Here is a 144179-nt window from a genome sequence, read left to right as displayed (position 1 = left end):
AAGGACTCTTAGAACTTCATCACTGTACTAGCCTAGACACAATGGAGAGAAGATAAGGAAGGAAGTTTAAGCTCTAGAGATTTGTTGGGAACCCCAGAGAATTATTCCAGGGAAAACCCACACAGTCAAGTAGGGCCTGAAAACTCAATCCATATAGTGCCCCAGTGTAGTTTGAACCGGGGTTCTAGCAGGCCTGATACTTCACGGAGGCAACAAAGGCGATTGCCTCCATGCCCCCTGGTCATTGCCTTGGTGCCCTTGAAATGCTCCAGTAGAAATTTACAATTTCCCCATAGGGTGCCCTTTACCAAGGAGAAAATGCCTTGGTGGTCTGTTCTAGAGTTGGAAGGCGAGGAAAGAAACCACTACGCCAACCCGACCACACTTAATCTGCATGGTTTACTGGATGCGTTGGTGCTGTGGCGTGATATGCAGCCAATCAATCTAGGAACACCAGGGTGAACCCCTTTTTTTGGGGGGAGGGGGGATAAGTGCACTGAGGTTTTTTACATGCCTTAAACATCACACGATACCAACAGCTTCACATCCCATCCGAAGGACGTATATATTGGTTTAGTGTCTTGCTTAAGGACACAAGTGTCAAGACCAGGACTGGAACCCACACTCTGCTGAACAGAAACACCAGAGCTTGAGTCTGGTGCTCTTATCTGCTCAGCCACGACACGCCATCTTCTGTAACCATACTCTAAGCCTACAGACACCAGTGTACATTCTTTTCAGAATGATTATATTCTTGAGTAACTGATTAAGGTATGATTTTAATTTGGAACGATATTTTGTCCTCTTCATTTTTAGGACTTGAAGAGACAGTCGAGGAACAGATCTTCAAGAAACCTAAAATCCAGCAGGTGGTCCACAAAAACACACATCTCCATACCAATCCTTTCAGTGGACAAACAGATAAGACGTCAGCCGTTGCCAAGTCCGCTGCCATCAAGGCCTCCATGAAGTTGGGAAAAATCGGGCACGACGGAAAGGAGTTGCTTACGGCAGAGTCACCGAAGGTTAACGGATTTGGTTTTGTGGGGACGCCCTCCCCTGCACCAGGTAATAGTAAAAATAATAGTAGAGAGGTTTCGTTGGTGTACGGTTAGCACAGTGATGACTTTTAGTGGCTGTGACGTCATCACTCTTTGCACATTTATGACGTTTTACATAATCTGGTTAAGTGTAAAAGTTTTCTCAACACAAATAGTAGCGGCACTACACAAAAATAAAAAATGAGCAGACAAAGCTTATGACTCATTGATTTGAGGTTGGATTTCTTTGGTGATGTGTTAGTTTTGGAGGGGTTATAGGATTAATCTTATTATTAATGGTGAATTTTTAGTGTTTATTTTTATATAACATATTTTTAGACACGCAAAACCAAAACCAATTTCACTATACAAATATTTTTATTTTTACAAGTGACAATGAACAATTATTCATTATTCATATTCATAATTTTTTTTATTATTTAATAGATGAAAAAGAACTAGTTATTATATTTTATTATTAAAAGCAAGCATCTTTTATAAAAGCAATTTCTCTTTTTTTGTGTTTATTGATCGGCAGGTGCTTACAACGAGTCACCTATGATGACATGGGGTGAGATTTCAGGTACACCGTTCAGACTGGATGGGTCTGACACACCGGTACGCAACACAGCGGGTCCAGCATTTACGGTTAGTATGAAAAATGGTAGTCTCGACTAAGCAATCAATAGTTACAACTTCAACACTTGTCCCCATATTCACCCAGGCGTAAAGACACTGGACACTATTGGTAACTATCAAAGACCAGTCTTCTCACTTGGTGAATCTCAACATATGCATAAAATAACAAACCTGTGAAAGTTTTACCTCAATTGGTCGTCGAACTCGAGAAAATGATCAAAGAAAAAAACACCCTTGTCACACAATGTTGTGTGCTTTCAGATGCTTGATTTTGAGATGTCAAATTCTAAATCTGAGGTCTCAAAATCAAATTTGTGGAAAATTACTTCTTTGTTGAAAACTACGTTACTTCAGAGGGAGCCGTTTCTCACAATGTTTTACATTATCAACAGCTCCACATTACTCGTTACCAAGGAAGGTTTTGTGCTAATAATTATTTTGAGTAATTACCAATAGTATCCACTGCATTAAAAGAAGATCTAATTGAGTCTTTGTAATAAATTCATGATTCATAAATACCTCAGACAGTTTCAGTATTCCTATTGGTGGAGAGTGGTCACGAGGGGGTGTTTAAACCTTTGACAATGACCAGTGTTTATAACCAATTGTGAGCGGATACTCCGTGCTAGTCTTATGTGCAAGACGTTTCTTGTTATGGGCGATGCAGGCGCTGTCGGTGAGTTGGCCGCGTTGTGTGTGAAAGAAAACCAGAACATGTTGCACCAAGACTATACGGAGGTAGAAACATACACTACAGAGCTCAAGCATGTCAGAAACCATGCGGAAACGGATAAGTTTTACAGAGTTTCTTACTTTAATACGCCTTTTAACAAGAAAGGTATTTAAGAATGGGAATAAAAGTTTAGCGACTAGTTCTTTCACGGCCGTTTAAAACCTTGCAGGGTCGAATTGCCGGCAATTCGACCCTGCCGGTTTTAAACGTCAGGCCTTAAACTTCGCTCTTGGGGGGACACAGCATTTTTCCTCTGGTAAAGGGCACCTACTATGGGGAAAGTTTGTTTGAACTTTGCAGAGCAAAAGCACAGGGTACCCAGCTGGCAATTGTTGTTGGTCCCGTTGGTTGTTTGAGGACTCCCTTGGACATTTATTCCTAAAATAGTCGTTGTTGTTTATTTTCCAGATTGCAGAAGTGCCAAGGAAAGAGCGTCTAGTCTTAACTATGGTTGAGGAGGTCACTAAGAAAAACAGAGCCAAGAAACAGAAGGCACTACAGAGAGTCACAGAGTCTCTTGTCAGGTGAGAAGACGTGCCTGAAATTAAGAAATTGGAGATTGCATTTGAGAATTATCATGGTTTCATTTTTAGTTTTTGTCATGATTCTAAAACTGTTGTTTATTATGTTGTTCATTTTTAAATCACAGTATGATACTAATAATAATAATTTAATAGTATATATTGCATCCATAAAATGTACACAAGGGCATAACAAACTAATCACGAAACAATTAAATAAACAACAACAGCAAAAGGACAATGATTAAAATGGTAGCATCGGCAAAATCATAAAATTAACACACAAAAACGTTAGCAAGGAAAGAAATACCACAATTCAAATTTTGTTATTTTATTTTTTAATTTTTTTTATTTCTAACTTTGCCCCGATACATTTTTGATATGAACTGTGCTATTTAATCTCATTTTTTTTTAAATTATTGTCTGTCCACAGTCCATCTCCGCGGAGACTTGGCTCGCTAGGAACGGCGGAAAGGTTACGAACTCTCACTCCAGCTGCCCAAAAACTTGTCAACAAAAAACTCTCTGGCTTCAAAACTGACAAAGCTTTGAGGGCAAGCTACACACCGTCACCAGCGAGAACACCTGCTGGGGACAAAACCCCCATACTGAGACACACCCCGAGACAGACCCCCACGCGGACACCCAACAAGACACCCTCAGGGGGTAGTAGGGATCAAGTATCAGAAGAGACACTGACAGACAATTTGTTGGATTTGCCAAAACGAAAAGGGAGGCCTCGGGCGATTGCCATGGACTTCTTCTGATGAGGGTCGTCCTTTATCATATGAGAAAAGAAAAAAACAGGATAAGTTGGACACCCTGGAGCAAGTTCGAGTGGACACGTTTAGATCGACCTGTGATCATCTACTGACCAGCAACGTACATGCACAGTGATGTACTCATTCCAACAACTCATTTGAAATCCTAGTCAACCATCAGTACCAGGCATTCAACACTCCATAAGCCTTTCGCGTTTTTGCTATAGTGTCACTGGCTCCCCTCTGCGCTTTACACATGTTAGAATGGAACAGGCTATTGTGACCAGTGAAGAAAACCATTGGCTCGAGGCGGGTTCCAAAATGGTTGACCACAGTAGTCAACCAATGGTCGACCAGCCTGGGTTCAAGTCAAAATAGTTGACCTTTAGTTAACATTATTGATAATTGTCAAATACCAGTTTATCTCACTTGGTGTATTACAACATATGCACAAAATAACAAACCTGTAAAATTTGAGCTCAATTGGTGTTCGAAGTTGCGAGATAATAATGAAAGAAAAAACACCCTTGTCACATGAAGTTGTGTGCATTCAGATGCTTGATTTTGAGACCTCAAATTATAAATCTGAGGTCTCTAAATCAAATTCTTGAAAAAATAAAATTCCCTCTTTCTCGAAAACTGCGCTACTTCAGAGGGAGCCGTTTCTCCCAATGTTTTATACTATCAACAGCTCCCCATTACTCTTACAAAGTAAGGTTTTATGCTAATAATTATTCTGAGTAATTACCAATAGTGTCCACTGTTAAAGACATACTGAATTGTGCCTAAACATCTGGATACCAAAAAAAGGATATTGCTACGTGTGTTACAGTGGTTGCTATGGGATAGTACATTGGTTGGCCACAGATGTAGGACATTGTTTGATGTGGTATTCGTGAAAATAAGACATGTGACATACTTTAAACCACTTTAGAGGCAGGGGTGTTATAACTCATATCAGATATTTGGATGTTTTCAGTTTATTCCGACAAAAAGAACTGAATTTGGGGGTTGAACAAAGAATTGACTAGAGTGGGATTCGAACCAACGACCTCCGGATTAACGTGCCGGCGCTCTACCATTCGAATCCCACTCTGGTAGAGCGCCGGCACGTTAATCCGGAGGTCATTGGTTCGAATCCCACTCTAGTCAATTCTTTGTTCAACCCTCAAAATCAGTTCAAAATTTACCCAGTCAGTTTCCCTTGTGGTTTATATTGATAAAAAGAACTGATTTAAGAATTTCCTGCATTGCGATGTCATTTATAAGAGTATGTGCTTTTTTTTGGTGATCGGATTTGTTTTCAAATTCGTAATTGTTAAGAAATAAATTGGAATCCTGATGAATAGTGATCTACTCAAGTGTTATGAATTTTAATTGTTTAGTCTTGGGTCAAAGTACCTATTTTGTTTGGTGTTTTATTTTATTTTTAAATACGTAATTGGACTTCTTCTTGGAGATCAGGTCAGTGTACAAACCGTCTGAATGAAACGATTTTTAATTTTCAAGAAGAGAAATGGGAAAAAACAAACCATTTACCCGTTTTTAAATATTTAAAAGGTAAAAATAAAGAATAACAAACCTTTGACCCTTTACCGGTTTAAAATATTCCAAGGGAAATCGACAAACCAAACTCTTTACCGAGTACTGTTTTTACAGAATTTGTATAAGAACAAAAATCGTGATGATCACAGATTTACATAAAACTTACACGGTCTAATGATGACGATGATAGAAAACATCCCTTGAAATATTTCTGTATGAGATGTCATGTTTGATGAGAAATAAATAATTAATTTCCCGTTTTGGGGGCACTTTGGGAGGGGGGGGCCTTTGGGAGGGGGGGGGCCTTACTGCTTCGTAGAGCATGCAACATAGAGCTGTTCATATAATGATAGAACATTGTGAGAAATGGTGTCAGGAGATTTTGTCAGTATTATTATTTATGTGTCAGAATTATTTCCCCTCCGAACATTATTTTTAGGGAACGAAATAACAACTATTTCAATCGGACTTTGCTATCAATGTTACTGGCAGTGCTTGAAGATTTGAACAAGACGTTTTGGGGGGATACTGACAGCATCAAATTTATCCTGTGATGTTGCAGGATTTCCTTTTAAACGCCAGCCAATTTAATTCCTCTTTCTCTTCTGCATTAGAGCAACTTGTACATAAGAAAAAGGTGCTCGACACTTGAGTTCTTACTCTAAAAAGGTCCTTAGAGTGGACTGGCATGATGATTTGACAGTAACTATGCTGTGCGTTATTATTATGTGTACACAAACAAGGTACTGAAATGACGTCATATCTGACCCCAATCATTTACATGTACGTGACCGACGCTAATGTACATTATAGTGTAATGTACACTATGTGCATGTACCACACACAGAAACACGACCGCCCGTACACAGTATAACACCAAGTATTAATGGTCTTTCCGAACGTTTTCCATAGATCGCCGTGTGACTGCACAACTTGTAGGAAATTTGCCCCTCTTTGATAAAACAAACTCTGCAGTTCGCAGAGTTTTGTCACCATCAAAATGGGTTCTGATCCCAACCTAGACGAGGCCAATTTCAAGAAGTTTCTGGAGGAGTTCAGCTCGACTCACGCCGGGACGGATAATTTGCCATTTTCGAGTCTGACTTGTCGGCTGACGAAGGAAGAAATTGAAGGAGAGTGCCTCGAATGGGTAACAAATTGCCTCGTCGGGCAGAAGTAAGTTCTCCATCTTACTAATACTACTCTAGTTTCTCTCGTTTTAAGATGACTCTTTTTTCGATATTTTGTGTCAGTCAGGTCCTAAAAATAGTTCAATCTCATGTGGGTTTTATGAACAACGCATAACGAATGTAAACCTTAAGTTTTCGCTTCAACATTTTGCATTTTTAACTTTTTTTCTTCTGAACTTTTTGTTTTGATACAAACAATACACTAACCACGCTACAGTCTTCGCCTAGCCGAATTGCCTACCTGTGCTGTTGTAGTATGGATGATCATGTCATAGCAAGTTATTAATCAGAGTACACAAAGATTGATTGTATGAGTGGATATCATTCACATTTGGGTCAACCCTCCTACTACTACTAGCCCAATCACCGCCCCTCAACACAGGTCTTTCATATTGGACCTTGCCTAATATGTATTGTAAAAAGGGTTGTCATGTCATAGCTAGATGTCTTGTTTCGTAGTTGCAATAACGTAACCCTCCTGCCGACGGCGTAGCCGGAGGGTTACGAAGCTTCCGCAATGTGTGCAGGGCGAAATGGTTAATTAAACACGTACAATTTTGACAGCTAGTCAGCAGATTTTCTCAATTTTTACCCTTTTGAAAGCCATGGCACAAATTCTAGGAACATGAACTTGATCCTCAATGATGTCTAAAAAATCTTAATGAATCCTACCATATCACTCAAAACACCATTGAGAAAATAATTTGAAGAAAAAGGACAACAACTTACCAGATCTTGGAGCGAAAGAGTAAAAAATGTCCCAGGTTGAGAATTTGAATCTGAGTGGGGCAGAGCTTCGGTTGTGTACGTGTGCACGTCACCGGGGTCGAGGTCAACCATGGTCAACGGACTCAGCGCTGCGCTTGGTGCATTGTGGTAACTGTGCAGCCGTAGTCTTGGTTGGAGGACCATTGGTGTTGAGGGGTCACACACAACCAACGTTCCGATCTATGCCCTGCAGTCGACTCACGAAACACTAGGATTAATCCTAACTCGAGTTAGGACGAGTAACCCGTCCTAACTTAGGATGGGTTCAATGCGTCCTACGTATTTGGATACGGAACTGAACCCGTCCTAAGTCCTAAGATTAATCCTAAGTTAGGAAGAGTTTGGTGAAATCGACGGCTGGTCTTGTTTGGCTCTTAAAAAAAATCAACGAAAGTTGTGCGGTCTTAGTGATTTCTACCTCCATGGTTGGACACTTTCAACAATGTTGCGAAGCCTATTTATTGTGCATTTGGGACTTAAAACAGAATTTGGGGCTTCAAAACAGTTCCAAATCGTGCATTATTTAATTACCAATGGGATAGATTCAGAAGCTGACCTGAGTCAGTAGACCCCAAACAAGTACTTGTTAAAATCAAAAGGGTCGGGCGTGCCAATCTTTTCTCTCTTTTTTTTAGTCCAAACAATTTGGCATGAAATAAATTGACAAGAAGAGGAAATTGGAGGAATATGATCACACTCTTGCCAAACTGCCTCATGTCTGTATTCTTTTATAAATGCACTGCTCGACATTATTACTCAAAATAATTGTGAGCATTTAAACTTACTTGGTAACATGCAATGGAGAGTTGTTGATACATGTAGTATAAAACATTGTGAGAAATGGCTCCCTCTGAAGTCACAATGTTTTTGACAAAGAGGTCAAATACTCAAATAATATTAAAAGACTTCAGACCTAAAGCCTTTTTAGGCACTGTGTCGAAAGCACACAAATTGGTGCAACAAGGGTGTTTTTCTTTCAATCATTCTCTTGCAACTTCGACAACCAATTGAATGCAAATTGTCACAGATCTGTGACACAGTGCGGTAATCTTCAAATTTTCCGAAGCTGCACTTTAGAGGAAGAAGAAGAAGATTTTTTCTTTTTTATTCTTTTTTAATGCATCATGTTTGGGTACACCAAGTGAGAATGCTGGTCTTTGACAATTACCAATGAGAACCAGACAGCGTCAGATAGGCACAGTCAACGAACAAGTGGGAAATATAGAGGAGGGGAGACCCAGCCAGACAACCAATCAATTTGATTCTCTTGATTGACAGTCGTACACAATAGGGGTTGATTCTCGTGCTTGAATGAGTTAGTACAGAATGAGCTTAGTTACTGAGTTCAAGACTCTTGGTGGTAGTAGTCCTATTGATCTGATGCGGTTCCAGTGACAGTCAAGTTAGCAACAGTAGAGTAAACCACTAATCCTAGGCCTTTTGAGAGCAGTTTAAATATAGGTGCACTAAAACACAGTTACATGTATGTATCACTTACATACACAGCATAGAGAAAGAGCGCCAAATCTCCTGGCAAATTGAGTAACATTTCATTAGTACTGTCGCCTAGGCTAGTAAGATCATGGATCTAAATGTATAGAAAGGATAGCTCCATGGTTTCACATCACTGACCTTGGAGCTTGGGTGGAGGAGATGTTTCATGTTTAATTCTTGGAAAAATGTGAAATTTTATGTGAAAAGTAAATTTACAAGTAGTTACTGTTTAACATTATCAGGGTAACCTCTTAAAGGGTTTGGGTACTCAAAACACAATGTCCACAGATTTACATTAATCTTACATGGTTTGAAGATATCGTTATCTTCAAACTGTGTACATTTATTGTAAATCTGTGGTCATTGTGTTTTGTGTTACAAAAAGTACCCCAATCTTTTAACAAAGAAGTACATTTTAAAAGAAAGACTTGAATGAAGTTGAACACAGTACAAGTTCTTAAACTTTTTAGGTCAGGACTGCATAATTTACACATTCTTTTTTGCAATAATATCCATACTACATTCACTGGGAAAATCCTACAGCCAAAACAACAAACCTGTACTAGGCTAATAACAATGTATTGCCTTAAAAGTGCACACTGGCTGCATAATACACATACACTGTACATGAAATATCTATAGAGCAAGGACCAGTCCTTGCTTTATGTAATATATACATGTAACTAGGGACATTGATTTCCAAAATGGCGCAACCAAGATTAATGTGATGATGACATCAGGTGGATTTTGTCAATGTGAGCGTGTATTTTATAGTGCATGTACGTTGAAAATTTTAACAGCTTATCTGTTAAAAATGAAATTTTGAATTATAGTGTAGCTATCACTAAACAACTGGTACAATGTAAAGAAAGGAGTTATTTCTCTGTTTTAACAAGACTAAACTGATGCTCAAGATTCAGCAGACAGCACAATTCAAAATTAGACTAGGCTTGTTTTTTTGTTCCCCAAATGTGATCGGATTTTTGCGGATGATGAAACCGTTGACTTCTTAACCTTAGCAGTGTCCTCGGCCCAATTTTGGCAGAGCCGATTAATCGTCCCTATTTTTAACCCAAAAATATTTTGGTTACAACACGCTAAATGACCTTAAAATGACCTTTGTGAAAAGGTCAAATTGTGACCAAAATACATTATGCATGATACATACGTAGAAGTCACTTTTGAACTTCCTCTGCCTAAACTGCAGTCAGTATTTTCTTGAAGTTTTTTTTTTGCAATTTCTTTATTATTTGATGCAGGGCACTGAAAGGGTTGAACCACTTTTCAGTGCTACAAGTACATCATAGTCCTAGCAACTCCAGTCCAATAGACATGACATGTACTACATTTAAATGTTCATGTACTGTACTTAAAAAACAGTATTGTGTGCTGAATGTGTATTGGTTTTCCGCCATTTAGTATTCTGCACAATACACAAGTCAGTAAACTTTGGTAGAAATTTAAAAATGTTATGGCAAAACTAAATCATGTGAACTCTCTAAACAGATTTGGAAGGGGGAGAGGGTGTTTAAACGAAGAGACAAAAGATCCAACATGGCACGGTCTTTGTAAGCCTAATGGATAAAACCATATGAGTGACTATTGAGGTCAATTGTCTACATAAAAGTGAAGGCAGAATGTCTGACAGTAGTTCCTATACAGCAGAAACAAAAGCTGCAAAGTCTGTCACGCATCAAATTGTGGCTGGGCACCATGCAGCACATTGGGAGTTCTTTCACACCATTTGCCCTGTGTGTCACATTTCCTGAACTTGATCACTGATAGGTGTGTTACTTAATGAACTTGCACTCTGCGATGGGGGTCAATGAGCCATCTGGCATTCAGTGCAGCTGTGAATCTCATTGTTAAACTCTGCAGACTTACTCCCCCTTCTTAGGAGATTAAGTCTTGGGACACTGGTAACCTCCCATCATTGTACAACTGGTACCCGATGCACTTTCAAAAAGGAAGTATAGAACAAGAAGGCTGAGGAGGCTATGCATGTACTTTATGTACATTGACTGTGTGTTTAGCAGGCCAGAAATAACACGCAAGCCATGCTGTTGCGATAGGGCGAGATCGATTTATTTTATCGAGAGGCATAAGAGAGGTGTTCTAATGACATATTCTTCTGGTTTTACTCCAAACCTATGGGGTGCAAGATGTCTCAGCTAGGAAATACATAGCAATCTTGCGATACTTAATCGATATCACGATATATCGCGATATATCGATATTTCGATTAAAACCAAATCGATTCGATATCGAAATCGTTTCCAAATTAGTATCGCGATATTCGATAATATCGTGATATCGCCCAAGCTTACTTGGTGCCCCTTCAAAAGTTTCCAATTGACTGCAAGATTTTTCGATGGAAGTGCTCTTTGCAAAATTGCCTTTGCCTGGCTGAGAAAATTGACTTTTTGGGGTCACACAGCTCTCATTTCGACAAACTACACAGTACAAGAGAAACTCTCATGTTCATGGATCAAAGAACATGAGGTTTTGCATGGTGAAGATACTTGTTGGTATTATTATATAAATCTTTCGGGTACAAGCTCAAATTGATGATTGAAGCAAAATTAACTCGGCCGGCAAACTGTCAAGAATACAGCCATAAAAATGTCCGATCTTAAAACCAATTAGTGAAATCTTGATACACAGACTACAGAGGTCAAGGCAAAAGCTCATCAAATGATGCAAAATGAAAGTTTTGAGTGGCATTTAATGTTTCCCTTTATAGCAAATCTTTACAGTATTTATGAGCTAGATGGTCCCTAGAAGAAGAGAGCTATGGGCCATTTGAATGGGCAGTGAATATCTGTTCACTGTCATTATTAGTAAGCCATACGTCAGTGCAGGGGATATGACTCAATCTCTAGTGCTTCTGTTCAGCAGAGTGTGGGTTCGAACCCCGGTTGCGACACTTAGCAAGACACTTAACTATAATTGCTTCTCTCCACCCAGGGGTAAATGGGTACCTTTGAGGGCAGAGATGGTTCTTGTGATTGGTTTAGCCGAGTAGCGCATACAACTGTCGCACAGGCTGTATACTCCCCAGGGAGTTGAGATGGTTTAAGGAATGATTTAAGGCCCAGTGACCAGGGGTAATAATGCCGGACGCGCTTTGAAAAGCCCTCAGGTGTGAAAATTGCTGATACAAAAACTGGTTATTATTATTATTATTATTGACAAATATTGCTACATGTATTGACCCTTTGCAATGACTTCACACATGTACTGCCTATCCATGGTCTCTGCCTTTTTACAAGTCACCTTGCGTGTAAAGATAGTGTGCGTGTACGTTGCTAACAGGGAAGTCTATTCCCAAAATGGTGCAAAATGCACACATTACAAAGTGGGGAGCTGAAGTCGCTTCCCAAAAAGCGAGCGCACAATCGGGTGAATCAAGTCAATGAAGTAAACTACATCGTTAGGTCTCACTGTGCCATGCAGGGTTCAATCTTCAATTAAAAAAAATAAAAATTAAGAAACAATTTTTTTCCCATTTATTTATATTTAAAATATAAAAAAATTGGGGGGGGGGGATATCAGCCTGTAGTTCATTCATCATTGACTGTCTTATCGTAGTTTATAAATGCAAAGCAATACACATGGAGGAAAGTCCATTTTGCTGAAAAAGGAGATCTGAATTAACTGATAAATTTAACATGTTATATCTACATATTTTGAGGACATACAAAAATAATTTCACACATGTCAAACATTTGAAGGTTCTCTTTTACATATTCTATTACTTGCATCCTGCACACTTTGGTCGACATGTTCAGCCTCTGCTGTAAATTTGCACATTATGTATGCATACAATGAAGAAATAGGCCCTTATAAAACCTGTTAATCGTGAATGTGATTATGCCTTCACTATTGACATGTGTTACCCCAGATATTACACGGACATATTACATCTGCTGGCCCAGATATAAATGGCATTAAGACTTCCCTGAATACCCAGGGTGGAGATAAATGCCAAGAACACGGTACATGCTTGAGTGAGATTGGGTTTAAATCCTGGCAGGATATAGCGTGCAAATACAGTTAGTGTTGGTTTTACCTACTGAGTGTACATTGTGTTCAGATCTTGGACGGTTGTCGGTCGTTGGTCTTAAATGATATAATAACTGTAGATTTTCTTGATGCGGAAGCAAGATTGAGCTCGGCGCACTTCCAGGGGGAAATTCTGCATACTTTAAGATACGGCGACATGCTAAAATAAATGTTTGTTTCCTGGGAAATTATTTTTGTGACATTGTTTTTACTCATTTATAAAAAAAATACAGCACCTCAGCAAAGTAATATTTTAAGGGAAGTTTTCTACCATCATTATCATCAAACCATGTACTGTGGACATTGTTTTTATGTGGCGTTCAAAAAGTGGTTAACCCTTTAAAGTGTTGTCACACAGAAAATGATTGCTCACAAGAACAAGCAAAAGAACGAAGCATGAGAACCATAGCCTTTCTGTACATTGATTATTTTAGATGCTAATATCTTTGTGCATTTTTCGAAAGCAGCTGTCCTAAATTTGCTCTTTGTAAACTAATTAAATTGCTGTCACTAATTCATGTATGTGGGTCAACACGCAATGTATGTGGGTCACACAACATCCAAATGTGGGTTAGGGATCAATATTTCTTTTCTTGAGTGGTCCAGATCCAGATCCAAGCAAATAATATCACTTGACACAATTTTGGCGGCAGTTGTATTTCATCTAGGTAAAGACTAGAGCAATATTGCTCTTTACTACATTGTGTACCTAGACTTAAAACATTGTAAAGAACTAGCCTGGCGAGTATGCATAGGAACACTGTACGAAACGGTGCAGCATATGAAAAATATCTGTGGCCATAAAAAATGGAAGAAGCTCTAGTAGATGAAAGCAATCATTGTTGAGATGATCGTAAAGTCTGAGTAAAGACAGTCAAACCTTTCAATGCCTATTGTACTATGTACGTAGGTATTTCTCTAGCCTGAACATCTACGTATACATCACACTTTGAGGCTTGCCATCGAGAAGGAAGAGTAGGCCTACAGTGTTCAGTGCAGACCATTGGTAATAGACCCTTCCCATGAAATATGTAAATTGCACATATCGCGTGAGGGAACATCGTGCTGTTTTGTACACGACTAATGGCTGCGTGACGCAGACGCGATTGCGCGTCTGCTCAGTGCACAACTCTATGGCGTTTGCCAACCAACAGGGTCTGTACGCATGCTTGGATGTAATTAGCATATTTCATGGGAAGGATGCTAAATGCAACTGATTCTGTACATTGAATACTGTATATTTTATACACATTGATAGGACATGGTAGGCCTATATATGGCTTTGGGCCTAATGAGGTTCTTTTTCCTAAGATCTGAATTTCTTTGTGAATTACTTTCTGTGGGTTACATTGTACATTGTTATGAGAAGGCATTCGCCTAAATCGTATGCAGTGTTTTCCTGTTCCAAACAAGCCTGATATGACTGCTGATTGCAATAAACTTAAAAAATTAAATCTTTTGAAATGTGTTCTTATTTAATTGTTATCACTGGATGCACACTTCATCGTACATGAACATTAGCATTTTAAAATGTTGCCATATCAAGTATACGTGTAAGAGCTTGTAGGAAAGTTGGGTCATGGTTGGCGTGTGCATAAAGCGCTCGCCTCTCACCAAGGTGACCCCAGTTCGATTCCCTGACGGGGCCATATGTGAGTTGAGTTGTACGTTGGTTCTCTGCTGTGCCAGAAGGGTTTTCCAGACCATCCGGTTTTCCTCCCTCGGGAAAAATCAAACACTTTCGATCTTGGCTGTGCTCTGTGGTCATAATGGGTTGATGTGGCTGACAGCCAAAGGCGCCCTTTGCATGCCTGCTTCTCGAAAACATTGTAGCCGCGTCCTTCTCAATTCAGCTTTTAGCTGCGAGTAAGGATGATTAGCTTAAATTTTGTTAAATTATATTATTGTTATTATTATTATTATTATTATTATAAAGAGGACGATGGCATTTTGATTGAGAAAAAACGAGACTGCTGGACAGGTCTTGAGTTTTCTGGCCCTACACTACATTGCATGTATGTATACACTGTACATGTGTACATTATGTACATTAAAACCACTGGCCTTGGGTGATACATACAGTTCAGTGTAAAATTCGAGCCCTTCTTCATCGCCTATTAGACCAAGTCAAATTACATTGTACGTATGTACATTTAAGCACAGCTTGATTTTCATAAAGAGCTAAGATTGATCTTAAGATGTTAAACAATCTTAGTTGCCAAGCAAAGTATGATGTCACAATACAAATCACTATGGTGATATTGACAACCCATCTTTTTAAGACTAACTAGTGCTTTGTTAAATCTTGCAGAGTGCATTTGTACAAAAACTGTACACATATATATATCAATTATGAGCATACATGTTCATGTACTGGGCAAACATTTATTTTTGACATTTCTTTTAAAACAACATCAGTTTTTTTATTTTTTTTATCAAAGTTTGTAAGGAGGTCTTTCATAAAGTAATATAATGTTTTGGTTGTAAAGTCAATGTTTTAAGCAGTGCAGAGAGTAGATTCATTGAATTACGTGTAGTGTATACACATGTACATGTTGGTTGTACGTGTACAAAACACAATGTACATGTATATGTAGGCCTACAGTACATGATTGTGCAATTTAGTACAATGCACTGTAAAAAATGCTTTTCATAAAAAAAAAATGCTTTAGAATCTACAACCTGAATTGTAATGTTTTCATTTTAAGAACAAAAACCCCTAATACAAAAGTTCATTATTAAATTTCCATTCACTGTTTTCATGGTTTTCATGCCTGTGCGTGCGTAGGCAGTTCACCTGAACACGTATTCATACCGGCTGAAAAGCTTGACAAATAGCACTATTGAGGATGAAATTGAATGTCAAAGCAGATAATGAATGCGTTTTGACAAATGACCGAGAAGTAGGTGGCATCTTTGGCGGGGTCAAACTCACTGCACAGTGAGCACCACGTTGATTGATGACGTTAAGTGGGAAGTGGACAATAGTGGACCCTCGAAATACAATTAAGCTTGAAGTGGAACATGATTAAGACTAAGCCTTGGCGACTAGTGAAATTTACTATTTGACTGAAATAGTTGCTACTTCGGCACTAGTCCAAACTAATTTTCAATTCCTCAGGTGCATTGCGGCATATTGTTTGTGTTTTGTGTCATACAAAAAGTATCCAAACCCTTTAAACTGAGAAGCAAGATGCCTGTAGATAAAGTGCAGTACATGTATAGGAACTTAATATTGATGATTTAAGCTTCTGAAGTTTGTGAACATGATTTAGGCTGAGGAATCTGATTTCAACCCTCAACCGCTCCCCCCCCCCCCTCCTCCATGAGTGCTAAAGCCTGGTTGATACTTCCTGCCAAAATGCAAATGTGAAGCAAAAATGATTTGTAACAGTTCTGCACAGCCCTCCCATGGCAAACTGTTCTGTGCTAAAAATTACTCTGAAAAATGTGTACATACTGAGAAGTAAACTTAATTAATACCAACAAGTTTTCCCATCGTAGATGTCCAGAAGACAATGAATTGAACCGTTAACTTAAAACATGACACCACGCCGTGCGTATTTCATTACAAATTTAATTAAACGGATTGCCCACTACTGGCTTCATCCAATACTGCATATTATAAAGACTCATGCAAAACATTCGCCACAAAAATAGGACTGTGATGTAAAAATTTGATTAATTTGTTTTTTTTAATGAAATTTCTGTGTATTATGATGACCGTCTTTAAAAATAATACTTAAAGTCACCTGGAAGTGGTATTTTTTTTTAATAAAGCTTTTGTCACTAAAATATGTGTTTTTATGAGAGGAATGTGAATAAAAAGTTAACTAAGGTTTAAAAGTATTAGTTTTGATTGTATTTACAAATTTACGAGTAGGCCCCGACCCGAGAGGGCGCTGTTCGTGACGTATTTCAAGGCGTGATATTTGAAGAGAAAATTTGTAGTCAGGCCCCCGTACATTACATCCGGGAACATGGCACATCAAAACAAATTTAGACACGATTTTACACACATACGTACATTGAAACTTGAACATGTTGAACGCCTAGTGGTTTTTACAAAAGCTATTGCTGCTATTTTTATTTAACTATGCGACTTTTTAGTGACCAAATGGGTTGTAAGATGTGGGTCTGCCTACGTATTATTATAGAAATACGGCCACGGAGCAGACTGCACGCACGCACTATGTCTGCTGTATAATGTGCGGATGGTCACATAGGACCTGCACGCACGGTGAATCGCATGCGGTACCAACAAAAAATCGTGTCACTTGGCAAAAGCTAAAAACTAACCCTTAAAGTTCAAACTTACCCGAATTTTTTCACGTTTAGCAAATGCTCCTCTGGGTTCGTCACGGCTTTCAGATAGCTGGAAAAATTGTTGGGACGGCGTCGTGTTTAAGAATGGCTCTTCTCGTCATGTCAAATGAGTGGTGTATCCCGGATTCGAAGCACGACGGCTCGAAGTGCTTGCTGCATAGCGCTGAAAAAGACGTCGGACCGGACTACTTTGCTCTAGTTAATCTGACTTTCGCAGCCCACAACCGCCTATACTTGGGATCTGCAGGAAACAGATGAAGACTGACCCCATCTTTAGTTGTTTTGCTGCATCCAGCAGCAATACACCTGGTCGGCATTGCCGGAAAAATGCCAGAAAAAAAAACTTTTTCGCAGCGTACGAACTCACGTCTTAGAATTACATGTACTTTTGCACGTGTGTTTATCTACGCATCGAGGGGGGTCTATGTTTGATCGAGGCAAAGTCTTCCTTTTCCTACGTCACAAAAGGGGTAGGCGGAGTCAACCCCCCAAGCACTTAATTAATTTTTTTAACATATAAATCGTGACAAACAATTACTCAAAAAATTGTTAAACAAAAAAAATAAAAAAATAAAGCAAAACATCTTTCTCCCATTCCAGAGCGTATTCAAAACAAGGTTGGATGGAAATAAATAGTCTGGCACCTGTTACATTCAATGATCTGTATACTGTTGCTGGTTTGACTGAAGGAAACATGACCACGATGCTGACAGCATGATATTAAAAAAGGTTGATTTATGCGCTGCCGCACAGTTCAAAAGTTAGATTCAGAATGTGGGTGTTAAACTTGATTCATCGGGACCTTGTATTCTGAAGGGGGGGGGCGGTGTTTGAGGGGAAAATACATGTATATTTCAAAAGATCAATCTGTCTTAAAGGCACTGGACACTTTTGGTAATTTTGACTTAATTGGCCATGAAAGAAAAAAACACCCTTGTTGCACAAGTTTTGTGTGCTTTCAGATACCTAACAAAAGGCTTCAGGCCTGAAGTCTTAATACTTTAGTGAGAAATTACATCTTTCTCAAAAACTATGTAACTTCAGAGGGAGCAATTTCTTACAATATTTTATACCATCAATGGCTCTCCGTTGCTCATGGCCAAGAAAGTTTTTATGCTAACAGTTTATATTTTGAGTAATTACCAATAGTGTCCAGTGCCTTTAAAAAGGGCCTGCTACTTGTATGACACATGTTTGTGGGCCGTGGTGGCCATGAAGGGACATCGCAAATATCTTTGTATCGTTTTTGCAAAGATGTTTGCGCGTTGCACAATTTACATGTTAAAGCTCTTTCTCGTGATTCGTGAAGATTCTGGTCTTATGAAGATAAATACTGGCCCAGTAAACACTTTGAGCGTAGACATACAAACCGTGTGGTCTTGTGGAATTTTTAACCCAAATTCGCACCGCATACATGCAGGCCGGTAGTGTAAGCTTCTTTTTGGAAGGGGCAAGGGCACCAAGGCGCTTTCTCCTTGGTAAAGGGCACCATATGAGGAAATTGTTAATTTCTACTGTCGAGCATAGGGCACTAAGGCAATGACCAAGTATCAGGATATACATGTACTCTTCCAAAAAAAAGAAAAGATTTACGGTACAAGTTTTATGTAAATTTCCTTTTAAAGGCAGTGGGCACTATTGGTAAGTAGTCAAAATAATTATTGGTAACGAGTAATGGGGAGACGTTGATGGTAAAAAACATTGTGAGAAACGGCTCCCTCTGAGATGACGTAGTTTTCGATAAAGAAGTAATTTTCCACGAATTTGATTTCAAGACCTCAAGTTAAGAATTTGAGGTCTCAAAATCAAGCATATGAAAGCACACAACTTCGTGTGACAAGGGTATTTTTTCTTTCATTATTATCTCGCAACTTCGACGACCGATTGAGCTCAAATTTCCACTGGTTGGTTATTTTATGTATATGTTGAGATACACCAAGTGAGAAGACTGGTCTTTGACAATTACCAATAGTGTCCACTGTCTTTAAAACGACAGTAGTATCATCGATCTCTGTTTAAAAGTACACGCATCTCACTTTCTCAAAGATTGAGAACCTTTCCACTGTTTGGGTATAATTCAGGGATCTTAAAGCCAATAACCCCTGAAAGTAAGGTCGTTAGAGATAATCAATTTATAGGGAAGAAACCTTTCCTAAGGCTACAGCACTTCATGCTTGATGAATTGAATTAACGCATACAGCTTGACGTCTTGCTCTGGGGGCGCTGACAGTCCAGGCTTTTGAAAAAACTACAAACATTAATTTTCAATTTGTAAATCATTTTTGACGTCCCGTTATCTGATTATACTAAAAATGTGTTCATCACCAACAGCTGCCCATCTGCTGTTCTTTTTTTTTTGGTGTTGAGATGTTGAGATGCACCAAGTGAGAAAACTGGGCTTTGACAATTACCAATAGTGTCCAGTCCTAAGTTATTACTCGTCCTTACTCGAGATAAGGCTAGTCTTAACTCTTTGTGATGGTGAAATCCACCCCAGCCTGGCCTGCTACATTGTGCAATAGAAAATGAAAGACTTTAATTCCACTTCTGAAATTCCATCCAAGTCTACCTCAGTGGTTCTAAGAAAATGTGTCATGCGTGTCTGTGTGCAGATTTGAAAGAGAGATCGTTCAGGATCAGTTTATTGAGATACACTTTCACTTGACCATGGGGATTAGCTTTTCTGATCAGCAGAGTGTTGGTTCGACTCCTAGTATTGATCTGTGTCCTTAAAGGAACATGTTGCCTTGGATCAGTCGAGTTGGTCTTTGAAAAGCATTTGTAACCATTTGTTATAAAATGCATGATTAGAAAGAAATGTTAAAAGTAGAATACAATGATCCATACAAGTATCACTCGAAATTGCATGGTTTTCCTTTTACCTTGTCGACTAACACGTTCGACCATTTATGGGAGTCAAATTTTTGACTTCCATAAATGGCTGACCGTGTTAATACGCAAAGTAAAAGGAAAACAATGCAATTTCGAGGCAAATTTGTGTGGATCATTGTATTCTACTTTAAAACATCTTTCTAATTATTGGATGCATTTTAAAACAAACGGTTACTAACGCTTTTCAAAGACCAACTTGACCGATGTGTATGTGTTGTCTAATGCACGTATAAGAACCAAGTAACAATTTTCGCTAAGAGGGTTTGCACCTTGTCTTTCTACAAGTACATGAACATGTAGCAGTGGCTACTACATGTAAATGAGCCGTAGCACCCTTTAGGTATTATAAGCACTTGTAAAGGTTCCTCATAAATTGGTTTCAAATGTTTTTTTTGTTTTTTTAAACCTTCCTTAAAATGTTTCTGTCACATGTATCCAAGCGCTTTGAGTATACATGTACAGTCCTTATTGATACATGCTAGACTAACATAATATTATCAATGTGTCATCGAGGGGGGAGGGTAGTTCAGCCGATGTAGACATTTGATTACAGCTTGCTTCATTTCTCAGACACTTCAAGCAACCTCTTCGAAATTGAATCTTTCTTGAGTGATTATACCCACTTGACCATGGTTTGGGGCCTGTAGGCCTACATGAATAATTTGGTATACATGTACACTGTACTGTGTGTGGTGTGTGCAGTCCTCACCCACATCTAGATGGACACTAGTGTTTGAAAAACCCCAAATCAGAGGGTCGTTTCCGATAGTCTGCAATTGAAATGAGTCTTATGTGAACGTGATAAAATTATCAGTGACAATTTGCCAATTTCTCCGCTTAGCATAACAAAATTACACTACCAGCTTACCCCAAATCAGAGGGTAGTTTCCGATAGTCTGCAATTGAAATGAGTCTTATGTGAACGTGATAAAATTATCAGTGACAATTTGCCAATTTCTCCGCTGAGCATAACAAAATTACACTACCAGCTTACCATGTCACTAGTTAAACTTGTGACTGGTATCCTGCTCATTTCTGTTTAGCCAAGGGGGCATAGAGGCAATCGCCATCAATGCCCGCCTACGTTACTGTCTTGAAGCATTGACCTGGGAATTATGAAATCATAGAACTGTAAGTGAAGGTCCCTCTCAATCATAGTCCACTTCCATCCATGACAAAGCACTGCATGGTTTGATGAGAAGCTAAAAGTCTACTCTCCAAGTGGAGGGGGGGGGGGAGCAGCATAAATATGATTCCTGGAAAAACTTCTTAACGAGGTTCCTCTTGAAGGGGGGGGGGAGGGGAGGTGGCTCAGGCTCAGGGTGGTTGCTTAAGAGATAAAAGTGTTACCATAAATAGGAGGTTGGTACAGTAGTGCATGATTGCATGGTTGATACTTAAAAGCCTGTGTCTTTCCATGATGGAGGAGGGTCCATTGAGGCACTTTAGTCTAAAGTTAGATTTTTTATCTGGCGAAGCCCTCCATGCCCGCCACAGGAAGGGTGAAAATCTCTGGGGATTTGATACATAGGTACTTGACTGCCATGGACCTTGCCTTTACTTAAAACATGGAGGAAGGAAACTGGAGTTAAGAATGGATTGTTTTGTTCCCATCTTTTTGGCATAATATAGGCAAGAAATATTTGCATATTGGCTTGATACACAGTACATTATATAATTTACACGGCTTGAATTTTAAATTAATCTAAACTAGGCAATGCGGCTCTGCTCTACATTTTCAGTGGACTTTCACTGTTTTTTTTTACTTGTGATATTTCTTTCTTTTTAGAAATTGCTGAACCTTTAGGATGAGATTTGGATTAATATATGAAAAATTCAAGTAGTCACTCACTCGGAAATCTTCACGACTGTGTTTGGAAGAATACCAAACTGCGTGTTTTGTTCAGCTGTAGGGCCACTTGTTGGGCCGGTGCTAAAACGGTTCTTGCTAGTGGTTCAGTGGGTGTTTCAAGCCCTGGGGTGGATTTCACAAAGGTAGTCCTAACGTAGGACTAGTCCTAAGCAATACTAAGAAATAGGACCAGTCCTAAGTTAGGATAAGTTACTGGTCCTAACTTAGGACTGGTCCTATCTCTTGGCATTGCCTAGGACTAGTCCTAAGTTAGGGCTACCTTTGTGAAATCCACCCCAGGTACACATCAAACAATTTGTTCATTATTTTGATTATGATAGTGGTTGGGTCGATTTAGTGATTTAGCAAATAATATTTTATATTAATAAAATGAAATTGGCCCCATGTTGTAACAGGCAAGTGAGTTTCTCTTGGGAGATTAAAGTGGCCCACCTAGGGGAAGTGAAGATTTGTACTGGAACATTTCAAGGGGGCACCAAGGCATTGACCAAGGACAGGCAACTGCCTCTTTTGCATGCAGTTGTACGTGAAGTATCAGACATGTACTATCATTTTGCTACTACCCTGTCTTTCTTAGTAAGATTTTCCAGTGCACAGCAACTTTGTGTGCTCAGGCACACAGCCCTGTCATGCCTGTAAAAAGGGGCTGGGCGATGGTAGTAAATGTCTTCTGTGACCTTCAGGAAATTGCATGTCATTGCACACCATGTAGGCCATCCTAGATTGTGATAATTTATATTCAGATTTCGGGTACATTGTGGATATTATGTACATGTACACACGTAATTTAGTACTGTACATGAAACGGTGAAACTGAAAGGCAGTGTACATGTACATGTATTAATGGTTTTGAAATGACAAATTCAGATGATTTGTTTCTGTTCAAAAGAGATTCATCACTATGTTAATGGAGGGTTCCCAAGTCATGTACAGCGTCTTCAGATGCACAATGTTTTATACGAATTACGTGACAAAACGCATAAATTATGCCTGATACACACAATAACAATTTTTTTTTTTTATATTTTGTTTATTTGTATTATTATTATTATTTTTCATTTATAATAAATTACATTTAGGGCCCTATAATAAATTACAACAAAATTATACAATAACATTAGGCCCCTGTACATGCACATTTACATATAAAAAAATTTATATAAAAAAATCATTATGATAAATTATGCCCTCATTTTGCTACAGCACGTGTAGGGCTTTTAAAACCAAAAATATACACTAAAAAATTAATAGCGTTTCCACCAGTCGGGGTCTAAATCACTAAAATTCCACCTCATCGGTAAAACATTGCGAGTCCTCACTTTCAAAATTTTGGTTGAGAATGACCAATAGTTTTGAAATACCCTAGCAGAAACCTTCAGACATGCTTAAAGGGAAGGTACACGCTTGGTAATTATTCAGAACAAATATTAGCTTAAAAACTGACTTGGTAACGAGCATTGGAGAGCTGTTGATAGTATAAAACATTTTGGGAAACGACTCCCTCTTTCCTATCTGAAAGCACACAAATTCGTCCAACAAGGGTGTTTTTTCTTTCATAATTTTCTCGCAACTTCGATGACCGATTGAGCCCAATTTTTCACAGGCCTGTTATTTTATGGTTATGATGGGATACACCAAGTGAGAACACTGGTATTTGACAATTACCAAATGTGTACCTTCCCTTTAAGTGTACTATTAAAATATATAAATTGTTGTACGAAACAAAGTACACTCTCAGTACTTTCACAAAATCTTGTGTGATTACAATTTTTCCCCAATTCATACTGCACAGACAACAAAGTGTGGTTCGGGCAAAGTAGTGTACACATGTAGAAGAAGAAAAAAAACACGGAAATCAAAGAAACTATTTTGGGTCAAGTGTACATGTTCACCCCCGTAGCAGTTATTTCTCTAGATTCTTGGTTCAACAACAGAACAAACCTGAGCATCTTCTACATAAAAGTACTGCACAGTATGAATTTCTGCATATATGTGGGCATTCCTTTCAGTACACCTGAATTTATCCATGCATCTATACATATGCACAGGCACGTATCATCTCAAGAAGACTTACAGTTAAAGACACTGGACACTATTGGTAATTGTCAAAGACTAGTCTTCTCACTAGGTGTATCTCAACATATGCATAAAATAACAAACCTGTGGAAATTTGAGCTCAATTGGCCGTCGAAGTTGCGAGATAATAATGAAAGAAAAAACACCCTTGTCACACGAAGTTGTGTGCTTTCAGATGCTTGATTTCGAGACCTCAGGTCTCGAAATCAAATTCATGAAAATTACTTCTTTCTCGAAAACTACTATAATTCAGAGGGAGTCGTTTCTCACAATGTTTTATACTATCAACCTCTCCCCATTACTCGTTACCAAGTGAGGTTTTATACTTAATAATTATTTTGAGGAATTACCAATAGTGTCCACTGCCTTTAAAAAGAGGCCGCATCGCGTCTGCATATTGTTCAGTGAGTACACACCTTGATCAAAAACCTGGCCCTGAAATGACAACATATCTTCCCTGCCGATATCTAGACTAGTCAAGAGCCTCGGGTGCAATGAACCTTTTTTGAGTTGTGTGAGTGAGTGTGGGTTAGGTGTGCCCTTTGCCCACTACTTCTTTTCTGCCCTCCCCTGGGTTTATTGTGGGGAGGGTGGAGGATAATGAAATGCCTCATACACGTAGTTTCAGCAGGGCCTAATGTTATGTAGAGGTGCTAGGCAGTTTTGCTTATAATCTTTTAAATGTGTACGGGTGTACACCTCAAATTAAATTTTTCAATTATACTTAATAGAGGTGCTAAAAATAAGCAGAATTGATTCTGCTAAATCTTCTGCTAAGCAAATACATATACTGGCCGGGAAACCAGTCGTAGATGGTGCGTTTGACATGGCATTTCGGCTGACATACGGCAGTCTTGTTCTGTTGTGATTGAGCTGTTGGTTTTTTGCTTTACTCTTCTTTAAAAGTAGCTAGCTCTGTGAAACTCGACCCAGCGGCACTAAGGGAAATTTCACAGAACAAGCGCATTTAAGACTCACTGTTTGAAAAGATGATCTTCAGGGACCAATTACTTCAGGGGTTTTGGTTTTGGGCTGTATCAGGCGCGCTCTAATTCTTCTATGCAGCCGAGTACGTTCACTGACCAATTACTCGTAGGAATTTGATAAAACTCCTACTTGAATGACAGTACATGTTCAAATATCATTTCCGAGAAGGATTTTTGGCGACTTTACACTGTGTGTCTCCAAGTGGGTACCACATGTAACACTAATTGTTTTCATTGTAAAAAATTACCCATTACTTTAAATGCACGAGCTTTGGACATCAGTTTTTAAAAAATGAGAACTCGTTGTCACCATACTTGTAAAGTCTTGGGTGTACCCAAATAAAGCTACACATAATCAAGTATACATGCTTGTACTGTGTACTACAGCTGTTTTTTACTCTGTTATATTTAACTTGCCAAGTTATAAAGTTTACTGTGGCATAAGTCCACCTTTGTGGTTGACCGAATACATAATTTACATTTTGTCATGTTTGTAGTGCATTGTAATTTCCTATCTATTGCTCTTTGACATGAATTTAAATCAATGGTACATGTACAAACGAACATGTACACATGTAACTAGCAAGAAGTTATCTGCAAATCTGAACAAGTTCAGTCCTTGATGATTTATAAGTACCTACAGATGGTGGTAGGGGAATACCAATATTGCGCCCCAACCAAGACTATGTAGAAACAGTCTAAGTAATTGCCACTTATGAGTAATTTAAACGTAGAGCAAACTTGCTGTAGGCATATAGTTTGACAGATCCCGACCATAGTTTTGCCATGATTTAGCTGATCATGACTATAGTTTGGCCTACATGTACATGTATCAAAATAGTTTGTTCAATCGCAATTATAGGTTGGCCGATCGCAAATATTGTTTGGCCAATCCCAACTATAGTTTGGCCAATCTCAACTATGTATAGTTTGACCGTTAATCACAATTACACCTTGGCCAATCATAGTCTATAGTGTGGCAAATCACAACTATATATCTACCTATTGTATCAGGACCTGGAATTACATTCACAATAGATCATGGCCTCATACCTACATGTGTAGGTCATAGCCACGGACGTCATGGCCGATGTTGCCCTGGTCTTTGGCCTTAGTGCCCCTTCAAAAGTTTCCTCTAGACTTCAAGATTTTCCAATAGAGCATGCAGAAGGACCCCTTTGCAAAACAAATCTACATGTAGCGTAGCATAATGTTGCTCTCTAAAAGATTAAATTTAAGGAAAGCACTAATTGTACATTACTCCTGATACACAGTGCCTGTGGTGTCAGCCTGAAAACTGAACTTGTTTTAAACAAGTTGTTTAACAGAGGGTTCAGGTTTCATGCAGTTTCAGTTGGAGGCCTCATGTACTGAACTCAGCTGTAAATTTGAATAAGGGGGAAGAAAAAAAGGTAATAAAATAACAGAGCTTAGAGTATTAAATTCCTGATGGTTACTCATCCATATCAATCTTGCATGAATGTGTTTGTTGTAATTATTAAGGATACAAGTCTAGGGCCAGTCTCTGTTTACAGTTGCTATGGAGACAATGCCACATGGGGCGGAGGGGGATGCAGTATGGAGGAACGCTTTTCAGTAAGGATAACAATACATTGCAGGGTGCCCTGTGGATATATCCACATGTTAGGCTAGACATGTAGTGGTAATAATACATGAATTATGTATACGGTTGAACTTTGAACCCAGCACCTGATGTATAGAGTATGGTACACTTATTTGTAAACAAACTGTTTGTGGGCCACCTGCAATTTCAAAGGAATTTGTATACATAATGTCTTTTCTTAGGGGATAAAAAAGGCATGAAGTTACCATCTACATGCAGAAAATGTACACTATAGGTAGGTGTCACACCTCAAATTGTGAGTTGTACACCTTTTGTAAAGTTTTTTTTGTGTCAGTTAAAAAAAAAATGATGATGTTTATTTATTAATATTTATTTGGGGGGAGGATTACCCTGTCTATTGGTCCTATTTACGTACTGTAACACACAAAATTTGTATTTACACACACCACAACTTTACAATAACCTACATGTGAAAGTTATATTGTGACACATAATACAGTTTAGAAACTTAACTATTAAACTTGTGTAAGCCTTGACTTGACAATTCGGATCGACTGTTGAATTTTGTTTGTTGATTTTGGCGCTGTATGAATGAGAATGTCTTCTACTGGTTGACTTTAAGTGTAGAATTGTTATTCCAACAGTGCAAGGAAATTGTTTTAATAAAAGCTGAATTTGAGTGTATTGCTTGTATTTAATACAGAGCACTGGGGTTATAAGCATGTACCGTTTTGTACATTGCTGCATCCAGGCAAGCAATCAAAAAGTACAATAATTCTGCTTATTTAATTACTTAGGTCCGGCCCGAAGTACATACATGTAGGAACTGTCGGAATTGTCTGATTCTAAAATTGCCAGTAACCTGTCTTGACAGCAGTGTAGCAGTATACCTAACCATTCTGTTGTGTGCTTCATTTACAGTAAAGCACCGCCTGTATTAGCAGCAGCCATCGCCAGGGCAACGGTAGACCTGGTTCTCGCTAAGGATCTATCCACCTTTGTAGTGAACGATGAGGTGCGGTACGGGGATGAGGAGGATATGACGTGTACATGTGAGTATTTTAAAGACTTGTCTTCTAGTGGATTTGTATAGCATTGGCGTCACCATTCTAGCACTGGGTTATCTTTTAATTAATCAAATGTCTTTTACTGCCCTTTATCATTAGCTGATTGTTTTGTGCCATACCTTAAATGCCTTAACAAATATACCTTGAAAGCTTAAATAACTTTTCCTAGATCTATACAACGTCATGTAGCGATTTAAAAACAGAAAGGAGGTTTTTTTTTCCCCTTTTACCCCCCTTATTTTAATGACATGCACCACATGTGAGTATTTTAAAGACTATCTTCTGTTGGATTTGTATAGCATTGGCGTCACCATTCTAGCACTGGGTTATCTGTTATTTAATACTTTAGCAAAATAATTAACAAATTATGTTTAGTGTCTTGCTTTGGAAAAAGAAAAAGGAGGAGGGCCTAAAATGGTCATCTGATACATTATGAGATCATTAAAATGTATCCTTTTTTATGGAAAAAGAAACAAAAAGTCACAACAAAGGAGGGGGATTGAGATTTTTAAATCGCTACATGACGTTGTATAGATCTAGGAAAAGTTATTGAAGCTTTCAAGGTATTTCGTTAGGGCATTTAAGGTATTGCACACAAAACAATTAGCTAATGATAAAGGGCAAAAAAAGAAACCCATTTTCGGGATCCTGACATGAGGCCAAATAACAAAAAATCCAGATTTTTCAAAAAAGAGGAGGATGAGGGCCTTACTATTTACTATTTACTATTTTTTTTTTCGAGATGGCCGCTAAGTATTTAAAATCAAACAGGCCACAAATTCTTCAGTTTGAATCAACCGCAAACTTATGTATACCTAGTTGCATGAGGACCTGTGTTAACACTAACACTAACAGGGTCGGATAATGATTTTTTGGTAGGCATTCACTAATATTGTTTTATGAAACAGACATTACAAGTGTTCGAGAGCATCAAGTTAGATTCGGGAAAAGCTCCTGGGCCAATCCTTTTGAAAAGATGGATTTAAAAAAAAAAAAAAAAAAAAACTTGTTTTATTTTATTTTACACAAAAAAAAGGACGCGGCCCAAAAAAAGGATGCAGGCGGGGATGATCAACTGGTATTTTTTTTTATTTGGCCTTATCAGCCATACATTTACAACCACAATCTGATTTGGTTAATTGTCCGTGCAAAGTTTTTGTATATTTTTCTTTTTGAAACAGGATATCTGTCAAAATTTGTTAGATTATAAAAACACTTTTGTGTCATTGAAAATCAGGCCATGGAAGAATAGGATCTCAATAATGGGTCTATTCAACGGAGAAATTAATGGAAATTGAAACCTAATGTACATGGATGACGTGCTCTGATTACAGTATTCTACTTTCTCTTTCACCAAAGTACGTTTACTTAACATGGCAGGACTCGATTGCCAAGAAAATCTCCACTAGACCATAGTTCATTAGGCAATAGGTCTTGTACAGGTAGCTCAAAACTTTCACTGGACCAGCCGTCGATTTCACAAAGAGTTAGGACTCGTCTTAGTTAGGACGAGTAACTCGTCTTAACTTAGGATTAATCTTAAGCTCGCATGCTACAGTGCAGGGTTGAGACTCGTCCTAAGTCCTAAGATTAGTCTTAAGTTAAGATGAGTTTTGTGAATTTGACGGCAGTGTTATTTATAAACCTAAAATGCAGTTCTGACTGTTGTTTTATTGCTGAAATTCTTTGTGGTTCACAATTGAAAAGCTTTAAAAGTCTACGCTAATAAATATTCCAAAGTGCATTTCACCAGCTCAGAGGGTTGTTAACTTCAATTCTATTTCTTTCCTAATGATAAAAAGGGAAAGGATCTAGAAAAAAAAGGCATTACAAATTGCCAACAGCTTACTTTCACATTTCACTTTTATCAAATATCTTTACTCATCTCCAAAAGAAGTTGGGGGACAGTTACCACTGCATGTTCAAACATCTACATGTAGTTCCTTAAAACTCAGCTTAAAAGATAATGATGTCGCAGTCCTAAATTCTCGCTCATTGTAGTAATTGATCATCATTTTGCACGCATAAATTTGTATGTTTTTTGTAACTTATTGTATTGTATTATTGTAGGCGCCTTGTCATATCACTCTATTAGTGGATACGTGCGCGTTTTAAGTTTTGCTATTATTATTATTTTTAATCCATTTGACAGTATTTGATGCCGGGCAGATATTCCCGTTGGTTTGGACGACAATAAACGATCTCTGCGAACGATGGAAGACGGAGCTACCGGACCTTACACTCCCCACCAAGCTTCATCCAGTGTCGCAGTACGCTGTGAAGAACACGAGGAAACGCATGGAAGACAAACACGTCATCATTCCAGACCTAAACACGCTTTTTAATCTTGGGGTAAGTACCAAGTTTTGTTTAAGGGCAAACAATTATAAAAACTGTGATCTGAATATTTCTTGATCTGAATATTACTTGCAGAGGTGCTGTAGTTTTTGAGAAATGAGTAAAGCGATGTCCCAAAAATAATTTTCGTCTCAGTTTTAGCATGTAAAACGTATTTACCGGTGTTGGTAAACACCAACACCGGTAAATACGTTTTAAATGCTAAAATAATTTTCTCAAAAGCTACAGCACCTCAGCAATTAATATTTGAAGGGAAGCTTTCTACTACCATTATCTTCAAACCGTGTAAGTTTATTGTATATCTGTGGACATTGTGTTTTGTGTTACAAAAAGTACCCAAACCCTTTAAAAGCATGCACGACATTAGTAAGAAAAGAATTTATTTTCAAAGATTTGCACATAACTTGTAAAGATGTTCATGATATATTTTTTGAGAAACGAGTAAAGGATTTGCCTGTGGATTTTTTTCCCCACAAAACTCTGGAAAGTATAATGAGCATAGTGCCTAATAAACACCTGTAGGGGTAAGGTTAAAAACCTAATTGTATAACTATTTTAACTTCTAATCCAGACATCATTTTGGTAAACTTTCTGATTTCACAGAATGACAAGCCCAGGTCCTTCTACGCAGTTTACGACGGGCACGGTGGCACCGACGCGGCCATGTACGCCTGTCAGCATCTTCACTGCAATGCCGTCAGGCAAGATTGCTTCCTGGAGGACCCCTCCGAAGCACTCGCAAAATCATTCCAGATCACCGACGAAGGATTCCTAAGGAAGGCTCGCAGAGAGGTAAGGCCTTGATTTGTTGTTTTTAAAGGTACGCACACACCTCAGCTAGAGCTTAAAGGAACATTGCCTTGGATCGGACGAATTGGTCTATAAAAATCGTTTGTAACCATTTTTTATAAAATGCATATGGTTGGAAAGATGTTTTAGAAGTAGAATACAATGATCCACACAAATTTGCCTCGAAATTGCTACTAGGTTTTCCTTTTACTGTGCGAACTAACACGGTCGGCCATTAATGGGAGTCAAAAATTTGACTCCCATAAATGGCCGACCGTGTTAGTCGACGAGGTAAAAGGAAAACGTGCAATTTCGAGGCATGTTTGTGTGTATCATTGTATTCTACTTTTAAAACATCTTTAGGCCCTTTACCTAACCTAGATTTTGATACCATTTAAAACCAGGGTCTCGGGAGTGGCACAACAGGTGTAGCTGTGATCATTGAGCCTGACAAACTTCATATATCCTGGCTTGGAGATTCACAGGTAATGCTCATGAAGGATGGAGAGCCAATCGATCTCATGGAACCACACAAACCAGAACGGCCGGTAAGCAAGGACGTATTTATATTTTTAACACCCCCTTACAAATATTCTGTCTTTTAGTTGGTTTGTCACAATTGGTATGAGTGTGTCACATGATATGTCTTATTTTTACTAGAAGGCTGCGCGAACGCAACGCGCTATACATGCAGCAAACAAGGTACTATCCCATGGCAACCGATGTACTATCCCATGGCAACCCATTTACTATACCACTAGCAACAGCAGCTTCTTAGTACCTTGACGTCTAGGCGCAGGATATGAATGGGGTGTGAACCCAATACCCGTTTGTGATACCAGTGAATACAAGAGTTCTTAATGAATATTACACATTTAAAAATTCAGTGCGTAAACTTCTGTATTGTAATTGTATCTGTAAAACTGATGAACATCTTCAAATCCGTTTCTGTCTCATTGTAGGATGAGAAAAAGCGTATAGAGCAGCTCGGTGGATGTGTGTTGTTTTTCGGTGTGTGGAGAGTCAATGGTACACTGGCTGTATCAAGGGCAATAGGTGAGTAGAATCTTGTTAATTGTGTAAGCTACATGTACATGGCTACAGCTGACGTACATGTTGAAGGCATGCATATCTGGGCCCAATTTCATGACTCTGCTTACCGCCGAATTCTGAGCTTACCATCCAAATTTCTGCGCTAGCTGTGTAAGCGAAGAATGCCCAGTAACGTAAGCACGGGCACAAGCAGAAATTCCCTGCTAACTCGTGAAATACGCTTGACACTGCAAATTAGAACGTTCCTACCATTGTGACTTTGAGATACTCCTTAAGCGATCTAGCTAAGCATGTTCCTGGTTCCTATTATGCTGCATTTCAGTATAATGGATTTAATACATATTTGGTGTGCGCTAAAACCATGTATCTACTTGCCAGGTAGATTAAGGATAAGGGATTTGTTGTATTTGATAAAGTTGATTTCTTATGAATGAAACTTTGGTTGTTTTTATGTACTCAGGTGATCCTGATCAGAAGCCTTATGTAAGTAGTGACGCCGACTTCAAGACTCTACCACTTACCGGCACAGAGGACTGCGTCGTCATCGCTTGTGATGGTCTGTGGGATGTTGTCACACCCAAAGAAGTCTGTCGAATCATCCAAGAAGGCATCAACAGCGGAAGTGATAAGGAAACCCTCTCTCATCGGCTCGTCGTCGAGGCCAAGAATAGTGGCTCTAACGATAACATCACTGTGCTTCTCATCTTCCTAAATCCCATCGAGCGAGACGGTAAAGATGCAGAGGCAACGGTAGATGGGGAAGTAGATGAAGAGGAGACAAAGGATAAGGAAGACGGAGAGGATACCAAAGAGGAGGAGAAAGAAGACGGAGAAGAACCTCAGGTGGACGGAGAGTCACAACAGGACGGAGGAAGCATAGAGGCCAAAGAAAGTGGCGCTAGTGAGCCGACGGACTCAGAAACAAATTCAAATAATAACAATCGAAGGAGAGCCGGGAGCGATGCGGGAGTGAAACGGAGTTTGTCCCATCCAGGGAGTAACAACCTTGTCGTTGGGAACAGGATCAACTTGAGCCCGAGCCCAAAGCTGGGAGAGAGGAAGCAGTTACATCTCAGGCAGCGAGCCGGCTCCGGAGAATCAACTCAAAACTCCGAGTCATCAGGATCCCCATCTCTAGAAACCACCACCCGGAATGAAATACCCAAAAGGAAACCTGTCACAGTCACCAGGCACAAGTCGATGCCGTCGTCGAAGAGAGTCGGGAAAGCCACCAGTAGGATAAACAAGTCGCACTCTGTCAAGAACACTAACAAAACAAATAAGATGATCAGTGACCTGATTACGCCGACATCAGATCTAGAGATATCGTCGCAGCAAATTAAGAGGGACAGCGCGTCGAAACGGACTGCTCCTGTGACTCACACTAAATCAATGCCCATCTCCATCAAGCCAAAATCCATGCAGCGCACAAAGTCATCCTCACGTCAGTTAGAACTCGCAAGAATTCTGAAGATTAAACCCAAATACAATGGCATCAGTAGGTTTCCAAGCATAGACCCCTAGGTGTACATGTAGGCGCCACTTGTCTCATTGATCAGGTATCTGTTAAACATAGAGGTAATTATTACTGTGTTGTTGCTGTATTATGGTGCCACCAAGAGGTGTTAAGTGTGAGGCAATAGGAGACGCTGGCGGCAGCAGACATAAAGGTCCCTTTTTGCGGCTCTGAGCGTGCGTGCATGCTAAGTATTGCGCGCGTAGTTCTGAGCATGCGCAATACTGTGAAAAAGAACCGTCTAAAAGTCTCCGATTAGGAGATGCTTTGTGTGAGCTTTCATGTACCTCATCTGAATCCCTTTATGTTTCATCGGGGTTAAAGGTCATTTCACACATCATGCTAAAAGGGTTTTTCGATTTTGTAAATCTGTTGAGTTTTTATTTTTTTCAAAAAAAATTCTTTTGCGCTAGTCGTCCTTTGATTCCACGTCAGTCAAAATCTTTTGGCCTCTGCTCACAAAATGGCTCCATATTTGCATGGGTTATGAACCAGTCCTGATAGAATGAAACCATAATAGAGGTGCCTTTAGAAGGAGATGTGCCATTCTGAGTGGAGGTCCACATAAGATTGCTCCACCCAGACAAACATTCACCGTCGAGGAATCTTCTCCATAGACCTTTCTATTGTTGATATAAACAAACTGTGCGGGTTGGCATGGACGGCCAAATAATAGATGTTTTGAAAGTAGGATTTGAAATTTTGATTGGTGGTAGTATGGTTTGCAGAAGCACCATGTGTTAATCTCTTTTGAGTCACTCAACATTTCCATCTGTATTCTCTCTCTCCGCAAACATCACCTAATTAACAGATGTTGTGACCAATGTCAACATTTCTGCAAACTTTCAATCAAATAAAAATCCATCCCTTGATTAGTTCCTTTGTTTCCAACAAATTAAACTCTTTTTTTGAATTGTGTAACATTGTAACAAACAGTGCCTATCTGTTTTTGCTTTTCATTCAATGGCTTCCCATAGTTTTCAACCTTGGTTGGCAAAAACTACGGCTGTGACATTGCATCAGAAAGGTCTAAGAAATGTATAAGGAGTTGTGTCTCTTACATAATGGCGGTTCTTCACTGCTTTGGTTGGCAACAGTTGTCCATTAAGTTGAATCTGAAATCAGTATCGATGCAGATGCTTTGTTTTGTTTCCACCGCAGCCGCCACACAATTTCTTGTAGTCCTGATAGTTATGTGCGTTTTGATGCTCACTGTGGTTGTTTCGTCCTTCGATTGGATGCCTAGTTATCACAAAGTCTTAATAACAAAAATATAATTCTAGTGTGTAATCACCATGTCTTGATAGTCCGGTGACGCTATTATTTGCATCATTAATTTGTGAAATCAGACATGGGAGGCAGGCACCCATACCATATAAGTGTTTTTTTTTTTTTAAGCACATAAAATTGTTAAGCACAATTGCATAGTGGAAGGAGCTAAGCAAGGCAATGGAACACAATCCTGGAGTTCCTGGTTTTGCTAACTGTAATTTTGAGACATTCTCAACATTGCAGCTTTATGAATAAGGGTCATGTGCTTAATTCTGTTGAGCTAAAAAGTATACCACTTTGGTGAGCACATAAATAGTTCTGCTTAACAAAAAAAAGTTACCAGCCAAAATGTGATAGGACTTGTATTGCTAGAGACTGGTTCCCTGTTCAGTTGGCTCAGCAGATACACTTTTCCAGCGCTGAAACTCTATGACCTTTAACCTTAGCAAGAGTCGAATAGTTTTCAGACATGATGCATGTGGGTTGTTATTGCATCTCACTGGTTGATTGTTGGGAGAGCATTTATTCTATATTTTAGAGAGGAATGCTCTATCTTTTGATAAAATAGATCTTGAAGATTACAAAAAAATCTTTTAAATATTAAGAAGAGTTACAAGAATCACATTCCAAAAATCTATGAAAAAATACTTTTAAAAGTGTATTATACTGTGATTTTTTTAAACAAATTTACACGCTGGGCTTCAAAAATAACATCACATGGTAGTGGCAGCACTTAAATTTGAAGACTAAATGAACTTCTTACAAAATGTGCGTGAGCTTGCGAAGCAAGATTCATCAGGTGCGTTTTTTGTTTTGTTTCAAACTATTCATAGCCACCTGGGTCAATGGCTTCAAAATATAATCAGAAATGAACTGGTTTAACAACCAAGGTAAAAGTAATAATTCTTCCGGACTGACTTCTACGGCCGAACAAACCCCCAACTAGACATACATCAGAATGCAATTATTGACAAATTGGTCATTAGTAAAACCTTGTTTTACTTTTTTTTTTTTTTTTTTTTTTCCATATATTATAAAGACCTTCCACAAAGGGCTCTTAAGATCTCATTAAGAGCTTGTTAATGATGAAGGCTTCTTGAGTGGGAGTGATATGGCCTTATTTGTTCTTCAGATGAAAGTTGATATCAGTGCTTCCTGTCGCACTAATTGGGAGTTGGGGGCGTTAAAGACCTTATGCACATGATGTCATTTCAGTACGGCGCCCCGCATTGAGGTCAAAAGGAGGTTGTTCATTGGCCAATCTTTGTGCGTTTCGATTGTTTCGTCACCGTTTGACCTCAAAGATGGCGGCTGGATGACGTCAATGCATGGTCTATTAGGGCCTTGTCACACAAGGCAACTTTTGCAGGCAACTTTGAGGCAACCAACTGCAGTGCCTGCTACAGGACCAGTTTTGTAGCATATGAGTGTCAATTTTTAAACAATGTCTTATGATCAACAAGAAAATTAGCCGAACATTGAGATGTGGATGGCTTTCTTCTTGGAGATTGCCTGGAACTGGTTGCCTGTAAATTGGCTCGTATGACATGGCCCTAATATGTACAGTCATATCATAACAGGTGTTTGGCAGATTGAGTCCCAAGAAACCACACTTTGCCTCCAATGTTTAACAGGATACAAACTGAAATATCATGTATATTTTATGTAACCGCTATAATTGCTTAGCACAGAAACACAATTGTTTCTTTAGTAGAAACGGGTTACAATCTGAAACATCATGTATATTTTGTGTGACTGGTGCTCTGATAGTTTTAGTTTAGCAGATGAATATGGTTGGGAATGGTTACCGCTCGCAGCTCTGTACAGTGGGGGGGGGGGGTGCACTTTCAGGGACATTTTGGTGGCAGGAGACTTGCCAGGTACATACAGTATACACAAGTGTGCATAAATCAGAACTACACTAAGCATTGAAAGTATACCTGATATCTCTGCTGCCTCCTGGGCACAATTTCATAAAGCCTGTAAGCATAAAAACTTGCTAAGCACAGAAAAGTATTGCTTAGCAGAAACATGTTACCAGCCCAACTAACATTAAATTTGCACTGTTGTGGCTGGTGCCCCACTCAATTTTTGCTCTGCAAAGACATTTTTGTAGAGCATTCTGCTAAACAGCTTCATGAAATTGGGTACAGGTATTCCAAAGTCTAACCATTAGTCCCTGATTGTGCTAAGCAGTTTGCAACAGCTAATTCTATTTTCTTGTTCATACAATTATAATGATTAATACTCACTGTTGCCTGCCATGAGACTATTGGCAACAAATGTGCCAATTGTAATTGAATGAACAGGGTGGTTGGAGTGAAAGGGTTTTCATTGTTTTTAAGTTGACCATGTTTTGCCCAAACTTGAGTTACTGTACCATCCAATACAGTATACAATTGTTGCACGCTGTGACAGGTTCCATGGCGTTTTGTACACTCGAGGGGGAAAATGGAACCCGAGGCGAAGCCGATGGTGCCATTTTCCCTCGAGGGTGTACAAAACCCATGGACCCCAGTCACAACGTGCAACAATTGTTTTGTTATACCTTTGTAAAATTGTTATTCCTCTTCTCGAAGTTCTGTTGTCATCTTCAAACATTATTACGACGGACTATTCATTGTTTAAAAGGCAGACGAACGAGAAACAATTCCCTCGAACCCACGGTTGTTTTGTACACAGTGCGAAATCGACCAACGCTGTGAACGATCAAGGTGATGTACACCGGTGTACATCACTTTTCATGTTACCCGGCCCGTTGCGAGCCTATTTGAAACTCTTAGGGCCTAGTCACACGAGGCAATTTTTACAGGCAACTTGGAGGCAACCAACTGCAGTGCATGCTACAGGACCACTTTGGTAGCACATGACTCGATATTCAAACAATGTCATGTGAGCAATGAGAAAAATACCGAACAGTGAAATGTGAATGGCTTTTCTTCTTGGAATTTGCCTGGAACTGGTTGCCCGTAAATTGCCTCGTGTGACATGGCCCTTAAAGTCAATGGAAAACTTTTGATGGGGCACCAAGGCCAAGACTGGCCTGCATGTAACGGATCGGTCCAAACTTGAGTGCAATATTATGGCTCTGCTTACCACAGAACTATGTGCTTATGACACCATATAAATTGGGTGTTTCTATAGGCTGTAAGCGCAGAATTCCATGGTGAGCAGAGCCATGAAATTAGGACCAGTTCCAGCTTTATTTCGGACGATGGTCAAAGTGGGGTAGGGACCTTGGCCCAATTTAATGGCTCTGCTTACCATAGAACTATGTGCCTACGACACCATAAGAACATCTAGCTATAGGCCGTAAGTGCAGAAATCCACGGTGAGCAGAGCCATTAAATTAGGACCAGTTCTAGCTGTATTTCGGATGATCGTAAAGTTGGGGTTTTAGGAAAACATGGGACCATAATCAGAGCCTGCCCTCTCAACATTCTGTCTCCATGGATCACCTTCAGCATGTACAGTCGGCAAAGCTGTTTTAGTGTGATTGCAAAATCTTGTTCAAAAATGTGAATTATTGTAAAATTAATAATAGACCCTGTAAATAGGAGAGAACCAGGAATATGTCTGGTGTATAGTCAAGATTCTATGGACATATTGAATGTAATTAAGATGAATATATATATAAATACATTTAATTGGAACTCAAATGGTGAGCTTTGTGAACTATTTTCGTAACAATGTTGGCCACTGATAGTTTGTTTTCTTTCTTTTGGTATGTGAAGTAATTTTATACAGATATTTTAATCATGTAGTATTATGCCACTGGATAATATAACACTACACGCTCACCTTGGCCCATCAAAGTTCACCGGGGACAAAACTTTTTAAGGGTTTATAGAAGAGTTTTATTTTTGCATGAGATTTCATGATAAGGATTATTGGCAATTGTAATTATGTGTTATACGTGGTGTGCAGCATAATGTGCTCATTAATGGTTTCCCCAAATCTACGCCGAGTATTTTGTTTCCCCAAAATCTACCCAGTAAGGGTAAAATATATGTAATATTCAGGATTTGAAACTTTGCATGGTGAAAGTTTAACTAAGAGAGGTTTGTTGTAACGCCATGTGAGTATCTCTTTTTGAAACGCCATGTGAATATCTCTTTTTGAGTAGTGTTTGTTCTGTAAAGAACCGGTGGTTAATGACTATGTTTTTGATCAGTATGTTCCTGAAGACAATCACTACTCGAAAAGAGATATTCACATGATGTTACCGCAAACCTCTCTCAGTTTATGAAAAAATTGAAAGTATAAATGTTCAAAGATTTACTCATAACTTTAATACACGGGATAACGATGTTCATTATTGGAAAGAAAATTCCATTTTAGCATGACACCGATTTGAGCTAGTTTGTTATTTCATATACGTTGGGCCACATAAAGTCATGAAGGTGCAGCAGAAACTGGTTTTGGGGAGGTAATTTTGGCTTCCTAAAATCATCTTTGATGAAAACATGTCATGAAACAGAGTTACTTTCATAATGTACAACTCAATAAGCCTTTTAGAGGTATGGCAGACGTGATAGGGGTGTACTGTTTGGTTTGGGCGTATATACACACAAATTTACCCAAACCTTATAGTGTTGTAGTAGCATTAGGGCCTATGGCAAAAACGCTTATGGCACCTCATCTACACTTCACTGTTAATTTAACAATGCTTGGTGTTACAATGGAATTCGATGTGGAATAAATGATTGTACATTATTTCCCCTAATGTGAAGTCCTTGACATGGAACTATATTCGTTTAGATGCTAAGCGCACATACTTTGTTAAGCAAGAACTGGGTACCAGCCAAAGAATTATGTCATAATACACTTTGACGTGTTGCCTGGTCTTTTGTTTCTTTTCTTTAGCTGGCATACATGTAGTAAAGCTCACGGCAGGGCCTAATTTCATAGAGCTGCTTAAGCACAAAAGGTAACTAAGCACAACAAAATCAGGCTTAGCAGAATATGGTAACCAGCCAAAACACCATTTCACATGCACCATTTGTAACTGGTATCCTGCTTGTTTTAGCTTGGCAGGAAATTGCTGAGCAATATTTTCTGCTTGAGCAGCTCTATGCAGAGCTACTTTAGTACAAAAAGTAGTTACGCCCAACAAAATTAAGCTTGCCTGGATAAGGTTAACAGCCAAACTACCATGTTGGAAGTACAATTTATGACTGGTATCCTGCTCATTTCTGAAATGTATAAGCATTATTCTGTGCTTAAAGGCAGTGGACACTATTGGTAATTACTCAAAATAATTATTGGCATAAAACCTTTCTTCGTGATGAGTAATGGGGAGAGGTTGATGGTATAAAACTTTGTGGGAAACAGCTCCCTCTGAAGTGACGTCGTTTTCGAGAAAGAAGTAATTTTCCACGAATTTAATTTCAAGACCTCAGGTTTAGAACTTGAGGTCTCGAAATCAACCATCTAAACGCACACAACTTCGTGTGACAATAGTTATTTTTCTTTCATTATTATCTCGCAACTTCGATGACCGATTGAGCTCAGATTTTCACAGCTTTGTTATTTTATGCTTATGTTAAGATACACCAACTGTGAATGCTAGTCTTTGACAATTACCAATAGTGTCGACTGCCTTGAAGCAGCTCTGTGAAATTGGGCCCTGGTCTGTGGTCTTTGTCATCACAAATTGTCTTTGGGATTCCCACCAACTCACAAGTGCGTAAACACCTGCAATCAGGGTCTCATATTGTCCCTCTTTTGTCTGTACTTACGTTTTGAGCAACAGCTCCCATTGGTTTTGTACACAATTTCCCAACTGGGGATCTTTACCCATCTGGGGACCCTATTGTCCTCTAGATATTGTTATAGGTCCTCGTTTTGAATATTTATCCTCCCATCTTAAACATGAATTCTAGAACCTTATTTTTTATCATTGAAGGAATAATGTAATATTAATTGGAATATGGATAATATGTAATGGATACTTATTTCAATTACTGATGAAATTGAGGTTTACAATTCAAACTCAGTTATACATGAAATATATATTTATTTTAGTATTGATTCACTAAATATATATATTTTTTCTGTACAGTTTTTTTTTGTAGGAAAAGGTTTCAGCAACTAGTTAATATTCTGGACATTCATTGCTATGCAAGAAAGACAGACGGGGAAAAAAAACACAAATTTTATGGATATTTTGATATTTGAAATTAAATTTAAGAGACCTCCAAAGATTTTATACGTTTGTCCCTCATCCTTTTGTAAATTCCATAGTTCAATTATTTAACTTATGATTTTTAATCAAAACCAAACACAGCTAAATAAATTTATATAAACACACATTTTTTTCCAAATAAACTCTGTACAGAATTAATTTGTCAATAAATAATACAAACATTGTGTTTTTGTTAAAAGTTCTGTAACATTAATATTTTACTTTCATAAATAATGGACAAAATTAACCGTTTGTTCATAATCATACATCATTATGAAATTGGGTCAAATCCAAAGCAACTTCCCAACAAAAATAATGTATGTTACACCCGTTGCATGTGCTTATTGTTGTCTTAATACCTAGATGTTACTCTGTTTGTGCTTTCAGTGCAATGGAAAGTAACTTTGAACCATTGGATCCGTGTTGAGCAAACCACAAGGTTTTGGGGGATTTTTTTAATTTAATTTTTAGCTAAGAAGTGACCCAGTCATTGTGGGACTCTTAACAATTGTGTGAAATAAATGAATATCTTTGAAAACAGAAGTGGTTGGCACGTTGTTTGTTTGTTTGTTTGTTTGTCGATAATGGACCCCTTGTATTGGCCGCCTTCGCCGAGGTTAAAGGCAGTGGACACTATTGGTAATCACTCAAAATAGTTATTAGCATGAAACCTTTCTTGGTGATGAGTAATGGGGAGAGGTTGATGGTATAAAACATTGTGAGAAACGGCTCCCTCTGAAGTGCCATAGTTTTCGAGAAAGAAGTAATTTTCCACGAATTTGATTTCGAGACCTCAGATTTAGAACTTGAGGTCTCGAAATCAACCATCTAAACGCACACAACTTCGTGTGACAAGGGTGTTTTTTCTTTCATTATTATCTCGCAAGTTCGATGACCAATTGAGCTCAAATTTTCACATGTTTGTTATTTTATGCATATGTTGAGATACACCAACTGTAAAGGCTAGTCTTTGACAATTACCAATAGTGTCCACTGCCTTTAAAGTAGAGGTTTAAAAAAGGAGTAAAATTGGCAAACTGTGTATGCTTTCTGGTTTAAAAAATTACATTCACTTAAAGGCCTGCTACGGTTTAGGTGACGGTTACAAATATGAGTTCATAAATTTACTTGATTTGATAAGTTAAAAACTGGTATCAAACCTGCCTGAGAAAGTTGTCCATCTGAAATGCATTTTGCAATAAAAAATTAACAAAAGTTTTTTTTCAAATATCTTTTTTGCTCTCCAAGGCAATTGACCTTAAAGCCATTATACACTTTCGGTACAGACAAAAAAAATAAAAGTTCACAGATTTACAAATAATTCACAGGGTTTACAGAAGGTAATGGTGAAAGACTTATCTTGAAAAATTAATCCATGAAATGCTTTACTTTTTGAGAAAACATTAAAACAATATCAATTCTCGATAGCGAGAATTACGGATTTATTTTAAACACATGTCGTGACACGGCGAAACGTGCGGAAACAAAGGTGGGTTTTCCCCGTTATTTTCTCCCGACTCCGATGACCGATTGAGCCTAAATTTTCACAGGTTTGTTATTTTGTGTATCAGTTGTGAATCACGAAGTGTGGGCCTTTGAACAATACTGTTTACCGAAAGTGTCCAATGGCTTTAAGTGCTCACATGACTGGAGTACGACGCCCAACGTTAGAGTCAAAACTAAAAGAAGGCAACAAGATGATTGAATGGCTACATGAATAAATAAAAACGGTGTCATTTGTCCATTTTTCAAAGATTAGTTTTAAAAGCGATGTTTCTTGAAGAAAACTTGGGAGTTAATAAAATGCTCACAGTGGCGACTCTTAAAAACACACACAATGGTTTTCACTTTTCGGTAGATCTCTTTTACAGGTTTGATAAATTATGATCTCTCAGTCTTATGTATAGATCAATAAAAAGTCGTGGTCGTACTTACTTAAAATCTTAACTAAGAAAATATAAAAAACTGCATAATGAGCTTTCACTATGACTACATGTACTTCATCAAAAGCAATACAAGGGTCAATCTAAGTAAAGTCTAGTATACAGTCAACTCTCGTTTCAAAGAGCACTCTTGTAAAGAGGTGCTGCTTATAAAGAGTACATTTAAAGTCCTGAATCTCATTTCGAATCATTCAGGACGAGTAGATAAGAGGACAGAACTCAAGCTCTGGTGTTTATGTTCAGCAGAGTGTGGGTTTGAATCCTGGTCGTGACACTTGTGTCCCTGAGCAAGACACCTAACTATAAGCTTCTCTCCACCCAGGGGTAAATGGGTACCTGAGAGGGCAGAGTTGGTTCTTGTGATGGATTGGCTTTGATGCACTACATATTTAGCAGCACAGGCTGTATACTCCCCAGGGAGCTGAGATGGTTTAAGGAATGATTTAAAGCCCAGTGACCAGGGGTATAAATGTTGAAGCGCCATGAGCGTCACTGCGTGACTGACCTGAGAGCTATATAAGTAGCCACTATTATTATTATTATTATTATTATTATTATTATTATTATTATTATTATTATTATTATTATATTATTATTATTATTATTATTATTATTATTATTATTATTATTATTATTATTATTATTATTATTATTATTATTATTATTATTATTATTATTATTATTATTATTATTATTATTATTATTATTATTATTATTATTATTATTATTATAATTATTATTATTATTATTATTATTATTATTATTATTCTGTTTTGTGTTTCTTTGTTTTGCTGTCCTCTTACAACAAAGTCACTGTAATATAAAGAGGTAATTTGGTCAGTCCCAGCGATTTTGTTATAAATAAAGTTTCTTTATTTTGCTGTCCTCTTACTAACAAAGTCAATGTTATAAAGAGGTAATTTGGTCAGTCCCAGCGATCTTGTTATAATGAGAGTCGACTGTACAGTGTATAACTGGACTGGCGTTACATTGTAGTATGCTTGTGATGTTTTGCGGTGCTTGAGTGTCTCAAGTAATCTGGATGTATGGCAGGATGCTACCTAGTCTTGCATTGATCTTCAATGTAGCTAGTTTATCAGCTCTGGTGGGTCCGATGTTTACTATTGCAATAGGTTTCTTCTGCTCCTTGGCTGCCAATGCAAAGCGATAACCAGAGTACACCTGAAAAAATAAAGAAGAAAACAGGCTCAGATAAAATCCCTTACTCCCAAACGCTCATTGCGAAAGTGTAGGTACTGAAACATTATGCCCATTGGCAATTGTTTCTTTTAAATATGTTTTTGGGGGGACATCCATTTTGTTTCAATACCTTCACAAAAAGAAAGTATTAAGTCTAAATGTTTTTGAATGTTAACACACATTAAACCTAAAAGCACTGGACACATTTGGTAAATACTCAAAATAGTATTAGCAGAAAAACTGGGTCACGAGCAATGGAGAGCAACATGTATTATAGTGATAAAACATTGTGAATTGACTCCCGCTGAAGTAACTTAGTTTTTGAGAAAGAGGTTATTTTTCACTAAAAAGATTTGGAAGCTGAAAAAGACTTCTGACCTGAAGCCTTTCAAACTTGTGCAACAAGGACATTTTTTTCTTTCATTATTTTCTCACAACTTCGATGACCAATTGAGCCCACCTTTTCACAGATTTGTTGTTTTATGCACATGTTGGGATACACCAAGTGAGAATACTTGTCTTTGACATTACCAAAGGTGTCCTGTTATGTGCCTTTAATAACTGCTGTTGACAAATAGGCCTAAAAGTCTGAACTCAATGTCCTAGCCTCTTCGTCCTTCAGATGGAACATAAAGCTGTAGGTACCATGCATTGTTATAAAAACTATCAACGCGTGTTAAGACCCCAGAACACACTTATCAGAAAGAGAAGGGGTTCCCCCTGGTGTGTCTGGCTGGAAGTGCGACTATCTTCAATCATGAAGGCTGCTCTATGTAGAAAGAAAGAAAGGAAAAGAAAAGGTTAGATTTCCATTTAATACTGACCTCAAGAGATGAGCCAGCAACCAGGAAAGCGTCAGCTTCTCTCAGCCGGCTATGGACAAACTCAACGGTAACTCTGGGCACATTGTCACCAAAGAAGACTAGTTTTGGTTTTAGGACTCCTCGACAGTCTTTGCAGGATGGGACGTTGAATCCTTTCACGACTTCATCTGATAGGATGACATCTCCGTCCGGTGCTATAGCCTTAGAAATCGGAAAAAAGGAACGTGCTGTATTTAGATCACTAGAAAGGGAACAGGATTATTAATCAGACAATCATTACCCTTACCCTTTAGCTTACAGAGAATGCTAATATGGTCTAATGCCAATAATAACCTACTCACTAGAACTACGAGGTTCGTTCCGCTATCGTCCCCCGTACGGGATAAGATAGCGGAACAAACCTCTTAGTTCTAGGAGTAATGATAACCTAGCCCTGGTAGGACATCAGTGTTCCTGTTGCACTGCAACGGAGGAGTCCAACCTGGGCGTCCAAGCAAGGGCAACATTTTTCAACCCACTTGGGCACAGAAAAATGTTTTTTTTTCTTTATACTTGCAACTAAGATCAATTAATCAATTATCAGATTCTATATTTGTTACACTAATTGTACTGCTCCAGCGAGGGTTGTATTGTATTGTAACTAATTCTAAACTAGCACTAATTGAATAAAAGGGAAAAGTTTCCGTATGGCGCCACCACTTTTTCATTCGATATGAAATAATATAGTATCTAATTTACCTCAATGAGATATCCCTTTTCGTAAAAATGAGTGAAAAGGTGGTGGCGCCATACGGAAAGTTATCCAATAAAAGCCCCTCCCCAACAACCCTGACGAGAGTTCAGGGACTGCCTGGCAGGAGGGTAATAATTACTATAGTCGTGATAATCGGGAGGAGTGTATAGATTATCGCAACTATGATTGCTGCATTGTTTTTACCTCTGATTCTATTGAAAAACCAGGGTTCATTTCTATCATGCGTTCTTGCAACTCATCCCTTGTAGTTTGTCCACCACAAGATAAGCATACGATGTGCGCTGAGAGACCGTGTAATTCGGTAACTCTCTCGCTGTATGCTTTGCTGTGAAGGGCGTCGACATTCTGCGTCACAAGCCAATGGACTTTACCGGCCTTCTCCCATTCTGCAAGAGTTCTGTGAGAAGCGTTCGGGCGAGTCGAGCGAAACTTCGGCCAGCCCACAAAGTTCCTTGCCCAGTACCGCTTTCTTCTGTCTGCAAAATTTATGAAGTCGGAATACTGAATGGGCCTAGATTTACTCCTTGCATACATTCCTACGCCCTCCGAACGATAATCAGGAATACCAGATTCTGTGGATAAACCCGCTCCTGTCAGCACAAATAATTTCTTAGAGGCGGAAACAAAATCCTGGAGTTTTTCAACCACATTTTGATCCACTGGTTGACTCTCTGGGACAAACATAATTGCTCTATCTCTGACACTGACATCAGTGTTTTCGGCAGTTTTCAACTGAGTTGAAAAGTGTTCAGCAGTTTTGGTTGTGAATTTGTTGCTAGCAAATCGTTTAGGCTCAATATGAACTGTTATTTGTCCTATATATGAACACTTTGATGAAACTAAAAATCTCAATTTGTAGAAAAGTGAGTGTGAAAGAGCCATTTTGGGTTTTGAAGTGCATATTTAATTGCACAATAATTATTTTCACATTCGTCTGCAATGTTTACGTCTTACATAACGAGGGTATTTAAATAGGCTTTTATAAGTCTACAAATTACAATGTCAATAATATAATTATTTGTTACTAATATTAGCTCATAATAAATATTAAAAAACAGATGTAAAGACCAAAATAAAATGGTTTTGTCACTTATTAAAAGAATATATTTAAAAATATTTAATAAATATTGCCTACAAAATATAGTTACAGAAAGAGCTTGTGTTATTTGTAACAATCAATTTGGTTGGCTGTAAATTACTTATCAGTCTACGATTGACCAATCAACGAACTGCTCATACATTATTATAATCAGCCAAATCTGTATAGCCTCTGTACCACCAAGCATGGAGAAATAGTTGGAAGTTGTACTGTGTTCAGTGTTTTTTATCTTTTTGTGTGACTAGATTCCAGTTATTCCACAACTTTCTAAGGCCTTCCTCATGTATAGCTATACGCGAGCAACTTCAGCTTTTCCATCGATTTTCCGAACCCTATTTCATACGTGTTGCAACAATAACAAAGACGTTCGTTTTTACAGTTGTGCTTCTCAACTCTTGTCGTCTGCTACGCGTCGTAGTGCTGTGTCTTCAAATTCTTCTTGTGCAAGTCAGTGTGCAAGTGCTACAGTTCAAAGAGGTTTGGTTGGTAATTTCGGATTATCAACACATTGGTCAGCTACATCTTCAAACGTACTTAAACCCAAGAACCCATTTTGGAACAGGACAAGCGCACAATATCTCAGGACTTGTTGTGTTTTATCGAAAACAATGAATTTGTCAGACGTGCTCGGAGGGCTTGAGAAGTTTGCACCGACTTCACTTGCCGAAGGCTGGGACAATGTTGGGCTGCTTGTCGAGCCCACACCACCCCATCAAGTCCAAACTGTGTTCCTGACCAACGATCTGACCGAAGAAGTGTTATCTGAGGCAATCCAGGCGAGAGCTGATTTCATCTTGTCGTATCATCCTCCAATATTCAGCGGCTTGAAAAGATTAACGATGGCCAGCACAAAGGAAAGAATAATCGTCAAGGCAATTGAGAAGAGAATCGCCATCTTTTCACCACACACAAGTTATGATGCTGTTCGTGGGGGTGTAAATGATTGGCTAGCTGAGGGTCTGGGTAAAATATAGTTGCGATAACGTAACCCTCCTGCTTCGCCGCCGGCAGGAGGGTTACGTTATCGCAACTAGGTAAAATGTAATCACATTGTGGTGGTGCACAAGAAATGTGTAATAAATACGAGTTTCAATGAAATGTAATCTGAAAATAGTATTTAATTTATTAACACAGATGATTTAGTTTTGGTAATCGTAAATCTCCATCCTCTCGACAGTATTGAGGGTTGCAATTATCACAACTATAGCTAGCAGGTATGATTACGCTTTTGTTCATGACAAAGTTTATAAAGTTAAAACTTTGGCGGTCGGATTTGGTATCTTTATCGAATATCTATGTATGTGAAGCGCAGAGTAGAGACTCACAAAAGTTTCAAACTGGCTCAAGTTAAACTAGTTGCGAGGTTTATGATTATCGCAACTACGACTTGTATCAGTTAAAAAGTTGCACCCAAAACTACTAGAGCATGATGCTTTGTGGCAGTCTGCATTTCTTCAAGTCCATGCTCCAACTGTGTGCATTGTTTAATAAACTATTGAAAACAGTCAAATAGATTTAAACACCTCAGTAAAAGTAAAACAAACAAAATACTGTAAAACTTTGAGTATTTGTTACGTATTCAATTTTTTATTTTTTTTTATTTTTTATAAATGCACCTTTTATACCATTTGTGAATAGGTCCTGGCAAAGTTGACCCTCTAAAGCATTCAACCTCTTCTGGTGGATCAACCCACAAGCTTGAATATCAAGAGAAAAGATCGGCTCCATTTTACCTTCCACCAGATCTCATTGCATCCGGAGTGAAGAAAGACAAAATTGAGATAGGGTAAAGGCAATGATTGAAACAAATAAATAGAGTTTGGAATGGAACTTATAATGCATTGATGTCATTTTCGGGTAAAAAAAAGATAAATTGACATGATTTCCGGGGAAAATGCCAACATTGGGGCTAGATAGCTCAGTTGGTAGAGCACAGGTGTACGTATTAATCTGGAGGCTCAAGGTTCATGTCCCACTCTAATAAATTTGTCTTCATTCAACCCCAATTTTTGTAAAAATCTACCCGTCAGATTCCCAAGGTTGTGGTTTATTACTTGATAAATAAATTTGAAATACAATACAAGTGTTCTACCAGCATTCAAATACTGTCTTTTTTCCCATTATTTTTCTAGAACTATGTTGATGTTTCACTGCACAGTAAACTGCAGCGAGAAAGGTTTGGCTTCATTCATGGAAGCTGTGGAGGATTACCCAGTGATAAAGAAATCTATTACGATTACAAAATTTGAAAAGGTTTGTATTTAGTCTGTATGACATAACGATGTGATCACTTTCAACTGACTTATGACCTGGGCCAAATTTCATAGAGCTGCTAATGCAGAAAAAAATGCTTTAAAAATCCCTGCTTATCAATAGTGGCAGAAACAAGGGTACTTGCAATGAACCAGACACACTGGAGGATAGCCACTACTCATGATGGGGTGGGGGGATTTTTATGTACACAGGACATATTATGTCTTTATGTCCCATCCAAAAGACAAAGCTATTAAAGTATTATATCCCGCATTTTTGACATCCAAGTGCCATGACCGGGACTCGAACTCTGCTGATAAACACTCTGCTGATTAGCAACACCAGAGCCTGAGTCCAGTGCTCTTAACCGCTTAGCCTTGGATGAGCCCAATATTGGTACTTTCTTTCAGAAATTGTCCCTATTGGTTCCTTCACAAATCCTGTTCTAATTTGTTTCATTCCAGCTACAAATACCAGGCACCGGTAGTGGTAGAATCTGCAAATTGGACAATCCAACGTCCATAGTGAAGATGGTAGAGCTTGTCAAGACTCATCTGAAGCTGCAGTATGTTCAGCTGGCTCTAGGAAGCAACAAGTCAAAAGGTGAGACTTTTGATTTTATTTTATGAGATATCACCCAAGGCTTGACATCCTTTTAGGAACCCTTGTAGTTCAAGCCTGTTGCTAAATGGGTCTTTACTCGATATTCCAAACCCACATCCAAACCGAGGAAAATGAGCTACCCAGACACCATCACCAGAGACACAAATCTCAACACAAACGAGACCCAACAACTCATGAGGGATAAAGCAACCTGGCACCACTTCATCAAAGCTGCTTCTACTATACCGTCCAAGGATGAAGGATGATGAGAAGTTCAAATCTTACCTTAGGAGAAAGGATTAAGAAGTCGGGACTTATATCTCTTGTGTGACCCCAGAGCCAGAAACCACAGGCCTCATGTAAGCGATATGCTTCGATGCCGGAATCAACTTAAGGACACAACCAGGAGAATTCTGTACCAGACAAACCAAGCTTTTTGGGGGACCAGGTCTAAAAGGATGTCACGCCTACCATCACAAGGCTGGAGTGCCACTTCAAAGTGATGGGTACACTTGGGCTGTTGATCCAAGTCAACTATCACCAGGGGCACATTCCACTTTCTTCTGGGGCTAAAACGGGGTTACGTGTACACTCTTCACAGTCTGTAAAGATGTAGGCATGGGTATCATCATCATGGAGATATAATGGTGAACATAGCAAGAAAAAATTGTCCTTTAATAGATGTAAAAACTAGTTTATGGCCTGAAGTTTCAACCATAGCAGAGTCTTTCTCAAAGGCTAAATGTCTTATAAATGTATTCTGAACTTGCTGAACATATCTCATTGTTTTCTTATGACACAGAATCTGAAGTGCAGAGTGTAGCCATTTGCGCTGGTTCAGGGGCAAGCGTCCTCTCTGGAGTCCAAGCTGATGTGTACCTGACAGGAGAGATGTCACATCATGACATCTTGGCTGCTGTCGCTAGGGGAACGAGTGTCATCGTGTGTAACCATAGCAACACAGAGCGGGGATACCTACCCGTACTGAAATCAAAGCTGGACGTAATATTTGAGGGAAGACTGAACATTGTTGTTTCACAGATTGATGCGGATCCTTTGAATGTTGTTTAAAACACATCTTGTCTCAAGTATTGAAAAGAAAATTTTGGGAGTTATTTCCTCCTCTGTTTCTCTTTTTTCTCCATCTATCCGCTGAACTTTGACTTTTTGCATAAAGTGTACACAGCACAAGGAAACAATGTTTATGATTTTAACATGGGAGAATCTGCCTATGGAAGATTTCATAAACTTTTGATGTGGAGGAAAGGGGAATCCATCTGAAAAGCATTTATTTTCACAAAATTTAATTTTTAATTTGACATTATTGTAAAAAAAATTATGAAGCTTCTTTAAAAGAACAAAGTACATCGTATAACAGGCACATATTGTCTACAGAAATAATAATATTAAGAGACATGTATATAGCGCTCTTACACACGAGGTACCACAGCGCTTTACAAGAAACTATACAATAAGCACATCAATAATGGCACTGATAATGGAAAAAAAAGCAAAGCAATCAATCATTGAACGGGAAAGTTTTAAGATGTTTCTCGAAAACTGCAAGTGACTCCGCGGAGCATATTCAATGAGGGAGACGGTTCCAAAGGAGCGGAGCATGTGCGTAAAAAGCACGGTCCCCAGCAGCGGAATGCACCTTTGGAACTGCCAAGAGTGTACTGTCTGAACCAGAGCGAAGGCCAGGTCTTCCAGGTTGGTAAATCTTGATGAGGCTGGTGAGATATGAAGGAGCGGTATTGTGAGAACATTTGTATACAATGGTGAGGATCTTGAAAACAATACGCTGATGGACTGGGAGCCAGTGAAGTTGATGGAGGAGTGGTGTGTCTTATTTATGACACTTAAAAATGCTGAATATTATTTAGTATGGGTGCAAGTCCTCGTTGCTGCGATTTGTTTTGGCTTTTTGTAGTTTGTTTTCTTCAATATCTGGTACAGTTGTCACAGTATATATTTGTGCATTGCTGATGGAGGGTGTGGCAGGAGATTCTGTCCCTCCATTCGGCAAATTGTTTAGAAATTTGATCTGGAAACTCTTTTCAGTATCAACTTCCTTAATTTACCGTACGGGGGACACACACCAGGGGACGTTTGAGAGAAAAAAATGCCACAACTTCAAATAGTCAAGAACAACTCTTTTAAATGTTGGGCACAAAGTAGTGAATCATGTGAGTCTAACACTTTTGTATTTCAACTTTGTGCTCTTATAAAAACATCTTTTGTAGACTTTAACCATTTTTAAACAGAATAAATGTTATCATGACAGCCTTAAACAAAACAATTTTGTTATTTTATTATGTTTTTCATGGCAGAGCTTATCAGCTAGTCACTTTGTGTTGATGATGTAAGACTCTACCATAATACCCATTTATTGTCAAGGATGGTCACACTTATGATAATGTTTGTAATTGTTTGACATTGTGGAAGAAGGCAATCAAAGGTAGAGTGGATACTATACTCAAAATAATTATTAGTATAAAAACTGACTTGGTAAACAAGCAATGGAGAGGTTGATAGTATAAAACGAATTTGATTTTGAGACCTCAGAATTAGATTTTGAGGTCCCGAAATCAAGCTTCTGCTGAAATCACACAGCTTTGTGTGACAAGGGCATTCTTCCATTATTATCTTGCAACTTCGACCAATTGAGTTTTAGTTTTCACAGGTTTGTTATTTTGTGCAAAAATTGAGATACAGCAAGTGAGAAGATTGGTCTTTGACAATTACCACTAGTGTCCAGTGTCTATAATTCAAAGTTAAAATTCTCAGTTTCTAGCCCATTATTAAGTTTAAAATAAAGTAAAAGTTGTTTATCAAAGGGGATCCATTAGTGATTTAATTGTTATCTGGTCACCATAATAATTGGCAAATAAATGTTTACGCATAAAATTATATAGTGCTTTTCTCTGCCAACTACTCTAGATTTGTTGAATTGATGCATCAATGACACAGATAAAAGAAGAAAACACCCATTGGTTTATTTGAACCAATTTAGACAAAATGAGTTTGTATTTCTGAATTTTTGTGTGGCAAACTGCATAATGTATTTACACATGTGCCTGCCACAAAAGGTGTCTCAATGATCTTCCCGGACAAAAACAAAAGGTTGAAATCACAGAAAAAGCAGAGGGCGCCACCTCGGGGAAAAATGCAAAGCGACACTGTCAACTAAAGTGTGACCGATGAAAGTATACACCAGAGACTAATACAGTGCAAAGTGCCATGCCCACACACGAACCCCGACCGTCGGAAATACAAAATAAAAACTCGTTTACTCCATTTATTAAAACTACTTTATTTTTTTTGGGGGGGAGAAGTCAAATCCTTTAATTCAGTATGACAGTAATTTCTACCTCCATGGTAATTTCAAGTCCGTTGGATACCACTAATCTGGGAACCCCAGTCTTGGAAGAGGAATAAGTTTAATTTGTTTGGTTATAGTTTTGCTTATTATTATTCAAGTTGAAAACCCCCAAAATGAAAACAAAAAATATGCAAAAACTTATACCCGGAAACATACTTTATTATTTGGTCCAGATCACGTGACCCACCTGTTTCTTTAAAATGACTTAGACTGGTACCCATCTAAAATTCTACACTTATTGTTCAATAGATTATGTGGTATACGGGGGACCAGACTCAAAAATGTTGTGCGGTTTTGACCCCAATGTAATTTGAGTGCGTGACTAAAACACGAAACCTCACAAGAATTTCGTTTTATGAATCAATTATTACTTGAGCCGCAAAGTGAAATAAGTGTGACGGACACACGTGGTATTAGCTACAAAAGAAGAGACGAAACAGAGATTGAAGATGGATGACTTGGGTAAGTCTGAACCCGTCCCCGTCCTTCTTTTTAACACTTGCAGACGAAGGCCGGTTTTTTTTAACGTTGTCTTGCACCGGTCCTTGCCCACCACGAAAAATAATGGTCCAACGCTACAAAAGTAAAGCCTAACGCCCACATGTGGGGGAAGTTGTGTTTGATCAGGTTTTGGTTATGTGCTAAGGATTATAATATTATAGTACTATAGCACTGATTTCTTGAAAATGAAACCCTCTCTTTGAAAAAACAACAACATGTTAATTAAAATATAAAATTAAACGAGTTAGAGTTGTGAAGCTTTATTTAATATTGAGCTTTATAACAAAAACAACTACTAAAGAAAGTGTTGGTTTGTATTGTTTGGTAGTCCACACATAAAGTATAACGCAAGCCCGGTTAGTATTTCAATGTGAGTGCGATACGAATGCTGATGTCACAAATTCGCGATAAATAATTCGCAGCAGTTGAGGTGTCCTCAACTCTTTTGCAAATATTCGCTGCAAAAACAGAGTTGTGACGTCAAATTCGCATTGCATTCACATTCGCAGGAAGTATATGAACCATGCTTAACAAGTTGAGTTCCTCGACAGGACCTAACAACTGAACTGTGTTTACTATCCATCATTCATGGTTTACTTTGTCATGCTTGTTGTAAAGTGATATGGTGTGAACAATAGACATGTACTTTTATGTAGATTGAGGAAATCCTTCATGATTTATTGATTGGATTACAATACAACCCCACCTCTTCCGTGTGACTTAAAATCATTTTTGTAAATTGCCGATATCCCATCCAGTACAATCATTACAATGATACTAAAAGCAGTGACTAAATCAACAGTCGCAGAAAAAAATGCCAAAACTGATGGCTACCTTTGCACTTATTTGTTGTTGACAAAAGTGTTTCTATTCTATAAGTTATTAATTAGTTTATTTGGTTGATTGCTAAAAAATCACATTGTTGCACTCCAAAAAATGCTGAATTATGACATTGACACTAAAAAGAAGCAATATTAAAGTTCAGATAAACAGATGAAAACAAATGAAGCCTTGGTTGTTTTTTGTGGGAAAAAAAGTTGCAATCTGATTTGGAAAACCTTCTCAACCATAACACTAAGTAAACTAAAACTCAAGTCTTCTTTTACATGTAGAGAGAAGTTTTAGTATCATGGAAGATCAATGTATGCATTTAATTACGTGGAATTGTGTCAAATTATTTGAGATTTCATCAAAGTCATTAAGATTTCCAGGGTTTAAGTTGAAGCCTGGCATGTCACTGCCAACCAAAATCGTTCACATAGAATGAAGACATAACAAAAAATACCTTCCTGTTTTGAATGGCATTGCATTTTATCTGAACTAATACAGATGGAAGTTGCAAGTATTCATTACTTCGCAAAAGCAGACAACAAGGTAACGAAAATCTACGAGGTTGTTGCATTGCCAGCGAAACTACATTGTAGCATTAGATTTAAAGGGTGTGTGTCGTAGTATGCCTTGTAAAAGTTTGTAATTAAAATACCAGCCGACAACATCAGGCCTTGCTCATGATGTTTCACCAAGATGATACAAGGAATGTAGAATGTGTTTCATTTCTACCATACAGGCACGTACTGTTGTAGTAACACAAGCATTTTCGTTCCTCGGTGTTGTCACATCATGAGCCAGGCTTATTTTTGTGGGTGTTTCCACTTTCCAGAGAGGAATTATTAAAAACTTTTTTTTTAATAAGTTGACATATATTTAAATGGGATCACCCCAGGTATATTATCAGTTGATTTATTATTCTTTAGCCTTCGAGAAATAGTCAGCTAGCCTCCAAATGTCAGGCGATTAACTATTTTTGGGATTTATTATCAAAAATGTTTGACATGGTACACTATGCCTGGTCAAGGCAGTATGACACACATCCTATAACTTCACCGCACAAAAGTTTCTTTGCATGGAATTGTATGTTTGATTGACAGAGTATTGCAACTATTCCAGTTTGCAATTGATAAACAGTCATTGTTTTGGGTAGGCAAATAAAGTTTAGATTACAGTACATGTAACTATAGAATACTCATTTGAGGGGTCCCTATTCTGTTATTCAAAATGGAAATGTGGTGGCTTTTATCAGTATACACTAGACCTGGGCGACTAGTGAAAATCACTTCTTGACTAGAAGCGCTTCAAATTCCATGTCAACTCAACCAATGGGGGAATGGGTCACCTCTCAGCTTTGGCTGAAACTCATTCTAAATACTTATCTATTTGTATAGGCCTAAAACGAACACATGCAAAAACAAGTTGCCAACTCCAAGTCCTTTGGAATTAAGCTTCCTCAAAAGGGGCGTGGCACCTCCTTCAAGTGCACGTGACTGGCGCCGTTGAATATTTTTCCGTTTTGTTATTAGTTTTAAAACCCCTTTAAAATTAAATACAAAACTGTAACTCAAGCTTGTGACTCTGTATCTAATGGCCATTTAAAACCTTACAGGGTTGTGCAACTTGTGCCAATGCCATGAACTCATCAGGCATTCTCAGGATTATCTCAAATTTAGTGAGGACTTACTTGTTCATGCTTAGCTTTTTGTTTGAGTAATCTGGAAGCTTTCTTACGTTTTCCAAATTGGGCCTTTTTAACAGGACTTTGTCTTATGAATGATCTGTTCATGCATCCATGCATGTGGATTGTGTACATCAATATTGAGAAACAATTATCTTGACCAACAGCAGAACAAGAAACACTAAGTCCTCAAATGTTTTTTATTTGTCATTTGGCCAGCTGACCACTACGCCTTAGGGAAACTATTGCCATGAATGCATGCCATCACTGCCCAGCAGTATCAGCATGATGATCAGATGCTGATATTTGCTCGGTGAATGAAGAATGTGCATGTTTGTTTTGAAATCATTTTCTCAATTAATAATTTGTGGGAAAACTAAAACAGGTTGAATTTCTGAAACTTTGGAGCGCATGAGCTGAAGTGAGTGAAAACAATGAGTAGACTACACATTTTGTCCAATTCTATCTAATGGTTAGATAGAAATATAACACTGCACATCACTATCAGCAGCAGTACTTGTAGGCTACACCCCTGTGCATTAGCAACTTGGGACCATTAGGGCTGCTTGGTCTATTGCTTGTTGAAGGTTTTATGGTTTTATCAAGATAAGGGATGTTGGGTGATTAACTACTGGTATTCAGTTTAATGGACAATCTGTCAGTGGATCTGTGGAGGGCAGACAACAGTGGGAATACCATGGGATGATCAATGAAGGACAATATGGTAAAGATGAGGTCTGAATATGTCCCTGCCACACCCTTCTAGTTTGGGGTACTCCCTTGTTAAGGCAGTGTCTACTTTTGGTAATTTGTCAAAAAGACCAGTGTATCTTCACCATGGTGTTACGCAGCATTAACAATAACAAGTTGACATTTTGGGCTCAATTAGTCATTGTAGTTGCAAGAAAAAGTCTGTGCTTTCCGATGCGCGAGAAAATCCTTCCAATCAAATTTGTTGATAAAAATTCTGTAAAAACTACATAGAGGAGGTCATTTCTAACAAAGTTATATAACAAAAAGAGCAACAAACATGCCTTTATAACAGGAGTTCAATTACTGCGCCTTGAGCACCCAGCAGGGTGGAAATGTGCGCATTACAAGTCTTATTATTATTAATAATCAAGTACTACAAGATTTGGGTTACATGGATTATTTTTGACTGCCTGCAGGTACATTATGCAAGCTTTTGCTTCAAATTTGTGTTGCTGTCTGTTTTTACGCATGCATTTCATTCATGTCAAAATGCCAGAATCTGTATTTTTTTCTGTACACTATTTTAAGCTTTATGTGGTGGGTGTACTACTGCACATGGTTTGCTTGAGTCCATCAATTCCCCCCACCCTGTCACTACAGACTGCCTTATTTGTCCCACTTTGACAATTACAAATTTACAAAGGAATGCCAGCTCTTCAGACAGGAGGTAAACATGACCTAAACCTGGCTTAGTTTCCATAGCTCGCATTGTGTCAAGTGGGGTTGCATTATTGGACACAAAGGGCCGAATACTTCAGGAGATTCAATCTCTACACTGTGATAAGGGAGACTGATTACCAAAGGATTGGTAGAGCTTTTTGATATTGGTGGCAGTTTGGAAATTTTGTTGTGACAACTGCTGGTTTTGCAGACAAGTGAACGGTTAAAACCATGTAAAACTCTTCGGTGCACAGACTAATTAAAAAAGAAAAGAAAAAAAAAGGAATGTTCAACATGGTTCAACCATGCTTTTCTCAAAATTGTTCAATATCACCCCGTTGAACATCACAGTGACCAAACGAAAGCTCAACAATCGCTCTAAACAACCGAATGAGAGTGGTACATGATTGGTTGATTGAATTTATTCGGATAAAAATACAGCAAGAACATACTCAAAATACAAACATGTACTTAACAACAGGAGAAAAGACAAAAAAACAAGATAGAAATACTGCAGAAAATTATCCAAGGATAGCCCAAAAAAGCCAATAACTTAGACTTATTTCCATTGGGGTCCTTTGGGTTGTAGTTTTTAAGTTACATGTATAACTTTTTATAAAAGACCAATTTGACATGTTTTTGGTGGTCGGGGTTAAATCATTTTAAGGGAAGGTACACTATTGGTAATTGTCAAAGACCAGTCTTATCACTTGGTGTATCCATCATATGCATAAAATAACAAGCCTGTAAAAATTTGGGCTCAATCGGTCATCAAAATGATGAAAGCAAAAACACCCTTGTTGGACGAATTTGTGTGCTTTCAGATAGGAATAAAAGATTTCTAGCTAGAAGTCTGTTGTTATTTTAGTGAGAAATTACCTCTTTCTCAAATACTACACTACTTCAGAGGGAGTCGTTTCCCACAACTAGAGCTCTCCAATGCTCGTTACCAAGTCAGTTTTTAAGTTAATATTTGTTTTGAGTAATTACCAAACGTGTACCTTTCATTTAAAGCCAGTTATTAGAAGTGACTCTTTTGGAAATATCAAAGTTGTGCTCACAATGATCATATCGTACAGAACCCAATTTTATTGGCAATGCTTAAAACATGGGCCATAAGAAGTGTGATTCATGATACCAAAATGGCACACAGGCAAGCTTGCACACAGGCCTAATACTTTGGGGGCAGTATTGGAAAATTATTGTTGTGACAACTGCTGATGTCATTTGTGTACAACCATAGAGAAAGTGAAGCCCAATTTTCCTTGTGGTTTTTTCCCCCAGCATTCCATTGCACTACCAGTGGATGAATGATAACATACCTGTGGTTTTTTAGTGGGAGTAGATCACATGCCTGAGGCATTGATTTTGCAGTAAACAAATTCCATAAGGAAGATCTGTATACAGTATTTGTGTGTCAGATGGAGCAGATGAACTGTCTGGGAATAGACAATTTTGTTTTACCCATTTGTGTGTATATATGCGTATTGGTGTAATACGTCTACACTGCTTTTTACATTTTTATCAGGGATACCATGTAAGAAGGAAATGCTACTGTTTAAACTAATGCATAAAAATATAAAAATAAAAAAATTGTTTCATTTAAATTATCCAACTAAAAAGAAAATTCTTGTTTAAAGGCAGTGGACACTATTGGTAATTGTCAAAGACTAGCCTTCACAGTTGGTGTATCTCAACATATGCATAAAACAACAAACCTGTGAAAGTTTGAGCTCAATCCGTCATCAAAGTTGCGAGATAATAATGAAAGAAGAAAACACCCTTGTCACACGAAGTTGTGTGCGTTTAGATGGTTGATTTCGAGACCTCAAGTTCTAAACTTGAGGTCTCGAAATCAAATTCGTGGAAAATTACTTCTTTTTCCAAAACTATGGCACTTCAGAGGGAGCGGTTTCTCACAATGTTTTATACCACCAACCTCTCCCCATTACTCGTCACCAAGAAAGGTTTTATGCGAATAATTATTTTGAGTAATTACCAATAGTGTCCACTGCCTTTAAGTAAAACTATGGCAGAGGAAAATAATTCATCAAGTGCAAGGGACTATATATATACACTGCATGCATACACTACAATGCAAACACAAACCAAGTACATAGGTTCAGGGGCCGATTTCACAAAGGTCTCAAATTGATCGTAACTTCAAATCAATTGTAGTTGCTAAGTAAAGTGTGATGTCACAATACAAATCTCTATGGTGATACTGAAAATTTGTCTTGCGATGAATTTTATTGCTTTGTGAAATCGGCCCCTGAACTTTAATCTGAGGATAATAGTTGGAGGGTTTTTGCATACAAGTGAACGCTGTTAAATAATTGTATAGTCAGTAGAAACCTTGTAAAGTTCCTTTCTACAGAAAGTGAAAATTATTTTCCTCAAAGAAGTGCCCTTAGTAGTACCAGGGAAAATGCCCCAAAGTTCCAAATGTCTGATTGCTTGTTTGCTAAATTTGTTTCAAGTTCCTTTTGAATCAACTCTGGATAGTGCAAAATATGATCACATGACAAAGTTATCCTATGATCAGCACCCCTTGGCCAATACTTTCCATTTTAGATTCAAACTTTTGGACGGGAACAGCAGAAACCCTGACATGTTGCATTATCCTACGCCTGGTCACCTTGGCAGCAGTATTGTGCCAGCAATGGAACTCTTTTTGACTCCGGGGTCACGCTCTGACCTCATCTTACCTGATGTCAGATTCCAGGCGTGTGTTTTGACAAGATGGTATCATGATTGGATTGTAATATCCTGGGCCTGGGGGGGCTATTCATCATGTTCATGTACTTCAAGTGATGTTTACTGCTAAGTTACATTGATTAAGAATTGGTATTACAATGTAAGAGGGTTGCCTGTGGGACGTGCGAAGTACAGGCCTGGAATTACATGCAGGCCACGTAGGCAGGCCTGATACTTCACGGCTGCAACGAAAGGTGATTGCCCCCATGCCCCCTGGTGCCCTTGCCTTGGTGCCCTTCTTGGAAGGAATGCTCAGTTAGAAGTTTACAATTTCCTCAAAGGGTACATCCATGCACATACACTTGTGTACCATTTACCTTTTTCAAATCATTGGCCTTTCTTTGTTGACAGGACAAAGCCTAATTATATATATATACAAAAATTGTCCCAGAAATTCACCTTGAAAGATGCTCCAGGCACTTTTAACACTTTGTTTCCATATCATGACTAACACCTCCGAGGAACACACATCAGGAGACCTTGTGCATACCTAAACTCTAAAAAGTACCCTTGACACGCAACTCCCTATCCCAATCCCCTATCCCTGGCCAGGTCCCCCTTTTCAGAGATCCGCAGCCCCATCCCCGCCCCATTGTCTGTAAAATGTCCCTATTGATTAGAAATCAGTATAAGTGTTTTAATCTGAGAAACGATTGATTCATCAAAAATGCGGTATCAAATCCAGCAAGAGTAGGTAAAGGGATAAGGTTTTTGAGAGTTTCACACTGTACACCTGTCAGCCTACGTACATCACTTGTGTAGTAAGTTGTGTACCTCTTACATTTTTCAAATCATTTGCCTTTCATTGTTGACAGTACATAGTTAAATAATAAAAGAATAAAAACTTTGTCCCGGAAATTCACCTTAAAGCCATTGGACCCTTTCGGTACAGAAAAAAAAAAGTTCACAAATTTGCAAATAACTTACAGGGTTTACAGAAGGTAATGGTGAAAGACTTCTCTTGAAATATTATTCCATGAAATGCTTTACTTTTTGAGAAAACAGTAAAACAATATCAATTCTCGTTAACGAGAATTACGGACTTATTGTAAACACATGTCATGACACGGCGAAACGCGCGGATACAAGGGTGGGTCTATTTTCTCCCGACTCCGATGACCGATTAAGCCCAAATTTTCACAGGTTTGTTATTTGATATAGAAGTTGTGATACACGAAGTGTGGGCCTTGGACAATACTGTTTACCGAAAGGGTCCAATGGCTTTAAAAGATGCTCTTGGCACTTTTAACACTTGTTTCCATATCATGACTAACACCTCCGAGGAACACACATCTGGAGACCTTGTGCATACCCAAACTCTAAAAAGTACCCTTGACACGTAACTCCCTATCCCAATCCCCTATCCCTGGCCAGGTCCCCCTTTCAGAGATCCCCACCCCATTGTCTGTGAAATGTCCCTATTGATGAGAAATCAGTAAAAGTATTTTAATCTGAGAAACGATTGATGCATCAAAAATACGGCAAGAGCAGGTACAGAGTCACATCAGGTACAGTTTCACATCATGTACGTGTCAACCTACAAAAGTACTTATTTTTGAACGTGTTTACATACATGTACAATGTACATCAAGGCAAACATACCTTTTACTTTTCTTTTTTAAATCATTGGTCTTTCTTTGTTGCTTGGACATACACATGTACTGTAGCCTAATAATAAAAACTTTGTCCCGAAAAAAATCACCTTAAAAGATGTTCAGGGCAGAAGACACTCTTTCCATATCGTGACTAACACCTCCAGGGTAGACACATCTGGAGACCTCTTGTGAACCAATAACTCTAAAAAGTACCCTTGACACGCACTTCCCTATCCCAATCCCCTATCCCTGGCCAAATCATACCTCCCCCCTCCCCCTATTCAGAGATCCCCAGCCCCGTCCCCACCCTAAGGTGTTTGATAGATTGTACCAAAGCTCCTACGTTTCTGTCGGCGCTGATCTCCCCTCCGATGGCTCAGTCCAGGTCTCTTCTTGTTTCTTCTTGTTTCCTATAAGGACGATGCGTCATCTTGCTTTGATTATCCATATCCTGAAATAATTGAACTTTCATTAATCTTCATCATTGTTAGTTTTGACCATCGAGGAGAGAGCATCATCCATGGTCAATCTCTACTATTTGTACCGCAGCTCACAGCTTTGTTGACTTGGATTGCCAGGCACAAACAAAACTCAATTTTGTCTTCAACTTTGGAGGTTCAGTTGACAAAGTTTTGGTTTTTCCCTTGGAAAACTGTATGATAGTAATTCGTCATCACAGAGGCCACATGAGCTGAGTGGGAAACCGTTGAGTAATGTCAGCCAGTCCTCTTTTACTGCTACATGTATTATCAGCCACACCCCCTTGTTTTCTTGGATTGCCAGGGGCAAACAAAACTCAACTTTGTCTTCAACTTTGGAGGTTCAGTTTACACAGTGTTTTTTTTTTTATCATGGGAAAACTATATGACAGTAATTCAGTATCACCGCAGTGACTTTGAGCTGAGTGGGAAACCATCAAGTAGTGTCAGCCATCCTTCTACTATTCAGTAAAAGTTTTACAAAAATCATCAACCACAGCTTTTTGTCTTGGATTGCCAAGCAAAAACAAAACTCAACTTTGTCTTCAACTTTGGAGGTACAGGTGACACAGTGTTTGGTTTTTACCTGGGAAAACTAAAAAACTATTAGACAGTCAACCACCGTGGTGGCTTTGAGCTGAGTGAGAAACCATTGAGTAGTGTCAGTCTTCCTTAATTCAGTTACTGTTAATGTTTTACCACAATCAGCAACCACAGCTTTGTTTTCTTGGATTGCCAAGCGAAAACAAAACTCAACTTTGTCTTCAACTTTGGAGGTGCATCAGGTGACACAGTTTTTGTTTTTATCTGGGAAAACTGTACGACAGTAATTCGGCATCACCGCAGTGGTTTTGAGCCGAGTGGGAAACCATCAAGGAGTGTCAGTCCTCCTTCTACTATTCAGTTACTGTTAACGACACCACAGTTAAAGTCTCGCCTTGTTACTGTAAACAGAGGAAGTTTCATCTTCAGTTTGGAGAGCTCATTTTTGAAAGATTTGTTTTTGGAGTAAGATGAGATTTGACGAAGTCAGACCAGAAAGAAAACGCTCAACGTTGATCAGTTTCAGGAAGTTTTTACGACACACATCGTACTGTATGTTGTAAGCCACACGGCAGATCCTTCAAACTCATCAGGTTACTGCAAAACAAACGGAAGTTTTGTTCTTCAATTTTTTTTGTGGAAGCTCGGTTGCAGCTTATGAAAATGTTTGAAATGTGTTTAACCAAGATCAAGTGGTTTGTACTTCCTGTGTGTAAAGCATTGACAAGGAAACGGAAGCAGAGTTCAGGAACTGTGCATCATCAAGGTATAATGCCATTTCAATTCTGCATGAAACTTTTAATTTTGCATCAAAGGGCAGGCCTGACACGTTGCCAACAAAGGCGATTGCCTCCACACCTCTTGGTCATTGCCGTGGTGCCCTTGAAATGCTCCAGTAGAAATTTACCAATGAGAAAATGCCTAGGTGCCCTTGTCCTTTCAAAAACGAAGCATACACAGGCACATGCACATGCCTGAAAGGGAATGAATTATACAGAAATATCAAGTCCAAATATGGAGACGTGACTACAATGCGTTTAAATACACTACATTCAATTTGTTCACATCATTGCCAGGCTGGATGTTTTCCTTTGATTTTCTCCAATCTATCCAACACACTATGGTCTGTAAAAAGCAGCAATCACTGTGCCCTGTTGAATACTTTTGGTAGTCAGCATATCACTTTGAAACTTTGAAAGAAGAGTGGTTGTTATTTAAGGGGCTGCAACACCCTTTTGTTTTTGTTTATTCTGCAGCACAATGTAGAAATCTGTGATTGGATATCCTGCTAACATTTGCTTAGCAGAAACTTTTTAAGCAATAATTTCTGCTTATAGAAGCAGCTCATGAAATTGAGCCCTTGTCCCCTGGTGACGGACACAGTGTGCTGCAAGCTTGAGACAGCGCTTTTCTGTTACCAAAAAAATGATTGTGTACTCAAACTGTAACTGTGCCTGCAGATTGAAGAATTACAATTAAAGTATAATTTTTGTAATTCATACTCTGTAAACTTGCAGTACCCTGAATAGTTGCTGTATACCAAAAGCACCATTGCTAAAGGTCAGCAATTGTTGTTGATTATAATTTTTATTCAATTCAATTTAATCCGATTGACATTGTGACTCCAATTTCGGCTCGCAATTTCAATTGATAACCCATCTGTTATTGTAAACAATGTCCCTCGTGTGGCATACAGTATAATGTTGCCTCGAAGTACCAGTATTTCCAACTATGAAGACATGTTATAGGAACATAGCGGTTCTCGTTAAAGGAACATTACAGAAATGGTAAGAAAAAAAATCATGAAGATCACAGATTTCGATAAAACTTACACGGTCTAATGATGATGATAGTAGAAAACATTTCTGTCTGAAATGTCAAACTTGATGAGAAATAAAAACAACTAATTTCCTGTTTGGAGTTTATAGCTCAGTGAGCATTTTATTCATTTTCGTTTTGCATCATTGTTTATTATTGTCTTGCAAAATGTTTAATTGGTTTTTCACTATTCTCTCGTGACCCAGATGGCCGATCGATCTCAAACTTCTACAGGTTTGTCAGTTTATAGTGGTGAATTACATACATGTACTGTACATGCATAGAGCTCTATGGTACATGTAAAGTGCTTACACTGCCAGCAACTGTTTTTTGCTAGCAAAACCCAATTCTGTAATGTTCCTTTAAAATAGCTCTGGTAGCCAGACATCATTCCTGCATTGACCGGGTAACAAAGTCTTGACATTTCAACTTGTCATCGCCAGTGATTTTGTAGTTGGATGAAATGTATTGATAGAACTTGTTTATTTCTTCAGTAGCTTGCTTACATGTACGAGGTACATGTACAATACCCATATTGTAACCTTTCTCTGCAACGGTATGCTCTAGATGTACACAAGGTGCACACATTTTATGCATCAATTTGATAATCAACACCTTTCAGGAGCCTCATTTGGGGCCTGCCTGCAGGGCTGTATGCTTCGTTTTTGAAAGGGCAGGGGCACCAAGGCATTTTCTTCTTGGTAAAGGGCACCTTATGATGAAATTGCAAATTTGTACTAGAGCATTTCAAGGGCACCAAGGCAATGGCCAGGGGGCATGGAGGCAATCGCCTCTGTTGCCTCCGTGAAGTATCAGACCTGTGCCTGTATGCTTCAATTTGAAAGGGCAAGGACACCAAGGCATTTTCTCTTAGGTAAAGGGCACCCTTATGATGAAATTGCAAATTTGTACTAGAGCATTTCAAGGGCACCAAGGCAATGACCAGGGTGCATGGAGGCAATCGCCTTCGTTGCCTCCGTGAAGTATCAGGCCTGTGCCTGTATGCTTCAATTTGAAAGGGCAAGGACACCAAGGCATTTTCTCTTTGGTAAAGGGCACCTTATGATGAAATTGCAAATTTGTACTAGAGCATTTCAAGGGCACCAAGGCAATGACCAGGGGGCATGGAGGCAATCGCCTTCGTTGCCTCCGTGAAGTATCAGGCCTGTGCCTGTATGCTTCAATTTGAAAGGGCAAGGACACCAAGGCATTTTCTCTTAGGTAAAGGGCACCCTTATGAAGAAATTGAAAATTTCTACTGGATACCATTTGGAGGGCACCAAAGCAATGACCAAGGGGCACGGAGGCACTTGCTTATTTTGCCTCTGTGAAGTACTGTATATCAGACCTGTAGGGGAGGAGAGGATTGTGGAGGGGTCATCAAGTAAAAGGCTACTGTACTAGGGTTCTCCCAAGGATTTTTCAAAACTGTGGGGCATTCTTAAACACAAGTTTGGCCGAAGCACGCTGAATAGACCCTTCCCATGAAATATAATGTAAATTGCACATAGCGCGTGCGCACTAACGTTTTGGTTGGCAAAATGAGGGAACATTGCGCTGTTTTGTACACGGCTAATGGGTGCATGACGCAGACACGATTGTGCGTCTGCTTAGTGCACAACTCTATGGCGTTTGCCAACCAACAGGGTCTGTACCCATGCGTGAATGTGATTAGCATATTTCATGGGAAGGGTCCATTGAAGCAAGGCAGGACACTCGGACTGTTTTTTTATTTTTTATTTTTTATGCAAGTCGCCAGACACACAAGAACTGAAGGCCACTTCAAGGTGTGGGATACAATTTATTTTTCAGAGGCCGTTGCCACCTACTCCTACCTAGGGCTGAAACCGGGTTGCCCCTTTTACAGTCCATATGGATGTAGGCTTGGATCATCAATCCATTAAGCCTGGCCAGTAGAGCAGAAAGCACTACCTCCTGATTTTACGTAGCAAGTGTCACGACCGGGATTCGAACCCACACTCTGCTAATCAAACACCAGAGCTTGAATCCGGTGCTCTTAACCGCTCGGCCATGATGTTTATCTTTGGTTTTGAAAGCCCATGTATGCAATTTGCATATGAGCATAGTTGCTCTATGGTATGAGGAAACCTGTTACGAACCCGTTTTATAGTGCATGTAGTGACATAAATCAGAAACAAGGGGAAACCCCCAGATGTATGTCCTTTATTTAAAAACACATACACTTTTATTTAAGTACAAAGTTGTTTGCCTGGCACAAGGGCGTACTGAAAGTGTGCAGGGCAAACAGTCATTAGAAGCAATTATGTGTCAAAATGTGTTTCAAGATATCAGACAGTGTATTGGGATTTTGGGTAGTTTTATTTTCAATCTTTTTTTTTTGTATATAAAATTTAAACAGAAGATTTGATTTAATTTCTGAGGTTGAACAGAGAATTGACTCGAGTGGGATTCGAACCAACGACCTCCGGATTAATGTGCCGGCGCTCTACCAACTGAGCTATCTAGCCCTATATTGGCGGTGTCCCTATTTTGTCAATATTTTTTGTTCGGGGGTGCCAGTCAGAAGCCATACAACCGTTAACTGCCGTGTAGCCAGGGATCACACCCAAATTACGATACAACCTGGGAAGCGGCTTCTGACTGGCGCCCCCGAACAAAGATATTGACAAAATAGGGACACCGCCAATATAAGGCTAGATAGCTCAGTTGGTAGAGCGCCGGCACGTTAATCCGGAGGGCGTTGGTTCGAATCCCACTCGAGTCAATTATTTGTTCAACCCCAAAACTCCTTTCATAATTTAACCAGTGAGTTTCCCTTGTGGTTTATATTGATATCTGAAACAAAAAGATTAAATTGACATAGGAAAATATTGTTTGAGTTGTTTTCCTTGTTGGTGCGAGATTTGCAGTCTACTTTGTCATAATGCCTCTCCGAAAGCCAAAACTTCAATGTGCATTCTTTTCAGCCACAACGTTAAGTTGTATTTTGTGGTGTAGCTTTTTTTAATTTTAAAAAGTGCACTCCATACACTTACAATGCACCATAAGTCCTGGACCAAAATGTTCAAATTGGGCCGGCATTCATGTGATGATGACGCTCGTAAAAAAATGCTATAAAAAGAATGCCAGGCAGGTGTCAGATCTTAATTTATGAAAGATTCATTTCCAAGTCTGCTCAATCTTCTCCCTCACTCACAGCATCACAGTAAGGCCCTGTCCGAATTGGCGGCTACAGCTATGGCTACGGCTAGATCATGCGTTGAGGTATAGGACGTCCTTAGGTACACCCTTAGAAACAGCTGTAGCCGTTGCTGTAGACATCAATTCGGTTGGGCCTAATTGCCGATCGCCTGTGATTTATTCAACAGATCTGTGGTTTCTCTGTGGCTGGGCTAGAATCAGAGGAGCCACGGTTGGTTCATGATTGAAACACGGCGAAGTGAAATGTAACACTGAGCGTTTAGGTTGGAAGCCTAACTCATCTGACAGGGTACGGTGTAGACATTTTGTGTCTGAGCTGTCTTCATCTGTCTCTTTTACTTGCAGTACATGAATTGTAGCTCCTCTAAAAGTCTTTGATTTGTGGTTGGATCTTGACTTTAAAAACACTTGACACTATTGGTAATTGTCAAAAACCAGTCTTCTCACTTGGTGTATCTCAACATATGCATAAAATAACAAACCTGTGAAAATTTGAGCTCAATTGGTGGACGAAGTTGAGAGATAAAAATGAAAGAAAAAACACCCTTGTCACACGAAGTTGTGTGCTTTCAGATGCTTGATTTCGTCTCTAAGTCAAACTCATGGAAAATTACTTTGTTCTCTAAAACTGCGTTACTTCAGAGGGAGCCATTTCTCACAATGTGTTATACTATAAACCTCTCCCCATTACACATTATACCATGTAAGGTTTTATGCTCATAATTATTTTTAAGTAATTACCAATAGTGTCCACTGCCTTTAAATCTGCTGCAGCTTATTTATGTTTTGTTTAGTTTTTATTGCCTGTACTCTTTGTCATTTATGCATTTTGTGTAGTAATGTACATGAGGGTTCAAAACTAACCCGAGACCACAGGCCTGATGCCAGTAATGAGGCGCGAAGACACGAGTATATATTCCGTGAAGTAGGCCAGAGTTTTGAGTCTTGTGCCAGTAAACTCATGGGAGACCAGACAAGTCCGGTGGTCTTGTCACTTCATTGGAGTCTGATGAAAAGAGCAGCAGTACATGTATGATAGAGGAGGGCCTGTTGCGCAATGGGAGACTTTCTGGGACGATAGAGGGCAGCAGACTTACCGGGTAAATCCATTGTTCTCAGAATTATGCGCATGTTCAGAACTACGTAAACAATGGAAATTTACCCGGTATGTCTGCTGCCGCCTAGCGTTGGAAAGTCTCCTATTAAGAGCCAACGCATGCGCAAACCGCCAATGGCCTTACTAAATTATGACCTGCGCTTTATATAGAAGCGGTAAAAAAAATGCTCTTTACATATTAGAAAATTGGTTGAGATGTAATTGCTCACAGCCGAGAAGAGACAGCGCAAAAGCTTGTTCCTTCGCCTCCCGCATATTTCCCAGTGGGCTTACAGCTGGCGGAACACATTCTTCTTCTTCTTCTTCTTCATTGCTTGTTCATCGCTGTCATGCAATTGTGCCAATAGGGTCCAACAGATGATATTAAATTGCAGACAAATAGGTTGCAGATGAGTGACACTTACTGTGGATTCTGCTTCTGGCTTTATTATTGTTTTAAAAAAGGAAACTGTGGCCTAGCGTGTAAAGAGATGGGCTAGAATTCTACACAAATGTTTCTCCACTAGACCCATATATTGTTGGCTTAAGGTCCTGTAATTCAGAATGTTTATTCACTGGACCATAACTATTTTTTTTCAAGATCTGAATTGAGATACCTCTTCCCTTTTTACAAATTGCTTCTCTTTTGAAGTTGAGAATTTAAAGGCTAAAGTGTACTTTTGTAAATTTCTGAAAAAGTAAATTGTTTGGAATAGCCTATCCTAGACTGCAGGCCTTGTTTCTGAATTCAAGAGATTCTCCACTTTACTATAGGCCAGTAATTCAGTAATTTTCCAGTAATTCAAAACTTTTACTGGACCATAAATATTTTTGCAAGACCTGAGATACCTCTTACTTTTTTAGAAATTGCTTCACTTGACTTTTGGGGTTTAGAATTTGTTAAAGGCTATTTAAACGTACCTAAGTGTGTATGTTGTAAATTTTGTAAAAAAAAGTAGTTGTTTGGGAAAACTCTAGACTGCAGAACTAGTTTCTGCATGACTTGCAGGCCTAGAAATTCATCTTTGAAAGGGCAAGGCCATTTTCATTTTGCAAAGGGCACTTCCACTGGAAAGTCTTTAAAGTCTGTGGGAAACTTTCAAAGAGGCACTGAGGGGCAACGGAAGCCATGTCCTTATTCCAGGTCTGGACTTGTTTCGCTGTGGGGTTACTGGCCAAGTGCTTTTACGAATTACTGGCCTCTTTCTGGTCAATGGTCCAATGGTTATTTCGAACACTGTACACAGATGACATTCAAATGTGCATACCGAGTAGAGAGAGTGCACCAGGTATTAGACCTATGAATTATTATAGTGTCTTCGGGAATCGTGTCGTAGGTTTAATTAAGTTTGAGCCAGTCACGCGTGTCAATGGGGTTATTTGGATGTTTACTGACAGAGTGCAAGATATTGACCCATCCTTATAGCGAGATCTCCCCAGGGTTTGTCAAATACTCGGATCCGAAGATCGATGGCTTCCAGAGGCATATTTTTACTAGACGGTGTTATTTTTGTGGTGCTCAAATGTTTAATTTATGTGCAACACGTCCATGGGATTTCCATGTTTTGTTCACTCACAATTTTAGTCCAATCTTTGGATTCGGAGATCGATGGCTTCAAGAGGCATATTTTTTACTGGATGGTATTTCTGTGAATGTTCAGTTGGTAATTTATGTGCAATGTAGATTTCCATGTTGTGGCCACTCTCATTTTTTTCTGTGTAAAAGTTGCACTTCCGGGGCAGAAGTTTGTGGTCCAGAAAATTATTAACATGTTTACATTAACTTTCATATTGGATGTTGATGTAATTTTGTTGATAACATTTGGGTATTAACTTACTACGTCATACAGACATGGCTGTAACTTTCCAAAATTGTTTTCTCAAAGCCTTTAATGTATTATTTGAAGGCCCGATGCTCATTCTTGAAAAGGCAATTGGGCACCAAGGCCTATTTCTCCTTGGGAAAAAGACACCGTAATGAGGACATTTCAAGGGGCACTAAGGCGATGACAAGATCGAAGGGGAATGGATGCAATTGCCCCTGTTCCCTCTGTGAAGTATCGGGCCTGAATTTGTTAGTGGGTACTCATTACAAAGGCGTACTTGTAAAACAGCATGCCACACCTTTACATGCTTCATACGAGAACTTGTAATGTAATTATTGCCTCCCATCGATTTTCACAGTTAGTATAAAACAAAAACCTTGTACACTCGCAATGAAAAATTGATTTTCAGATAAAAAATTCATAACAAAGAATCAGTTGTGATGTCATTGACCTACATAAAAGTTTGTCCAGTTACCATGGTAACAGCCAATGGGAATTAGAAATTATGTGATGACCACAAAAAAACACCATCCATCAGAGGGTACACATGTTCCTGGACCAATGACCTCTTCCCCCAAAACCCAGTGAAACCAAACCTCTATTCCATTACTGTGGCATGCATCTCATCTCTACATCACCCCCTTAACCATAGTGGTACAGCCCAGTCAGTCTCCACCAACACAAACATGCTGCATCATTAAGCACAGTGAGGCTCATCATGTATACAGCACTGACTGTACCATTGTTCATATATGGGCATGACTGCAAGGGACGAGATACACCATCCCACTTTTGACAGATCGTTGTTGTTAGACCAGCATTCACTCCCCCTTCCCTGACAGTTTTCTTTTACATTGTTTGGCCAGACACAAGTTTGGGTTGTGTCAGCCAGTTTCTCGTAAGCCTAAAAACACCAAGTCCTGTGCTTAAGGTGTGTATTTTGCAGGAGGGCAGAGTATCTGGGGTGATTCTTACCCAGTGACTGAAGTTACACGTAGCTGTGTTTGGAATTTCAACAACGTCTTCTCTCTCTGTCATTCCTTGCTCATGGAATTTTAACGGTGCATGTATACACATCTATGAACTGTACTCTGTATTGAAGAGAGGTTTTTTTAGACGGCAGAGAGGTGTGTCTGTGGATCATAACTGTGTGATTCTGTGCTGCAGTAGCTTTTGGAAATTGCTTCACTTTTGACTCTCTGTGTGGAATTTGGAAGACACTTGGTGAGTTGTTGTACTTTCCTTATTGTTCATTGTGTCACCTCTTCAGTGTGTACAGGGTATATCACTTGTCACTGCCAGCTAGTATTCTACAACTACATGTACGTAGAAGGAAACTCTGCTGAACAACTATTAAGTGTTTGTATGTTTTGAGTTATTTACACAACGGACAGCTGCCATGGAACAGTGTAGTACTTACTGTACCTCCTTGGTTTTGATTTGTGTAGGCCCTACCTTGTTTGATGCTGAACTTTCAAGTTTTGTTTGGTCAGGATTTTTGACTTCAGGCAAAATATTTACACAATAAGATTTGTAATATATTCCATAGTGTACCAGCAGGCTAGAGGCTAGCGATGTTCACATAATTTTGTCAGGTTTTTCATTGCAACCCCCCCCCCCTCCATTTTTGTTCATGAATGCTGCGCAATAAGCATCTCCAGACGGATACTGGATTATAAATGTTTGTTATATTGTTCCAAATAAGTTAATCACTAAGATTTTACTGAGATGTCAATATTTTTAATTTTTTTAGTACTGTACATATATGTAGGATTACTGTTGTACACCCAAGGTGGATTTCACAAAGAGTTACGCACCATACATGTACCATAGAGAAGTCCTTTCTCTATGCATGTACTTAGTACGACTAGTCTTATCTCGAGCTACATAGGACGAGTTACTCATGAAGCCTAACTTACAATGTATGTAGGACAAGCCTTAAGTTTTTTTTACTCCTAAGAGTCATACATAAGTTACATAGGAGTACATGTACATAGAAATCGATCCCTCTTGGAAATGCTCTCTCCAATCTTTAAAACTCATTTCTCTCAATAAGATATTTTTTTTTGGCATTATTCTTGGACACTGGGTTTCTGTGAGTTGGACCCTGGTTTTTGTTAAAGACCTTCTTTTGACCTTCATCCCATTTGTTTACTTCTCGGCCCCATAAGTGCCCTCCAACCTAACAACATATCCTCAATCCAATGGCTGTTCTGTGGCCCAATGGACCCAAATTCCAGTCCCACCTCTCCCCTTAAAAATATCAGGTGATTATTTAGGCCTTCATGAATGCGACCTTTCACCGGTTGACTGCCCTGAGAAATTTTTTGTTTCTAAACACCTCAAAGATTCCTGCTGGTTGTTTGATATGTCTTGCATTATGCTACATACATAGTACATGTATGTTCATGTACATGGTATGTATACGTACATGCCTACAGTATTCCTTGCATGATTTGCCCAGCAAAGGTGTGAGCATGCCAAGGTCATTACAGGGTTTAAAGGGTTTGGGTACTGTTTTGTAAAAGACAAAACGCCAATGTCCACAGATCTACATGTGAAACTTAGGCCTACACAGTTTCAAGATAATGATTGTAGAAAGCTTGGGCATCGTTCAAATATTACTTGCTGTGGTGATGTAGTTTTTTTGAGAAATGAGTCAAACAGTTTCCCAAGACTAATTTCTATTCATTTGTTTTGATGGCAGTGGTGCCATCATGGAGGAAGAGTTTCTTCCTCCATTGATGGTGCAGAGCTGCCATTTCTCCCTGATTCTGCAGAAAGGTCTCTGAAAATTAACAATTTTGTCCATGTTCTGATGATCAAATTTGAGTCTTCCCAAATATTAAAACTTATTAGTGTGGAAGTGTCGTGGCCGAGCGGTTAAGAGCACCGAATTAAAACTCTGGTGCTTCTGATCAGCAGAGTTTGGGTTCGAATCCCCAGCCGTGGCACTGTGTCCTTGAGCAAGACACTTAACCATTGCTTTGTCCTTCGGATGGGACGTAAAGCTGTTGGTCCCATGTGTTGTGTAATGCATACTAAAAGAACCCAGTCACTTATCGAAAAGAGAAGGGGTTCGCCCTGGTGTTCCTCGCTGTGGCTGCTGAATGTGCCGTAGCACCTTGTAAACCCTTGCACTTACATAATTGGGTCCCAGAATTCATCACTTCAATAACCTATCTTTCTGAAAGTTTATATTACTCAGCGCCTTGAGTACCTTATTTGGTAGATAGGTGCGCTGTATAAGACTTCAATATTATAAAACTGTTTATTCTATTATGTTGAATACCACCCTCAGTCTAAAATGGCTCCCTGATGCAGCTGTACATAATCGCCTCGTTTGCAAGATGCAAATGATGGAATCTCTGAGTGTTCACTGAACATGACCATGATCCATCAGACATGTCGGAAAAGTATGGAACATGAATGCACTCCTACTTGACTTAAGTCATTCCAATCCTAATCTGATGGTTATTACATTTGATTTAAGATGTGAATAGTTTAGATGCCATATCTGCACTCAAAAAAATCAAACCTTATAATATCGGGTTTGTGGGTCCCATGGTCCCACCATGGTATCAGCCCAGCACCAATCACTATGGCTGCACAGGGGGCAACATTCCTCTGAAGTTTGCTGGATGTCAAATTCTGCTTCTGGCATTAAGGGCAAAGGAGGTGATAATCTAAATATTAAGGGGGGGGGAACCAGGAACCTGGTTTTTGACCAAGTTCATTGAGGGAACTCTCTAGCCACTATTGGTAGTTACTCAAAATAACTGTTAGCATAAACAACTTATTGGTAACGAGCAATGGAGAGATACTGATACATGGACATGTACAGTATAAAACAATGTGAGATGAAATATGGCTCTCTCTGAAGTAAAACAGGTTTTTTTTAAAAAGAAATCCCTGAAAGTTGGTTGGATGTCAAATGAGGATTGTGTCATTCTGCTGCTGGCAGTAAAGGCAAAGGGGGTGATAATCTAAATATCCAGGGAACAAGGAACCCGGTTTTTCACTAAGTTCATTGAGTGACCTCTTAACTCATGGATTAGTGTGAAAGGGTTTGGTACAGGGTTGGCATTATGTACACCAGCACCCAAGGCGTTGATCAGTGCAGTTTAAAGTCATTGGACACTACATTTGTATATTATATCCCAAAAAATACAAAAAATAATGGTTTGCATAAAAACTTACCTGGTAATGAGCAATGGAGAGCTGTTGAGAAACAGCTCCATCTGAAGAAACATAATTTTTGAGAAAGAGGTAATTTCTCACTCAAATATTTGAATCTAATAAAAGACTTCAGGCCTGGAAGCCTATCTGAAAGCACATGCAACAAGGGTATTTTTTTCTTTCATATTCTCTTGCAACTCGACGACCAATTGAGTCCAAATTTTCACAGATTTGTCATTTTGTACATTTTGGGATACACCATGTGAGAGTACTGGTCTTTGACAATCACTAAAGGTGACCAGTGCCTTTACCCATGGAGTAGTGTGCAAGTAATGGTTTGATAATGGTTTGAATAGGGTTGGCATTGTGTTGGCATTGCATGATCAGTGCAGTTTAAAGACACTGGACACCTTTGGTAATTGTCAAAGACCAGTCTTCTCAATTGGTGTATCTCAACATATGCATAAAATAACAAACCTGTGAAAATTTGAGCTCAATTGGTTGTCTAAGTTGCGAGAGAATAATGAAAGAAAAAACACCCTTGTCAAACAAAATTGTCAGCTTTCAGATGCTTGATTTCGAGATCTCAGCTGAGGTTTTCAAAATCATTTCAAATATTTTAGTGTGAAATTACTTCTTTCTCAAAAACTGCGTTACTTCAGAGGGAGACGTTTCTCACAATGTTTTGTACTATCAATAGCTCTCCATTGCTCGTAACCAAGTAAGTTTTTACGCTAACAATTATTTAGACTACTTACCAATAGTGTCCAGTGCCTTTAAGTCACTGGATTTTTATATCTTTCTGATAATGAAACCAAGGGACCCTCAAAAGTGACTAGCACTGTGACCCCTGACCTTTAAGCCCGAGGATACCTGTGTAGTGAAGATGATGAAGAAATGGTAGTTTTACATGTGGAGCATGATCCAAACCAAGGGACCCTCAAAAGTGACTAGCACTGTGACCCTTGACCTTTAAGCCCGAGGATACCTGTGTAGTGAAGATGATGAAGAAATGGTAGTTTTACATGTGGAGCGTGATCCAAACCAAGGGACCCTCTAAAGTGACTAGCACTGTGACCCCTGACCTTTAGGCCTGAAGATACATTGTGTAGAGAAGATGATGAAGAAATGGTAGTTTTACATGTGGAGCGTGATCCAAACCAAGGGACCCTCAAAAGCGACTAGCACTGTGACCCCTGACCTTTAGGCCTGAAGATACATTGTGTAGAGAAGATGATGAAGAAATGGTAGTTTTACATGTGGAGCATGATCCAATTCCATTCCTCACGAGGGATAGAATCAATAGACAACCTCTTAAACATGTAATACAAATATTATCGCTAGTGACTAATAGGCCCTATAGGCCTAATATGAGGTTGTACATGTAGGCCATGCTCCCAGTCCCCAGAGAGCTGAGAAAGTTATCTAAGTATGCATTATGCCTGATGAACAGACAGGGATACTAATGTTGTAAAAAAAAAATCTTGATTTAGCCATGTGCTCTATGAACCATAGGCCTATTAATTTTATTATGATATAATGTGTAGACCTACAAGCCATAATTTTATGTTACTCAAATACATTCCAATTCTGTTTGAAAACTATTAGCCCTTTTTTGAGGTGTGGTGGGCATTGTAGGAGTGCACTGTCTGGTTTTGGTGTGTACAGACAGATTTACACAAACCTTACAGTTCTTGCTCTATGGTTAGTTAAAGCCATTATACACTTTCGGTACAGACAAAAAAAAAAGTTTACAGATTTACAAATAATTTACAGGGTTTACAGAAGGTAATGGTGAAAGACTTCTCTTGAAACATTGTTCCATGAAATGCTTTACTTTTTGAGAAAAAATTAAAACAATATAAATTTTCGATTAGCGAGAATTACGGATTTATTTTAAACACATGTCATGACACGGCGAAACGTGCGGAAACAAGAGTGGGTTTCCCTGTTATTTTCTCCCGACTCCGATGACCGATTGAGCCTAAATTTTCACAGGTTTGTTACTTTATATATAAGTTGTGATACACTAAGTGTGGGCCTTGGATAATACTGTTTACCGAAAGTGTATAATGGCTTTAATGTCCACTGTATCTCGAAATGGCTGAAATGCACAGTATGTAGGCCCTGCAATATCTGTGCATAGCAAGTATTGAACAAAATAACTAAAAAGATGAAAACAAACAAGTTCCAGGAAAGAACATATTTATGGCTCATAATATCCACAATACAAACACAACAACAATTTAACATCTGGCAATATTATTATTGCCCAAGGGAGTTACACCGACTCAAATCATTGAACGGTGAAGTTTGCAATCTGCTTGATGTCCGTCTCTCCATTATTCTCTGCATCATTTGCCTCTGATGATGATGATGATCACATAGACGGCATGGAAAGTTGTTGTGATCATTCTGTCAATATCAGAAATGTGCACCACTTCTACTTGTATGTTGTAATGTACCCCACGAATCAACAACACATACTGGAAATGCACGTAGGGTACATCATGGCTCAAAGTTGACACTGGACCACAGGCAAAACACACAACATGTAGGCATCCCTCCTCTCCTACATTCTGTACCCCACGATTCAACAGCACAAACTGGAAATGCATGTAGGCCTATAATCAGGGCTCAAAGTTTACACTGGATCAAAGGCCCGAGGCCAGTGATTTCGGTCTCGGGCCTAAAAACTCTGGACTCGTTTTTTCTTGCGATCTTGTGTTTTTCAATTGAACAATTAAAAAAAAAAAATAATTATGTTAAAAATGTTTGATTTGAGCCTGATTAACCTTTCAGACATATGAGATAAATGTTCTCTAGCCTACACATTGTGTTCGTTCAAATAAAAGTAATAATATTAAACTGTTCATTTCTAGCAACAAGCCCGGTGGTCTTGTTTATTTCCCCCCCCCCAATTCAAGCCCTGTGTTTATTTCAAACATTTAGACGAAAAAACAAGAAGTTTAATGGCCTGTCGTAGGTATCCGGGTATCGACACTAGAACCTGGAATTTCAGGAAAGTTGTGACGGTGAACCTCTCCCATTACTCTTTTCCTGGCCTTGTCTCTCATGCTCCTAGATGTACTTTCACAAATGCTCAGACCTGCTGGACAAATCATCATGTCCAGACAAAAAGTACATTTTAAAGTACAAGACAGATGTCAGAATAAAACACCGCAGAGGCATCAAGACATATCACTTTGGTTTGTAAAATCGGCCCCTTTGTTCCAGTTTAAATTTCGATCCCAGACATAGTACATTCATGTAAAATTTTACAAGGAAAGCTAGACAAAGGTCACACCTCTTAAATAGGTTATCACTTTGAATGTCATTACTGGATTAAATAAATGCACGCATCCATCCAGACATGAAAAAATGTGCTTGGAGCGCTTCTTAATGTTGAGCTCATCCCTATCTTTACACAGTGCTCTATCAATGTTGACCTTAGTCCAGGCCAAATAGTTTCTTGAAAACAATTTAATCTATGCGTCTGGTATGTGACCTTTTAGCAGGGCAGAAGGTCAACGTTAAATGGGAGATGTTTAATTTACTGAAAGTCAAGGTCATTTAAGTGTTTTTCCTATTGGATGTGGGTTAACATTTATCGGTTCAGACAAATTGTCAGCATGTTCAGAAACAGACAATTGAGCCAACCTTTCTCTGAACTTTCGTGTTTGGAGAAAATTGGTTTGGAATTTCAAGTATTTTTGAAGTCATAGTTTATGAGACTGTTTGCCAATTAGGCCTAAACTCTGACTTCATCAACCATCAGGCCATAAAAATGGAGCTTTTAAAGGCAGGGGACACTATTGGTAATTGTCAATGACTAGCCATCACAGTTGGTGTATCTCAACATATTCATAGAATAACAAACATGTGAAAATTTGAGCATAATCGGTCATCGAACTTGGGAGATAATAATGAAAGAAAAAACCATCCTTGTCGTAAGAAGTTGTGTGCGTTTAGATGGTTAATTTCGAGACCTCAAATTCGTGGAAAATTACTTCTTTCTTGAAAACTACGGCACTTCAGAGGGAGACGTTTCACACAATGTTTTATACTATCAACCTCTCCACATTACTCGTCACCAAGAAAGGTTTTATGCTAATAATTATTTTGAGTAATTACCAATAGTGTCCACTGCCTTTAAATCATACAAATCTTGTTATTTTTTATCATACATGTACATGTCATAGTGAGTTTATACATGTAGGTATGGGTCATACAGGTACTTTGGTAATTTGTGATAAGCACCCTGTTAAAAGAAAATTTTTGTCTGAAATAGCCCGGTTTGTTAGAAATCAATAAAAGTATATTGTCTACAAATTTAAATCTTCAAAACTCAAGTAGATTCATACATACTTCATGCTCTCTGCAAAGAACTATGCTTCAGTGCTGCTCAGCCAGAGCATTAGCTGAATTTAAAAAAAATGTTTTTATGAACTTCCGAACAAGGAAACTTTACTTTGGTATGGCTTCTGAAAAGGAAGCAATTATGAAATTGGCAATCTACTCATGATTGTATTTGTACATTTGAAATCCGCTAACACTTTAAAACGTGTAATGTTATTTGAGTTTACGTCCTTGAAGCATAGCATGTACGATGAATTATAATAGGACAATTTGAAAAGAAAGCCACTGACAGTGTCACTATATCAAATCAGGCCTGGAATTACACAGAGGCCATGCCCTGGTCTTGGCCCTGGTGCCCCTCTAAACATTTTCCAAGGTGCCCTTTGCAAAATAAAAATGGTCTTGCCTTCTGATGTTCCAAGTCTGCTAAATGCTCACTCACACAATTTCAATGACGTCATTGTCAGGCTCAACTCAAGTGGTAAATCACTGTCTCACATCAGCTTAATCTCACTTGATCTGTTGATCTACGCAATCCTCTCTAATCCTCTCTTATTGAATGTAAACCCTTGTCATTACAGACAGACTATTGGCAGACTTAGAGGCTTCCACGTCACAGTTCAAGTCTGCTAAGCCTGGGCCGCCACCACCATTAACATCCAACAACAGCAATTCATCAACGGCACCACCCCCAGCCCAACACGAAATCCAGTCACCGGTTTCACCAATCTACTCTGAGATCCCGGCCAATGTGAACGGAAACGATAGATTTTCACAGCAGCAGGTAAGGACCAATTAGTTCTGATTATTATTTAATGAGAGATAATGGTTTCTTGATTCATTAATCACACAGCGAGTAGCTGATGATGTACAAACTTGGACAAGCTTAAAAGGGCACTCTGGTTAAGCCCTTCTAAAGGCCAGTTCATACTTCCTGCGAATGTGAATATTAGGCGAATTTTGACGTAACACAGCTGTTTTTGCTGCAAATAATTTGCAAGAGTTGAGCACAGCTGAACTGCTGCGGATTATTTACTGCGAATTTGTGATGTCAATATTCGCATCGCATTATATATCAAGTAGATATTGATAATTGTTGAATGCTCATTATGATTGCCAGTGTTTTCAGCAACTAGTCACTGGTGCCTCATAGGTAAATATTTCATTTTTTTTTGTATTGATCACGCATCAAGTCTTAAGTCGCGCGACCGCCATATAACCGATTATAAACTTGTCATCGGAGAAATAATCACAATGAAAGTTTTCGTTTCGACTAGCTTGTAGTCATTGTCAGGAGACTGATGATCGAAACGCTGAGACCAATTCAAGAACTGACTCTACAGTAGAAAATGTTGTCACTTTCAAGGTCAGGTTCAAGGAGTACATGACTCAATGTCTACTTTTGAACAAGTGCTAAGGGATTTTAAAGCTCATCTAAATAGGCCTGATACACCTTTATTAATTCATTAACTCATGAATTTTTTATTGAAAACTTACAAACCGCAGCTTCAGTCAGAACCACTTTACGAAGAGCAGCCAGATCGCAGGCTTCCCCCGGGTCAGGACCCCAGCCACCTCTATGCCAAACCACACCAGGGTTTCAGCCAACGCTCCCCGGCCTACAACAGCAGCTACCAACCACAGGCCACCACCAACCAGCAGGTGAACAACGCGCCCCCGCCCAAGCCGGCCAGAATACGCCCCGCACCACAGCCGACGAACACGGCTTACCAGTTCCCAGAGACTACGGGCTACAATAATAAGACGTATCAGGAGACGAAGATGGATAACTTGTCGGAGTTGGATAGCCTCCTTGCAGACTTGGAGAGTGCACAGGTTAAGATTCAGAATGGTGAGTTAAGAAGGAGAGATTACCCCCCCCCCCCCCTCCCCAGTGTGACACTTACCCTGACAAGTACAACAAAATAAATGGCAAAAGTTGTTGCAATTATCACTATCAGTCAACTATATGGGAGACTTTTGAGACGCTGGCAGCAGCAGACACAACGGCACTACTGGCGAGAACTGTGAAAAAGGACCATTCAAAAGTCTCTCATTCCCACTCTGTGTTGCACTGTGTTGCGACTGCAAAAACGTCTCCAAGTTCACTCTGAGAAATTTTTAAAACAAAGATTTCTACTAGACAATTAGCTGGTACAAACAAAGTCGACGTATTTCTCACAGGTTTGTATCAGTTCTTCTTGAGAAATAGTTCTTCACTGACTGCTGTCATTTTCATACTTGGCCATTGATAAGGAAACAATTGACTGAAAACCATATTCTGACAGCGCTATAATCGTATACATACAATGAACATGTACATGATCTTTTTGATGTGCTCAAAATTTGCCGTCGATTGTTTGTACCACCCATAATATACATCACAAGAGGGCCGATCACTCAAGAAATACTAATTGACTTTGGAATGTGTCAAGGCAGCGCACACAACAGCAACATACATTTTGTTTTTTAAATACAGAATTTAAAAAAAACCCTCAAAAAGCAGGCACTGAAAGAATTTAATGTACATGTAAGCTTTTGCCAAAGTTATTTTGCCAATGATCAACCAAAGTTGCGTCCTGTCTTTTTACTTGCATCTGGGGATCAAGGAATTTGTGGCAAACGTTCCTGAAGTTGTTTTTCCTTCTTAGGTTTGTTTGTTGGATTGTGGTTTAAAGGTTATTTGCATCTGTTTTGTGGGATTACTTGGGGCTTGGTCCTCAGTCAGTGAAGGGATTGACTGAATGGCAGCTGCTAGCTAGGTTAAATTCCTTCACGAACTGACCGCATATTTATTACACGGTCGTACGGCAAGCACTACATTTTTGTTCATGCAGTTAGCAAACGTTTGTTTTCATTTTGTTTTGTTGCTCTAAATGTTTCTTTCAAATACAAGTGAACAGGTGTTGAAACTTTAACAAAATGTTTGGGTAATTTCACAGTCAAATTTTGTGGAAAATCAAGAAGATCGCAGGGCATGTTTAGCTCATAGATTGTATAACAAGCTGTGAATCAGACTAAAAAAAGGCCAGAATCAAAATGAGAACACAATTTTTTCATTTAAACTGTTTCATTTGAACAAACCATAGAGCAAGAAACTAAGAAAGGATTTATCTTTTCTATCTTATAACAATAAACGATGCTCAGCAGAATTGAAAGAAAGCATGTTTGGTCAACTGGAAAATATTTCTTTTAAAAGACTAGGAAAGCTAAACTCAATTTGAATAAATTTATTAATTATTCTCATTGACCACAACAACCAAGTGGTTTTTGAGTTAACACATGTGTATGAACATGCAAAGTGTTCAGTTTAGTTAACTTTGCTTTTTTATGTTTTTTTAAATTTTTATTAAATGTGCAAGGAACATTTAATCATTTGCACATTAACAACTAAGGGCAACTCTAATAATCTGAATTAACAGTGATTTCGCTAAATAATGTTCTTTTTCCCCCTTTAAAAACATTTCTAATCGTTTAACTAGAACGTGCGAGACAATTACCAGGTATGTGAATTGCATTGGTTTGTTACGTGTGCATTGTTTCCTCCATATATTCACTGTATCACAAGAATCTAGATGTTGAATAGTCTGTGCATATTTGCATGCTGCAACCGCAAGATTTAGTTTTGTTTTGTAGAGTTATTAATAGTTACAGGTAGACAGGGTTCTCTCCCTTTGCACTTAGTTAGTCGATACGCCAATACGCGCAAATTGCGGGGCATTAAGCCATTTCAAATGCTCCAGATTGCACAGTAGAGCTTTTGAAGCAAAAGGTAATCATCAAGTAAAAACATTTAGAGAATCTCCTTTCAGTTCAGGGTGCCTCAACTCACAAAATTTGGGTCCAAATTTGGCTACAAGTACTTCACAAATTTCGCGCAGGTTGGCTGTAAAATGGGGTTAATGCTGATTCTAGATTAGTACAGGTAAAAGACATTTTCTGAAGTTGTCTATGACCCACAGTTTTGGAAAATCTCCAGAAGGGGAGGGACATTTGGTGTCAATGGCATGTGATACAAATAGCACACCATGTGCATCCTAATGGGTCAATCTTTAAATATGAGTCAGAAAGGAAAGGTTACTTCGTCACAACGTTCGGAAAGGAAGACGTTTGGGGACACAAGGGGGCAGCAGACTCAATGAGTAAATCTACTGTTCTCTGGACATGTGCGCATGCTTAGAATTTAGAGCTGTCAACTCTTCCTGATTTAGATTCTGCAAAAGTTCCCTAAAAATAAACAACCTTTTTTCATGATGCATGGCTCTGAAAATCTCCCTCCCTGATTGTGGCGTTTTTTTCCCCATTTATGTTAGAGGCAGTGGACACTATTGGTAATTTACTCAAAATAATTTTTAGCAAAACAAGCAATGGAGAGCTGTTGATAGTATAAAACATTGTGCGAGACATCTCCCTCTGAAGTAACGTATTTTTAGAGAAAACAGTAATTTTCCACGAATTTGATTTCAAGACCTCAGAATTAGATTTTGAGGTCCCAAAATCAAGCATCTGAAAGCACAGAAACTTTGTGTGACAATGGTGTTTTTTCTTCCATTATTATCTCGCAACTTTGACCACCAATTAAGTTCAAATTGACACAGGTTTGTTATTTTGTGCATATGTTTAGATACACCAAGTGAGAAGACTGGTCTTTGACAATTACCAATAGTTTCCAGTGTCTCCCTGTCTTTTTTACAGTCGCCCTGAATGCAAACTGCAAATGTTGTAACAATGGACAGTTTTCGAAGCCCATTTTCATGGCAATGCTTACCACAGAATTCGGCAGTTACGGTTGTTACCTGTATAGGTGTGTGACTTCATGTCAATAAGCACATACTTTCAGAAGGTCATAATTGTTGCCTTGCGTGTCTACTGTTGCCTACTGTCCCGAAGTCCCCCATTCATGCCATTGCAAATCAAGGAAAATTGAACGAAGCTGAAATCTCACCTGGTACAAAATAGTGTTTAGTTAGCAAGTTTGTGTGCTTTGCAATTTTCCCCAAAATTTCCATTTAAAGGTAGCATAATTAGAACATTCGTGACTGGTTATTGCATCATGTACTCAATACCATTTGTGTTGTGACAATTAACATTTTTGTTGTCCCTCACGTTTCACGCATGTGGGTGTTGTTCTTGATTAAGGTTGACCTCAAAGGCTCCTTGTAGTCAGGATGTGACGTTTGCGCATGTGGTCGTTTGATGTTTGAAACAAATTATTATTTATTTTTCCTCCCCCAAGTTCGTCACATTGGCTGAAGGTTGATTTATTTCAGACCTTTGTTATTTCCTGCCTGGCATGTTGTAAATCTCTTGTCTAAGGAAGTCTCAGAACAGAGGAAGGACGGAACAGAAAAATACTAGAATAGCAGTGCCCAATTTCATAGAGCTGTTTTAGGCAGGAAATATTTCGTAACAATTTTTCTGCCAAGACGAAATTAGCAGGATACCAGTCACAAATTGAATATGTGACATGATATTTTGGCTGGTAAAGTTATTCTTACAAGCATAATTTTGTTTTGTTTAGCTGCTTTTTATGCTTAAGCAGCTCTATGAAATAAGGAGGCAATAGACCCTCATCATAGTGTGGCCGTCTTGATTTTCCTCTTTTCCAAACCGATGTAATCAAACCGAGGCTGTAAGAAAAATGGTCTGGTTCCATTTGGTGCAATGAATATTAGTATCCCTAATTGGATACAGGGAACATGATCAAGATGATGGCAGTATGATTGCCCACCATTTGACCTCATTATTTACCGCTTTCAAAAGCAAATTTCCTTGTCACAACTCAAATTTATCTTATTTTAAAGGATTTGGGTACTTTTTCAAAATGTCCATAGATTTACATTAAGCTTACAGGGTTTGAAGATAATGATAGTGGAAAGCTTCCCTTCAAATCTTACTTACTGAGGTGCTGTAGTTTTTGAGAAATAAGTAAAACAATGTCATGAAAATACGTTTGTAAATTATTAAAATAATTTTCGTCTCATGAGACGAAAATTATTTTCATGACTTTGTTTTACTCATTTCCCAAAAACTACAGCACCTCAGCACGTAATATTTTCAGGGAAGCTTTCTACTATCATTATCTTCAAACTGTGTAAGTTTAGTGTAACTTTTGTGGACATTGTGTTTTTTGTCCTACAAAAGTTACATAGACCCTTTAATTGCCTGTAAATTGTTCTGTATCAGTGGCCCAGTAGATCTTCTGCTGGGCATACTATCTATAGTAGTGCATTAGTAACGAGGAAAACCAGTTCGTTTTCATTTTACTTGTGTTTGCATCACAACTTTTTGTTTTGTCTTGCATGCCATGATGCGGGGGAAAAAAGCAAACTGATCAGAAACTGAAGTACCCTGAAAAGAAATTTGGCTATGACTTGTCTCTGTTTCTGATAATAACATCTCAAACTTACCCACCAGAAGGCAAACAATTGAGTGTGTGATTTTTTTCCTCTACCGTTTTAATTGTGGCACCCCTTTGTTAAAATTCTATAGAAAGTTACTTTTTTAAACCCCCCTCATAGATTTGCCGTTCAGGGGAAAATACCTGTGCCCTTTTAAGAATCTTAAGATCAAGGACTTCCTTATGTTACTCCTTCAAATGTGACGTTCAAGGATGATGCACAATCTAGAATGGTGTTGTGCTGTTTGCACTGTTCATATGTTTAGTTCAACTGAAATTTGTTGGGTTTTGTTTTGCTTCCCAGGTCGAAATTCCAGTTGAACCTAGTTAAACTGGGTTTAACTGGAACTAGTTGAAACCAGTTGATAAACTAGTTAAACACAGTTAAAACCAGTTGGTTTAATATGGAAAATGGACAGAGACCAACTGGTTTATAATTTCAACCTAGTTGAACACAGTTAAACCTAGTCCAAACCAGTTGGTTAATATGGAAAATGGATGAGTTTGATCATTATCCAGTTGAACCAGTTGACCCCAGTTAACTAGGTTCAACTGGAATTTTGACCTGGGTTTAAATGTACTGTGCACTACATAGATTTGGATGCAGCGTAGTTGTACTGATACCACAATACCACATATAGCCTGCTTTTAGTGTAGCAGTGACATTTTAGTGTACAAGTAATGCAGCTTTAATTTCAATGTTTTGTGTTTTTGCCAATTTATAATACATGTAGCTTATTCAGCATGCTACACAATCACTCTACGTACATGTACATGTAACATCAGGTACGTACCTCTATAGTAGTGGCAACCCCAAGTATGTGTACATCTCCTTATAGGAGTGTTTGGAAGATTTCCACCCAAGATTTAGAGCTCATGTGAGGACACAGGTTCCATATCTATCAATTTTTCTTTGCATATTCATTTGGACTAAAATGTAACCTTTTTTATCTCTTGTCTATTAGCTACATCTCCCAAACCATACACACCCCCATCACCAACCAAAGGACCACCCCCAGCTACGGCTCCAAAACCAAGAAGAACAGACGGAGGACCAGCCTCACCCACAGGGTAAGGAGCATGGAGTTATCCAGGCCTGCTGTCAATTTCACCAAACTCTTCCTAACTTAAGATTAATCTTAGGATTCAGGACGAGTTCCGTATCCGAAGACAGAGGACATGATGAACCCATCCTAAGTTAAGACGGTTTACTCGTCTTAACTCGAGATGGGATAAATCCTAGCGTTTTGTGAAATCGTTTGCAAGTGTTTCATCTTTTCACTTTCAAATCTTCCATTTTTCAGAAATTACAGCCTAGAATTAAAGAATGCAAACAGCCAACGTTTAAAAGATTTTTTTATGAGGTATCGCCCAACTTACAAGGGCGGACAGCCAATTCATGGTGAGGGCTACACTTAATTGATTTGGCCTGTCGACCTAAATCAACTGTCACTAGGGGGCATGTCACCACCTACTCCTGGGGCTGAAACTGGGTTACAGTTGTTCACAGTTCGTAAAGATCTAGGCAAGGGTATCATCCACTAGAAGCATGGGCCCAATTTCTTAGAGCACCAAATTATGCTTAAGCAAAATAATCCATGCTGAGTAAAATCAGACTCCACTCATTTGTTATGCTAAGTAAACAATAGCTCAATATCAGTCACAAGCAATGTATATAGCATGAAATTTTGGCAAGTAACATGCGTCAAAAAAGCAAGCTATTTTCGTGCTTAACAACAAATTTGGCGTAAGCAGCTCTATGAAACTTGCTCCTGGTTGGTAGAGCAGAATTCGATGTACTTTCTTTTGAGACTGTTGCCTTGTGTATTACAAAGTGAACTTGGGCAGCCACAAAAATGACTGAAAATGTGGTTTCCAAAAACAAATCCTGTAAAAGTGAAATAAGATTATTAAATGTGACCATAAGAGCAAAGTGCTTCTTCAAACAATTGTGTTCTGTTGCCATACAGTGTTGCCCCTGGTTACCAGTACTCACAACCTCCTCTTCCTGAGTCGCCACAACTACACATCAGTCAACCTCCTACCCGGACTGCGTCATCAGCAACTAAAGAACTGGATGACTTGATGGCATCACTCTCAGACTTCCAGGTGGGTTATAAGGAGTATGACAAGCCTCGAGTGTCACGGAGGCCATGGCTTCTGTTGCCCTGGTCTTGGCCTTGGTGCCTCTTCAAGAGTTTTCTATAGACTTTAATATTTCCCAATGGAAATGCCCTTTTCAAAATGAAAATTACCTCGCCCTCTTAAAGATGAAATTCCAGGCCAGCATGTATCAGGCCTGTATGCTTGGTTTTTGAAAGGCCAAGGGTACCACGTCATTTTCTCCTTGGTAAAGGGCACCCTATGAGGAAATTGTAAATTTCTACTGGAGCATTTTAAGGGCACCAAAGCAATGACCAGAGGGCATGGAGTCAATCGCTTGTTTTGCCTCTGTGAAATAGCGCCTTTAGCAACTCGTTTTGGGGGCTTGTGATGGTCTTTTTTCGTGCATGACATCTGGGGGTGCCACCGCTGCATGCGCCTTGATTTAAGGCTATGAAGTATCATGCCTGAGGTGGGGGAGGAGAGAATGGTGGATGGTTATAAGTCAAGTAATTGTGTCTTTACTTTATGATCTTGGGGAAGATGTGAGTTTTTTCCCTGGAATAAATCTTTTTCCACCCACAACTAAAACTGACACTTTTGTGTCTTCTCTCCATGGGGTTCTTGGCTAGTATAGTGATTAACTTTTCTTTTCTGAGAGTCCTTGGTTCACAACCAGAGTTATGAACCTGAAATGAAATGAAATGAAATGAAATGAAATGAAATGAAATGAAATGAAATGAAATGAAATGAAATGAAATGAAATGAAATGCCTAAATCTGGGTCAGTCATATTGTTTCTGTACACGTTACTCATTGGTGTGGGAAGTATTGGATTAGAAAACTGAGGAATAGAAAGGTCTTTAAGATAATGAAAACATGACAAGGTTCCACTTTCTATTTCGTGTTATATCTATGTTTATCTTGGCTGCAAATTTGTTTTTTAAAGCAGTAGTGTAAAGAAGAGTAACCCATTTTGACAATCCTCGTTTGAACCTCTGAGGGCATCTCAAGAATGCAGAATGTTGTCCCAATGTAGACAAACGTGTGAAACTGTAAACAACAAATCCCCTTGCCAACCAAGTTCTAAGAAAACACTAGCAGACATTGCTGAATGTGTTGATTGCTTGGTCGGTGTTGTGACTGACATTGTCATAACGATGAACCACACTGTGGAGACCACATCCAATATTTGCACATACCGTGCATAGTCAACATGTGAGTGCATTTCCCATGTGGGGGCAGTGGTCATCCGCATAATGGTGGTATGAACATTGGAACGGAACATTGTTAGACAGTGTTTCAAAAGCCCCTTTGGCTCATTACTTGCATACATTAAAGGGACACAATGCCTTGCATCGGGCGAGTTGGTCTATGAAAAGCACTTGTAACCGTTTGTTTAAAATGCATGGTTAGAAAGATGTTTTGAAAGTAGAATATAATGATCAACACAAATGTGCCTCGAAGTTGCGTGGTTTTCCTTTTCCTTTGCGAACTGACACAGTCCGCCATTTTGTTGAGTTCAAAATTTGACTACACAAATTGCATGCAGTGTTAGTTCACGACGTGTGGATCATCACATGTATTATTCTACTTTTAAAACATCTCTCTACCCATACGAATTTCCTAACAAACGGTTTCAAACGCTTTTCATAGACCAACTCGCCCGATCCAAGGCAACGTGTCCCTTGAAGTAGGTCCACCTTTAACTAGTCGGCTGGACCAGTAATTTGTAATTTCACTGGTCTGCCAGCTTTTTTACTAATCCATATTTTAAGATCTTAATTTGTTTGGCAGTTGTTGTGTTTTGTTTGTTATTTTGGGTTTGGGCAACCTGATGTTGTTTTTTTCTTCCACCATGTCCACATCCTGACGCTAAATAAATTTTAGACATCCGTTTCCATCTAAAGTTGCAGGGAAAACAAGCGATAACACTCACATTTTTTCTTCTCTTTTAACTTAAGAGTAAGTTTGGGTTTCCATTTCCGAATTTCTGACCTATTTGTTTGTGGCAATCCGATGTTGTTTTTGTCTTCCACATCCTGACAGTGAATGAGTTCCAGACATCCTATTATTTAGGTAACACTGTCTTTATCTTCCTGTCAATGTGGTAATCTCTCACAGAGCGGGGGGGGGGGGGGGGGGGGGGGTTCCTAAAACACCTGATTTCCCAAACTAGGTTGGATTCATTTCCTATTTTTGTTTTAACCTTTAATTGTGGGAAAGCCTTTAACTTTATGCCAATGCTTGACATTACCAATTGATCGTAGTTGATCACCATCTAATTAGCAGGGATGCCAGTTTTCCGGCTATTGCCAGAATTCCGGCTTTTTCAAATTTTCCCAGATTTTTTCCGGCGCTCTGTGTTTCATCTGGCCAAGGAAACAAAAAAAAAATTTCTGGCGCTCCTTATTTCATCTGGCCGGAGAAAATATATTTTATTGAAAACAGATTTCCGGCGTTCCATTTGTGACTAGCATTCTGCTCATTTCTGCTTAAAGACTAGTCTTCTCACTCGGTGTATTTAAACATATGCATAAAATAACAAAGTTGCGAGATAATAACGAGAAGAGAAAAAAACACTCTGTCCGCACAAAGTTGTGTGCTTTCAGATGCTTGATTAATAGATGTGTATTTGCATCAGAAATAAAGACTTTTAGTTTTTGTTTTACCAATAAACACCAATGTGTGTTAGCACTAAATACTTTCCAGAGCTCTGTAAAAAAAAAATTAAAAATTACAGGAATATTACTCGGGTGGGATTCGAACCAACGACCATTGCAATTCTAGAGCAATTTAATAAACAATTATTATATTATTTTTTCTCCAGATTTCAAGTGCCCATCCCGCCCCAGCAGCCGTCAGCGTCACTAATGAGCCAAGCTACGCCAAGCCCCACCAGATCGTTACCCATCCCAACCCGGTGCAGACCACCCAGGGTAACCAGGCCCCACCCAGGGGGATACAACTAGACTCCATGCTGGGTCACTTAGAGTCAGACGTCAGCCGGCAGGGCGTCAGTACGGTGGCCAAAGGGTTCTGTGGAGCATGCCAGAAGCAGATTGTAGGGCAGGTACGTAGCATTACAGAGATCAAGAATAAGATGGACAAATTATGAGAAAGGAGCCATAGGCCGTTTCCGAGTTGGTGGCTACAGCTACGGCTAGGGCTGATTTGTAGCGTTATTATGCGCTAAAGTATAACTAACCATTGGGTGGCATGGTTGGCTTGTGCGTAAAGTGCTCGTTTCTCACCAAGGTGACCCGGTTCGATTCCCGGTCGGGGCTATATGTGAGTTGAGTTGTGCGTTGGTTCTCTGCTGTGCCACGAGGGTTTCCTGACCATCCCGTTTTCCTCCCTCGGGAAAAATCAAACACTTTTGACACTGATTGTGCTCCGTGGTCATAATGGGTTGATGTGCCTGGCAGCCAAAGGCGCCCTCACATGCCAGCTTCTCGAACACGTTGTAGCCGCGTCCTTCGCAATTCAGGATTACTGCGAGTAAGGATGATTAGCCCCCCAAGTTAATGTTATTGTTATAGTACAGTCAGAACCGCAGCTGTAGCAGCCAATTCAGATACAGTGTAATGCTAGTCAGCCAAGAAGATAATGGAAGAAACATGCGATATAAATAAGCTGAAACTGTTATTATACCTCCACATATGCATCCTACTTGCACTAAATCCATCAAAATCCATCGGCAGGTTTTATTTAATTCTGTTGGACTGAAAAGCTGAACTTTTTTTTCTTGGCGTGCAATCACCAAATAGAATGAGATCAGCAAAGCACTCCAAAGTAGCTAAGCTCATGTACCATGCTATCACACATGCCGTCACTGGCTGGTTTCCTGCTGAGCTGTGTTTAGTAAGCAGCTCTATGAAATTGGGCCAGGGACTAAATAATACAATCTACTGACAATGACTAGAGCAAGCTAGTGGAAACATTGAGACCAACCCAGAACTGACTCCGCGGCAGTACAGTTAATTACGATCCTATAAGCTAAAGTAGTAGTCCCAGCCTATTTCTATACCATCCGCCCAGGTAATAGTTAATAAGCAGGACAGTTCTTTTCAGAACTGAGAAGTCTCCCGAACACCCTAAAAATCTACTCCACGGTTGGTAGAATTAAGAAAGACAGTTCTCTAAGAACAAACTCTACCTGGCAAGTAGATACACACATGGTGTTACCGCAAACCAAATAAATACACATTGATACCTCACCATGCAAATCAAATATCAATATAAATAATACCTATTTACAACAGTCTCAAGCTTCTGATCAGTTTGCCATTTCTAATGAATTTTGGGTCATTTCTGATATTGATATTTTTAGACTTTAATTTTCTTGTAGATTGTGACTGCCCTTGGCCAGACGTGGCACCCAGAGCACTTCGTCTGTTCCCACTGCCAGGTGGAACTGGGTACAAAGAGTTTCTTTGAGAGGGAAGGCCAGGCGTTCTGTGAGACGGATTATCAGAATCTCTTCTCTCCACGGTGTGCCTACTGCAACGGCCCCATTCTGGATGTAAGTATAGGCTTGGTTGTTTCACCCCTCCGTTCCCACATCCCTATGTTTCGACACCCCTAGAGTATTTTCCCGATCTTAACTTTGACCTTAACCCTATCGCTAGCGTGTAAATCATCAGGGTTTTTTCGGAACATAGGTGTGTCGTAATATAGAGCAGTTACCCTTCTTGTTGACTGATGGAATGGGGTCAGAGACTGCCAATCAGTGCTACTTGGTTTCTTAACTTCTAATTGGAGACTGAAATGCATGTGTAGTAATTATGGTTGTTAGAGATTGACTACTTTATGACTCACCCTCATCGGATGAACGGACTTTTTCCCCTCAGCGCTGGAACAGGACTGAAGCACGTTTATATTTCGGGAAAGTTTTGGTTTCTCCGTGTGTTCAGACAAACAAAACAGACGTACACTGACTTGACGTAACGATGACAATATTAACGACGAAATTATGAACTTGTAACTGTTGAAGATAATTGCTAGTAAAACGCAACGATGAAGCTAAACTTTTGGTTTGGTTTTTTGACATGTAAAACTGCGACAGGAAAAACAATGGCTGCCGTCATAACACACATGTTTACAAACCAGCGAAAAACTATATATACACTCCCTGTAGCTTGCAGGGTACCAGTCACTTTTCTCTGGTCTGTGTGGATTGGTTGAATGCTTTAAAGGAGCAGTCACTACACATGGAAGCAGGAGGCTTATTGAGTATCAAACTCATCGAACCTGTTGGCGGCAATTGCCTCAGTTGCCTCAGTTCTTTTTAACTGTACCACATAATTTCAAGGCAATAACCAGTTTTAAAGGCAATAACCAGGGGCATCGAGGCAACTGCTCTCATTGTCTCCATGAGGTATAATCAGGGCCCAATTTCATAGCGCTGCTTAACGGTAAGCAAATTTGCGTGCTTACTGTAGCAGAAAAATTTGCTTAAGCCTTTGCGTAATTCACAGATTAGCAGAACAATTGAGCGGCCATATTGCGTGTTTACCGTGGACATCATTTGTGACATCATTTATTTACGTGCGGTAAGCACCAGAAGGTTAGCATGCCTTCTCGTGTGCTTACGGTTAGCAGCGCTATGAAATAGAAATCGCACAGTAAGCACAAAATCAGCAGCTAAGCAGCGCTATGAAATTGGGTCCAGGCCTGCATAATATGGCTGCATCATTGAAAGGTCTATTGATGCATGGTAACTCAGCTACCCTTCTCTGTAATTTGAATTGTCTGTCAAAGCATTCAGCAAATGGTTCCACTTGCTAGCAGGTTAATCCTCATAAGCCTGGTTCATACTTCCTGCTAATGCAATAATGACGGAATAATCGATACACGCTTCTTGCCCTATTGTGACGCAAGAAAATTTGCTTCGCATGAAGGATCACAGGAAGTATGAACCAAGCTTAATGCTTAAAAGAATCTACAGTGCAAACAGGTTCCTAAATCACCCTGTATTTTTTCCCAGAAATGTGTGACCGCCCTGGACAAGACCTGGCACCCGGAGCATTTCTTCTGCGCCCAGTGCGGTCAGCCGTTCAACGAGGGCGGCTTCCACGAGAAGAACGGCAAAGTGTACTGTAAAGAGGACTATTTCGATATGTTTGCCCCCAAGTGTGGTGGCTGCCATCGTGCAATCATGGAGAACTACATCACTGCTCTTAATGTGCAATGGCACCCTGAGTGCTTTGTGTGTGGGGTGAGTACTTGGTACTTTTTATCATCAGGGGCCCAGAGCTGCCAACTCGCCTTGATTCTGCAAAATAATTCTTTGGAAAAAAAACCTTTCTATGATCTGATGAACAAATTTGAAAATCTCCCTGATTAGGCCTTAAAAAAAAATTGTTGGATTGCCCTATCCCGACCGACCCTAAAAGTAGCAAAATCTCGGTCGCGTAATTTGATTTCATGAATATTTTATGCTTACATAATGGTAGATTTGACACAAATATTTGTTTCTGGCCGACTACTTACGGTCGACAATAATTATCCAATGCAACAGTCGTGGTTTCAACGTTCACAAAAACGCAACGCACAAATGTAGATAGATTTCCCTCACACACACCGATAGGGTGAGGCTGTAATGCCCATATATGGTATCGCTCGTTTATTGAATGGACGAAAAACATGGTGAATGAAATGACTCTTGGAAATTGTTTTTGAAGGAATTTGCCAAAATAAAGACGCAAAAAAAGCACTTGAAGCGAGATGTATAAGATGATTAATACCTTGCTTGTTTGACAACTAGATCTTTCATGAAATGTTTATGCAATTTTGGGCATTCTTTGGCATCTGAGGAAAAAAAATAAATAAATAAAAAATGAAAATCCCGACCGATCGACCCAAGCAAAAAATCGGGTGAAAGGGCAATCCAACCTTTTTTTTTGCCCTATGGAAACTTTGTCCCCATTATGTTGAATGGAATTCTAAATATCTCCCTGATTGTTGTACAAAATCTTCCAGATTGCAAGGTGCAAATGTTGGCAGGTTTCATAGCTCTGTTTACTTTTGAATTCTGCGCTTACCATCCATTCTCCGCTTACTGTGCAAGTGTTGAAATTTCTGCACTAGCTCTGTAAGCAAAGAATGCCTAGTAATGTGGAGTTTGCACACGCACAAGAAACAATTCCCTGATAACTTTTTGGAATATGATTGACGTAAGTGCCGTTTCTTTGCTTAAGGTAAGAGGAGCCACGAAGTTGGGCCCAGTACAATATAGTAGCAGGGTTTGCCCTTAAATTGTTTAGTGACTAGCCAGGAGAAAAGTATCATTAAATCTATCTGTCTGCACATTTCAAATGTTTATGTTTTTTTGTTACTGTAGGAATGTCGTATGCCTTTCAACGGCGGCAGTTTCTTCGACCACGACAGTATCCCCTACTGCGAGATTCACTACCACGCCGTGCGGGGCTCACTGTGCGCCGGCTGCTGCAAGCCCATCACAGGACGCTGCATCACCGCCATGCAGAAGAAGTTCCACCCGGAGCACTTCATCTGCGCATTCTGCTTGAAGCAACTGAACAAGGGCACCTTCAAGGAGCAGAACGACAAGCCGTACTGCCACGCCTGCTTCATCAAACTCTTCAGCTAGGTTTAGTTAGGGGATAGTCAGGCCGTGTCCAAATTGGCATCTTCAGCTACGGCTACGGCTGTTGCTAAGGGTGTTGCTAAGGACGTCCTGTACCTCTCTCAACACATAATCTAGCTGAAGCCCTAGCTGTAGCCACCAATTCAGATACTGCCTTAGGGTGTCCGAACTGACCACTTTGGCTTCCTCAAACTGACCACTTTGGCTTCCTCAAACTGACCACTTTGGCTTCCTCAATGGCTTGGACCAGTGTCTCTGCCACCATTTTAATGTTTCCCAGTTTTGACGCAGCATTTCAGCTGAGGGCCAATAAGTGCTCAGTTTGGACCCTATCTAATTTACAATAATGACTGTAGAGGGCGCTAACACAACACACACAACCTTTAAGACCCCTTGCATACCCTGTCAACCATTTTAGGATGTCCCACTAAAGCGATGCTATGGCTAAAATGCACACAAGGCAAGTATGTCATGCAGGCCTGATGACTTGTGCTTGAAAGGACAAGGGCACCAAGGTATTTTCTTCCTGGTAAAAGGCATCGCTATGAGGAAATTGTAAATTTCTATTGGAACAATACAAGGGGCACCAAGGGAATGACCATGGGCAATGGAGGCACATGTTGCCTTTTTTAAGTATCGGGCATTTCATTTTTTTTATAGTCAACCAAACCAAACAAAAGTCCCCCAAATTTGTTAAGCAATAAACATTACACATTTAAACATTTCGGCAGTAGGGCGCCCTCAGGTACAGGTCAAAAGAGGTTGGTCACTGGTGGTCCAACCTGTGTGCCGTGAAGGTCCTTGGTTTTTGATAATCTTTGCAAGGGGTCTAAAAATCAATGTTCAAGAAGTGTTTCTCTTGATTAAAAAAAAGAGGCACTACCGTGAGAGAGTCAACATATAACCTAAAAAAGTTCATGTTTTTTAGAACAGACACTATTGAGACCAGCTTGCTTCCATACTGTACTTAAATAAATAAATAAAAAATAAATAAGTTCATATTTTAGGAACAGTACCATTGAATCTTTAAAAAAAAAATTAAAAAAACAAGAGGAAACAAAATAAAGATTTATGGTCCATGTAACTGATATATTCATAAATTTGGGCCAATTAGCATTCATCAAAGTCTGCAAACATTACGCATATTTTACGCATATTAACTTTATGATATGCTACACACTTTTCAATAATGAAATAATGGTCAAGACAAGCAGGGACTCTTTTATTGGTTCTGAAAAAAATGGAAGAGTAGATTTTTTCCAACTGTACATCGAACCTTAATGAAAGGATGGTTGTTTTGTGCTGTGTGCAGTCAGAGAACAATTAACTCATACTGGTATTGTCCCCAGACTCTTACGAGTCAAACTTATCACATTGATGTAAAAGTACTGATCTGACTACTCAGCCAAAAAATCAAAAGCTGAGGCCGGATCCCTTTAACTTTGGGAGGATATAAACACCAATAAGCAAATACTTACGTGTCTTGCTCAAGGACACAAGTGTCGGTGTCTCGTAGGCAAATCTGTCTGATGGAGATTCTGTCACCCCAAAAAGGGAAATGCATGGGCTGGAGGAGGATGATTCAAAAGAGGGCGCTATAAGAAGAACCTTTTTAAACAGTTCGCCGTATGGGGAGACAGAAATACTTGCAACATGGGGACTGAGATTCAAACCCACATTGTGATGATTCGGCCTCCACAACATGTGTTGAAGCTTAGGCTGCACATAACAATACAGCCATAGCTGCAGCCGCCAATTTGGATTCGGCCAATATTTCAATTTGGGGACCCAACGATCAAATTTTTCACAGCATCTATTTGTGAAATTTTATACTGTAAAAAAAGCTTTTTATAACGTGCAACATATGTAAAGATGTTTCGTCCTGGTAAAAAAATCATTAGCTGTACTCGTTACTAACATTTACCGATAAAAAAACTCTTACTAATTAATTTTTGGTTCCACATTTTTTGTGACTTTAATCATGCAATGATTCTTTAAGAATATCTAATTAAAAAATCTTAGCCCATTTAAAATATTTTTGTATAATTATGTAAAGTACATATTGTATTTAATTTCCGTGTAAACTTGCAAGTGCCTTTCAACAAACAGCTTCAGTAATTGCACACAGTGTTAGCGTAAGGATAAGCTTACTTCGAAAAGATTCTCTCGGTGTTCGGAGCGCAATTTCTTTAAAACTGCTAAGCAGGATATAATTCCCAGTAAAAAAAATTTACTCGGTCACAAATGGTAACCAGGCATAGTGCTCAACCTCGATAAGCTTGTCGCAAATTGTCGACTAGACGGTCGTGGATTCGATCGGAGTTAGTTGAATGAACCTTTGCACAACGCAAGAATGCACCTCCGCAAATTTTTGAGAGTCAATTACTTTGTGTATATTTTCACTCCCAACAAAACAGAGAACAGGATAGGTGCGTCCAAGTGCGCTCAGCATTGTACAAGGGGTCAAAAGTTAACTATGGTCCTTGATCGAACTTGCTCGAAGATGACTGAAATTCAGGCATCAGCAGGAAATCAGTCACAATTAAAATCGCATCGATCCTGGCTGGTTATTTGATTTTGTTGAGCAGCAAAAACTACTTCTAAAACATACTTCTCTGCAATATTTTTAGTGGAGGCGCGAGGTTTCAGAGTCTATAATGTCTTGTCTAAAAAGATACTTTTGAAATTTCAAACAGTTACAAACTTTACTGAGGTACATGTAAGCAGTTGTATGAAATTAGGTCTGCACACCTATAAGCCCGGTTCATACTTCCTGCAAATGCGAAGCGAATGTTGACGTCACAAATTCGCAACGAATAATTCGCAGCAGTTCAGCCCTGCTCAACACTTGCGAATATCAAGGAGGGTTTTGGCGTCAAATTCACATCAAATTCGCTTCGCATTCGCATGAACTTGGCTTTACTAGATAGGCAAGACTCTGAAAACAAACTATTAGGTCTCTGTTTTAAGGTTAAAATCTTCTTTTCTTCTTCTCACGTCTACAAATACTAACATTTTAAATACCAAGTGCATTTACTTGAAAGAGCGTTCTCATCTGACGGATTCATTCATAATTTGAAACTCCTAATAGTTTGTGTTTTATTAATGTTATTTTGTTTGTAAAATATCAATAACTAAAGAGTGTATGAAATGTAAGGTTGTTTTGAAAACATTTAAAAAGTTCTCCTCGAAAGATTATATTTGATGAGATATATTTAAAGGCATATTTTGATTTGGGTTAACCCCAGCCCCTCCTTTTTTTGATGCAAATGATAAACAAAGATTATAACTTTTTCTTTAATCAGTCTTGGTTTTTTTGAGACAATGTTTTATATTGTCTGGGAAAGAGAATCTGGAGATATATTCAACAGTTTAAGAGACCGTCTGAAATCTTTGCAGACAACCATAATCATGGCACGGCCATCTTATTGTCTATCCAAATGCACACAACCGAAAACAAGTGCTTAAATGTGCAAGCCACTCACTCTGAAGTAACACAGTTTTTGAGAAAGAGGTAATTTCATACTTTATATCCGAGAAAGACTTCAGGCCTGAAGTCTTGCTCAGGCATCTGAAAGCACACAAATTTGTGCAACAAGGGTGTTTTTTCTTTAATAATTTTCTCGAAATTTGATGACCAATTGAGCCCAAATTTTCACAGATTTTTGTATTTATGTTGGGATACACCAAGTGAGAATACTGGTCTTTGACAATTACCAAATGTGTCAGTGCCTTTTAATTGTATTGTACTTTGGTGCTGCATTTCTGGCAGTTGTGCAGAGACATAATGGTTTCCCATTCTTCTGCAAAGTGGTAAACAAAAGGTCTATTCTTTTTGTACATTTTCTCTTCCAGTCTCAGTTTGAAGTCAATCGGAGAAAACTAAAATGGCCGAATCATGCTCAAGGGACAGTCTTGTGCATGTTTGTTAAAGTGACTGCTCTACGTATATTCCGACACCCCTATGTTCCGACGAACCCCATGTTCCGACAACCCTATGTTCTGAAAAACCCCTAATGATTTACATGTTAGAGAGTTAAAGGCAGTGGACACTATTAGTATTTGCTCAAAATAATTATTAGCATTTAAAACTGTAATTGGTAACGAGTTATGGGGAGAGGTTGATAGTATAAAACATTGTGAGATTCGACTCCCTCTGAGGTAACGTAGTTTTCGAGAAAGAAGTAATTTTCAACCGAAGTTGATTTAGAGACCTCAAAATTAGATTTTGAGGTCTCGAAATCAACTTTGTGTGACAAGGGCGTTTTTTCTTTCATAGTTATCTCGCAACTTCAACGATCAATTGAGCTCAAACTTGCACAGGTTTGTTATTCTATGCATATGTTGAGATACACCAAGTGAGACGACTGGTCTTTGACAATAACCAATAGTGTCCAGTGTCTTTAAGATTAGAATATACACTGGGGTTGTTAGAACATAGGGTTGTTAGAACATAGGGGTGTTGAAACAGGTGTTTCGGATCATATGGGTGTAACCGTTTGTTACGTTCATGATGGTAAAACTTAATCATTATAATCGACTTGTTGCCCTGTAGTACTACTTATTTCGCTTCATCTAACAAATAGTGATTGTATCAGTTTAAATAATCTTAAATAAATTAAACATTTTTGAGAAAAACATTTTACTGTTTGTTCTTCTTTCTTGCTTAGTAAGATTCAAATCTTTTAAAATGGACTCGGCACGAAGGCACATAAATGCCACACTAATTCACTACCAATTAAATGTTTAAAGGCAAACAAGTTGCAATCGGAAATTGGGGTGGATCACAGAGCATGTAGATGAAGCAAATGTGTGTTATCAACCTCAACCCTAACAAACCATACCTCCTAAGGGGTTGGGGCAGGTGTAAGGGTTAGGATTATTGGAGGTTGGAGTTGGCCCTCACCTTCTAAAGCCTTTACTCCATAACCCTGACCCCTTACACTAACTGGGCCCCCCCCCCCCTTACCCTGTATCCCCAACCCTTATCTCACCCCATTGCCTTACCCCTACCTTTTACAAAACCTCCCAACCCCTTATAGTATTTCTGAACCATACCCTCCAAAAAAGTTAGATTGTGAAGTAGGCAAGGGTTGAGGTGTTGGTGTTTGTAGATAAGGGCTAGTGTTAGGTTAGGGTTAGCCCTCGCCTTCTAAACCTTAGCTCCTAACCTCCCAACACTTATACCCTATCCCAACCCCTTTTACCTAACCCTTAATCGTAGATCCAAAACTTACTTTATCAACCCAATCACTAACCATTCCTTATAAAATTATTTAAATACCAAACTGCTTAATGCATCATACATGCTAAACAATGTTTGACGTCCCCCCCCCCCCAAAGACAAAATCTGTTTTTGTGACATTGTTTTTTTGTCCAAGGTTTTGAGGTTTATATGCACCTCTGTCATTTAAGAAGCTCAAAATATAACTTTAAAATATTAACAACTGTGATCTGTGTAGAGTTGATGACTTCATACTAGGCCACCCCCCCTTCCTAAATTCTTATCTTTTTAAATGGTGGTAAAAATAAAGCACACAGACTAGGATTAAAGCACGCATACTAAGATTTAAGATTTGTATTTCAACTTTAATAAATTAAAAAACTCTTTAAATTTTATTTGTTTGTAACACTCTTAAAACAATGGTTTCTTAATAATAGAAAATAATTTTTTTACAAAATAACAGGTTTGCAATTTGAGATCAATACCAGGTTTGCAATTTGAGATCAATACGTTTTTACAAGTGTAGAGGGAAGAGGTTACTAGCACATTACCCTCTGCCATGCTCCTCAGCATCTGGCAATACTCAAACAGACAAAGTGTACAACTCGCGAAGATTTTAATCTTAAAAGATTTACAACGCACACAGAAGTGCATAACAAGCACAGATGTAGAACTTCTTAGATGTGACAGTGTACAAGTTCTGCATGATGTAGTGTAGAGCTGCACAGTTAGTGTACACTGCATAGATAGAGTAGAACTTGCAAAGATGAAAAGTAGAACTCGCAAAGATGAAGCGTAGAACTTGCAAAGATGAAGCGTAGAACTCGCAAAGATGAAGTGTAGAACTTGCACGGATGAAGAGTAGAACTCGCACGGATGAAGAGTAGAACTCGCACGAATGATGAGTAGAACTCGCACGGATGAAGAGTAGAACTCGCACGGATGAAGAGTAGAACTCGCACGGATGAAGAGTAGAACTCGCACGGATGAAGAGTAGAACTAGCACAGATCAAGAGTAGAACTAGCACAGATCAAGAGTAGAACTCGCACAGATCAAGAGTAGAACTCGCACAGATCAAGAGTAGAACTCGCACAGATCAAGAGTAGAACTCGCACAGATCAAGAGTAGAACTCGCACAGATCAAGAGTAGAACTCGCACAGATTAAGAGTAGAACTCGTACAGATTAAGAGTAGAACTCGTACAGATCAAGAGTAGAACTCGCACAGATCAAGAGTAGAACTCGCTCAGATCAAGAGTAGAACTAGCACAGATTAAGAGTAGAACTCGCACAGATTAAGAGTAGAACTCGCACAGATTAAGAGTAGAACTCGTACAGATCAAGAGTAGAACTCGCACAGATCAAGAGTAGAACTCGCACAGATCAAGAGTAGAACTCGCATAGATTAAGAGTAGAACTCGCACAGATTAAGAGTAGAACTCGCACAGATTAAGAGTAGAACTCGCACAGATGAAAAGTTGAACTCGGACAGATGAAATGTAGAACTCACACAGATGAAGGGTAGAACTCACACAGATGAAGAGTCGTACTCGCACAGAGGAAGAGTAGAACTCACACAGATCGATAAAGTCTCGCAGAACTCACAAAACAGTAACTGATGGCAATCTTGTTAAAAGTCAATGCTTCTTAAATTCAGAATTTCATTATTTAAGTGCAGGCTGATTTGACAGCCTGAATTGATTGTCCGATTGTTACTGTTTATAAAAGCTGTAACTTCTTTAGAGTTATATTCCTAGCTACTCTGACGATCACCGATCATACAAATAAAACTGTACTTGGAATTTCATGTCGACCACTTGAATGGTTGAGCTTGTAGCCGAAAGTCATCTGACTAAACTTGATACAGTTCTTGAATTGGTGGCACACAGTCCGAAAAACGTTGTTCAGCCTCAGCATTTGGTGCATGTCATCTCCATTTTCATCTTTCCAGTCTGTGGTAGAAACAAAAAATTCAAAGATTAACTATTTTGGTACACAGAGCAGTTGTTCTTAGAAGTGCAAGACAAATCTCATCCAGCTCCAATCAGCTTTTTAACTCACATGCACACACAACATGAATATTCCAGTTCCAGGTTGTATTAAAGTTTCTGGTTTATTTTTTTAAATCTGCTTCTGGCATGTGACATCCTTATTTAACGAAGTGGTCCACCAGTTGGTTGAAGTGGTCCACCAGTTGGTTGTATGGTGTGTTCATTGCAAATTAAAGGATGCGAATGAATGTATTCTTTTAAGGCGATCATTTAAAACCTTTAGAATGAGTGCACATTGTGAATCTTTATCTTCTTTGGCAAAATTTCTTCGAACCATTTTAAGAACAAATTTTGTTCAAACTGTTGTTAACGCTTGCAACTCTCTCCCCAACAATGCTCACCCAGGTCCGGTTGCATTCACCACTCTCTGTCCCCTCCAACCGTAGAGAAAGACCAGTGCTCATCCAAACAGATCCCCTTGTATTCACCACTCCACACAAGGCAGCTGAACTGAGGAGAAAATTTAGGAATTACAGACAAATTTATCTCCTTAAATTTAAATATCTTTGAGGGATTACAAGAAGAGCTGACTTCTGTGTTCTCATGAAAGATTCCAATTTGTTTAGAATGTATTCTTCTTGGATTGTAGTCTTTCAAACCGACGATTTAAAACCTTTAAATGAGAAAATTAAGGAGCTACAGACAAATTTGTCTCATTTACATATCTTTATGATAAATTGAAAAAAGAGCCGACATCTATTGATTCATGGATGATTTCAACTTTTCTGAATTTTGTTATTTTTGGTTTGTATTATTTCAAATTGACGATTTGAAACCGTAAAGGTGCTAATTCTGAAACATTATCTTCTTTGCCAAGTTTGTCGGATGAACCTTTTCTTCAAAGGAATATTTTGGACTTCCAATTTTCAAACATAAAAAGCAGTCAGTTATTGAAGTTTTGCAAACGTATCCTCCATGTGCTCACTGAAATACAAGTAGGTTCGGTTGGATTCACCATTCCCTGTACCTGGTTGCAGGTCCAGTTGTCTGTATCCTCCAAGCTCATCGAAACAGGCCCGGTTGTATCCACCTCGCCACAAGAGAAAGCTGAAATGTAGAAGTTATTAAAGGAGGTTCATATTTTGTTCTTCTTAATTTTGCAATTACATATCTTTGTGATGTTCTGTTCTATTGTATTCATGGAAGATTTAAATTTGTCTGAATTTGATTTTTCTTAGATAGTTTAGTCTTTCAAATTAATGGTTTGTGGTGAAACCTTTTGTGCTCATTCTAAAACAGTATCTTTGTTGCCACATTTGTTGGATGAACTCAATTTCTTCAGGAAAATTTGTAGATATCATTTTTCAAAAAACAAGCAGCCTTTTAATGAAATTTTGCAAATGTACCCTGCTATTGTTCACTGAAATAGGTCAAGTTATATATACCATTCCCTGTACCCTCAAACAATACTCATCCAAACTGCAGGCCTGGTTGTAGTTACCACTCTCTGTATCCTCCAGAACTCATCCAATCAGGTTCGGTTGAATTCACCTCTCCACAAGAAAAAGCTGAAATGAGAAATTAAGGAGGTGCAGATATTAAATTATTTGTCTTAATTTTGCAATTGTTTCATGAAAGAATTCAATTTGTTTAGTTTAGACATTTTTGTTTTAAGCAAGTTAGTTCTGAAGTTGTTTCTCTGTGGTTGGCTGGTCCTTCGTGATAGCTTACGTAGAACCTAACATGATACGTCTCTCCACTACATAAGAGATTTGTTTCTTCATCAGTGACTTAACGATAATAATGGACACTTTTAAAGCGCCGGTATCCACCAACAGCGCACTCATGGTGCTGCTCTTCAAAAGAACAACCAACAAGCAATGAAAGTAGCATAACATTATAAGAAAAATAAACTTGACAAAATGCTTGAGATGAGTTTTTGAACTGTTCTTGAATGGAAAGTTCCTGTTTTAGGAAGGGAGTTCCAAAGCCACCATCCTGCGCTCTGAAAACTTCTCTCCCCCCACAGTAACTTTATAGGGGCATATCTGAAACGGCGACTTTGGCTACACCAATGGTGTGCCTATTCTTCAACACTGCATGGCGACGCACTGATCTGCCAGTAACTGTAGCCGAAGTCGCTGTTTCGGACACGGCCTATAACCTGATACTTTACCAAATCGTTTGCATAACCCCATATTGTCCTGGTCAGGTATCACAGTCAGCTCAGTGAAATTTGCAGGACATCACTGCTTATCATCTTCAAGAAGAAAACATGCCCTGCTGGTTTTTTTTTAAGCAAAACAAAAACATTTCAAGAAAGGTTAGTATTTTAGGGGTCACATCAATACTCCAATACCTCTATACTTAACCCCCAAAATGTCATCTGGTGTGTCAGAGCTTTCTGTTTATTGCTTATAGGATCCACTTTAGCAATAACTGGTCACGAACTGTGTCTTTTCACTTGGTGTATCCCAACATATGCATAAAATAAAATCGTTGAAAATTTGAACTCAGTTGGTCGTCGGAGTTGCGAGAGAATAATGGAAGAAAAAACACCCCTGTTGCACAAGTTGTGTACTTTCAGATGCTTGAACTTAGTGAGAAATACATTACTTCAGAGGGAGCCGTTTCTCACAATGTTTTATACTAACAACAGCTCTCATTTGCTTGTTACCAAGTCAGTTTTTATGCTTACAATTATTTTGAGTAATTACAAATAGCGCCCAGTGCCTTAAGCCTGTAGAGGGAAAAGTTGGAAGCATACCTTGGAGGGAAAAACTTATTACTCATTTAACCTTACCAACATACTTTACCTTTATACTACACTTGGTACTTAACCTGCAAGCACCCGACCTCATTGAACCCCATCTGACCTCAGGTCAGGAATCAGAGACATCGTCAAAGGGAGTTTCAATGTTGTATCTTGATTACTGCATTTCAAAAAACAAAAGATCGCAGCCTGTGAAGGCCAGGTAAGAGGCTGTGGAGGAAATGTCAGCCTGGTCCAAGGCGCTTTACGCAAGCACCGGCGCGCCCGCTCTCCACGTACATAGCGTTTGACGACGAACTGCATGATACATGTTTATAGCACGTTACTGGGTATTTGATATACTGTACTTGATACCGTGGGGTTGTATGAGGTTCAAAAACCCTGAAAAACCATGCTTTGACCCCGCGTTATCAAGTACTGTGTATTTACTCAGTACTGTACCAGTACATGTATCCATGCAGTTTGTCGTCAAACACAGAGTGGGCCGCTGCTTGCGTAAAGAGCCTTGGACAAGACTAAGGAAATGTTAAGTTCTCTGTCTCACTCAACCTTATACTTTTAACCTGATTAAAACTTTGGAACTTTGGTAGAAACAGCTGACCACACTTGCATCCAGTCAACATCAGGAACAGCTCTTTGTCGATCATCAAAAGCTGAAGTCTTACACCAGCGGCACCTGTATACATTACCTATTGCCAGTCAACCTGTCTAGTTAGTTTAGTTAGTCTTTATATCTAGGCCAAAGCTACCAATACACTAGGCCTTTGCTATCTCACCATTCATACTAACCTAGGCATCACTGGCGTCTTTTCCCCTTGAAAGATTTCCTCTTCTTGAAAGATTTCCTCTTCTTTCTTCTCACTCATCTTCTTCTTGGTTTTTTTTTTAGCGCTAGCTTTTTACTCCGCAGCGCTAGCTTTTGATTGCGTTTCAGTTTGACAGCTTTAGAAAACTTGAGTTGTTACTAAAATCCCCCTTTTTGAACTACATAATAAAAATAATAATAATAATTATAATATTGAAGTCTTACGTATCTACCAAACAAGGTACTCAAGGCGCTGAGTATGTACAAACTTACAGAAAGATAAGTTTTTACATTGATAGATTCTGAGACCCAATTTTTTTATTCAGAATTGATGTGTAATGCTGGTATTAGGAATCTGTAAATAGTAATTTAGCTGGTCTAAATTATCTATTAAAAACTCCTAAATCAAACATTAATCATCAAATGAGTATTAAATGGACTGAAATATTTGACTTGCATTATTACTTCTTAAACACTTCTGGCAGTGGGTTTTTATGCCACAGTACAGAGCGCAGCAACGAGGGGGAAATTTGCAATGTTTTAAACATTTTATTTTGTTTTATTTGCCCCCCCCAAACACAAATGTAAAAAATCCTAATTTCTTGTATTTACAGATTTTTGAATGAACTGTTTTGTTGGATTTGGTTCTACTAGTTTGTAAACATTTTGATGTTACAATTATAAATAAACATGACAACTGATGACTTGAAGTTTCAACCCTTGCAGAAATTTCCAGTAAGACCAGTCTCCTAATTGAAAAGCATCATTGGCTTCGACCAATATGCACATCAAGAAATGCCAAGAAACTCTGAAGTCACCTTGAAAGCTCTACAAGTAAGGACAACATCAACAAGATTGCCGAGCATCTTGGAGGGGAAGGGGTAGTACAAGGGGTGGGACTCTGCAAGAGAACGGGTTAGATTTTCTCTTACACTTCGCAGTCTTCACCTTGTCTTGATCTTGATCTTGAAAGTTCAACTTGCGTTATCCAACCTCCACTATTGCGCAATTTCAATTCTATTTTCGTAATTTTTAATAATTATTTTAAATAGGTCAAAAATTTTCGCCAGTTATTTTCAGAACCATCACAATTCATGAGAAATTGTGTGATGAGTATTAAATTTTAATGAACTTTTTTAATTCATCATGTGAAAAACGCATGAAATTCGTTTTCCATTGAGCGGCAACTTTTGAGTAAAATTGTATTTGGTGCCTCAAGCTCTGAACATTTTTTAATGCTAGTTCCTGCGATAGTTGCTTGAGAGATTACAGTAAATAAATTAACAAATAGATAAGTACATTCTCTATCATTTTCTTCCTAATTTATAAAAATATTCAATTTTTTTTTTTTTTTTTTATATTTTTGAGCAAGAGTAAATGAAGTTGAGTCCAAAATTAAAAAGGTGAATCGCACAAGCGCACTAACAAAGTGGAGGTCAGATATACTGCACAGTTGTTTTTACCTTGGTCCTTTGGTGACCTCCAATGTACGTCCACAAACCACACATCCATAGATCTTCAACAGCCATTTGGTCACAGACTCTAAAATAAATAAATATAAAGATAAACAAATTAAAAATTAAGTCCAACATTTATCCAAGAGGTGAATCACAAAAGCAGATTTCAAAAAGAGAAGGTTTGAAAAGCGGAGGTTCAGGCCAGCGACAAAGCTTTTCTTTGCAGGGTGTCGTGGCTGAGCGGATAAGAGCACCAGTCCCAAGCTCTGGTGCTTCTGTTCAGCAGAGTGTGGGTTCGAATCCCGGTCGTGACACTTGCATCCCTGAGCAAGACACTTAACTATAATTGCTTCTCTCCACCCATGGGTAAATGGGTACCTATGAGGGCAGAGATGGTTCTTGTGATTGATAATTTTGTGCTGTTCTTGTGATTTTTTTGCAAGTCAATAGATTGGCTAACTCCGCGATAGTAGATGGCTCTACCTGGCACGTAGATACACACATGGTGTTACCACTAACCAAATATATATTGATACCTCACCATGCAATGCCTCAAATCCTATATTGTCTAAAGTTGTTTTATAAAAAAACTAAACAAGTATCTTCAATCAAGATGTTGACATCCTGTTCGGATAACTTTCCGTATGGCGCCACCAGATTTTCACTAAATTTTACAAAAAGGGATATCTCGAGGTAAATTAGATACTATATTATCTCATATTGAATGAAAAAGTGGTGGCACCATATGGAAACTTTTACCTCAATGAGATATCCCTTTTTGTAAAAATGAGTTTAAAGTGGTGGCGCCATAGGCCTAAGGAAAGTTATCCGCTTACTTTTTCATTCATACAGTTTTGTCATTATTGTTTTTAACAAATAGATTAGCAGAAAATTCTTGTTTCAATACACTGTTTAGGGCTTATCAAATAAGACTATCGGCCTATCAAATAAACATTTGAATTTTCCTTTTTGGTCTTTAAAACTAGACACAACTTCAGCACACGTGGCTTTCAAGTCTGCCGCCACGTCGGTCAGTTAGGCTTTAGTTTGCTTCATTTTAGCAGATTTGAAATCTCATAAAAACCCGTAAAACTCCTTTAAGAGATGCTATAAGTATAACTGAACTCACCTTGCACATTTTGCCGTGATTTTGACGATTGAATTGGCTGTAAAATGTGGAAGAACTGGAGAGCAAAAAATCAGTCTTGGAGGTCAGCCAATTTTGACTTGCAAGTGGGCGTTAATGTGGGGGCTTTCTTCACATGTGCGGACTGCTCTAGACTGGTCCCCTGTCTTTATCCACGAGTCTCGTAATATGAAGTCAGATGACTAGTCTAGAACCGTGCATGTCCGAAACGGCGACTTTGGCCACAGCTACGGCTAGATCAGCGCGTGTTGAACATAGGCAGACGCGTGCGATCTAGCCATAGCTGTAGCCGATTAGTCGCCGTTTCAGACACGCCCCAATAGCATGTGATTGATTTTGCATAATATGGCCATACGACCGTGTTGAGACAATAGGTGGTCCATTATTTTATGGACAAGAAGGAGAAATGACAAACAAAAATACCTACATTTTGTTAAATAAATTTCGGCTTTTCAGTTACACTAAGTATTGTGAGCAAGCATTTCGAATGTTTTGATGACTATTGTAATGTTGGGTGAGAAAGAAATGGCGCTTAGATTTGCCATCCCTTCATGAACACCCCCATCAAAAAAATGGGACATGTCTTTTCCCGCGCAGACGATAATTATTTGCCGAAATTAGGCTCGGAGAAGTAAAGTATTTAGAAGCAATTGGGAACTTTTAAAAGTGTGTCATTTCTCCATACCCCGAGCTGAAAGATGAGTTGCAATCATTTTGGGAGGTTTTCCTGTGAATAAAAGGCGATTGTATGGTTTCTTACGATCTATTTCTTTCGACGAGTTACTATCCTATGGGACATTTTGTGATGAATGTAGCAAATTTCCTAAGAAGTCAAATTTGGGCCAAGGATTGCAAGCCTTGCATTTTTTTTTTTTTTTCAATTCAGTTGGACTTCAAATAAACATTAAAGTTATATATATAGAAAATAATTTCAAAATGCACTTCAATACTTTCATTTCATATTTTCAGTATTTATTACAAAAAATGATACCTATACATGATCTGAAATAACTCAGACTCTGTAAAATAGATCCTTATTAAAGGTGCAGCCATCTACCCTTAATTCCTTTAAGTAAAGTACCCAATCTGAGGCTGGGAGGTTAAACAGCCTAGCACCTAAAACAAATTTAGACTTCCAACTCTCATTTCATCTGCCAAAGAAGAGAGAAGTAAAATTAAGTTGAATTTAAGCACATGGACAACATTTGGTAATTTGGTTAGATCAATAATATCCACATTTAAAGGCAGTGGACACTATTGGTAATTACTCAAAATAATGATTAGCATAAAACCTAACTTGGTAACGAGTAATGGGGAGCTGTTGATAGTATAAAACATTGTGAGAAACGGCTCCCTCTGAAGTAATGTAGTTTTTGTGAAAGAAGTTTTTTTTCCACGAATTTGATTTTGAGACCTCAGATTTATAACTTGAGGTCTCAAAATCAAGCATATGAAAGCACACAACTTCGTGTGACGGGAGTTTTTCTTTCATTAATATCTCGCAACTTTGACGACCGATTGAGCTCCAATTTTCACAGGTTTGTTATTTTATGCATATGTTGAGATACAGCACTGGTCTTTGACAAATACCGATAGTGTCCAGTGTTTGTAATGTGACCCAACATATACACTGTACATGAAAGAATAAGCCTCTAACAGTTTAAAGCTCAATCTGTCATTGAAGTCGCAAGAAAAAAAACAAACAAATTTTTTAACTCATTATGAAAAAAACTTGCATTTCAAGCAAACAAATTTCAAATGCATTTTCCACCATGGCCATCTTTATATCAAAGTCAATGTAAATCTGTGAACATTAACATGTACATTTACAAATTTAACAATTTTGTGTACACACTGTAAAGTAAGACTGAACAAAACAACATCGGATTCTCACAGACAAAGAATGTCTACATTACTCAAAAGTGCTTATACATGTATTATAATGGTGTTAACCTATTATCCATCTCTTAAAATGATGCATAAAACCTGATTATCTGTTTTCACTTAACAATTTCTTGTCCAGAAATCTTGACTTTGTTCATACTATTTTGTGAACATTTTGTCTTAAAAGTAGAACTGGAAGACCAGCGTTTGACCTCTATGGGAGGGTGACCTGCCCTTTGACCTCTATTCTTTGAATGATGTGGAAACATGAGTTGAGTTCAAATGCAATTCTTGAAGACAACAAGGACAGTCCACTCAGGACGATTGGTACCCAGTGTCAATTTTGCAGGCAAAATAATTTTCGCAGACAAAAAATTAATTTGTGTTTAGATATGATAACCAAGTGAAAGATTATCTCTATGTTACTTGGAAGTTACATTTCTCAGATATTATGCTATTATATTGGAAGTCATTACATAAATTAACTATAATTAGAAAATACAAATATACATATTTACAGTTTTATTACAAACTAATTATGAGCGTTCCATAGAAGGCTGAAATTCCGATGTTAACTCAACATTAAATGGAATTCAAATCCCTTCAGAATTTTTAAAGGAAACAAAACAGACATTTACTCAACATTTGTGATCAGAGCACTTCTGTTTAAGGCAGTGGACACTATTGGTAATTACTGAAAATAATTATCAGCATAAAACCTTACTTGGTGAAGAGTAATGGGGAAAGGTTGATGGTATAAAATATTGTGAGAAACGGCTCCCTCTGATCTGCCAAAGTTTTCGAGAAAGAAGTAATTTTCCACGAATTTGATTTCGAGACCCCCGATTTAGAACTTGAGGTCTCAAAATCAACCATCTAAACGCACACAACTTCGTGTGACAAGGTTTTTTTTTTTTCTGTCATTACCACTCGCAAGTTCGATGACCGATTGAACTCAAATTTGTACAGGTTTGTTACTTTATGCATATGTTGAGATACACCAACTGTGAAGGCTAGTCTTTGACAATTACCAATAGTGTACACTGCCTTTAAGTCCGGGCCCAATTTCATGACACTGCTTACCGCAGAACACTGCTCTCACAGCGCCACAATGTGACTCAGTGGGCTGTAAAGGTCGCAGAATTCCATGGTACACAGAGCCAAGAAATTGAACCTTGTTTCAAGTGATGAATGGACAACATTTGTTTCATTAAATTTCTTGCATAAAAAGTGATCGGTGGTTTAATACTGAATCTGTAAGTTTGAAAGTTCTTCTTTCTACTAAGTGTTGAAAAACTGAGTTTGTGTGATTCTTTACAGACAAATTCAAACAAAGTCTATCATTGCATCTAGTCGCTGAAAAAAGTATTTACACTTTTAATAATGATTACGGAAGAGTGCAGCTTTTGGTGGTTTTTCATGATTATTTTATGAAAACAAAACAAAAATGTTTTACGATACAAAATCTAACTAAAGATAAGTCTTGATATGCCTGAAATAACTTTTATGTACATATTAACATCTTATCTGACAAAATCTGAAAGATAGGAGGCTTTGCAATTGCATTGCTGTTGTTGACTTTGAGTGAATAAGAACAGCACAAATCATTTTCTTTGAGTAACACATTTTAAGACTCACGCCGTGTAAAAATTAAGAAGCTTTAACAGTGGCTATTGCAGGAACCCTGATAAAAACTTTGTTTCAAACACGGTCATTACAGCCATAGCCGTAGCCATATTGGATTGATTCAGACATGGCTTACATTACTGTTGTTCTCAACCAAGGGCCCACTTTCATAGAGCGGCTCAAAGCAGAACATATTGCTTAACAATTTCCTGCTTAGCAAAAATGAGCGGGATACCAGTTACAAATGGTAAAATGTTGAATGGTAGTTTGGCTGATAACCTTATTCTGGTAAGCATAATTTTTCTGTGCTTAGCTACCTTTTGTATTTAAACAGCTCTATGAAATTGGGCTCTGATTTCCTACCAGACTATTTAAACAGCCCCCTCTTGTGACCAGTTGTAATGTTTATGGTTTTCTTTGAGGTCAGGGTACAACGAACGCATTCTCAACTCACAAAGCAAGTACAAATTTCTGTATTTACTGCTCTCACAAAACGATAGAGCAATTACATCTCTACACAAGCCAATATTTAATTTGTACCCTTGAAATGCATTTTCCTTAAGCAAAACCAAATCTCAGTGCCACATATTGATCTCAGTTCCTACCAATAAGGTGTTAACAATACAGAATAAACGTCAAAAATCTGTGTGTGATTAATTACGAGTTAACATATCATTTAATGAGACAGGTCCAGCTCCAATAACAAAACAGCTGTGAGGTATGTTGGATGGAAGTCCATCGGCAACTCCAGGCCCAGAGTTTCATCTTCAAAAGGGCACGGCCAGTTTCATTTTACAAAGGGCACTTGCATTGGAAAATCTTAGAGCCAATGGGAAACCTTTGAGAGCACCAAGGCCAAAACCAGGGGCAACGGAGGCCATGGCCCCTCAGTGTAATTCCAGGCTTGCAACTCAATATGCAGTCAAAACACCTTCTCCATCGACATCTGGAGTTAGTCATCAGTCCAACAAATATTAACTTTTCAAATTATGGTATTGATCTTGGAGCAGTCCACCTCAACTTTGATATAAAGAGTATCGTTCTTGATGTAATTTTTGGTCTTCAGGAAGTTATGCGAGACAAACGTTGGGTATCCGTACCCTAGAGTATACACATCTTTGCTTGGCTTCTGGAAATTCTTCCACGTTGGGTCAGGGGTGAAGCACTCCTTGACGTGCGCCGTCTTAGATTGGTCTTCCGTCTGGTCGATTAGAGTGAAGGTGATCGGGTAGGTGAAGGGCCATTTTAAGAGAGAGTCATTCTCGCCACCAATTGTTCGGATGTAGATTGACAGATGGGTACCCTCACCGGAACCGTTGCCATTGGGGAAAGCAGACACCTGAAGCTTGTAGCCGTAACGGCTCGTTGCGAACGGCGGGCTCCGGAGCTCATACTCGTCCTCCGTCTTGGACTTGCCGAACCTTGCGGCGTAGTCGCTGACCTTCCACAGCAGGGTGCCGTCGGTGTTCAGCGACACGTTGTCAAGCTGGGTGCGGAGGTCGAGCAGTTGTTTCTGCTGGCGGCGTACGACGTGACACACTAAATTGAGATGCTCTTTGGATGTGTCATTCAGATGTCTCTCCATGGTGTACCTAGGGCCCTGAAAATCCATTCAAAAAATCAATCAAACAAAAATCAATCAACAAGCATATTTAGGGCACATTAACGCGTCTACTCTGCACTGAGTCCCCCAGGCAATACAAGTACAAAAATGATCTCTCAATCATTCCATTTTGGACATGATCTAAGGACAGGTAAAAATAATACCAGTTGGTCGTCCAGGTTCTTCCAAAAAGAGGAGGATGAGGGCCTTTTTATTGTTTAAAGGTGGTCGTCAAGCTTTCCAATTCAAACTGGCCACAAATTCTTCAGTTTAAAGTCACTACTTACTTTATGTAGTTAAAAGTTCTTAAAGGATTAGTAAGTTTTAATGAGAAATGCACAAAAATGTGCCTTTTTTTATATAAAAAAAAAAAATAATTAAAAACGTTGCAACATAAATAAAGGATGAGGGAGGGGACAATTAACTGTTTTTTTTTTCATTTGGCCTAAGGCCAATCAATCAAACCATTGTGAGTATTAGAGGCAGACAAGACATGGCATTATTATTCAGTGAAGGACAAACTACATGATGAATGTGAAGAGGGGTCCATGGATGCCCTCATCTTAGAGGGGAGTCTTGAGGTCTTGATGTCCTCGACAACCTGAATTGAATAATCACTCATCAGGGAATCCTTTGGACGGGCAAAGTCTTCAACATCTTAATTTTGTGGGAAAATACTCCTTTTTTTGCTTGATATCAAAAAAGATTTTGTGAGGAATGTTGACTCATCCAAATTTCTCAAAATGATGTCTTCAAAATTGATGTGGTTGCTACATTTTCATGGCAGCTCTGACAGATGAATGTTAAAATGGAGTGAAAGGATCATGATGACTTCAACACTGCACAAAATTATGGTGTTGAAAAAGGAACCATGGCAGTTTTGAGGTTTTTTGTATTACCGCAATTTTGACATTCAATATGTTACCAGGAATGAATGTTCTGATTTCCTAGAGTTTGTGTGCATTTGTTGACTGCATGTCATTTTCTGTTAGCATAAAAATTGACTTTGTAACGAGCATAGGTGAGCTGTTGATAGTATAAAACATTGTGAGAAACGGCTCCCTCTGTAGTAACATGGTTTTGAGAAAGAGGAAACTTCTCACACAAATTTCTCACCCTTGAAGCCTTTTTTTAGGCATATGAAAGCACACAAATTTGTGCAACAAGGGTGTTTTTCTGTCATTACTCTCTTGCAACTTTGATGACCAATCGAGTCAAAATTTTCACAGACATGTTATTTTATGCATGATTATGTTGGGGATACACCAAGTGAGGGTACTGGTCTTTCTAGTGAGAATACTAGTCTTTGACAATTACCAAAGGAATCCAGTGCCTTTTAAAGGCAGTGGACACTATTGGTAATTACTCAAAATAATTATTAGCACAAAACCTTTCTTGGTGATTAGTAATGGGGAGAGGTTGATTGTATAAAACATTGTGAAAAACGGCTCCCTCTGAAGTGCCATAATTTTTGAGAAAGAAGTAATTTTCCACGAATTTGATTTCGAGACCTCAGATTTAGAACTTGAGGTCTCGAAATCAACCATCTAAACGCACACAACTTCATGTGACAAGGGTGTTTTTTCTTTCATTATTAGCTCGCAACTTCGATGACCGATTGAGCTCAAATTTTCACAGGTTAGTTATTTTATGCATATGTTGAGATACACCAACTGTGAAGGCTAGTTTTTGACAATTACCAATAGTGTCCACTGCCTTTAATACACGCGTCTAAAAGTGTCTCCAAAAAGCCTATTATTATTGAAACAAAGAAAAGTGAAACTGGTAGGTACCCTGTGTTTGCAACCATGTTGAACAAATGGGCAGCTAGCCATGGATGATGGGCAGGCATCTTTCATGTGTTTGTCCACCTCCTCTCTGGCGATCTTGGCCGAGTCACACCGGTTTGGACAACAGACGGGGTATCTTGGACACTGGTGGAGGTGACTCTATGGAAAGAAAAGTGAATCAGAATTTTATGGTGACGAGGCTAGGATAACAATATCAATGTGTTTACAGTTGACAGTATGGAAAAACCGAAATTACAGAAAGTTGAAATGACACTGAGCAATAATTATGGGGCCTAGATAGTGTGCCAATGAAAGAACTAATTGCCTTTCTAAACAGTAACCCATTAGTAGACACTTATTGCTCAGACATCAGAGACCTATAATTTGCTCATGAGCCTGTGCTCCAAAGTTTGACTGACTTTTATGATTTGAACTATCAAGTTATCAACCTCTTTATCAGCCGGCGCTCTAACAACTGAGCAATCTAGCCCTTTGTGGTGGTTTCCCTATTTAAAATCAGTAAACAGAATTAACCGCGTAGAAAGCTTTTATTCATGTTGATTTCGGTCTTGTACAACAATATCTAGACTAGGAGAAACTTTGCGAGCCACGAGCCTGCGGTCCTGGGAATTTTCCCCACAAATTTGAATACACAAAGTTGAAAGAATTCAGGCTAGTGCGGGGATGTTATAGGCCTGAACTGAGAGCAAAAAGCGTGAAAGCTTGTGAGCGCTAGCGTGAAGCCTGCTCACATACATTTATCTTTGGTTTTAAAAAGCCCTACTTTGCAATCTGGGGTGTATCATCAAGTTTTTATCTTCTTCTTTTTTTCTTCTTCTTTTTTTTTTTTTTTTTTGGGGGGGGGGGGGGATTCCAGTTAAAAACAGAGAAATCACATCGCTGGGCTATTGTTTGCTTTTACCTGCAGAGTATCATAAATAAACTCCTTCGAGCAGTACTTGCAGGGGATCTGTCTCTTTGCACACTCATTCAGCATGTGAGCGTTGATGTAGCGACGTTGCAGCTGGGCGCCACATTTATTCTCACAGAAGACTGCCTCGAGTTGACACCGCCCCGTGTGTTGCTGTGGAATCAAATAACAAATTTGTAGTAATGTTAAAGGGGGTTTCACGAAGTGAACGAGTTCGCTTGGGAGAGAGGTTAAAGGAACACGATGCCTTGGATCGGTCAAGTTGGTCTTTGAAAAGTGTTTGAAACCGTTTGTAATGAAATGCAAATGGTTAGATAGATAATTTTAAAGTTGAATATAATGATCCACACAAACATGCCTCAAACTTGCACGGTTTTCTGTATACGTTGCGAAGAAACACGGTCGGCCATTTTGTGGAGTCAAACTTTTGACTTCATAAAAAGGCTGACCGTGTTATTTCACGTCTTAAAAGGAAAAAAAACGCAATTTCGAGTGATACTTGTATGGATCATTATATTCTACTTTTAAAACATCTTTCTAATCATTTGCATTCCATTACAAACGGTTTCAAATGCTTTTCGAAATTTAGGCTCAATCGGTCATCGGAGTTGGGAGAAAGTTACGGGAAAACCCATATGGTTTTGGCACGTTTCACCGTGTCATGACATGTGTTTACTACAATCTGTAATTCTCGTTGTCGAGAATTGATAATTGTTTTAATGTTTTCTCAAAAAGTAAAGCATTTCATGGAATAATATTTCAAGAGAAGTCTTTTACTATTACCTTCTGTAAACCCTGTAAGTTATTTGTAAATCTGTGAATTTTTTTTTTTTTTTTTTCTGTTCTGAAAGTGTATAATGGCTTTAAGGTAAGTGGCAATTGGGGACTTTTGGGATGTTTAATGGCTAGCAGACTAACCAGGTTGTTCTCAGCAATGTGCGCCTTCTCAGAACTATGTAATTACCTGGGAAGTCTGCTGCCACCTAGCACTCTAAAGTCTCACATTCAAAAAAGGGTTTTGAAATCAGGAGGCTTTTTGTGGGTAAATATTTAACATTTCAGTTTTAATTAGTATTTTTATGCGCACCTCCATTCTTTGTCCCGGGTACTGTCCACCACAGAACTCGCACGTCGTGTTTCGTTTCGGACAATCAAACTGCCGGTGGTCTTTGAGGTGGTTCCTGGCAACCATAGCGGAGCAGTCTGTACAGGCGGCCATGTTGTAGGCGCAGGACTCCAGATGCGGCTGTAGCAATAAAGGAAACAGAAACGTAACAGAGTTAAAAATGCATTTATACAATATACTCAGCAGGCCTCGAATTCACCCACGGCACCAACAGCAATTGCTGTGGTGCCCTGTGCTTTTGCTGAGGCCCTTTGCAAAGTTCCATGGTTTGAGTGCCCCCTACCAGAGGCAAATTGCAGTGCCCCTCCAAGACCAAAGTTCAAAAGTTCAAAAGTTCAAAGTTCAAATTTCAACCTGCCCAAACCTGCCCAGTTTTGGAATTGGGAATTGATTTAAACAAAACAGCATTTACGGGTGTGCGGCTCACAAATAGATTAAAATAAAACAAACCCCCAATAAATATTGTTATTTTGTTTGTGCACAGAGGGCTTGTGTCATAATCAGTTATCATTTAGAATTTTGATTCTTTTGACTTTCTTTTTAATCAATTTGAAGTAATGACTGATATGTTTTCACATTGGAATACAACTTCTCTGATAATGCATTGAAAATGCAATGAATGGCACATCTCAAGACTACGCTTTTCTCATTCCAAATAACAAAATGTATTGACAAGGAACTCCATTCATTATTGCCATGGTAACCACACAGTAAAATTGTGTAATGAAACAAAACAAATCTGCACCATGACTTGGGCACTCAACCCAGCTGCCTAACTGCTACAAAACTGTAAGTAAATGTGTATGTGTACACGCACGTACATGCAAGTTTTTTTTTACTATAATTGATATGCATTTCTTTATTAGCACCTGTATAAACAGCTATAAAAAAGGATTTAAAAAACTGCATGTACCCGCACATTGAAGGGTCCATTAACCCTCGGAGATAACTATCAATGTTTTTACATAATCACTTCAAGATTATATTTCCTACATAATTAATATTAATTGTATGACTTCAGAGACAAATCAGAAGAAGAATATAAACATGTGCTTCTGAAATAACTTCAGAAATCCAGGTGTGTGGCTAGAAATAGATGATTCTTTAAAATTTTGTTGACCCAAAAATCTTTTTTGAAAAGTTGTAGGCATTTCCTCAAGATTTTTTTTTTGGGGGAAATTGTTTGTATGTTGAGCTCAAAGATATTGATCAGATTTCAAAGATCAGGGTCCATGCAGAAAATGTCTCTTTAAATTTTCTTTAGAGGAAACTATAATCTAGATAATCAAAGATAGTACGTCCAAAATGATATTTTGGCTTGTAACTTTTTTTTGTAAGCACATTTGTTTTGAGCTAAGCTAAATATTTGTGCTTTAGCAACTCTATAAAATTGAGCTCTGCCGTTAAGCAACAATCAAAATAAATTTTGCAAATCAAAATTATACAGGAAACTTCAGTCATGTGTGTGTGCATTACATGAAATTCTGGCTGGTAACCCATTTCTGCTAAGCAAAACTTTACAGCGGTCAGCGAATTTGTTTCTTTCCCTTAACAATTTTTTACCATATTTTCCTCTTGTGTTTGGAACTGGTATCAGCTGTTTTAATGTTTAAAGTTCATACATAAGTGATTCACTGGTGCACAAACCTATAACTTTATTGATTCTTGTTGATAAATATTATTTCATCCTCAACGGATGTTTGTTGGCCTAAAAGTATGTCAAATGTAAACAGGTAATTCCTCTTCCTGTAACCTGGTCCAAACAGCCTGTTTCACACTTTGTCTGGGAAAAAAACACACAAAGTGCCGACTTTTGGGGTCACCGGTAAACATGAACTATCCAAATAAAGGATAATCTAAATATTTGAGTTGTGTGGAGACCTACATATGATATGGAGACAAACTTGTTAACAAATTCTTTAGAAGGGTACCCTTATATTGCTGGGTACCGGTTAGACTATGAACTTTGGCTTTGGTTGACTTGTGCCTCATGTGACCGAATTTACAAAAACTTCAATGACATTTTGAAAGTAAGATAGGGAGTCCATTAAGAAGACAAAAAGTTCTTTCCTAGTCCTATTATACTTGCACATATTACACCCCCTTCACACAAGACAATTAAAATATAAAGTAAAAAATTAAAAAATTGCCAAACATTCTTGGGTTGACCATTACACAAAATTGCTACCATTGAAAACCCCAGGGAAATAGCCATTTCCTAAGGAATAGCTACATTTGGGAGTATGGTGAAGTGAGATACTCACAGAGCTAGCACACTGAGCAGTTTAAAACGAACACAGAGTGGTTGTGGGTTTAAAACTTTCCCAAAATTTTACTGAGGCCTTATTATGGAGAAGTGGCTTGAAAATGTCAAAAAGGCTTCAGAAAATTTAAAAAGTACTGGTCTTGTTCCATACAATGAGACCAGACTGGAATCTTATCTCTCTTCAGCCTCGATTTGGTTTGATATCATTCAAACAGAAAGCAACAAAGATGGCTGAAATGTGATACCTGAGACTATCTGATTGCTTTTCCAGTTTTGCTTTTCAAATCCTAAAAGCAAATAGCAACAAAGATGGCTGCGGCAAAGTTAGATAAATCTGATTGCTCTCCCTTCAGCCTCGATTTTGTCTTACATCATTCCAACAGAAAGAAACAAAGATGGCTGCAATCTAATACATCCATTTGTCTTCCTCCTCAACATCTCAGACAAATTCTAAGGTCATCCCAGCCCCTCCTCATCAGACACCCAGCCTCCTGCTCCATGCCTCCCAGTCTTGATTTAGTCTTACATCATTCCACCAGAAAGAAACAAAGATGGCTGCAAAGGGAATCCCCAGGTTTCTTCATCTCAACATCTCAGACAAATTCTAAGGTCATCCAAGCCCCTCCTCATCAGACACCCTGCCGCCTCCTCCACGCCTGAGGAGCTACGACCTTCTCCTCCTCCAGCGGGAGTAGAAGATGGATGAAACTCAATTACAGCCACCCTGGTGTGATGAAGCAATCTCAAGGGTAAATAAGATGAGTGGAGACCCAATCAAGCGTGTTTTAGGATGCGACGCTGGGACTCTGATACTTATGAAGTGAAATGTCAAAAGATGACCTTGTTTTCACTCCTTAGGATCTCTTGTTCTTAAACTGCATTGGGTTACTAAGGTAATATGACCATGTTGAGAGGCGTTTCAAAGGGACGGTGTGAAACTTCGAGGGAGAGTTTCACTGTGGGTGTAAGGTTTCCGAGAAGAGCCTCGGTGTGTTTAAGAAAAAAAATAAAGGCATTCAAGAGAAGAATTTGTAAAGCCTTGTCTTGGTGAGTGAGTATTGAGTAGACTGCCACTGCTGCCATTGTACAGCAGCATCTTAGACGGTTTTGAAGCGGGCCTCACTTGATTGTGTCTGTTCGCAGCATGTACCTCTAAATACACGTCTAAATATATGCCATCTGAGAATTTTTAAAATGACAGTTTTTAAAAACTTTACTGAACCTCCAGCATCTTTATTTAGTAATGACAGATTCCTGTTCATACTGTAGAATTATTTGTATTCCCCAAAACATATAAAGCCTATCTCGTGGCATGTATTGAGCAATGCAGCTGTAAAACGAAAATAACAAAAAATGTAGTTCGCTAGTTTTGTAGTTTCTATAGCTCTACCCAAATCAACACTACTATTATAAATAGATTTTATTTATTTCCTTCCTCCAAATAATATATTAAAGAAACCAGTCACCCTTGGCAATGCTGTAATACATAAATACCACAAATAGCCAGCATTACTGACCACACTCAATGCCACTCACTTTATCCATAGCTGATCGCACTTGACTGTCGGACACATGGACCATCACGGACTGAGGAGTAGAGTATCGTAGAGGCCCAGGGGCATTTTCCAGGTCTACTCTCAAGGGATACAAGGCAGTGATTTGGTTTCACTGTTTATAAGATCTCCAATAATGATTGTTTATAAGATCTCCAATAATGATATAGCAGTCACTGTATAAACAATGCAGTGCGTGTATTTCGATCGATCTGTCCCAGCATCTTCAAGTCTCTTCTCAAAACTTATCTTATGTCACAGGTTTTCAATGACTAATTTTGTTGTGTCTGTTTTTCTTTGTGTTGTGTTTTGTTTTTGTTTTGTTTTTAGTTTTACTGCGCCTTGAACACCCAGCAGGGTGGATATGTGCGCATTACAAATCTTATTATTATTATTATTATTATTAGCATCTACCTATTTGGTCCAAGCGCTTGATCCAAAGGCACGGGATGGGCTGACGATTCACATTTTCCCGACCTAACCTTTACCCTAACCCTAACCACCACACTGGTCCCTTCTTCCTATTAACAAAAGATTTGATGTATCAATAATCTATTCTTTATGGTGTAAATCCGTTGAAAATATTTGTTGTGATTCATTGCCTCAATGTGCCAAATATATGAGTAGATTGCAACAAAATAATTTGCCAAAGCAGTTTTTAATTTTCTTAAAACACGAAAAGGAGAATGTTAATTAATCGTTCACATTATCATAAATTATCAGGTGTGAACATGTCGTGAACTGTACAGGCTGTGATTGTGCGCATTGCGTAACCCAACAGTCCCATCATTCATCACAACATCCTGAACAAGAATTTGTATGAGCTCACGAGCCCATTGCAGAGGTCTTGTATGAGACCGGTTAGGCACTGCCCTGGCCAGGCGAATGTGTGTATGTACTTGATCAGTCACTTTGTATCAAGAGAGTCCCCAGCCGTGACACTTGTGTCTTTAAGCAAGACACTTAACCATTGCTTCGTCCTTCGGATGGGACGTAAAGCCGCTGGTCCCATGTGTTGTGAAACGCATGTAAAAGAACCCAGTGCACATATCCAAAAGAGATGGGGTACGCTGTGGCTGCTGTAGTATATGCACCATAACACCTTGTAAACCTTTATAAGGTGCTATAATTGGGTCTCAGAATTCATCACTGCAATAACCTATCTTTCTGATAGTTTGTATATACTCAGCGCCTTGAGTACCTCGTTTGGTAGATAAGTGCGCTATATAAGACTTTGATATTATTATTATCATTATTAACCAATCATCATTATAGAGAGTGTGAAAGTTTTGATATCTAGTGAAATTATTCTGACCCGGGCAGAGACAGAAACTGGAGTACGCTGAGCCCAATCGCATTCCGCGCTTCCAAGCTGTGATGTCACGTGACACACCTGTTTGGCAAAATCATATCATGTGACATGCATATATTACAGAATGTCACATGACACGTGTGTATAAGCAAAACGAAATAGACACGCATGTATGACCAAATGATATCACATATGACATGGGTGTGTGATGACACGTGTGTATGGCAAAATTATATCGCTTGGAGAGCCTGTGTGGCAAAATAATATTATGTGAGACACGTGAATAAACAATATCACATGACATGCGTCTGTGGTGGCACAGCTGAGGACAAAATTATTACACATGGCACAAATGTATTGAGAAATGGTGACACGCATCAAAAAATGTTCTGTTTTTCATTGGTCGGTGTAAATAACATATGTATGGAAAATTGTTTGCGAAACACTTGTGCCACATGGTATCATTTTGCAAAAACAATAATGAGACAGCCGCGCAAGCCCAACGAGTCGTGCAGTTAATGACTCGGTTACCACCCTCTAGGTTTTTGAAGGATTTTACCAAACTATTTCATCCCTTCACTCTTTCATAAATAATTTATTCATTTATTGCACTGAAAGGGAGATCAGTTGTGTCGACAGCTGGATAGAAAACACAGTGTGTACAGTACAGAACAGCGACACTTGAAATTTTGCGAAATCATAGGTTAGCTTGGTGGGATTTGAACCCACAACCAAGTGACTGTAAATCTTGCAGTCTAACCACTTGACCACTGTGTGACATGTCAATTTGACTTGTAGTTCACCATCACTTACACAAGTAAAAATCAGACCCCAAAAAATGAATCAATATTACAGAAGATTGAAATCACATTACAGAAGTCATAATCTAACATCTTTTAAAGAACCCTGGGCTGCTAATGCATTTGTGTTGACTGTTCTGTCCCCAAGGGACTATCACATTTGACCTATTTCACCATCTTGTCAAACATTCAGTATGTGCACTAGGTCTGTATCGACGCCATTACTGCACGTAATTACATTACTGCTAGTGCAAATATAATGCGTTAAACCGGTGATGAAAGATTAAAGTTAAATTTGAGTCAAATTTGTTTTAAGGATGATGATTTCCACAGAAGTATGCAAAAGTTCTCAGATATTGAGCTTTTGGGCAACATGTGTATTGTTTCTTTGCCATCTCTAGTTTCCCCTCAAGTATCAGGGATGCGATTGCACACAAATGAAAAATCCTGAAATTGGGTAAACATCAGTATAGGGTAAAACCCAAATATTCAGGTCTCGAAAAAAAAACACAGCATCCACAGCAATTGCCGTGGCGCCCCATGCTTTTGCTGTGGTGCGATGTGTAAGGTTCCAATACAAACTTCAATTTTCCTCATAGAACTTTGAAGTGCTCCTCTAAACCAGAGGAAAATTCCTGTGCCCTTTCAAGAGCATAGTTCAAGGCCTGAATATTAATATGAAATATCATTAAAGCACTTAAAACTGCATTTAGAAATCTTAAGCATCTCCCGTTATTCAACAAGTAAACCCTGTAGAGGTAATGTCAGAAGAGAAATTTAAGATGATGGAGAGCTGTGCAATCTTGTGCAATGGTTGTTACAAAAATGATGCACACATTTTAGGTGTTCAGGTGTGTACAAACTCTGTGGAAACACTTGATTTCTTAGATTAGAAAGACCCCATATGAATATTTCATTGCACTCCATTGCAGTAGGCTGATTCAAGCAGAAAGCTGATGTGATAAACCCCAAAAATGTAGCGCAATAACTCGCCTAAGTTGACCATTAATCACAAGGTAATATGGACACGTGTGTCGTAAAGGCGCGGTGGTAGCTGGAAGAATGTCTGCTTCCTTGCGCAAGTCGCAGGTTAATGAGGTGTGTGTTTGACGTTGCCTACTCGTTGGGTGTTAAGAGGCATTACTTATGCATGGCGTTGGAGGAAAAATGGTGGATAAATTGATGGGTTTCTTCGCATAATGTACGTTTCCATTTTTAAACAGTTTCTGTTTTCCAAAGTTGCCTGCTTGTTTAAAATTCTAAAAGGTGTTTTTTTTAAGTCAGAGAAAGTCATGAAGAAATACAGCACACTCAATCCAAGAGGGATTTTTCGTAGCAAAAATTGACACACAGGCAGACTTGTTAGCGAAAAATATTTTGAAACAATTAGTACCTAAACTACAGTCACCTGAAAACAAATTGAGCATGTTTGTTGTATGTATGTAATATGTGTCATGGTTTTTATTGTTAATTGCTGTAAATTTTACCCATCCATTTTTGGCGCTTGCCCTATTGATCTTGTATCAAATAAATTTACAAATAAAAATAAATACATAATAAAGATATGCTTGTCTTGTCTCATGAATGATAAGTAAAAGCAGAATCCCCAAAGAAATAATAAAGTAATATGAATTCTTTGTTTGCAGTTCTGTTACTTCGGTGAAAGCTCGGACGACTGAGTCTTCTTGGCTCCATCATGCTACACTGGCAACTCATTAGTGCATTTCTTTCACAGTGAATAAACACAGTTTGCATTCTTGAATACAACAGCTTATTAAGTGTGATCATACGTCTGTGACTTTCATACGTCTGTGACTTTATCAAAACAACTGCATCCGCCTCACGACACAAATGAAATTTCACTAATTGCCCTCCATAATTGATCAAGGCAGAACCATATAGTCTCGGTTTTGAGACACTTCAATTGTATCGGACCGTGAAACAAAAACAGATTTCAATTTTTTTTTTTCGATGGGGGTGGGGTTCCCCACGAAGCTTGCTAATGATCAAGAGAGAGCTGGATTGAGTTACACGGAAAACATCACCAGCCCGAGGAGGTAATGATTACTGATGTGGATCAAAACCATAAGAAGTAATGATGATGCTTTGGGGGATGTCACCTTCTTATCTTCATAATGCTATCTTTCATTGATAAGATTGGGTTACTAAAGCCAGAATAATAAACTGAAGATATGTTTTCCAGTGGTGGCTCAAGATATATATGATCAGATAGACTTCCAGCATAAATAAATACCCATGTTTGTTCAGTTTTTAATAAACTGTGCTTTTATAGGAGTAAACAGCGACCTGGCCAGATGCTCCTTTTAACACCTCAAGACCAGTGAAAATTCTCTCCAATTGGTTTGGCTGGCTGAAAAGCATCCCTATCCAACGTGAAATACAAACTATTAAAAAACTAACCCACGGTACAAGTCACCGAAAAAATAAAGGCAAACGTTGGCATAGAGCATCTTAAGCAAAATTTACTTCTTGACGATTCAAACAGTATACCTTAACTCTGCTTATCTTCAGAAAATGTAATGGTTTCTTTTATTATTTGTGGCATGGACATTTTTATTAAGCCCTGTCACATGGCGGCCATCTTGCCGTTCTTCTATTCCACACAATGTAACAAAACTGAGGTTGCAAGGAAAGTACAGTCTGGTTCCTTTGATAATATTAGAATCAGAACTGCCATTGTCACTGTTGGATACTGGGCACCGGACACAAATGACCACAGCATAATGAAGGTCTACAGGGCCAAGGTTTGCAAAGAATTTGACTGAAAAATCAACAACTCCCCAATAATTTTTTTTTATAACCTACCCGGCTCCTTTAACAATATTGTTTCATTTTTGTCATCAGTTTCTGATATCACAGCTGAGTGACCACTGTCAAAACAAGTCTTTGTATGGAAATGGTGTTATGACCTCAGGATGGTGTTACTCTCAAAACATCTGTACAAACATTGAAAACATCTTTACAGTTTTGTTTGATTTACTCTTTGTCTCAATGTCTGGGAGGAAATTCTTTGTTGGAGTGGGTTCTAGGGTTTAATCAAGAAACAGTGTAGTTATAAAGAGGTGTCGTAGAATGTAAAGTGAAGCATTCACTGCAAAACGCAGTGTCAGATCTGTCAAAAGTTGGACGTTTTACATGACAGTAGTTATTAGTATTTTTAACTGTAATTGATTCGTGAAAATGTTTTATTTTTTAAATACAGCTCATCAAAAGTTGCAAGATTCAACACAATCACCGTGTTACAAATAAACTGCTTTAAGAGTAGAATATAATGATCCACACAAGTATCACTCAAAATTGGTGGTTTTCCTCTTACCTCGTCGACAAACACGGTCGGACATTTATGAGAGTCAAATTTTTGGACTCCCATAAATGGCCGGCCGTGTTAGTTCGCACAGTAAAAGGAAAACCACGCAACTTCGAGGCAAACTTGTGTGGATCATTGTATTCTACTTTTAAAACATCTTTCCAAGCATATGCATTTTATAACAAACGGTTACAAACGCTTTTTATAGACCAACTCGTCTGATCCAAGGCAAAGTGTTCCTTTAACTTTGAAAGGCAGATATAAGTACTTCTTCAGAACAATATATACTTCCTAGGTTGAGGTTATTGCCCTCTAGATAGATACATACATGTAAAGGATACCCCCTATTTCCACCTACAGATATACCAATGACTAAAACACACACGAGTAACAACAATAGCAGTCTTAAAACAATATCAACATCATCCTGTCATCACCGAGAAAGGTTTCAGAATCAACCACTCATCTCTACTCTCTGGTTGCCTCTTGACTTCCTCCAAGGAAGAATGAGTTTCCATTCGCAAAGTAGAAGACAAAAACACTGACAAATCCAAACCCCCCCCCCCCCCACCACAACAAAACAAACCTGGAAAGTTAATTCCAGCCTGGCCTCGGTCGTAATTCGATCCTGAGGACTTCTCATCAGATTTCAATGATGATGATGAGAGGGCAAAGGATGGTTTGTGATTGGAACTGTGCCAAGTAGATCTGAAAAATCAATTAGCGTTAGTACAGATGTATACTCTTGCACTGTATGCTGTAATTCAAGTGCACTTTAATAGCACGTCATACATGTATACTGGAGTAGAGATTAAAATATTGTAGGAGATCACGATGATAATCATTATTTTTCCAGATCCCAATTCACCATCATCATCAGCAGCCCTTTGTGTCCTTATTCGTAAAGCCTGGGCCCAATTTCATAGAGCTGCTTACGCCAGAAAGTAGCTCCAGCACAAGCAAAATATGCTTACCAGATTAAGGTTACCAGCCAAAGTATTATGTCATATACACAATTTGGGACTGGTATCCTGCTCATTTCTGCTAAGCAATATATATTTAAGCAATGTTTTCTGCTTAAGCAGCTCTATGCCATTGGCCCTGGTTCATACTTCACAAATAAACAGAATGCAAAGAGAATTGTCAGAATGAAAACAACTAGACCGGTTTCCCCATAATGACTCTATTGTGATTAGCTTGAAGTATGCTCCAGGCTTAATGCATAATGGAAAATGGACCCCCGGACAAAACACAACAGAAACAAGAAATACCACAGAAAAAAAAAATCAAGGAATTGAAACCAGAAAAAAATAATAACAACCCAAACAATACAGATTTATGCTATACATTATTCATATCATTTACGACTACAATTCTATTACGCACAGTGAGAAATGAACTCGGCTGAGTTACCATGACAATGGAAAATAGAAAGGATGTAGCGAATTACCTGCAGAATTTTGAGTTTGTCCATCCATTTACAGCCGTCTTTGTAGAAGGAGCACCTGACAGCCAGCGACATGATTTCCTCCGACATCTTGTCGTCAGGGTAGATCTGTAGATTAAGGATGAGGAGACAGAGATGCTTATTATAAACTACTTTATAAACAGCGGAGAGTTAGATGTGATGGCAGCTGCTACAGTAAGTGTAAAGTAATGTGTGGATGCTGTACATGTTCAAAGTTAGAGCGGGAGAGGATGTGTTAGAATAGCTCAGATGAAACTGCAGTTATAGGGTAGAGTAAAAAAAACAGACTTTTTGAACCCATGCATTGTTTTACTGATGTTGGTCATTTGTGAGAATATTTGTAAGAAAGGTTGACTTTCTATGCATGTTGGATTCAAGATGAAAATGGCATGCAGAAACATCAGGGAGAACTGAGAAAGCTTGGCAAGATCTTAAGATGCAAAGATAGCAATTTGAGATGCAAGACTGTTTGTTCATACTCCAGGCAATTGTAATAATTATGAGAACACAAACCTTTGACTGGAAAGGAATCCTCAGTAAAACCATTAAGGTGTTAAGATACAAACTGATAAACCAGGCAGGGAAACGATAGTCACTTGAATGGACTTTTTCAATGTGAGTTAATATGCAGGTAGAAGTAAGAAAAATAACTAGACTGCTCTTAAGCTTTATAAGAGCTGAGTATAAATAGAGGAACACTACAGCAGAGGAGGTGTCATAAGATAAAGATCAAAGAAGTAAAACGACGGGAAAATGATAAAAGTTCCTACAGCTCTGAACATCTTGTACGCTCCAATATAGATCCAAGTAACATGAAAGTTAGTGCAGTCACTTGTGTGGTATTACATCCAAGCATTTACATCCATCCAGCTGTCCCCTCCAGGAGGATTTCCGAGTGTACACTGGTCGTGTCATAAGATGATGGTATTTATACAGTCACTACCAACAACGTCATCCTGTAGGTGTATGTCAGTCACGTCTTGAGCCAGTTGATAAATGATCTGCACTCTGTTGGGAGAGAATGCTCACTGAAGCCCCGCCACAAGAAAAAATTGGACTCCAAAGGGGAGAAGAAGATAAAAGCGGGGCAAGCTGATGATTTTTAATATTGCGGGAGGTTTCTCAAGCGTGATGACGGGGGCCTGGTGGCACTCTATCATTGCAAATTGCATGACGGCGGTAGAGGAGGTTATAGAAAGAGCATGAAGACGGGAGGAAGACATGGATGGAGATCATTACAGGGAAAGACCGACAGAAGCAGATGCCCAGAAATAAAATAAAGTGGTAGAAATTGGATAATGAGGCTGGACCAAGTGAGACTATGTCTGTGGCTTTGGCAGGGATCACCCAAGTTTTTTTGGTTTTTTTTTTTCAAGCAATAAATTTCAGGTTGGACTGACAAGACGGAATTCTACTGAGAGTTAAATGAAGGCATTTATTTGTCTGGGAGACTGTTAGTTATGGAAACTATTTTGAGAGGTGATGATGACAAGGATTTTCTGAGGCTGGGTCTTGTAAGATGAATTTGTTTATCTTGACAAAATGATAGGAATGGTTTTGAATAAAGAATGTATCGGCATGAAGTAAATCAATTGAAATTTATGAGAAGCCTAAACAGAATTATTCCACTTCAATTCTTTAAACAAGGCATTTCACATGTATGAAAAAAAAAAATTGCTCAAATAAAGCTTTCAAGTAAACCACTGTTAATTTGTTTAACCCCCTCCCCCTCAAAACTGTATAATAATAAATTAATAAATAAAAAGATGGAAATTATGAAAATATGGTCCACTAATAATAACAATAGTAATAATAATAATAAAATAAAAAAACAAATAAGGAAAACAATCCACTTTTAAAACTAAAGATTGCATCTCCAGGAACAAAATAAATTAAGAATATGAATGCAGACCCAAATGTTGTCAGAGCTTTTATTATACTCACCATGAACGATTTGTAACCAATGAAACCACACAGAATTCTAGCATCTTACTTTTCACATACACAACTTTTCTGCAGAGCTTAGTTCACAGCCTTTGTTCAGTTTGAGATGGTTCTAAAGACTACAAGGTTTTTTTGTAAATGCAAATTTTGCAACAAAATAATGACCCGATTGTATGAATAACTAGCCACTAGACCGGAGACAAAGAGTGTGCAGACAGTGTAGAACAGGGTAGCTTTGCATCATTGAAGCTTATCAATGCAAACTTGCAACATCCATTCAAGATGTGCTGGTACCACTACGTAAAAACGCAAGTTGCATTGAATTATATTGACACAAAACATAATGAAAAATATTTGCTCATGGTCTGCCAAATTGGTTGTTTCTCATAATTTTCATGAGGTTAAAATGTGATACTTTTTTGTTAGTTAAGTGCAACTCATTTATCATAACCATGGAGGTATCTAATTGTCTACCTCCATGATATAACTGCCCTCATTTACACATCAACACGATTAGGCAATTAAGTAAACTTGCAAAATGCAAATATTGAAGCTGATTTAAGATAGTCCATCTGCTTTTGACTGGATTATGGGGTTTTTTTTCTCCAAAAAGTGCAAGACTTTTTCTTTTGTTCACTTCACTAGTTTTATTTACATAAGTAACAAGATTTGGGGAGTAATTTTTGCACCAGTTAAGACCTTAAGACTGCAATGCTCTGACACCCATGATGTCAACCATCCAACACAGAGCTAATTATTGTGCTTTACACCGTAAAATCGTAATTTCCCAGTAGGTCCTTGGACTGTCCCAGGGACGCTGCACTTTAACAGCTAAGAAAAATAACAATAACCTTGCACTTTCAATTGCATTACTTAAACCCTTTATAAGGAATTGCACAACATATGTTTGGCTTAGGTTCAACCATGAGTTTATTTTGACACTTTTTAGGCTTCAAGGAACATCTTTAAGAAAATTTAAACAAATTGGTTTATCGAAGAGTTCATCCAAACTCTGTAATCGTCAAGTGATGGTATATGATTGGTTGAGGGATGAACAACATTCATAAATTTTATTGAATACTCATGGGCAGATCTAGCGACTCTTTAGAAATTAGTAGAAGGGTGCAAAACATGACCGCAATTCCCCTTTAGCTGACATATTTCTGGATCGAGAAACACAATACTCACAAAAGCTTCTAAGATCCCAAAATATTTTACTTATTTTGGTGAAATATGGCTCCTCCAGAACACGAACAAAGCAGAAAAATATTTGTCATTTTTTCTTAAAACTTCGGCTTACTGCCCCCTACTATGTTCATTTTAATTGAAGTGGAATCTGACGTAAGGGAAATGTATTATTAGAGAGCTACTGTTGGCATCTTGAGAATAACGGAGTCCTCTTAGAAACTGATGATGGTCATTCAAGGATGTCTTTTCATTCTTTAGACTGTACTGTGCTGTATGTGCTTAATATCGTGGCCATATAAGAAAAAGATTTTGGTGATGGGGCCCACATATGGAGCATGGCTACCCATAACTTTTCTTAGTCAGTTTTTCTTTTGAGCATTAGTGGCTCTAGATGAAGCATGCAATTTATGTAAAACAAGTGCGATCAAATTCTGTCATTTCGTCGATCCATAATCACAGTTTTTCCTTTAAGCATACAAATTTGCACAAACAAAAAGGTGTGTCACTTTGACCTGTCCTTACTCTCTGCTTGGACGTTACAGTTGGGTTAGTGTGCGCTGTAATTTTTCTTGACACTGTGGAGAATGTTGGTTGCCGACAAGTTGGTCACCATCCACGCTCACAAGGAAAATGCCCTTGCATTTTCGGAGGTTAGCAAGAACATTTTTTATGCCGTACTTTTGCTGTTTTAGCCACACAACCCTAATGAAGTAAAACTGTCCCACAGAATTTGTACTCGGGTGTGTCAGTGTCCTCTTTCTCAAGACAACTTGCACAGATTATGCATGAATTAAAATTCCAGGCTAGCTTTACTTTTAATTTGCATTGGACATGATTTTATTACCCAACAAGTAAATTCTGTTCTCAAGATTCCTTGACGAAAAATCTTTGAACTCTTGAGAATTTGTAGACTCATGGAGAGACCATAACCAATAATCAGTCATTGCCAGGCCCTAATACTCTTTTATTTGTTGTCACAGATGATGATTGAGAAAGCACTTGAAGATGGTACTCACCTTGGCGTAATCCAGTGGCAGACGATCTTCTGGACACTCAAAGATCCCGGCACTGCAGGGGGAAAAGACAAGGAGACAAAACAGTCAGGAGAAAAGCTCAGCATGTGTTTTGAGTTGAGAGGATCTGTCTATCCGGCTACCTTGGAGGATGACCTATTTGAGTTGAATGTCTGGTGGGATGGGATGGGGTCAGATTGGGAGTGATGGGTAGAGTAGGGATTATATGGGGTAGGGGTAAGGTTAGATAAGGGTAAAATTGGTAAGAGTAGGATTTTCGACTGCCTTTCCGACTACCTTGGAAGATAGATGAGAGAATGATATTTGTGAGTTGAATGTGTGGTGGGATGGGATGGGGTTAGATGTGGGTGAATGGGATTGTGTGGGGTAGGGGTAATAAGGTTAGATAAGGGTAACAATGGGTAAATGTATGATAAGGATGAGGATGTGTAAAGAAAAAATGCTGGTCGAGTGGAAGGATGGAGGTAGGGTTAGGATGGTTTGTAGGAGGGGTGGGTCAGGAGACCTTTCTCTGTGGGTAGGTTCGGATTGGGTAGAATCAAGGGTGGCTAAGGAGAGGGCTGGGTACAATGGGCTAAATGTGGGTTGGTTTGAAGAGTTTTCAGGAGGATCAAAAGCTGCAAAACAGTTTTCAGGAGGATCAAAAGATTCTACTCACTCCACATCTTTCAAACCATAGTTCAAACTAATTAAGTTCAAACCAAGCCTAACTTACAAACACTCTTGCATCACATTACAAAGTTAAAAGAAAACAACGCAGGAATTTTGACAACTAATTCCAAACACGATGGACGTCCTAAAAATCCCAACACATTTCTCTACTCAAGTCCAAGTATTTATCTTTACCTTATCAACCCAAAGATTGGCTGCTGCCTCAACAAGGTGTAGATCGAGACTGACCATGGGAATTAAATGAGCGCACATTCTTATATAGAAGCTGAGTGATAGAAACCAATACCAGAATAACTATGGCACTGTGAGATGACACATTATCTACCCAATGATGATCACCTTGCAGTGACGGCTGCCATCTGTGACTGCTGCATCTGGTGTTTTGGGAGGACTCTCTATGGGGAAGCGATTTGGGAGTTGGGGTAAGGTGATCAGTCCCTGGTGTTAATTACATCAGTGCTAGGCTTAGGAGATTACATTATAGCCAATTTGGGATGTTTTGGATTGTAGACATGTGTGAATGTTTTCATTTTAGGGAAATGAGGAGGTATTGACTGCTAACTGCTGTGCAGTGATGACACACATGGAATTGGGTCAGTATTCTGGTGCCTGGGACTGCTAATTTTAATCACATTGTGAGTGTCCGATTGCTGAAGTCCAAGAAGGATTTTTCAGCAAGATAACTTATTTTTCTGCGTCTAGCACAACTATTGTCGAGTACCAATCATGAGTAATAACCATGTACTATTTTGGATGATAACCTTGATCTGCTTTATTGCGAAAATTTCCAATCCTGTGCTCAAAAGCAGTCTGGAGCAGCGTAAATTGCATGGTGTTGTCTGGGGCATAGAGCAATTTTTCGGGCTCTGGTAAAAAAACAAATTCTAAAAGCAAGACTCATTTCTGTGCTATTTAGCTTTATAAAGCTGGGCCAGAATAGTTAATGTGATTAAATAAATCCTACTCTCCAGAAAGTGCATGGTCAGAAATTACCCATAGAAAGGTCTGTATATGGGCCTACACAATTCGCAATGATTTTGACCACTTGAGGCGGGGATGTGTGTGAACCAAATTCGTGTGGGAGGGGAAAAAAAATGAATCGAACTGGTTTTTCCGTTGCTCTTCATGAAAGAATGAAGAGGCCAACAGACTCATGCCACAATGTCCATAATTCTCCTCTCACCGCGGCTGAATTTATCACTTTCACTACAAAATTCATACATTATTTTGGTCGGAAGAACTCCAACACTTGCCCCTCAAATCCAGAAGTGCCAACCAAAATTGATTGCCCCACTCGTAAGAAGCTACTCAGAAGTATGACCGCAACGATGTGCGAAGTCAGTACAGTCACGCAATTTCATAAATTTTGCAAGATTCGCCATCACAAGAAATGATTATGATTACAAGCCGCTGAACTATGCACCTACTGCAGGGTTATAGCTGACAGCTGCTCCTGAGACATAGTATTCCCTAAGGGTATGGAACCAGATGTCTAATAATGTTTGATACATGCATCAACAACAATCAATTGAATTTGATATAACTTAAAGAGGGCACTAGACTAATTGTTTTTCTACAAGCCTCAGTTTGGTTTTGTACATAGTTTAATGAGAACATTATAAAATGGCTGGACATTTTAATAACAATTTCCCCATTGTAAATTATTAATGTACAAAAAAGTTCCATTTCCTTTTACAAACTTGATTCACGACCATAAAAAAATAGACAGGTGAACAGTGACTCATTCACTGAAATGGCACTAAACATGGGTTCACTTCAGCACCCTCGCATGCCTGCTTCTTGAACATGTTGTAGCTGCTTCCTTCGCAATTCAGCTTCTCAGTAGGAAGTATGATTAGCCTCTCAAATTATTATTAATAATAATATATGAAATAACGGGATTCTGAAACGAATAAGAAGTGAAATGATTTCTTGTTTTGAGGTGAAAGTTGTTTGAAGTTGCGTCACCGATGTTTTTGGTGAACATCACAACTCATTACAAAGACGTAAGTGCAAACCTTACTGCTTTGTAGATTGTGTTTCCACCAACTCAAATTTTCAAAACCTAATGTTACTTTTTTAATGGCAAGGGAACTTTTTTCAAAACGAGATCTCACACAGACTATAAAATGATTCTTTATTGCTGTGGGAGTATGATTCATTCAATGAAGTACGACCAGACAACAGGGAGAAATAAATCTTTTCATCCTGGGGTTCAAGAATTGGAATGTAGTTCAGACTAGGTTTACTGGAATGTGTCTAAACCGACGAACGACAAACGACAAAGCGTGTTTAGATATTGCGCTCTCTTTGATTTGATATATGATTGATTACTGCATATATAATGTTGATATAATAAAGGCAATGTGTTATGTTAGAATGTATACCGGCTTTCAAATAAATTATTGACACAACCGTTTGAAATAAGTTTTCCTTTGTGGGTACTTTTTTATTATTGGGGGGAACACCAAAAGAAAATAGGGAATGGAAAAGTTCCCAGGCTCCAATTTTTCTCACATTGAACTCTAAAATTTTTGTCTTCTTTGGAAATATAGACTGGTTACTTGAGTTGATATATAGGCCATATTGACATAGGGATAAAAGGAGACAGGAAACCAAACTAAGAAAAACCACAAATCGTGCGTTGATTTTTAGAGGTGAGTACACTTGAAATGCTCTTACAGAATGTGTGAGGAAATGGTTGTCATGGAAACTAATGCAGGCAGATACCCTGGCCTTTTGATTGTCAAATGACCTGCCGTCGATTTCACAAAACTTTTCCTAACTTAAGACTAATCTTAGGACTTAGGACGAGTACCAACCCTGCACTGTAGCATGCAGACCTTAAGATTAATCCTAAGTTAGGACGAGTTACTCGTCCTAACTCGAGATAAGATGAGTCCTAACTCTTTGTGAAATCGATGGCTGATTCTTCAAGCAGACTGACATTAGCCTACTGACAGACTGAACTTCACCCCATAACGCCAACACCCACCCACCACTCCAACTGTGGAGTGTTTCTTTCCTCCATGCTCCAACCACCACACTCTTGAAAAGTTCAGGAACTTGTCAATCAGTAACATCACACCCGCAACCTTATCCCCACTTGTGACCAATGTTGTGTTATTATAGGGTTGCCCTGGGCAGGGTACAGACCCCTGGACATCCCAGCTGAGACCTATTTATAGGGTAGGATTAAAGGGTATTGGGTACTTTTTGTACTACACAAAACACAACGTCAGCGTAAACATGGAGGTATAAACGAGCAATGGAGAACTGTTATAAGTATAAAACATTGTGAGAAACGGCTCCCTCTGAAGTAAAATAGTTCTTGAGAAAGAAGTATTATTTCTCACTAAAGTATTTGAATCTAATAAATAAGAGAACTCAGCTGAGGTATCGAATTCAAGCATCTGAAAGCACACAAACTTATGCAAAAAGGGTGTTTTTTCTTACAGTATTCTCTCGCAACTTTGACAACCAATTGAGTCCAAATGTTCACAGGTTTGTTATTTTAGGCAATATGTTGGGATACACCAAGTAAGAAGACAGGTCTTTGACAATTACATGTACGAAAGGTGTCTAAAATACCTTTAAAGGGGGTGGTGGAGGACCCATTCAAGTGTCAGCACAGTAGACGCTCTCTCCAGAATTGAATGATTGATTATTCTTTAGAGTGAAATCAGGGGAAACACTGAGTTATGACCCATAATGGGGCGGTTATTTTCACAAATATGGGTTCAAAAACTTTGTAATGATTCAATGGCCAAATAAATCCAACAGCAGAATCTATGTGTACAATTGCAGAGCCTACGTGTGAGGTGAAGTTGTTTAGTTTTTATTATAGCGAACGAACCCACAGTAGGTCACTTTTCTTAGGTTTGTTTTTATGGACGGTGTTATTACTCTGATTTTCTATGGGCTTGTCTACTCGCATGGATTGTTTTTATTCCATAATTTAATTGCTAAATAGGCCTATGTAATTTATGACTGTAACCATTGACAAACAAAAAATAGCATATACACAAACAAAAACAACTTTTCATGACCACCGTTACTTTCCTACATTAAGCCTTCTTGAGGTATGGTTGACATTATAACTTATAAGAGTGGGTTTGGTTTGGGTGCATAGAGACAAATTTACCGAAACCAACTAGTGCAGCAATGAAGTGTCCACCATACCTCGAATGGCTTATGGTTGCAGTAATTCAGAAGCAAGTTCTGAGAACTGAAAATTATTCACGTGATATTTTCCTTGATCACCACCAATCCTGAAAATCTGTTTTAAGTTACAGTCTTTCAAACTGGTTGTTGGGTGTCTGCATTTTTTATGTTTCTTTTTGCTGATCGCTACCTTTACCAATCACGAAAATCTCTTTAAAGTGACAGTCTTTCAAACTGGGTGCTGGGTTTCTGCACTATTCAGATTTTCCCCAATCACTACCAATCCTGAAAATCTCTTTAAAGTGGCAGTCTTTCAATCTGGGTGTTGGGTGTCTTGTCCTTCCCTGCACACTACCCCAGGGACAGCGGGTTGTTTAAAGAACTCTACAGGGGGGCAGAGGAGGTGTGAACAAGAAGAACATGCTGCTGTGCAAACACTGACACCTGTGTACAAAAATGTTAACGAGACTAGCTCAAGTGCCAAAGCAGAGTCAATCCTTTTTCTTTTTTTCTCAAACAGTTTTTTTCTTCTTTTCTCTCTGTCTGGTTCACCTGCCTACCATCTGCATACAGTACACCACAAGAATTTCTTGGCTATAGGAAGTAAGAACATGACTGTACCGTTAACTGTAATAGGACACCATTCTCTAAACATATATGTAAACACGCACCTGGTAGGGCTTTTACATTGGGTGGGGCAGAGGGGATGGTTGCTTGAAAATCTATGGTTAACGAGACCACGAGACCAGCTCAATTGCCAAAGAAGAGTCTGAGTCAGTCCTTGATATATTTTTTTTTCTAAAACAGTGTTGTATTTTGTCTTCTTTTCTCTGTGTCTTTTTCACCTGCCTGCCATCTGCATACACCACAAGAATCCGACTATAGGAAGTAATAACATGACTATACCATTAATTATATAGTACGCCACTCTCTAGACATAAAGAAAAAAACACCTGTAGCCCTTTATATTGGGTGGGGCAGAGGAGGGGGGGGGGGGTTGGTTGTTTAAAAAATCTAGGTTAATTGAAAATGAAAGAAATTACACCTTGATGTACTGACCAAGGACCTGTGCTTAACGCATGTATTGATCAAATCGTCAGACAATAATACCATGGCACGTCCATACTCCGTTTTCCGAGAAATAACGCTGACTGCTCATTATATATTTATCAAGGACAGAAGGAATTGCCCAGACACAGAAGGTGTATTTCTATGAACAACAAGTGAGAGTTTGTGACTGAACGATTGAACCCTCCTACATTCGGTAGATATACAAGAACATCTTCAAAGAAGTTGACAGACCATTTGAAGCCACTCAACTGCACTGGTTGCAATGGTACCTCTCTTCAACTCTGCATATGTTGGGTGCATATAATTATGTGCGTTTGAATAAGAAATCTGTTACAATAATATCGGACAATAGTAACTAGCAATTATGGGTCCCCAGTCTCAAGTGAAGGTTCATGGTTGGAAAGATGTACAAAACCAATTGGGAGCTGTTGCCAAGAAGTTAAAAAAAAAAAGAAAAAAAAAAAGAAAAGAGGGGCAAATAGAAGGGGGCCCAAATTTTTGGTTCATTACTAACTTAAGTCATGTGCAAATGAAGCAGCTTCGGCTATGGCTATGGCTATTGGCTACAACGACAACATGGGAGAATCAGACTTATCACTGTTCTAGACATAGCCACTACTACCGAAGCAATCAATTCAGACGCAGCCAAAGGAAAGCATATATCGCCAACACAGCAGACACAAATGAGGATCAAGCTAAGTTTTTCCCTGGTTGTATTTCTACATATGCATCTTTTAAGGACTTAAAAGTCCCTCATGCCAAACCTCAGCTGCACAGTTGCTGCTGTTGTCCATGCTCTCTATGATTGTTCCATGATTCCCAGTGCACTCTGACATCCAATACAAATCTGATTGCTTAGCTCTTGTTCTACATGGTTCTACAATGTATACAGCCAGCCAATGTGTTTGGTGAGCAGGCAAGGAATGCTATAACAAATTTACTCCCCCCCACCCAAATCTCCTTTTCTCAACTCTCACCAGAATTCCTTGAGCCACCAGAGGCAATGACTGAGTGCTCTTTGTATTTGGATCACGGCAAACAATGTTCTGCTAATCCCAGGCCTGAAGATATAGAGACTACCTAGCTATCATTTCAAGGGTCATTATAGAACCCCAAGAAGGCTAAGTCCTCAAGAAAAAATGTGGAGTAGGGAGGGGGGGCTATCTAACCCCACCCCTTCTTCTCATAAGTCTTATTCAATCAGTGCCAGGCACTCTGAAGTTGGTTAGGAGCTATTTACTATTTGCTTATTGTCGTAATCGGTTTGATTCACTTCGGAGCTTTGCCCGGTGGGCTTGGCTTTGTTGACAAACTTCTCCTTCATGAGATTATCCCGCTCACCTAAAACCCCGTTTGGAATTTCAGAAGATCTCAACAGGGGGAGAGGTAATCTGTTCGGCTGATGCCACAGTGTGGGTCTTATTCAGTTAGGAGTTTGCCGAGAAGCTGAGATAATGATTCTCTTTGTGAGATAGGATCAGGATGATGAGGCAAAGATCTGAAGAGCAATTGAGAAAAGGCTCAAGAATCTTTTAGAAAATGAAGGTATTGTTGTTTTGAGAGTTTAAGGAGTGACTCGCAATGAGATGTTTTAAGCAGAGTAAACTTCAAGTAATCAGCTGTGCACTTCCAGCTGTGGATGGAATGGGTAAAATGGCTGGAAGGAAACAGGCTAAGACTAGCCAGTAAAAGAGTGTCGTCCGTATATATTTGGTTTGCAGTATTTGTGTATCTACTTGTCAGGTAGATTTTGTTCTTTATTTGGAGAACTGTTTCGCTTGACATTATACTACTGCGGAGTAGATTTTCGGAATTCGAGAGACTTCCCAGTTCTGCAAAACATTACTAACATTGATAATGTATACTTAAAAATCTCTGGCAAATCAGTTCCAGAACAGGGCGGTAAGATGCATCTGATATGAACATAATGATCCTCTAAACAGCATTGCAGCTCAAAAAGATACCCAAAAAGATTTGATAACCTACCTTGATTCCTGGCAACTGCACCAAGGCTCTGGCTAAGCTCCTTCTATCCCCCTTAACAAACTCTGACAGTTTTAACCGCAAAAGCTTACATCCCCCCTGTTTATAAACACTAGCAGTACACTTTCCATCTGGCACGCAAAGTTTGTACAAGAGTTGACAGGATCATGGAGCAGAACCCAAACAGAAAAAAATTCCGGTCCTTCTAGACACTTTGTCAGGACATGGAGGTAGAACGGTCAGGACATATGGTCAGGGCAGGATTGTCTTAGGAGGGTGGTTTACAGTCTGCCTTGAGTGGCAGACCCCAAAACGTAACCTGACAATTGACATCTCAACAGTCATTCTTGACATTGTTGACATTCTTTGGAGGAAAATGTTGATGAAAAATCTTGGTTTTAAAGGGAAAAACCTTTCTTCAACTCCTTGTCAATCAGGCAGGATTTCTTTTGATAAGAAGAGGTGTTTATGCCAAGTATAAAGCGCTCAACAAAGATATTTAATAATTATTTTAAAACTGATATGGCAGAGATTTCAATGAGTTTTGATAACAGAATAGGCCCGAAGAAGCCCATAGAGGGGAGATGAACTAGAACAGACCATGGAGCAGTACACAGACTATCTCATGAAATTGCAAATTGCACATTGCGTGTGTGCACTAGTTGACAACATGAGAGAACATTGTGACTTTTGATGGTGGCTTCATGCGTACTCGTAGTCTTGAAGTCAAGACGGTAATTGTTAAGCGTGGTGTATAGCGTGGTGTAGCTACGGGGACGGTACACTCATCCTCCATCCCAGTATGTGCGTGTGAGTCAGTGGCAATTATATGCATTATATTATATGCATTGTATAATTTACCATAAATGAATATTCGGCTAGGAACAAGCGACTCAATTCGTTAGAGCTGCCACGCGCTACCCTTGCATGTGTATAATCGCACTGTGACTGTTGCATGAATGGCAGAATGTGTGTGTTAGTAACAACTTGTCATCAAGTCTACACCTAAGCCAACCATTAGTGTCTGTACGTATGCGCGATGCGTGAAAGTAATCAGCATATTTCATGATTATGTGATAAACTGATAGATCTGCGCAGAGCCAGGAGAAAATGCTGAGGTTGTTGGAGGCATTCACTACAAAAACTCATTCATCAACTGAATAATGAAGTAGGCATGATCATAGTAAGATAATTTATTTATCACACACTCAATTCAAGAATGTAAATCCAGTGTCTTCATATGAACAAATGTTTTCAAATTTCTTCCTTAATTACGAAAAAGACATTCCTTCATCTTGTTTTTGTTAATACAGTACACACACACCAGACCGTGACTAGATGCATTACACAAGTTCTGACTGACGTACCCATCTTTGGGCATGGAGTAACAACATTCAAATTGAAGTGTTTATCATTTAGTTATTTTTGTTAAACATTCCGTGACTAAGCTCACATACTAACAACTGCGCTGATTTATCTGTGGAGAAATCTGTCACACTTTGATGTGCTCAACAAGCTGGAACAAAATGTCACCAGACTGAAAAATTAGCAAGTGCATTTCATGGCTCCAGATTATATATTGATATACAAGACAGCTGAGAGACACTGGAGGTACTATTGACTTTATTTTTATATGATAAGACTAAACAACTGCCACATGTGACTGGTTAAAATAACAGTGAGATATGGACTTAATTGAGGTAGCTATAGATTTTTTTTTTTTTTTTGGGGGGGGCGCTGTAGTGAAATACTGTTTAGTAAATGAGGATACAGTAATAGTTTGAATTCCATGTAGCTGACATGTGAACCCATTAATGGGCATGAGCAAGTTGAAAGATGAAACAGGCTTCTAAAAGATGAAGCAAGGTTATTGAAGATGCAGCAGGTTTCTTGAAGATGAAACAAGGTTCTTGAAGATGGGGCAAGGTTACTGAAGATGAAGCAATGTTCTTAAAGATGCAGCAAGGTTATTGAAGATGAAGCAAGGTTCTTAAAGATGCAGCAATGCTCTCAAAGATGAAGCAAGGTTCTTTAAGATGCAGCAAGGTTCTTGAAGAGGACAGTAATTCAGACCATGGAGGAACGACTCCCTGTATTTCCTTCCTCCATGTTTCAGACTGTGTTCGGTCAAACCGTTTCCTTATAGGAGGACTAATTTGTGTCTATAGCTACAGTGGAGCAAGGACGTTTTTGATTTGAAATGGTTTATTGATTGACAAAAAAAAAACTCCAAACAAGCCTTGAAGCCAATGTTTACAAATTGGAATAGTTTTTTTTTTCATCAAAATAATATGTACTGATATTTCTAACTTCAAGGCAGTTTTTTATTTATTTTTGTAAATAATCATGCCTTGACTACAAACCAATTAGAATGGTCAAATTGGGTAAAAAGGAAATCATAAACTACACTTAGCATACAGGCCTACGTGAAACGCTAGCGTAGCTTTTCACAAGAAGTGTTTTACATCAATCAAGAATATAACATAGGCCCTACCTGACAGAACGGAAATCGGAATTAGCTCTCTGATGACAACCGAATGACGTGGGAAAACAGTGGTGCAGAGTGAGACCAAGCTTCTATCTAAAAACGTTTGCATGGAATTTATTCGAAGAGCACAAGTTAGTGACTGTGGTTTGAGCAGCATAGTCACTAGTTTCTGAGCCAACACTTTTTCAATGTAAAGCCAAATCGGCAAGCTTAGTACAAAGAGGGAATTGAGAAGGACATCCGTTCTCTCAATCAAACACAAATGAGCGGCTTTTTTCAGTACAAAAAAGTCCCAAAACAGTTGTTACTAAACTGTTCATGGAGGAAGGCCATCCTAGGACAGTATACTGAGAAGAAGAAGAAAAAGTACAAGCAAAGGACAAACTTTGTTAGATGAGAAACATGGAGACGAGATGTCTATTTATCTCCCCTCTTAGCTAATACTCTCCTCTGTGAAAAAAAGGTGATCAACTCTACTATTGAGGGAAATTAATGAGGTGTTGAAAACGACCCTTTTTGAAGTCAGAAATGACAAAGGTAAAACCTTATTGATAAAGGTAGAATAGACCATAGAGCTACGAACAGACTACTTCTTGTTCGTTCAGGTTTTTGTACCCCCCCGGGATAAGCCGCAAGGTAAATCCATAGGCTGCTGAATTGTCTGCGAGGTGGGAAAATTATTGAACCAAAATTCATTCATACAATTCATCGTTAACTTTCCAAATTGAAAAGATTTTTTCTTTCAAACTGTTCTTCTGATGAAATAAAGGGTCCAACCAGGAGGCCATTACCAAAATTCATTCATACAATTCATCGCTAACTTTCCAAAATTAAAATATTATTTTCTTTCAAACTGTTCATGGAACAAAGGGTCAAAACATTAGGCCATTAACCCGTTTTTGCATTTATACCATTGTTCCTTTTGGTTCAGAGCACTTTGCAGTTGTAAAATTAATTGCATTTTTTTCTATTGTATTCACTGAACAAGCCTAGGCCTAATGCTTGTTAAAATCATGGTTTCTACGCCAAATCCTCTCCACCTGACCACAGATCCCACTACGGAGGTAGACGGAAATCCCGATAATTGAGAACTTGAAAGGGGCAAAACTGAATTACTAAGGACAGCCCAGCCACCACCCTCGGCTAAAGTGAACAAATGACCACAACAATAAGGAATTCCGATTAACGTTTGTGATGGTCAATGGTCAATGGTAATACAGTGACCTCTAGACACCCGCCAGGGCCTGTTCATTCAGCCAGCCTAAAGGCAGGGGCAAGCAGAGGGCCACAGAAACAACACCCAAATTGATATTATAAGTACATTAACCTTTTAACTGTATCTACCCATGGTCTACAATCTGTCCTGGGTCAATGAAGTTTTATAC

At 38.8% G+C, this 144179-nt stretch overlaps 7 protein-coding genes and 1 non-coding gene across 15 annotated transcripts in view; 4 read left to right on the top strand and 4 right to left on the bottom strand.

Moving 5' to 3' along the window:
* The window catches only part of LOC117290548 (splicing factor ESS-2 homolog), a 20987-nt gene extending 16823 nt beyond the window's left edge, over positions 1-4164 (top strand). For both annotated transcript variants that reach the window (XM_033771985.1, XM_033771984.1), the window contains exons 6-9: positions 817-1068; positions 1579-1688; positions 2821-2936; positions 3367-4164. In XM_033771985.1, coding sequence (XP_033627876.1) covers positions 817-1068; positions 1579-1688; positions 2821-2936; positions 3367-3700 — 812 coding nt within the window. In that variant the 3' untranslated portion in view covers positions 3701-4164. The remainder of the gene's footprint in view (positions 1-816; positions 1069-1578; positions 1689-2820; positions 2937-3366) is intronic.
* Positions 4165-5813: 1649 nt separating this feature from the next.
* On the top strand, positions 5814-35810 carry LOC117290686 (protein phosphatase 1F-like). 2 transcript variants are annotated; one of them, XM_033772208.1, is made up of 8 exons: positions 5814-5876; positions 6152-6415; positions 27416-27546; positions 29714-29913; positions 30523-30711; positions 31113-31256; positions 31671-31764; positions 32222-35810. In XM_033772208.1, exons 2-8 carry the CDS (start codon positions 6240-6242, stop codon positions 33283-33285), a joined length of 1998 nt encoding a protein of 665 aa, XP_033628099.1. In that variant the 5' UTR covers positions 5814-5876; positions 6152-6239; the 3' UTR covers positions 33286-35810. The 2 variants fall into 2 exon arrangements, with proteins under 2 accessions (XP_033628099.1, XP_033628098.1); XM_033772207.1 differs by lacking the exon at positions 5814-5876 and having other exon boundaries at positions 6096-6415.
* Positions 35811-43545: 7735 nt separating this feature from the next.
* On the bottom strand, positions 43546-46351 carry LOC117290768 (NAD-dependent protein lipoamidase sirtuin-4, mitochondrial-like). Its single transcript, XM_033772315.1, has 3 exons — positions 45641-46351; positions 44704-44904; positions 43546-43861 (listed from the first exon to the last, which is right to left on the bottom strand). Exons 1-3 carry the CDS (start codon positions 46337-46339, stop codon positions 43709-43711), a joined length of 1053 nt encoding a protein of 350 aa, XP_033628206.1. The 5' UTR covers positions 46340-46351; the 3' UTR covers positions 43546-43708.
* Positions 46352-46742: 391 nt separating this feature from the next.
* On the top strand, positions 46743-51714 carry LOC117290887 (NIF3-like protein 1). Its single transcript, XM_033772452.1, has 5 exons — positions 46743-47519; positions 48195-48342; positions 48689-48809; positions 49274-49412; positions 50215-51714. The coding sequence occupies exons 1-5, from the start codon at positions 46838-46840 to the stop codon at positions 50481-50483; spliced, it is 1359 nt and encodes a 452-aa protein (XP_033628343.1). The 5' UTR covers positions 46743-46837; the 3' UTR covers positions 50484-51714.
* A 1365-nt stretch (positions 51715-53079) lies between these two features.
* LOC117290241 (paxillin-like) lies at positions 53080-98722 on the top strand. 3 transcript variants are annotated; one of them, XM_033771521.1, is made up of 10 exons: positions 53080-53259; positions 79637-79839; positions 80562-80907; positions 82538-82558; positions 86421-86526; positions 87426-87564; positions 90388-90630; positions 91909-92082; positions 93547-93777; positions 94903-98722. In XM_033771521.1, exons 1-10 carry the CDS (start codon positions 53247-53249, stop codon positions 95167-95169), a joined length of 1743 nt encoding a protein of 580 aa, XP_033627412.1. In that variant the 5' UTR covers positions 53080-53246; the 3' UTR covers positions 95170-98722. The 3 variants fall into 3 exon arrangements, with proteins under 3 accessions (XP_033627412.1, XP_033627410.1, XP_033627411.1); XM_033771519.1 differs by lacking the exon at positions 53080-53259 and adding an exon at positions 63231-63360; XM_033771520.1 differs by lacking the exons at positions 53080-53259; positions 82538-82558 and adding an exon at positions 63232-63360.
* Positions 66829-66901, bottom strand: Trnan-auu. The gene has a single exon. It is a non-coding gene; the product is annotated as a tRNA-Asn (tRNA).
* Positions 98723-100904: 2182 nt separating the features above from the next.
* On the bottom strand, positions 100905-105516 carry LOC117290737. 4 transcript variants are annotated; one of them, XR_004519067.1, is made up of 6 exons: positions 105198-105516; positions 104558-104664; positions 103827-103949; positions 103409-103488; positions 102783-102891; positions 100905-102342 (listed from the first exon to the last, which is right to left on the bottom strand). XR_004519067.1 is itself a non-coding variant. In XM_033772282.1 (6 exons), the coding sequence occupies exons 2-6, from the start codon at positions 104577-104579 to the stop codon at positions 102301-102303; spliced, it is 315 nt and encodes a 104-aa protein (XP_033628173.1). In that variant the 5' UTR covers positions 104580-104664; positions 105198-105516; the 3' UTR covers positions 100905-102300. The 4 variants fall into 4 exon arrangements, 2 of the variants coding, with proteins under 2 accessions (XP_033628173.1, XP_033628174.1); XR_004519066.1 differs by having other exon boundaries at positions 103839-103949; XM_033772282.1 differs by having other exon boundaries at positions 102783-102886; positions 103883-103949.
* Positions 105517-112355: 6839 nt separating this feature from the next.
* Positions 112356-132449, bottom strand: LOC117289872 (TNF receptor-associated factor 4-like). Its single transcript, XM_033771057.1, has 6 exons — positions 132399-132449; positions 128233-128337; positions 117485-117643; positions 116389-116550; positions 115470-115625; positions 112356-113673 (listed from the first exon to the last, which is right to left on the bottom strand). The coding sequence occupies exons 2-6, from the start codon at positions 128317-128319 to the stop codon at positions 113056-113058; spliced, it is 1182 nt and encodes a 393-aa protein (XP_033626948.1). The 5' UTR covers positions 128320-128337; positions 132399-132449; the 3' UTR covers positions 112356-113055.
* Between the last annotated feature and the right edge of the window lie 11730 nt (positions 132450-144179).

Source organism: Asterias rubens, chromosome 5, assembly GCF_902459465.1.
Source record: "Asterias rubens chromosome 5, eAstRub1.3, whole genome shotgun sequence".
NCBI classification, from domain to species: domain Eukaryota; kingdom Metazoa; phylum Echinodermata; class Asteroidea; order Forcipulatida; family Asteriidae; genus Asterias; species Asterias rubens.
This window is presented reverse-complemented; position numbering and strand designations above follow the sequence as displayed.

Bases quoted from the DNA above. Each gene is read 5' to 3' on its own strand.
- LOC117290686 (XM_033772208.1), top strand. From the start codon at position 6,240: ATGGGTTCTGATCCCAACCTAGACGAGGCCAATTTCAAGAAGTTTCTG. The intron at 27,547-29,713 runs GTGAGTATTTTA...TCCATTTGACAG, and splicing joins GGAGGATATGACGTGTACAT to TATTTGATGCCGGGCAGATA. The intron at 29,914-30,522 runs GTAAGTACCAAG...CTGATTTCACAG, and splicing joins ACACGCTTTTTAATCTTGGG to AATGACAAGCCCAGGTCCTT.
- LOC117290768 (XM_033772315.1), bottom strand. From the start codon at position 46,339: ATGGCTCTTTCACACTCACTTTTCTACAAATTGAGATTTTTAGTTTCA. The intron at 44,905-45,640 runs GTAAAAACAATG...CCGATTTCTAAG, and splicing joins GTTTTTCAATAGAATCAGAG to GCTATAGCACCGGACGGAGA. The intron at 43,862-44,703 runs GTCAGTATTAAA...TTATTTTTTCAG, and splicing joins TTGCTGGCTCATCTCTTGAG to GTGTACTCTGGTTATCGCTT.
- LOC117290887 (XM_033772452.1), top strand. From the start codon at position 46,838: ATGTATAGCTATACGCGAGCAACTTCAGCTTTTCCATCGATTTTCCGA. The intron at 47,520-48,194 runs GTAAAATATAGT...ATTTGTGAATAG, and splicing joins TTGGCTAGCTGAGGGTCTGG to GTCCTGGCAAAGTTGACCCT. The intron at 48,810-49,273 runs GTTTGTATTTAG...GTTTCATTCCAG, and splicing joins CGATTACAAAATTTGAAAAG to CTACAAATACCAGGCACCGG.
- LOC117290241 (XM_033771519.1), top strand. From the start codon at position 63,252: ATGAAAATGTTTGAAATGTGTTTAACCAAGATCAAGTGGTTTGTACTT. The intron at 86,527-87,425 runs GTAAGGAGCATG...GTTGCCATACAG, and splicing joins GGACCAGCCTCACCCACAGG to TGTTGCCCCTGGTTACCAGT. The intron at 90,631-91,908 runs GTACGTAGCATT...ATTTTCTTGTAG, and splicing joins AGAAGCAGATTGTAGGGCAG to ATTGTGACTGCCCTTGGCCA.
- LOC117290737 (XM_033772282.1), bottom strand. From the start codon at position 104,579: ATGGGGTTATGCAAACGATTTG. The intron at 103,950-104,557 runs GTAAAGTATCAG...TTCTCATTTCAG, and splicing joins GGGGTTATGCAAACGATTTG to CTTTTTCTTGTGGAGAGGTG. The intron at 102,343-102,782 runs GTGAGCATTGTT...TTTCTACCACAG, and splicing joins GTGAATGCAACCGGACCTGG to ACTGGAAAGATGAAAATGGA.
- LOC117289872 (XM_033771057.1), bottom strand. From the start codon at position 128,319: ATGTCGGAGGAAATCATGTCGCTGGCTGTCAGGTGCTCCTTCTACAAA. The intron at 116,551-117,484 runs GTGCGCATAAAA...TTGATTCCACAG, and splicing joins ACCCGGGACAAAGAATGGAG to CAACACACGGGGCGGTGTCA. The intron at 113,674-115,469 runs GTACCTACCAGT...ATGGATTTTCAG, and splicing joins AACATGGTTGCAAACACAGG to GGCCCTAGGTACACCATGGA.